This window comes from Medicago truncatula, chromosome 1 (genome assembly GCF_003473485.1).
Source record: "Medicago truncatula cultivar Jemalong A17 chromosome 1, MtrunA17r5.0-ANR, whole genome shotgun sequence".
Taxonomy (NCBI): Eukaryota; Viridiplantae; Streptophyta; class Magnoliopsida; order Fabales; family Fabaceae; genus Medicago; species Medicago truncatula.
Window position 1 is genome coordinate 52,034,049 of NC_053042.1, and position 123,825 is coordinate 52,157,873.

At 33.5% G+C, this 123,825-nt stretch overlaps 18 protein-coding genes across 30 annotated transcripts; 8 read left to right on the top strand and 10 right to left on the bottom strand.

Annotated features, from left to right (window-relative positions):
• Positions 1-5,535: 5,535 nt before the first annotated feature.
• Positions 5,536-6,322, bottom strand: LOC112418674 (uncharacterized). The gene is made up of 2 exons (XM_024775142.1): positions 6,284-6,322; positions 5,536-6,201 (listed from the first exon to the last, which is right to left on the bottom strand). The coding sequence occupies exons 1-2, from the start codon at positions 6,320-6,322 to the stop codon at positions 5,536-5,538; spliced, it is 705 nt and encodes a 234-aa protein (XP_024630910.1).
• A 3,987-nt stretch (positions 6,323-10,309) lies between these two features.
• On the top strand, positions 10,310-13,071 carry LOC25485359 (probable protein phosphatase 2C 63). The gene is made up of 4 exons (XM_013614545.3): positions 10,310-10,855; positions 11,222-11,595; positions 11,965-12,201; positions 12,301-13,071. Exons 1-4 carry the CDS (start codon positions 10,597-10,599, stop codon positions 12,568-12,570), a joined length of 1,140 nt encoding a protein of 379 aa, XP_013469999.1. The 5' UTR covers positions 10,310-10,596; the 3' UTR covers positions 12,571-13,071.
• A 12,030-nt stretch (positions 13,072-25,101) lies between these two features.
• Positions 25,102-27,649, bottom strand: LOC25485360 (uncharacterized). Its single transcript, XM_013614546.3, has 3 exons — positions 26,925-27,649; positions 26,399-26,746; positions 25,102-26,306 (listed from the first exon to the last, which is right to left on the bottom strand). The coding sequence occupies exons 1-3, from the start codon at positions 27,366-27,368 to the stop codon at positions 25,689-25,691; spliced, it is 1,410 nt and encodes a 469-aa protein (XP_013470000.1). The 5' UTR covers positions 27,369-27,649; the 3' UTR covers positions 25,102-25,688.
• An 11,918-nt stretch (positions 27,650-39,567) lies between these two features.
• LOC25485361 (glutathione S-transferase T3) lies at positions 39,568-40,482 on the top strand. The gene has a single exon (XM_039831435.1). It carries the CDS (start codon positions 39,568-39,570, stop codon positions 40,480-40,482), a length of 915 nt encoding a protein of 304 aa, XP_039687369.1.
• An 872-nt stretch (positions 40,483-41,354) lies between these two features.
• Positions 41,355-42,875, top strand: LOC112418974 (uncharacterized). The gene is made up of 2 exons (XM_024775593.2): positions 41,355-42,339; positions 42,865-42,875. Exons 1-2 carry the CDS (start codon positions 41,355-41,357, stop codon positions 42,873-42,875), a joined length of 996 nt encoding a protein of 331 aa, XP_024631361.2.
• Positions 42,876-47,802: 4,927 nt separating this feature from the next.
• Positions 47,803-55,535, top strand: LOC25485362 (uncharacterized). Of its 2 annotated transcripts, none has more exons than XM_039829998.1 (10): positions 47,803-48,048; positions 48,440-48,506; positions 49,078-49,331; positions 50,442-51,033; positions 51,573-52,193; positions 52,848-53,288; positions 53,569-53,809; positions 53,916-54,046; positions 54,482-54,544; positions 55,238-55,535. In XM_039829998.1, exons 1-10 carry the CDS (start codon positions 48,017-48,019, stop codon positions 55,319-55,321), a joined length of 2,526 nt encoding a protein of 841 aa, XP_039685932.1. In that variant the 5' UTR covers positions 47,803-48,016; the 3' UTR covers positions 55,322-55,535. The 2 variants fall into 2 exon arrangements, with proteins under 2 accessions (XP_039685932.1, XP_013470002.1); XM_013614548.3 differs by having other exon boundaries at positions 47,805-48,048; positions 53,569-53,763; positions 53,990-54,046.
• A 1,340-nt stretch (positions 55,536-56,875) lies between these two features.
• LOC25485363 (peamaclein) lies at positions 56,876-57,610 on the top strand. Its single transcript, XM_013614549.3, has 2 exons — positions 56,876-57,044; positions 57,150-57,610. The coding sequence occupies exons 1-2, from the start codon at positions 56,957-56,959 to the stop codon at positions 57,332-57,334; spliced, it is 273 nt and encodes a 90-aa protein (XP_013470003.1). The 5' UTR covers positions 56,876-56,956; the 3' UTR covers positions 57,335-57,610.
• A 3,502-nt stretch (positions 57,611-61,112) lies between these two features.
• On the bottom strand, positions 61,113-61,472 carry LOC120579386 (uncharacterized). Its single transcript, XM_039831436.1, has one exon. The coding sequence runs from the start codon at positions 61,470-61,472 to the stop codon at positions 61,113-61,115; it is 360 nt and encodes a 119-aa protein (XP_039687370.1).
• Positions 61,473-61,496: 24 nt separating this feature from the next.
• Positions 61,497-61,955, bottom strand: LOC112418675 (glutathione S-transferase T3-like). Its single transcript, XM_024775144.2, has one exon. The coding sequence runs from the start codon at positions 61,953-61,955 to the stop codon at positions 61,497-61,499; it is 459 nt and encodes a 152-aa protein (XP_024630912.2).
• A 4,697-nt stretch (positions 61,956-66,652) lies between these two features.
• Positions 66,653-68,295, top strand: LOC25485366 (thioredoxin domain-containing protein 9 homolog). The gene is made up of 3 exons (XM_013614552.3): positions 66,653-67,038; positions 67,523-67,681; positions 67,806-68,295. Exons 1-3 carry the CDS (start codon positions 66,739-66,741, stop codon positions 67,986-67,988), a joined length of 642 nt encoding a protein of 213 aa, XP_013470006.1. The 5' UTR covers positions 66,653-66,738; the 3' UTR covers positions 67,989-68,295.
• A 2,283-nt stretch (positions 68,296-70,578) lies between these two features.
• On the bottom strand, positions 70,579-73,248 carry LOC25485367 (pumilio homolog 12). Its single transcript, XM_039831439.1, has 4 exons — positions 72,578-73,248; positions 72,140-72,302; positions 70,894-71,118; positions 70,579-70,719 (listed from the first exon to the last, which is right to left on the bottom strand). The coding sequence occupies exons 1-4, from the start codon at positions 73,246-73,248 to the stop codon at positions 70,579-70,581; spliced, it is 1,200 nt and encodes a 399-aa protein (XP_039687373.1).
• An 11,105-nt stretch (positions 73,249-84,353) lies between these two features.
• On the bottom strand, positions 84,354-88,686 carry LOC112416749 (uncharacterized). Its single transcript, XM_024771123.2, has 6 exons — positions 88,345-88,686; positions 87,993-88,198; positions 86,860-87,139; positions 86,099-86,206; positions 85,249-85,493; positions 84,354-85,020 (listed from the first exon to the last, which is right to left on the bottom strand). The coding sequence occupies exons 1-6, from the start codon at positions 88,525-88,527 to the stop codon at positions 84,903-84,905; spliced, it is 1,140 nt and encodes a 379-aa protein (XP_024626891.1). The 5' UTR covers positions 88,528-88,686; the 3' UTR covers positions 84,354-84,902.
• A 76-nt stretch (positions 88,687-88,762) lies between these two features.
• On the bottom strand, positions 88,763-90,808 carry LOC112418676 (uncharacterized). Its single transcript, XM_024775145.1, has 2 exons — positions 89,969-90,808; positions 88,763-89,857 (listed from the first exon to the last, which is right to left on the bottom strand). The coding sequence occupies exons 1-2, from the start codon at positions 90,806-90,808 to the stop codon at positions 88,763-88,765; spliced, it is 1,935 nt and encodes a 644-aa protein (XP_024630913.1).
• A 29-nt stretch (positions 90,809-90,837) lies between these two features.
• On the bottom strand, positions 90,838-91,707 carry LOC112418677 (uncharacterized). Its single transcript, XM_024775146.1, has one exon. It carries the CDS (start codon positions 91,705-91,707, stop codon positions 90,838-90,840), a length of 870 nt encoding a protein of 289 aa, XP_024630914.1.
• Positions 91,708-101,620: 9,913 nt separating this feature from the next.
• On the top strand, positions 101,621-108,496 carry LOC25485369 (homeobox protein HAT3.1). 5 transcript variants are annotated; one of them, XM_024771131.2, is made up of 10 exons: positions 101,621-101,878; positions 102,295-102,422; positions 102,577-103,481; positions 104,740-104,905; positions 104,996-105,119; positions 105,208-105,320; positions 105,767-106,315; positions 106,733-106,999; positions 107,459-107,548; positions 107,641-108,496. In XM_024771131.2, the coding sequence occupies exons 3-10, from the start codon at positions 102,643-102,645 to the stop codon at positions 108,046-108,048; spliced, it is 2,556 nt and encodes an 851-aa protein (XP_024626899.1). In that variant the 5' UTR covers positions 101,621-101,878; positions 102,295-102,422; positions 102,577-102,642; the 3' UTR covers positions 108,049-108,496. The 5 variants fall into 5 exon arrangements, with proteins under 5 accessions (XP_024626899.1, XP_024626904.1, XP_039685933.1 ...); XM_024771136.2 differs by having other exon boundaries at positions 102,651-103,481; XM_039829999.1 differs by having other exon boundaries at positions 102,338-102,422.
• Positions 108,497-110,646: 2,150 nt separating this feature from the next.
• Positions 110,647-113,957, top strand: LOC25485370 (TIP41-like protein). 2 transcript variants are annotated; one of them, XM_013614560.3, is made up of 8 exons: positions 110,649-110,866; positions 110,986-111,171; positions 111,310-111,400; positions 111,567-111,677; positions 112,014-112,073; positions 112,178-112,219; positions 112,413-112,541; positions 113,422-113,957. In XM_013614560.3, the coding sequence occupies exons 1-8, from the start codon at positions 110,724-110,726 to the stop codon at positions 113,524-113,526; spliced, it is 867 nt and encodes a 288-aa protein (XP_013470014.1). In that variant the 5' UTR covers positions 110,649-110,723; the 3' UTR covers positions 113,527-113,957. The 2 variants fall into 2 exon arrangements, with proteins under 2 accessions (XP_024626916.1, XP_013470014.1); XM_024771148.2 differs by lacking the exon at positions 112,413-112,541 and having other exon boundaries at positions 110,647-110,866.
• Positions 113,958-114,589: 632 nt separating this feature from the next.
• LOC25485371 (zinc finger protein 4) lies at positions 114,590-116,226 on the bottom strand. The gene has a single exon (XM_013614561.3). It carries the CDS (start codon positions 115,456-115,458, stop codon positions 114,874-114,876), a length of 585 nt encoding a protein of 194 aa, XP_013470015.1. The 5' UTR covers positions 115,459-116,226; the 3' UTR covers positions 114,590-114,873.
• A 3,315-nt stretch (positions 116,227-119,541) lies between these two features.
• On the bottom strand, positions 119,542-122,196 carry LOC25485373 (uncharacterized). 7 transcript variants are annotated; one of them, XR_003007172.2, is made up of 5 exons: positions 121,943-122,196; positions 121,683-121,843; positions 121,325-121,397; positions 120,362-120,379; positions 119,542-119,810 (listed from the first exon to the last, which is right to left on the bottom strand). XR_003007172.2 is itself a non-coding variant. In XM_024771157.2 (4 exons), the coding sequence occupies exons 1-2, from the start codon at positions 122,101-122,103 to the stop codon at positions 121,693-121,695; spliced, it is 312 nt and encodes a 103-aa protein (XP_024626925.1). In that variant the 5' UTR covers positions 122,104-122,196; the 3' UTR covers positions 119,542-119,810; positions 120,362-120,379; positions 121,683-121,692. The 7 variants fall into 7 exon arrangements, 4 of the variants coding, with proteins under 4 accessions (XP_024626925.1, XP_013470018.1, XP_013470020.1 ...); XR_003007171.2 differs by lacking the exon at positions 120,362-120,379; XR_003007173.2 differs by lacking the exon at positions 120,362-120,379 and having other exon boundaries at positions 121,725-121,843; positions 121,943-122,194.
• Positions 122,197-123,825: the final 1,629 nt, after the last annotated feature.

Sequence of the window (123,825 nt, forward strand, 5' to 3'; positions counted from 1 at the left end):
GAGGATTTTCCACGAATTTATTACCATGTTCTAGCCATCTAGTTAATTTTGAAAATGTTATAATTAGTAAAGTCTGTATAAATTTATGTAAAAATTAATAAAAAAAATAACATTTATTTTACTTACATATTTGCCAACGGAAGTTGTGCATGAGTTTGTGGTGGTATCCTTGGCACGGGAGCTAAGCATGACATTCTTGACCACGCCCATGCTTGCAAGAGAATTGTGCACCCAGGCATTTCGATATTGCCATATATTGCACCGTCACACAAGGATCTATATAGCGTGGCCAAGCAAGCTGAACCCCAACTATACTGTCCAACCTCCTCAGGTGATTTATCCAACAATTGCAAAAACGATAAATGTACAAGATTACCACTATTATTAGGCATTATTCGAGAGCCTATCAAGTATAAGACATAGGCTCTAAACATATGTAGAGTCGTGGGTGGACCTGTCATACCAACACCGTTGATATATTCTTGAAGCCATGATAATCTTATACTCTTCCCGTCATGGCGAGAGTTTAATGGCTTACTTCCTAATATAGGTTCAACAATCTCCCACCCAACTTCTGTTTTACCGGTAATCGGTTCACCGTTAACCTTTAAACCAAGGAGCATATGAACGTCTTCCAACGTTATTGTACACTCGCCCGATGGAAAAAGAAATGTGTGGGTTTCCGGCCTCCATCTTTCACATAATGCGACAATTAAACGATTATCAACATTATATTTGTTTAAATTAGCAAAGTCCCAGAATCCGGCTGACCTTAAGCTATCTTCAATGGTTGGGGGCGCCGGGGAAATCTTACGATGACATCGAACTCGAAGGTAATGTTTGTCTTCGTTCTACAAAATATTAATATTGTTAATAATTAAGTCTTATTAATTATACATACAGAACATAATCTTAATAGAATTGATATACATAAATAATTAAACAAAAATAATTTTAATATAATTAACTTTCAATTAAAATAAAATAATATAAACTTACATTAATAGTTTCTGAAATATGACGAGATCTATGTTTGTTGCCTAAATAAAGGATGTCTCCCATCTTGATATTAGGAGGTAAGAAAAGCTTTACGGTATGCTTCTTTTGACAAGGAAAGAAATGTTAGATTGAGAGGAATTATAAAACTGGTGTGTAGTAGTGTGAAACTAGAACACTGATTTTATAGAAGAAAAATTGAAGTCTTGAATTAATGTCTACAACTACTACTACTTTCAATTATTAAGTCTGGTCTTTTCAACCAATGCATGCATCAATTGTACCAAGAATCTTGAATTTGTATGCCTGTTCACGTTTGCAGAATTTGCCTGCCGTTACCGCCATTCCAAACGGCGGGAATGACCGTCCGGTCCAATGAAAACATGCCACGTGTCCTCTGGTTCAGGGAAGGACTGTACACGCGCTGAAAAGCCTGTACACGCGCCTGCTTTGTACTGTCACGCGCCTGCTTTGCGCTGTTCACGCGCCTGATTTTTACTGTAGCGCGTGCAGGCTTTTGTCTTGGTCCCGCCAGTCCAAATGGCGGGAATGGCTTGGCCCAGTTAAAAGCTGACACGTGGCATAGCATATCAGTTGGCATGCATGCATTTCCTCTATATTATGGACTCTTCTTAACACTTAGAAACAAGCAAAATTATTCAAGAAAGATAACAACAATGGCACCCACACCAGAGAATATATTTTTCATTGTTCACTACAATGGAAAAGTTTCAAGAAATCAATTTGGTTCATTTTTTGAAAGTGAACAAAGAAAATGTTTTTATGTTAGCATCAAAAGCAACATTGATCATTTGAAAAAAAGAATAGAGCAGAAGCTACATCTCACTGAATCTCAGGTGATATCTAAAATTATATATCGAGCACCACAAGCCTTCGTTCAAGGTCATATCCAGTATAATGACACCGAAATATACGACAACGATGACATTGCAGATATGTTTGCCACTCACAAATATTTTAATGCGGTTGGTTCCATTGAGTTATCGGTTATTATTGAAAACCGGGAGATTTCACAACCGCGTCAAACACCACAACCGCGTCAAACACCTCAATTGTTTTCACAAACACAATATGAGTTTGAACACCCATCTTCATCACAACAATTACCATACACCGAGTTACTCTCACAAACACAATATGAGTTTGACCCCCCTTCTTCATCACAACAATTACCGTACACCCAACCGTTTTCACAAACACAATATGAATTTGAACCATCATCTTCACAACCACCACCGCAAACGCAACCACAAACACAAACCCGCCTAGAAGATCTTTTCACACGTCAGTTTGAAGACATCCCAGACACCATTCAAGATCAAGAAGAAGAAACTAGTAGTGAAAGTGAAAGTGAAGAAGACGAGGCACTTGAGCATGATGCGGATGAAGAAGACGAACATGAAAACAGAAATGAAGAAGAAAATATTTGGAGGAACATTATGGCTGGCACACAACCACAACCACCGCTACAGGCAGTGCCGATCAGAGCCGCTTACTGTCCCCCGTTGCATATGCGTAACGTTGACGTTGATGCATATGATGCTCTGACTACCGATGATCACTGGAATACGAATGTTCCTGTCGATGGGGCTATTCAAGAAGGAATGACATTTCACAACAAAGAAGATTGTTTGCATGCAATCAAGTCTTTCCACATTCGACAATCGCTGGATTACGATGTTATACACTCAGATCCAACAAGATATGTCATTCAATGTACACTCGAGACTTGTCAATTTAAGTTGAGAGCTTCCTTTAGGAAAAAGACTGGCAAATGGAAGATTGGGACCATGATGGGTCCACACAATTGCACATCAACTTTAATGTCGCAGGATCATCGCAAGCTCAACTACAAGCTTATAAGCCAAAGCATCAAAACACTTGTGCATGCGGATGCCTCGGTAACGCCAAAATTGATCATTGCGCACATTAAAGAAAAGTTTAACTACACAACCACGTATCGAAAGGCGTGGTTAGCAAAGAACGCTGCCATCGAATCTATTTACGGGAAATGGGAGGAATCATATAATGATCTTCCGCAATGGTTGAATGTGATGAAGGAGACGATGCCAGGGACCGTCTTCGATTTAAAAACGCAGATTGGCGAGAATGGAGAGACACAATTTCATCGTCTATTTTGGGCCTTCTATCCATGCATCAATGGGTTTAAGTATTGCAAACCAGTTGTCCATGTCGACGGGACGTGGTTGTATGGCAAGTACAAAGGAACATTGTTGCTTGCGGTAGCACAAGATGGAAACAACAAAACGATTCCAATCGCCTTTGCGCTTGTCGAAGGTGAGACAAAGGAGGGCTGGAGTTTTTTTTTGAAAAATCTAAGAAGGCACGTCACAAAGGGAATATTTGTCTGCATGGTCTCCGACAGACATGAATCAATTAAAAGCGCATTCAATGACCCAAGGAATGGTTGGCAAGCAACTGGTTCAGCTCATGTGTACTGCATTCGACACATTAAGCAGAATTTCATGAGGACAATCAAGGATGGAGATCTTAAGGATGTTGTCAATAATATGGGTAAGAATATTATGTTACAGTTTTTTTTTTTATCGTGTTATTATTAAATAGGTTCACTATCTAACTAATTGTTTTTTCTTAACATGCAGGATATGCCCTAAACGTACCCTTGTTCAATTACTATCGTGGTGTAATCCAGGAGGCAAATCAGCGTGCATTAGATTGGGTGGACAATATTCCGAAAGAAAAGTGGACTCAAGCATATGATGAGGGTCGACGATGGGGCCAAATGACAAGCAACATCGTTGAGTCGTGGAACTCTGTGTTTAAGGGAACACGCAACCTACCTGTTACACCTATAGTTCAATCAACCTACTATAGGCTGGCATGTCTCTTTGCTGATAGGGCTCAAAAAGCGTTTGCAAGGGTAGGTTCCGGAGATTTGTTCAGTGAATATTGCCAAAATGCGATTCAGGATGACATTGTTAAGTCCAACACCCATCATGTCGAACAGTTTGACCGAGAAAGGTATACCTTCTCAGTCCGTGAGACCGTCAACTACAGGGAAGGAAGGCCAATGGGAACTTTCAAGGTGGACCTACGAGCGGGGTGGTGTGATTGTGGGAAATTTCAAGCTTTACATTTGCCATGTTCTCATGTCATAGCCGCGTGTTCTTCATTTCGCCATGACTACACAACCCTTATTCCACCTGTGTTCAAAAACGAGAGTGTTTACTCCATCTACAACACAGCCTTCAAAGTAGTCCACGACAAGAGTTATTGGCTTCCATACGACGGTCCCGTGCTTTGCCATAATCCAAACATGCGAAGACTAAAGAAAGGTCGACCCAATAGTACCCGCATAAGGACTGAAATGGACGAGGAGGTGGTGGAGAGGACTCCGACACCGAGACGGTGTGGGTTGTGTCGGCATACCGGTCATATTAGGAGAAATTGTCCGAGTTTAAATAATCGGTAGTTAATAATGTTATGTATTATGTGTTCAAATAAATTAATATATTTTTTTCTATCATTATTATTTGTTGTGTTTTATTTTATGTAAAAAAATGCTATTTGTTCAAAAAAAAAAAATGTAAAACAATGCTGCCAAAAAAATAAAAAGAAAAAACGAAAAAAAATAAATTATGTGCTACGGGAGGTCATAGTTTACATTGGCGTAATTGGTTTCCGCGGAGAAAGTAGTTTTTTTATTAAATATTTATCATTATTATTATTATTTATTATTATTTATCATTATTATTATCATCATTATTTAATTTTTAAAAAAAAAAACGAAAAAAAAAATTAATTAATCGGTCCCGCCAGATGAAATGGCGGGAATGAAAAAAAATTAAAAAAAAAAAACCTGACGCGACGGCTGTCAGCTCCGGCGGCCAGTCCCGCCGTTTCAGGTGGCGGGAACGCCACTAAAAGACAAAAAAAAAAAAAAAAAACTCAAAAGTGGGTCATTTTGGTATTTTTTTTTCAAAGGGGGTCATACTTGGATTTTTTTTGGCAAATAGGGTCACAAAAAAAAAAATTTCAGCATTTGAACTGACATATACAGAAAATAAAAAGTTGTAAAAATTATGAATTCTAATAACTTACTGTCAACAAAATGAATCTTTGTAACCTCATGTTAATATTAAAATTAGCTTTTGAATTTCACTTTTTGTATTTAATTTCTACTATGTGTATGTAAAAAACATTTCTTCATCCATGTATTTCAATTAGATACTATGTTTTCTACCTGATTTCCACCAATTCCACACATTTGCCGTTGAACCATTTAAGCTAGGGAATATGCTTCTTGATAGTTTCACTGAATTTTCCTTCACGATGAATGACATCGCTGCTCTTCTTATAGTTCAAGTTAATTCAAATTAAGCATTGTATTATTTGAGATGATATTACTTTTTTTGAACAAGCTAAAATGAGATATTATTAAAAACTCACTGATGTATCTCCGCGCACAAGACGTGCAACTAGAAATACATCAAAAGAACAATTACAAAGTCATTGGTGCCGCATAATCAAGCACCGTCAAAGAACAAAAGAGCAAACATGAAATAGTAAATTAACAACACCCATACAAAGGAGCGTGTGTCGCCGCCAATCCTGAAAAGCAAAAACAAAGGAAGGCAAATGAGCCTTTAACCACAGGAAAGATGTCAGCTTAACATTGTCCAAGATGGTATTGGGATCAGATGCCTTGTTGTTGAACATTCTGTTGTTCCTTTCCTTCCAAGTGTTCCAAACGCAAGCAAACGAGATAACCTTAAAGAATGAGTGCGATGATCGCGGCATACCCGCCATACGACAAAAGTGATGAAAATGGTCACGGATCACACAAGAATAAACCGAAGAGATCTGCAGCCAATGCCACACAAGAGACCACACACTGCTCAAAGTAGCGCAGCCCAGAAACAAATGGTCGGCCTCCTCACGGAAACCGCAGCCAGCTGGACACATGATCAACTCGTCACTAATCACCCTCCGTCTCACCAGGTTGTCTCTGGTTGCAAGACGGCTGCGAAGAAGGCGCCACACGAACAAGGAAACCTTTAAAGGAATAAGATTATGCCATACATTATCAGTACACTCCCGATCCAAAGGAGCATCCGCAGACGTGAGGAACTGATAAGCCCCACAGACGGAATAGCCTTGAGAAGGGTCTGGCAACCATTTCCACCTATCATGAATATGAGCCTGCAAAACAATGTTAAGTAATAAAAAAAAGTGCATTCCCTCATTTTCTCCTCCTCCATGCTAATAGGCTCCGTCTCCACACCCACGCGCCACCCCCTTCCTCCCATCCCAAACACGCCATCTCCCCCACGCCATCTGAGATAATATTACTGTATTTTCTGATACATTGTTTAATGATGGTTTGAAACCTATATTTATTGAAGTATTTCGTGTGCATTGCATAAATTTTTAATTTTAGTTAAGGATAAAAGACTTATTTATTGACAGAATTCCCAAGTTAGTCCGTCATTTAGGTTTAAAAGTTTCAAATAGGTTCTTTTAGTTGATAAACTATTTCACCGCTACCCCTGCTGTCAATTAATAATTAACTCAGGCTGATGTAGCCGTTAAGTTGTTGACTTGGATTAAACTAATGCATTTTAAAAGCTCCAATCGTCACAAATGATTATTATAGCACTATAAATGTTGTTTAATAGTGCTATAAAGGCATTTGGTGTTGTAAAAAGGTGTATTTCTAGCACTATAAATGATCATTTGTGACCATTAAATGTAGCATTTTGACATTTATAGTAGTGAAATAACTTAACTTGGGAATAGTTTATCAACTAAAAGGAAACTAAAAGGAATAGTTTATCTGTGACCAAGTCAATAACTTAACGGCTACATTGGTATCAGTTAATTATTAACTGACAGCAAGGGTAACAGTGAAATAGTTTATCAACTAAAATGACCTATTTAAAACTTTTGAAACTTAAAGGACTAACTTGGGAATTATGTCAAACTAAATAGACCTAATTGAATCTTTCGAAACTTAAAAGACTAACTCGGGAATTCTGTCAAACTAAAAGGACCAAAAGTGGTATTTGGCATAAAAAATAGTATAATTGTCATAATTAATTTGTTGAATATATTTTTTTAACCATTTCCCCATTTTTTTAAAAAGTATTTGCGTGTTTTATTATATCATAAAAATCTCATCACATTCTTATTTTTATGAAACCTTGAGTCATGTTTTATATTATTTTAGTTATATTATAATACACTTTTAGTGTTTTTTAATTAAATGGATATATATTGAATATAAACACTGTGGGGAGAGGATCATGGATTGTGTTGTGAGAAAAATGCACTTTATTCAACGCGGGGTTATCGTGATTATTCCGTGTTTTGAACGATCGAAGAAGACAATAACTCAAGGATTGACTCCAAAAATCTGTAGTCAACCATGTTTTGAACATATAGTCTAGTTGATTAAGCCTGGCCCTAGCAACACGCAAATGCATCACGCCAAACGTATCAACATTTTGTTCTACATGCATCAACTATCACAAGCTCATTCTTGGATTTTCACACTTGGAAACCCTAAACACCCGTATTTACTTACAAAGAGGAAAATACGCAATAATTTTCTTAAATATTAAATTATTAAACAATGTTTGGATTAGATGATTCAAGTGATCTCTTTTAACTTAATCAAATATATTTGATTTGAATTCAACCTTGAAAATGTCGTACCTTTGATATTTTAAGAGATAATTTTGATGATTGTTGTAATCATGTTTGACTCAAGGTAATCATATGCAACTGAGTTTAGACAAACATCAAACCAAATTAACATAAACTTACGGTACTTTTTTAACATAAAAACGCAAGAATTACCTTAATCAGTGGAAAAATGAGAGTAAAACATAAATAAAACAAGAGAATTGTAAACAAAGGCACACCACAAAGTGTAACACTAAGACTATCACATGATATCAGCAACTCTGTTTGCATGTTAAAGATGTCAACGATAAAATAGTATCTGTAAGTCCAAGATATTGCAAGCATTACTAGATGAATTATTATTGATCATTAATCAGTAATCAACAATTTAAAAATGAATCAAACATTAAGATTAAAATTAACTTTTTCAAAAAAATCAGTTTCATGACTGCACCGTAGAAGCTCCCTAAATCATGTCTTAGTGTGCTTGCAAATAAATATAGTAGGATACGTTGAGAGAACGTTTAGATAAGCAGTTTAACTAAATATTAGTATTTATATTTTTCTCTATAATATTTAATACTAAGTTCTCACAGACTTATTCTTTCAGCAGAATTTTTATGAAATTCAAAATAACCTAGTATATTATAAGAGAAATAATGTCATTTTCAGAAGAAAAAATTGGCTTACTTCACGATATATGCGTGTGTGATGTGAACAAGATGGACGAGAAACGCGCATTTTAGACGACAGAAAGTAAAAATATTTCTTGTACTTGTCTTCATTCAAACCTGAGTTGGTACCAAAAACAAACTTGTGTCGTAAAAGTCTAGTAAACCTGAATTATTGGACGTGGACGTGAGGAAAAAATATGCAAAAAAGGACACAAAAAAAGAATTCGAGTGAAAGTGAAAAATTATTTTATTCGAGTAAATAATAGAGTAGTAGGACACAAGTGGACATGCATAGATCAAACTTGTGAAAAGAAAAAGGGAAATTCAAAGGAAGGAAGGGAAAAAGGTGCATGCGTCTGTATATTGTAGTATTAGGTGGTTTGGTGATAGTTTTGCACTAGTTATTTTATTTCATTCACGATTTGGTTTGACAGATAAGATGTTTATGTCTCAATTGGATTCATGATATAAAAAGAAGTTTTTTAGTGAAGTTTTACCAACATTATATCTATCTAGCATCAAATTTAATTAAACAAGTAGTCATTTGCACTCAAATGTATTAAACGTTGCCATGATAGTCTTATGGAAGTTTCTACATTACACCCTTGAATTAAGGAAAATGTAATAAAGAGATATTTATCGACTTTTATATTTTAGAAAATATTATTTCATAAGAAAAAACGTCATTTCATTCTTTATAAGAATCATATTAATTTTTTAACATTTCATCAAAAAAATTAATCAATATTGAATATTATGAGTATTAAAAATAAAAATAAAAAAGTTGAATTTTGATTTGCCGATACTTTTGAGAAATAAAATATAATTATTATAATCGTAATTGATAGAAAATATATGTTTTTTTTTTAAATAATTCATTAAACTATTCATTTAATATTATAGGTGTACCAGTACACTCAACTTTTTTGAGTATACCGTAGAAATTGCCTAGTCTTATATTGCAAACAACTTTTAATGTCTTGTGTGTTAGTAGTTTTATAGACTAAATTGACTAATTGAAAATATTTTTTAAAATTAAATTGACTATCTAAAAATATATTCGAATAGTAAATCACTAATAAAAAGATAACTGTGGAGTTGTTTGAAATTTCTATATGATCACCCCACATTCATAAATCAAAATTTTTTCCCTAAAAAAAATAAATCAAATTTTTGTTTACTCGTTTTAATTGCTTCTGTGACATATATTAATGTGTATTTATGTGAAAACATAATTTTTATAAAGTATGAAACTGAAATGAAATAAATCTAAAATAAATTTTATGAAAAAGTCAATTAGTTTTTTGACCAAAAAAATAAAAATATATATTAAATTGATTAATTTAAATTATTAAATATCTTAAATATTAATTGATTTATATTTTATTATAAATTAAGAATGTCTTTTTTTGTCTTTTTATATTTATCAGCTAATTGAACCGCTAATTTTACCAAATACTTTAATTAACTTATCAGTCCTCGTAAGCTGAAAGACAATGCACAATATATACAAGGTTGGGATTCGAATCCGAAAAAGAAAAAAAAAACATAACCTTAATGTTGACACTCCTTTTCAATTATACTCCCTCCGTTTGGAAATATATGTCACTTTAGAAAACATATTTGTCCCAAATTGTATGTCGCTTTACAATACCGATGAAACATTAATGTTACTTTTCATATTATAACATTAACTATTTATTCCTCTCTCTTCTTTCAAGTCTTTTATTTATCTTTCCCATATTATTTATTAAGGACAATTTTATAAAACAACTCATAATATCTTTTTTCCATACAATATTAATTACATTTCTTAATATGTGTGAAATGCGTAAAACGTCGTACAATTTGGGACGGAGGGAGTATTTATTGTTTTTATTACATGTTTAAATTTTTTATTCTTAATTGCCATAGTGGTTTTTTACACCCGGCGTTTATGAGAGAGAGATTACGATGAAAAGGAAAATGATTAATAGTAAAGGGAAGGAAGCGCGTTAAGAAAACAAAAGAGAAGGAGGAAAGGGAACATATCTTTGATTGAGGGGTCCGTCTTCCCCCTGTAAACGAGGCATTCACCCACTGACTTTTCATTTCATTCCTCAAACCCCTTTCTCTCTCTCTCTCTCTCTCTCTCCGATTCTGCACATACCTAATCACCACACCATCCTCAACCATCATCTATAAATTCTCATCATCCTCAATTTCGAACCCTTCGATTTCGATACATACATAGATCATGCTGCGTTTGTGCTTAAGCCCTCTCGATTTCTGCTTCCGTCGCCGTGGTGCCTCTGACTTTCTCCTCTGGCACACAGACTTGAAACCTCACGCCTCCGGTGATTTCTCAATTGCCGTTGCTCAGGCTAATTACTCTCTCGAAGATCAAAGTCAAGTCTTCACCTCTCCTTCTGCCACCTATGTCGGTGTTTATGACGGTCATGGTGGTCCTGAAGCTTCTAGATTTGTCAACAACCGTCTTTTCCCCTATTTACACAGTTAGTATCTTCCATTACTCTTAATTATTGTTTATCTGTGTTTGACAAGTTTGGTGTGGCATTGGAACAATTAAGTAATAATCAACACAATTATATTTCTTGTGTTTTGTATTAAGATCCATTTATTTCAAGTGATTGATTTGAATTTTTTGAAATATAATTTTGAGTTCGAGTTGCTCTGTACTTGACAACTCTGACACCAACACCTCTTATCGAAGTCGTGTCTGAGATGCATCGTTGATATTTTCTGTCTATTGGTTGATTGTGATGCATAGTGACATCATTACCGAACCTATGTTTTTTTTTTTTTTTTGCTAATGTTATTTGTTTCCATAATGCTAACTTGTATTTGATTTTGATTTGTAGAATTTGCCTCTGAGCAAGGGGGATTGTCAGCAGATGTGATAAAAAAGGCGTTTAGTAAGACCGAGGAGGACTTTTTGCATTTGGTTAAGTTGTCGTTGCCAATTAGTCCTCAGATTGCGTCTGTGGGATCGTGTTGTCTTCTTGGTGCAATTTCTGATAATGTGTTGTATGTTGCCAACCTGGGTGACTCTAGAGTTGTTCTTGGTAGGAAGTATCTTGAGAACAAGAATTGTCATGTGGAGGCTGTGCGCTTGTCAACGGATCATAATGTAGCTGATGAGGAGGTGAGGAGAGAAGTTGAAGCTCTCCACCCTGATGATTCACACATTGTGGTTTATAGCCGTGGTGTTTGGAGGATTAAGGGCATCATACAGGTACAAATATAATATATATATATATATATATATCGTTAGTCTCTTATTAACAAAGTTGTACTATTAAATTGTGTTGAATATTGTAAACATACCAATATGTCTGTGATTGTGGTGTAATCTTGTCTGCCGGTTTTAATGCTATTATTTGCAATTACAACTTTTGAGTAAAACCAGTTCTTTTATTTTATGTGCTTCTTCTTTCAATCCTTCATTATGTAAATATTGTTGTTTATTATGAACATGATGTATTTCCAGTCTTATCAAACAGAGGTGCTGCAAGGGGGAGATGGTCTGGTTTATTTTTGCAGATAAATGGGGTCAGGGTAGCTGATCTAAACAGTTTTTTTTTTTTTTTTTTTTATGTTGCAGGTGTCTAGATCTATTGGTGATGTGTACTTGAAGAGACCAGATTTCTACAGAGATCCCATTTTTCGGCAATTTGGAAATCCTATTCCTTTGAAGCGTCCAGTAATGACAGCTGAACCATCAATCATCATTAGGGAGCTTGAGTCAGATGATTTATTCTTAATATTTGCATCAGATGGCCTTTGGGAACAATTAAGTGATGAAGCAGCAGTTGATATTGTTTTCAAATATCCAAGAGCTGTGAGTGTCTTCTGTTACTTGTGAGCTGCACAGAATAATAGAGTTTCAATTTTCTTACATGGTGTTGTGTTTTTGTTTTTGTTTTTGTTCTACGTGCAGGGAATTGCCAAGAGACTAGTAAGAGCTGCTCTTCAGGAAGCTGCAAAGAAAAGAGAGATGAGATATGCTGACATAAAGAAAATTGACAAAGGAATTAGAAGACACTTCCATGACGATATCACCGTTATCGTGATCTATCTTGATCAGCATGGAAGTTCTTCTAGTGGTGAATTTAAGCAAACTGCTGTTGGGTATACAACTGCCCCTGTTGATATATTTTCTCTAAATGCTGATGAATCTGAGAAGAGCATGCTTGGTTCAGTTGGCTAAAGAGTGAAATTGCTTCAATGAATCATAAGCTGACCTTATTTTGGATAAAATTATTCATAAGTGAAAGATGAGTATTGTTGGTAAATTAAGAGAATTCTGGAGTAAAAGATGCAAATTTGAAATTACTGCATAGATAGTGACTGCAAGTTGCTGACATATTTTTCTTGGTGCTGATATACATATGTATAGTTGTGAAGTTTATATTTTTGGGTTTGATGATGGTATCAATTTTGTTTATATGAACAGAAAATTAAAATTTGTATTAATTGGTTAGTCCTTGTATGGATCTATGGTAATGTTCGTGAATGACAGGGTACGAGGTAAGGGTTGGTGACATTGCACCAACTAACAGAACTGCCGGGTGGGCAGGTGGATGTTTATGATAAGCAGAGTTGTATATTGATGGCAATTTACAACGGGAAATGAAGTTGCAGACAAATTCTTAATCGTGCCTTATCCATTCTTGCATACAGAATATATGATAAAAGTGTTGGAGCAGTTTGCGTTTTAGTTATCAAAAACAGATTCTTTTCTTTGAGTTATCAGAATGAATGTAAAACTGAGAAATACGTGACGTCTCTCCACTTTTGCCGTGCTATTCAGATGTTTGGATTGTTGTCCGTCGATGTGCTTTCGTTGTCCAACTTGCATTTCAGCTAAAGCTACCTTTCCTAGCTTCAGCTCATGACAAAATCGATCTAAACCAAATGAATTTGATTTATCAATTCTGCTCCCTTTCAAACAAACACCATGGCCATTTGCGGTCCTGATTTTTCTTTTTTTAATCGACACATGCGTTTCTTACGGTTCTTACCACAGGCACAGCCTCGAGGTTGGTAATGAATTCTCTCAATTGTTTTTCTCTTATATCTCGTGTGTTACCAATCTGACCAGCTTCACTCTTACTTTTTATATTTAATTTAAAATAAATCGCACATTGTAACATTCAATGGTGTCAATATGTCATTGTTAACACATAAAATACACGACAGAAAAACAATGAAAACTGCTGTTCACAATGATACTGGTGTTTTTCTGTTATCTTCTTCCCCTACGTCTCCTAAAACTTGCTTAAGTATGAGTTAATTTGAGCTTATAGATAGCTTGTTTTCTAAGTGGGTTTTTCCGCGACAGTTATTTCTACTCCGCTGCGCTGTTTTAGATTATTCAAAACTGAGAACTAGAATTGTTGTTGAATTATTCTATGAATTTGAAGTTTCTGTTCTTCAAAAATGCTCCTTGCACCTTGTTATTATTAATTCTTTTTTAATAAACTTTCATTATTACTTCGATTCTGGTTCACATTCTTATGGAAGAAATTTCAATTTTGAAATTATTGTAATCATGTTCTCACAATTCAATTATATTCTGCAAATTTTTATCAATTTGAAGGATTATTAGTTTCAGGAATCTCCAATTTTGCATGAATTAAGCTCGCACCATTAACAACCGCAGGGTATCGAACTGATAAAAACACACCGGTAATCAGTATTGTAAATAGGGGACGAAGTTAGCAGAAAACACCAGTATTGTTCCGCGGCAGTTAACTGCCGAAGTTCCGCGATAGTTAACTGCCGCCTGTTCTTTTCCACAACAGTTAACTACTGAAGGAGTATTTCGGTCATTTATATGCCGAAGGATTTGGGCCTAAAAATATGTTTAATTTTCGATGATTGTTATCTACACTCCAAACAGTGCTAAGAAACACCAATAGATGACAACTTTAACCTCAAATTTCTTCGGTGCAAGTTAAAAATCATCGGCAGTTAAATAACGATGAGGTTATGTTGGTATTTTCCTAGTGTTTTCTAGCACCCTTTGATGTGGGAACGTCAATCTTCTTTGTTTTCTTGCACCAATCGGAACCATTAACTTAGGTTACAAACTTTAAGTTCTTTTTTGTCATTGTTTGCAAAGTCTTTATGTTTATGTTTTTAGGAATAGTATTGAGGCATACCAGGTCGTAACTCCTGATCCAAAGCGATAGGAAGTTAGGCCATGAGAGCATGGAGAATTAACTCCCTAAAGGGGCGTTTTAAGGAATTTGAGGGGTCCGTAAGCAATTGAATTAATTTATCATTTTTTAAAAGTATACTCTCAAAAAATATGTGAAAGTTTTCTTCATTTTTCTTACCCTCCGAGCCCTCCCTTCCCTCAAAATTCTCAAACAAAAACTTAAGGGTAAAATTCTGGCAATTATACAAACTGACAAAAAAAAAACAGATAGTTATATCATCATCGTGTTTAGATTTATGAAAATCGAACGTTTTTTTTAAACCCCCTTAATATCTCTAAGGCCCTAAAATATACATCCGATAATTATCTACCTTGTACATCCCGTAGATAACAACCTATGTAATAGATTTTGGATTTTTAGAACAAAGCTTGTAATAGTAAAGTCCAACTATTAACTCTGCTTACCCATTAATGGGCCATTTCATCTTTTCTATTTTATTTTTTTGGCAATTTATTTTCTCATCTTACTCTCTTCTCACGCGACATACTCAATTTTCAAAATATCCTATTAGGATTATATAATTTGATTTTTCTTTTGCAAGATTTTTGAATTATATAATATGAAATTGCTTATATATAAGGCAACAATCAATATCCATTTCAGCAATTATGAATTTTGCTTTTAACAAACAAAGTAAAAAAAATGGTAAAATCTATCAAATAAAGTAAATATAAAAGTACCACAAAAAAATTTTACAAATAATTTTTTTTTACAAATAAAATAAAACTAATGTAATTTTTTTTCGGATTATTATGAGAATGTAAAAAAAATTTAAAAGTTAAAATGGATCTAATAGATGGATTTTAGATTTCAGGGGCAGAAATATGTAAAAAGTCCCTTATAGAAGAGTCTTGTTCCTTGATTTTTTTTGTTAAGTTTCAGGTATTAGATCAAGTAGCCTGCAAACTTGATTTTCGACCGGGAGCCGGCTAAAATAACTAACGATGACCTTAAACACAAGACACACTAGAGCAGTGGGCTACAAGAGTTAAGCTGACTATCTTATCACAAAACAAGTTCAACCTTTGTTCTGATAAATTTTAGATTATATACAACGTGAACCTGTTTTTTCCATTATTTTATATCAAAAGAGGGTGAGTGGTGTTCGAATTTTATAATTAAAAAAAATAAAGTACATCAAATTTTATAATTCGAAGGTGCACTTTACATACTTCAAGCGCATATAAAAAGTTTTTAGATTATAAAATCCGTAGTACTTATTTTCTCATATTTTGATTTAAGCAAATAAGGTATTATTAAGTTAGAAATGTTCAAATTTTGATTTTGTGGCAAAAAAAAATACTAATGATAAAACTATTGTTAATATTGTTTGCAATCTCCTTATAAAAACTTTAATGGTGAGAGAGGGTTGCAACTTTCTTCTTGTAAAAATTGTTAGTTGAACAATACAATATTTTAGGTCGCATTTAGTTTGGGAATGGGAACTTCTTTCCCACCGTGGAAAAGTGCCAAATTCCACGACAGCTGTTGGTGGCAAACCTGTTCTAAAAAAGAAAAATTGAAATTAGTTTTTTTAATGTTGTTTGTATTTTACCTAGTACATCTCCCCATTTACTATTGTATGACCTCAATTTCTCTTCTTTTTCAAAACATGCATAAGCTAATCAATTATCTTAAAAATCGAACAGGTAAAGGGAAAGGTGGGGGTTAGCTCAGGCCTCCGCCGTAACCGAATTCCTCTTTCCGGTGGAGTTTTCTCCAATTCTTGGTAGTGTCACTCTCGTTTTTCGGTGCGGTGCTTCTAGAAACCCTTGGATCTCCCTTTTGCGGGCGTTTTTGTGGTTTCGTTCCGGTGGCCTTTCACGGTGAATCGCGAGCTTATCGTAGCGGTTTCACAACAGATCTATTTCTTTGGAGTTTCGCTGGTTCTCAGACAGTTGAATGACGATAGGAGATGAAAGTTTAATTGAAGAACGGATGGCTAAGGGTTAAAAAATTAAGAAATATATATATATATATATATATGACCATACAAAAGAACAATTAACGACGTACTCCCCCTTTATTATTCTTAAAATCATAACAACTAATTTCTGTCAAAAAAAATATCATAACAACTAATAATATTAAGTACGGCAAAAAAAGACTACACAATTTTTTGTTTTAACAAAATTGATGTCTTTCTTTTAAACTTTGGTTTAGTGCAATTATTTTCTTATATTTTGATTGATATTAATTTGCAAAAATTAATTGAAAATTATTTATCGTTAAATGTTGTGAAATTTTATCACGTAATGTTTAATCTATGATTAAAGGGTTGTGTACAATATAAGACTGTTCAATGACCATTAAAACTTTCGACTCTCACTCTAATAGATAGAATCTTTAACTTAATTAACTTAAAATACCGTTGAATGATTGTTCAAACTCTCTCATCTCACCTAAATAAAAAGAAAGAAACATACTTAATCCATCTAGACCGTTCAAATATGATATTTAAAATAGTACGTTTTTTTTCAAAAACAATAAAAATAAATGGTACTTTATTTTTTTTTTTAAAACGATAGACATGATATTTAAAATAGTACGTAATTTTTTTATTTTTTATTTTTTTGGTACAAAAATAGTACGTAATTTAAAAAATAAACACTCCACAAAACTAATCTGTCACTTATTAATAGTCAATAAAATTCTTCTTAAAAAAAAATAGTCAATAAAATTATTTTATGTCTCAAAAAACAGTCCACATCAGGTAATTTTATGTCAAACATTATTTTTCTTTTTAATTTTTTTTGAAAGGATTATTTTTCTTTTTAATATCATTTTGAAAATCGGTTAATTACTTGTGTTATTGAAATTAATATGTCAACCTTATTATCAAATAGTAAAACATAAGGAAAGATCATCCGAAATACTGTTTGGTTTAGAACAAAGAAGCCCAACACAAATTGCAAAGACCCATGATTTGTTACAAACAAAAACCAATAAATGAAACAAATGCAAATTTGTTACTCCCTCCGTCCCAAATTATATGACATTTTGACCATTTAACACGTATTAAGAAATGTAATTAATATTGTGTGGGGAAGAGAAATTATGAGTTGTTTTACAAAATTATCCTTAATAAATGGTATGGAAAAGATAAATGAAATAATTGAAAGAAGAGAGAGTAATTAATAGTTACGGATATAATAAGAAAAGTAACATTAATATTTCATTAGTATTGTAAAGCGGCATATAATTTGGAACAAATTTTTTTTCCAAAACGACATACAATTTAGGACGGAGGGAGTATTTGATTATTTGGTGGGACCCACTTTTTTGTTTCAAAATACCCATCAATAAGTTAAAGCGATTACCGGATAAAAGATCATTACCATCCAAATTAAAAACTACTACCTCCATCCCTAAATATAGGAGAGCCTTTTGCCAAATTTGCGGAGATTAAGAAAGTTGGTAGTAGTATTAAATTTGTATATAATTACTATTGTTTTTACAATTTTATCCTTAAGAGAGAGAATAAATTTATGTTTTCAATATAATATTTATTGTTGATTGAAGAAAAAAATGCAAAATAAATAAGGGTATGTTGGTAAATAAATAATTAATGTACTTAAAAACACCAAAGGGGTCTTTTAAAAAGGGATAAATTATTTTTTCAAAAGGACCTTTTAATTAAGGACAGAAATAGTATTAAATCTATTGTTATGGTTGAACTTTCCCATGAAAAAAAACTTCTTTTTCCCATACTAAATTTCACCAATATTTTACCGTAAGATTGTGAATATAATTAATATGAAATGTCGCATCGCGTTAAATATATGGGAGTTTTTTCTTTTCTTGCTTTTGTGTGAATGTGTTTTGGCTTCTGTGCCGATTTTCCTCTTTGTTGTTTTTCGGACAGGTGGTATAAGTAAGTATTTAAAATTTGCTAAACAAGTACCAAAAAACATAATCAAATTTTATTTTTGAAAGAAAAAAACATAATCAAATAAAAATGTGCAGATCTGCAACACCTTAAATGCATAGAATCAATTTCTCAAAATGAACACAGCATTCGAATTTTACATATTTGCTAAACCACATATACATACCAAATTTATCTTAAAGAAAATTATGTGCCACTAATATAAAATATGACGACCCAAATGCCCATATAAAACACTGAACATGTACCCATTTTGCATTTCATGTAAACTATCCATCCGCATTAAGGTAAGGACTGGTCATATAGTGAGAGTGAAATATGATGCAGAGTACTATTGAAGTTAGAGTGAGATACTCTTTCTTTTTTCAGTAGAAACGTACTAAGCAAGAGTAGTGTCATAAATATGCATGAATTGCAGGTCCCCTGTCACACTACAATAAATTTGTCTCCATCTCTGTGCAGACCAAGAAGGGGAACCTTCCCTCTGCCGACACTCATTTCATTATACTTAAGACATTTTCACTTGAGTGTTCATAGTACTATTTTAAGCTGAACACATGTGTCATCTCATGTTAATGTTATGAGTCTCTTTGAAGAGTCAACCAAATAAATAATGAAACAATTCCTAAAACCCTCCTGTTTTCCAGGATTATGCTAAGTGTGTCAGAGAAATGAGGGTTCTAAAGTCAAGGCAATTACACGTTGCCATGTTGGCCTACTAAAATATTGTGAACTTTTGCAGCTAATGCAGCCCAAATTTATATGTAGCTAGCTAGCACTAAATATATTCCTACTTTTTTTTTTAAGATGCACCAAATATACTTTTAAATTGTACCAATATTTGTTTTTTTGTGGAATTGGACTAGTATTTTAATATATTTAATAGTGAAATAATATTTGTAACACCATTTTGCAACATTTTTTTTTGGACAACTTCATCTTTCATACTCACATTATACTATCTCTCTTGTTTTTGTCCTTAAAGAAGAGAGAAGAAATAGTTGTTTCAAAAATAGTTGTAGAAATATCTTTCATCTATTTAATATATATGCAAGTGTTTGTCCATATTAAAATTGTATTAGAGACTTTTATTGAGAGATTGTTGGATGTATTAATGTGTTTGGACAACCTCATCTTTCAACTTAATTTTTGAGAGTTAGATTCAAGCTCCTTTAAGAGTTTAGTTTTGTTCGTTAAAGACGGTCGACCTTGACCAAATCAAGATCCTCTCCAATTTTTACCTTATTAATTTTTTCCATTACCTTATTTTTTTGTCAAAAACAAATCGATAAAGTGCATCATTCAGCACCACTAAAAACGCAAATGATTAATATGCGAACAAACTCACAGCATCCAAGTTAATAACTTATAACGACATAATTCCTACAAAAATATATGATAAAATTAAAGTAATCGGAATACTTATGCTCCCGGATCTGCAACGTTGACGTTCAAATCTTTGATTGAATAATCGATCCTTCAATATGAATCAAATGAACACCGCTACAAGACAAAAAATCAAACAACGTTGCACAAGATGACGAACAACACACCACCACACTCAGATGACGAAATCACGAAGAAAAAACCTAGATCTCTGTTTAGTTTGAAACAGAGAGAAAAAGATGAAGATAGGTGATTTCATTTCAAAAATTGACCCAAAACCACCCGCGGCGAAGCTAGCAATATTTTTATGAGGTGGCCACATATAATTTTTTTTTTTTTAAAATATTAACGGTGAATTTAACCAATGAACAAAAAAAAATCACAATAAATATTACTTATATAAAATGTACTTCATAAAATACACTTAAAGCAATAAAAAAGGATTATAACAAAAATGCAAAAGCAACGGATTTTACCAAAAAAAAAAAAACAACAAAACAAATGATTGTACGTAAAAATCAACAATTAAAGAAATTAAACCTAATGCATTAGTGAATTGCTGGAACCATAAATCTGTAAAATATTGTTTGGAGATACGCTTGGTGTGGTTGTGCAATACACGTCAAGGACCTCATAGTATCCTCAAGGGGATTCGCCGGTCATTCCTTATTGCATCCAATATACAATTATTGGTGGGGGCAAATCGAACCTAAAGGTTGGTATGGCAACCCCATGCGCTTTGAGTTTACATGCATAACCATTAGATTTTTCAGGTTTCAAGTGCAACAACATCTTCCCAACGATCAAGATATACAACAATCTTTCGAATTTATTTGCACACTTCATCATGTTCATCTTCATCATCTTCTTGATCAAGTTATTGCATAGACCCCCAACAATATTTTATTTGTTTAATAAAATTATATTATTAGAGATAGATTCTTCAATTCATGTGAGACGAGATCAAGTAATTCAAAGTTCTGAAAAGTAATCAAAGTCATACAAAATTATTTCAACTAAAATCAAACTTAGGATAGCCAAATATATATTATCAGGGGTAGCTATATATATATAATAACATACCTACTACTCATTCAATATTTTTTTTTGGGGTAGCCACTGCTACCCCTTGGTTATACTAGCAATCGCCCCTAAAAACCACCATTCAATAAAAAACTAAAGAGAAAAAATTTGAATGAGAAAACTTAAAGAAAAAAAATTAGGGCTGGTTTAAGCGAATATAATTGTATCCTTGAAGTTTAATTTTTTCCATTACCAAAATTTTAAAAATATAAATATAATAACGTGATCGATACCTTTTAAAGCTACTGTAAGAGAGAGAGAGAGAGAGAGAGAGAGAGAGAGAGAGAGAGAGAGAGAGAGAGAGAGAGAGAGAGAGAGAGAGAGAGAGAGAGAGAGAGAGAGAGAGAGAGAGAGAGAGAGAGAGAGAGAGAGAGAGAGAGAGAGAGAGAGAGAGAGAGAGAGAGAGAGAGAGAGAGAGAGAGAGAGAGAGAGAGAGAGAGAGAGAGAGAGAGAGAGAGAGAGAGAGAGAGAGAGAGGATCTCAATTCTTGTCAATCCAAAATTGTTTCCTTCACGGCACATGTTGTCATTGAATCTAGATTTTTTGTTTCTTCGGGCACGGATGCTGTCTGAACGATTAGGAAATCTGAAGTCTAAGTAGAAGGAAGTCAATACTGAGTCATATTTTTTCATTTAAATTTAGATATACTACTAGTTTATATATTTCGATGGACACGAGAATCAATTATAAACTTCTACTAATATTTGGAGGTCCTACTCCTAATAACGAGCAGAGTAGGTGAACGGAGTTACTCTATTTTATATGCCATAAATTGTTTGGTCCAAGGTTGCATGACCAAACTCAACTTCCGGATGACCTAATCAAACATTCAACTCAATTTGACTCTTAGCTGTATAAAATTTAGTTATTTATGTGTCTTTTCCCACATATATTAAATAAAGGACAAAATTAGAGGAAATATACACTCAAATGTTACTTGAATAACTTTTTTTTTTTTTTTAGCAAAACTTGAATAACTTATAAAAAAAATATTCCCCTAAAAAAAACTTACCAAAATATTTAATCAGCTCTTGAGAAAAAATTGATACCAAATAACTCCATTTTAATTATATGAACTTATAAAATTCCAAATATTCGACATAAGCTCGAAAATTAACCTTCTTAGACTGATGCTATAAATATAATATCCATGTACTGTTTATGTTAGTTCACTGCTTACTGGGATTAGGAGGATTGGCCATTTGTTTTCCAAATTTCCCGTTTTAGAACGTACGCCCTTCCGATCTAGAAAATAAATATGGTGTAGTAATTGGCTACAAGTTATAAGGACCATACTCAACGAAAATTGGTTGCATTGTCTACATCAATGAATTAATTACATCCACATCTTGAAATAGTTAAATAGATGAAAAGAAAGCTGCCTGGACTTTCATTCAAGCCTGTTTGTGGTCGATAGAGACTGAAAATTAAAATAAAGCAAAGGCCAAGCAGCCATCAATCTCTTTTTCACATCATACTTCCCAAATATGATAAATAATATTGGTCTATAATACGACTACATAAAACAAGTTTTTAAAGACCAACGATTGATTGGTCCAAGTGAAAAGGGATTTGAAACCTTTAAACATGTCGTTACAAGTTAAATTTCTGATTCATTCGTATGAAAATTTTTGATTATGAGGGAAGAATCCATTTTTTATATTTCATAAATTTTCCGACAGATAATCACAGCTAAATCAGGGTAAAAACTTCATATGCATATCATGATAATTAAACAAACCTTATGTATTAAAAGTATCTTAATGACTTTCTTTTCATAGATACCAACCAATAGTCAAATATGCGTTTTTATAACCGTATCAAGTAATTAATTAGTAAGCATGGGGTAGTGATGACTATAGTCATATTTGATTTGTCATTCCTATAAAATAGCGAATATTCCTATAATGTAGGGGTTGGGGTTCGAACCTCGGACACCCCACTTCTCCACATTAATTGTGTGAACTCTAACCACTAGGCTATTTGACAAAAAAATAGCGAATATTGTTACCTAACAAAATATGACCAAAGGTAATTAAAAAAATCAAATATATTTGGTATAAAATTAAGACCAAAATCATTTGACATTTTATATCCCTTTTGTTTAAATTTTACTACGGAGGGAGTAATTGATACATTGATTGATGTTGAAGAAACTTATAACGGATAATAGATAAGTTAGTTGATAGAGGATATGTTTAAAGATATAATTTTGTAATATTTGATAACATTTACGGTTGAATTAGTTGATAAATATAATATAACATATATTTTTAACTAAAATAAGGATAAAATTAACAAAAAGTTAAAAACTCATGACAAAAATTGTTACCAAACATATCCCGTTTTTATTTTATGAGCTTATAAGATTATAACATATGTCAAATATGATGCATTTATAACATTTGTCAAATATGGTTATATCTATGTTATTGAGAATGACAGTTTGCAATAACATGTTGTGAAGAGTTGATGAGCTTCATCCGGACACAAGGTAGGTTTCCAGATTACTACCAAATTACTATAGACAACGTAATTCACATGGCATCGAAAATAGGCCTAACAATAATATAAATGCACATACACAACATGATCCAACTACCCCATGAAGGAGGAAGAAAAATACTAAAACTACGAAAAATAAAAAAGAAGCTCAATATAACAAACTAACTGCTTTTGAAAAAAGAAAAAGGAAAAAATATTTGTGAGAAGGAATGAGCAAGAAAAGGAAACGAAGGTGTGAGTGTTACATCACTTTGGAGTTTGAAGAAGGAATCCAACGACCAACCTCGTGGTCATTCCATATTCACGCTTTCACACACACATGGGATGGCATTCATCAGAGACCAAACCAATTTTACTTTATTTATTGTTTATGTTTATTCATGTGTCATTTCACATGGGAAAAACCAATCATTTTCCACTATAGGAAAGTTGGATTCAATGATTGGATTAAGTGAAGAACATATTCTTAACATGCTCTTTCAACACTAGATTTTTCTTCACACTATCTTCCAACAATTTTAAAAATTTTGAAAATTAATTTCCAGAAATTAAAAAAATCGAAAAAAATTCAGATAATTTTTTTTTTAAATTCTGTAATTCATTTTTTGAATGTTAGAAAAAAATTTGAAAAATTGAAAATTTATTTATTTATTTTTCAATAAAAATAAAATTCTGGAAACTAAGATAAGTTTTTATTTCTAATTTTTTTTTTTAATTTTGTAATAAAATGAGATATTCTGAAAAATAAAATAAAAATCCTAATTTTTTTTAAATTAAAGTTTTTTATTTTTATAATAAAATAAAATTCTGGAAAATAAGTTTTTTATTTTCAAAATATATTATCTAATTTTTTTGTTTTTATACTAAAAAAACTTTTTAGAATGTTTGGAATGGTAGTAAAAGTGTGTACAAAAATCTAGTGTGGAGAGAGTATGATAAAATTGTTTTATTGATTTAATCTAATGGTTAAATACCAACTTTTTCATGATAGGAAAAGATTGACCTTTCCCATGTGAAATGCCATCGTTTATTCATCATACTTAAACTGAATTCCTTCTGCTTCCATTCACTACTATAGTACATAAGTACTATTTTAATAAAGTTATATTCCCAATTAGGCTCTCATTTTACTCTTACATCACATAATATGCTCATTTGACCAAGACCGATAAAAAAGAGGGAAGCACACATGCTATTCAGGAGAGAAGCTGTTTTTCTAACAAGGCAAAGAAGCATCTATTCCTTGTAGGCACATGAACAACAAATTATTATGAGTTTCCATATCAACTCATAGATTGTCTCACACTTTAGACAATTTTGTCTATTAGTAATATAATAAATAGATATGGCACGAAATATTTTCATAATTAAAATAGAACATGTATACTAGTACTATAATTTTAATGAATTTTAGCAAGAAACAAAGACGAACTTCTTCACATTGATTTTTACAACTAAATCACTGCGTATTAAACTTAATATCTGATGCAAAATACAAAAATAACCAAATTAAGGCTATTATGTACAGTTCACCAACTTCGTAGGAAAAATAATGGAAAGATCAAAGATAACATATAGTACCTATCAAGACCATTCGTTATCTGACAGTTTCATTTTCAGGAGAACTGACAAAAAAAAAAAAAAAGGATCATAACACAAATAGAAAAAAATTACTGATATTAGAGATGTTGGGTACATCAATGAAAACTGAGTATTGTCTCAGTAAACCACTCTATACTATCCCAGCTATCAAAAACACCATTGTTACATTACATTTCCAAAGAAATAAATAACTTCTACACCACATAGAAGCTGTTAGCATCAAACTTGACTATGGTCAGTGGCAGACTCTTTAATATTACCACCACCAACACTGAACTTGGATAAGTTCCTAAGTAACAAAAGTTTAATGGCTCTACTATACCAAAGCTTCACCACCTTCCCACATTTATGGAAGGTAAACTAAAAATTTAACCTCCATTTTGCTCTATCCCGAATTGGAAAATCAAGCTCCAACTCCATTGTTGGATTCTGCATCGAGTATAAATATTCACTCAGGCATGCATAACACCTGTGAATTTTTATGCTCTATTTACAGACTATATATAGAGGCATAAACAAACTTCGACATGTAAATAACCAACTGAACCCCTATTCTAAAATTAAAATCTAAACGTTAGTAGTCAAAAACTAGTGACTGCTATGAACAATTGCCTTGAATTGATCCTATTGTCATCATTAGATTTCCATCTTCCATATCATCTTATCAATGCTGCAATCGTGTGATTTCTCCAGTGCAACAACTTTGGTTCGATGTACTCCAAGTGAGTTCTTTCCTCTTTCATCTTGAGGAAGTTCACAAGCTTCACTGACAGAAGCTGTCTTCAAATCGGCTGGGGGAATGAAGCAATCTAACGAGAGACCTGGAATATTAAACGCAACCTCTTCAATTGTCCAGGCTTCTTCCATTTTTGTTTTGGTATGGCTCATGGCCATCTCCCCAAACCTGAAAAGAGTCACCACAGAATGCCCTGAATGGGCAATCATGATCCCTTCCACAGGCCTGTAATCATCAAGGAATGAATTGATCGTTGTTTCCCAATAAACCGCGTCACCTCCATTGGATTGTATGCGGGTCAGATGAGAATCCTCAATGTGAACAAGAAGCCCAGTTTTCTGACTAAAGTATCCGAATAAGACATGTCTAATAATCTCAGCAGGACCCTCGCTCCGAGCCTTCAGTGTTTCCGGATCTGTACAGTGCTTAAGGATGAAGCAATCCTCACCATTGATATTCTTCTCTCCTATGCATCTGGCATCAGCAAACATGCTAGCAGTGGTTCGCGGGTCAAGGCCCTAAAAATAAACAAATATGACCACATCTAAGACAAGAGAAAAAAGGAAACAAATGCCACATTTGCAGAAAAAACACCGGAACAGAGTTTAACCTGAAGTGCACGGCGCAAAGGCCTCACGGGTCCCTTTGCGGTGTGAGCACCAAGCCAAGGAGTGTGCCTCCAAACAAGCTTTCCATTGCAACCAGCATGAACCTTGCTTCCACCAACAGAAAGCTCAACATACCACATATCCGGATTCATCTGCCACAGCACAAATCCACCAGACTCTGCACATCTAGAAGCATTCCGATTCTTCACTACCCTAGTTGCAGTTTCAAATTCAGAAGCTACCATTCTAACCTTCCCCATCGCATAAGCATTTCGTATAGAGTTCTGCAATTTCTGCCCCCCAGATGCCGCTATGTACTGCTGCAATATATACTGCGCAGATGATGTTTCCTGCAACAGTATCCATGAACAAAAGCATCAGAAATTCCATAATTGAACAATTTCACGAAACACATACATAAATGCACACGACATCAAATTTTAACTACAACATTAAAAATAGAAGAAGAAAAAAACACAACACTTTGTCTATGCATAAAAAAGTAAAAAAATGAAGGAAGAAACTCACGATTGGAGTATCTTTGATACTAAGATGAGGAAGTGGGTCAGTGGAGCAAACATGAAAAGGAGCTAACGGAGCACCCATAACACCAAGCAGAAGTCTCAGATCAGACCTCTTATACGAAACGGAAGGAGCACGTGATAGCTGATCCTTCATCCAGTTTCCTAAACCCGACCCGATTCGTTTTAGATCCCCGTTTTCTGAATCAGGTCCTTCAATTAACGGCGTTAGTGTCTCTCCTAACGGCCTTAAACCACCGGATCTTGCCAGTGAAGAGTCTAGGTTGGGGTTTGGATGGTTTTTCTTTCGAGTGAATAGACCGGTCATAGGTGAACCGGTTCGGGCCGGGCTAGTAGACCGGGAACGAGAACGAGAACGAGTGCGAGAAGGTGAGAGGCCGCGAACTACTTCTTCTTTGAGTGCAGAGAAGAAACCCTGTTTCTTTTCCATTATAATAATAATTGAAGAAAATGAGAGAAAAAATTGAGAAAGAGAAAGCGTTATTAAGAGAAGCTAAGTGTTGAAGTGAATGGTGAAATGAAAATGAAAATGAAGGGAAGGTTCATAAAGAGAAACAGTTATGGAGAGTGAAGAAGAGTTAGAGAGAGTGTGTGTGAAATGTGGAAGGAGAAAAAGGAAGTGAGTGAGGTGTGAGGTGTGAGGTGTGGTCTGTGGTTTGTGTGCGTTAGTGGGGAAACGGTTTAAGGAGAGAGAAAAAGGGAAAAAACGCGCAGACAGAGAAAGAAAGAAAGAGAATGGTATTTGCTGCTTTATGGGATTGGGAGGGGTGAAAAGGCTTCACAATATTTTTATTTTTTTTATTACTAATTAATTAATTAACTAGATTGTCTGTCTCTTTGTTTTCTTTGACTTTACTTTATTATCTAGTGGAGTATTGTTTTTAATAAAACTTACTATGAGTAGTTTGTAATAAGGTTTTTTCTAGATTACCTTTGAAGAATGGTGGGTAATTTACCCACCAACCAATGAAAATGAGCAGTTTATTGGTGGGGTCAAGATAGTTCATGGATACCACTTAAAAATGTGCTTATGTGTATTGGTTGGGGTAAATTACCCACCATTCTTCCATGGATACCTTAGTTGTCACCTTGTAATAATTGAAATTGAAATTGAAATTTCAGTTTTGTAAAATCTTTCTTTAGTTTTTTTTTTTTTACCAAAAATTACTCTATTTGGTTAATAGTTTTGACTTTTTGTGAGTTTTAAAAAGGTTACCGTAAAAACACAAACAATAAAAGAGTCTACTTTAACAAATTACTCAAATTTTCAACTTTTATTACTCATTTTATCGTAGAATAATTAACTTTTAATAAATGATTTGAGCGTCAACGTTATAATCCGAGTATATATGTATATTTCAGTGACTTAGATTCTATCATATATATGTGCAGGCATCTAACTTATGTATTACGATCTCTAAAAATAAAATAAAAACTTATGTATTACCATATTGTAAATTTGTTCACAGATTCATCATTTACATTTTTAGCAATGTTAAATATATTTGAATAAAACAAAATCATTTTGTTTTTGTCAAATTTTTTGTTCCAATACATCGAAATAAAAAGTTCATATCAAATCAAAACTACAATAGAATCATAACAAAACTAATTATACTTGCATTTATCAACCCGAACATGTAATAATAACATCCATTATCATAGACACATATTAGGTTTGACTTTTTGTGAGTATTAAAAAGGTTACTATAGAGAAACAAACAATTAAAAAAAAGGTTACCATAGAAAAACAATTAAAAACAATTAAAAATAGTCAATTTTTTTCTAACAACTTGTTCAAATTTTCGTCTTTTGTTACTTGTTCTGTTTCAAAATAATTGATTTATGGAATTGTTGATTATTTTATAAACGTCAATATACAATTTTATTCTTTTATATATTTATTTTTTTATAAATAAAAATTATTTAAAAAATATATATTTTAAAAATATTGACTGAAACAGATCCAACATTTTAATAATAGCATTTGCTTTTATATAAACATATGGTCAAAAATACATGATGTAAATAATGTACATAGTCAAACAATGCTAGTTATTTTGGAATAGAGGGAATAGTATCACACTAGTTACCCTTTGTGAGATTAGGAAAAATCCCCATTGATTATTTATAAGTTACTGTTTACTAGAAAGGTGCGAATGAGAGTTGTGATTTATATGGGATAGTTGATGGTTGACTATAGATAGTTGATAGATGTGTGTGTGTTATCAAATGCATATGAAGTAGTCTTTAATTTAAAAGATGTGTGAAAAACAAGTCATTGTATTTGTCACAATATAACCTCAAGTGAAATCAAATATTATAACAAAAATAAATAAGGATTACATTAATAACATCCACCTACTTTATTCTTTAAAAAAAATTGGATGCTAAATAGTATTTTAGAGTATTGTTTAACAATTCAAAACAAATATATGTTCAATTTTTGCAATGTACATTATTCACTTAACTTATTTTGATCATATTTTTTAACTAATTTATAAATACAAATATTAGCATGTAAGACATTGTTTGATTTTTTCTCGACAAATATTTTCAAAATATTAAATTTTTATAAATTTTTATTTTATATAATCAAAGAAATTAACAGTCAAAATTGTGATTGGGATGTGTGAAGTGGTTCACTTAGACATGTATTTTGAAACGGATTGAGTAATATTTTATAAAAAGTGGTGTAATTATCACTTAATCAAATGTCAAAACTTATATTTTCTAGACAATTTTTATATTTATAGTTTTCTTAACTATTGTCATGAGAAAAACCAAACAAAATAAACATCCACCTATTTATTCTTAAAGGAAAATGCTAACAAGACTTGTTAAGAAGTTTAAAATGAAAACCTTATATTGGAAATTGTGCATTCAACAAATTGAAACAACAAAAAGTAACATTTTTTTTACCTAAAGGCACTTGTTAGTATGACCCATCTTTAAATGTCATTCTTCTCGCATTTTTTTTCCTTCAAAATCACTACCGTAGTAAATTGCTCATATGGAAATTTTCATTATAATCTGCTATAAATTGTCAGCTAACTTATCAGCTATCCGCTATTTTTACCGAAACCATCATCAAATTTTGTTCGAAATATCTCCATTTTTTTCATTCGAAATATCTCGATCTTCTTTTTTTGTTCGATTATTCATTCTCTAAATTTTAAATTTTTTTAATTTTAGAATGTAAGTAATCCATATCGGCATCATTCTATATACAAATCATAAAATGTTTGCTAAAAACTTTACCAACAACACCCTTTTAAGATTTAATACCAATTTTAATTTAACTCATTTGAGTTTGTTTGGTGGTATTGATTTAGAACCTAGTTCGATTCTCCTTAATGTTAATTTTGGGGGCAACCTTATATCACGAGTCGAGTACTTCTAATTCTCTAAGGGTAAATGTTACTCGGAACCTATCCATGTCAATCAATTCGCAATGAATATCATCAAGTCATGAAATTGTTCAAGTGTTTTAACGCTTCTTTACCTCTTAAATTTATCTTTCAAACCAATCCTAATATATACTTGTGAAATTGAAAAAAGATATTTGCTACTCCCTCTGTTCTTCAATAGATGACCTAGTTAACTTTGACACACGTACCAATGCATATGTTTTATCTTTGATATCTTCAATTCTCCATTAGATTTTTTTTATGAAAATTTAATATTTATCAAAACGAATCCAACAACATCTTACATGATATTATCTATCTTTGTGAATTAGAAAAACATGTTCAAAGTATCTTAAGTCAATAATGTATATTGTCAAATACGTCAAAAAAAATAAGGGAATTTATAGAAGCATACTTTAAAAAAAAAAAAAAAATAGAAGCATGTGTGTGTAAGAGGAAAACGATAAAATGGCATGGTAAGCTAACCATGGATTACCTTTTTTCTTGAGCCGTAGGCCATACTTGGTGGAAAGTGAATTGTCTTAGTCGAAGGAGGCTAAGAAGCTACAAACTGGCAATACAATAGGCATATATTTTATGGGAATTAGGAAGAGTAACGGTCGAGTCTGGCTTCTAAGCCTGCATTCCTCATTGGTGCCTGCGTTTTTCTTTTGTGTTCAACAGACTCTCCTATTCCCTCTCGATCATCCCACCCGAGGATAGCGATAAGCGTGCGTACTCCCTTCATCCCCATGTCACAGTTTGTCCCCCAGTAGTTAATCGTTGAATACTACCGTAGTATTTTCTCCGTTTTAAAATATAAGTAAATTTGACTTTTTAAATTTATTTAATTAATAATGATGTATGTAGTTTATATTAAGGACCACATATATTATTAATTGAATGAATCTAAAAAGTCAAATTTGCTTATATTTAGAAACGAGAGAGTATAAATTGTTGAGTGTATTTTTTTATTTTTTATGTTTGAAAAAAATTGTTGAGTGTATTGTTAGCATTAGTTGTGTGATTTTAATTTCATTTAGTGTTTGTTTGAATTTACTCTTGTGAAAATTAAGTTTCATTTAATTGATATTGACTAAAGTGTAATAAGACAGTCATTTTAGTGTCATCTTTAATGTTGATGTAAGCTACACATGCTTTCCTATTAGAGTTGTCTTCGACGGTGTCTTAAGAAATAATGTAGGTGTTTACCTCTCAAGGTTTTCAGGCTATCCATAATTATTTTCATATTCTTCAAGCTGAGTTACTCGCTATTTACCAATGTTTGTTGTTAGCTAAACTGATGGACATTGATGAACTCATTTGCTACATGGTATAGACCTCATAAAATGTCCATCCATAAGGTTTCATATTCTTGCTGTTTTGATTCATGACATGAAAGAATTGATTGAGCAAAGCAGTATATTTGCCACACTTTTTGAGAAGGGGATCAATGTGCAACTTTATGGCCAAACTTAGAGTTGTATCCGATGTTGATCTCCTCTATGCAACTTTCGAGAAGGAAATTAACTAGTAAAGCTCTCTTTTTAACACTCACTCAAAAACCCTCCTCTTTAATTCGGTGAAACATATGTGTGTCTCATCATTTTATGTTGATCCTATTTTTAAAGTGTGGCATCCACATTGATTTTACTCAATAAAATAGAGAGTGTTGTTGGAGCTCCTCAATGTTTTTTTTTTATGCAATGGAGCCCCAATTTAACGCGTTTTAACTTTATGCTTATGAGGTGCATCCCATTAACCAAACAAGCTTCAACATCTATAATGCATAAACCCTCTAATTACTATTATAATCGAAAATTTCATTTTCAGATTTATTGAATAATTGATGTATTTAGTCTATATTATAAATCAAATACGTCACTTATTCAATGAATATGAATATGAGATTTTTGTTTATAATAGTGACTAGAAGGTGTATAGTTACAGCTCTTTGCTTATGTTCATGCTTTTTATTAATCCAATATATTTCGCTCTGCAACATGTTTACTTTTTGATAAAACCATTCTTGTGTTTCCTTAAACCAATTTCATATAATGATTTTATTTTTTATCTTATTTTCACGACAGTTATGTTTTTTGATATTTTTTATATGTATTTCAAACAACAAATCTATAATTTGTATGAAAACATGAGTGAAGAATCATATATTTAAACATTAAGAGCTCGTATTGATATAAAATAATAGATTTGGAACATAAAAATACATACATAAATTGATCAAAAGGAAAAAAATATTAAAAAAAAAAGATAAAAGACGAAATCGTTATCAAAAATTAAGATAAAAAACACAATGTTAATTTTGCCTTACTTTTTTTTAAAACTTATTTGTTTCTTCTTTAACCTTATCCGAGCAAAGAGGTTTGACAAAGTGATGAGAAAATTGAACATCTAAAAGTTGTGGCTCTGATTGGTGAAAAAAATAGTGAATTATTGACAAGTTAGTTAATAAGAAGATGAAACTATAATAGATAACTAATAAACTAGTTTTTTTAGTTGATAACGGATAATCTAACCGGTTAAATTTGTAATGTTTACAAGGGAAAAATTTTCAAGAAAAATGATACGCTTTAAACTATAAGCTACCTTTTTTTATTGTTCTGAAGCTACTTGAATCAGATTATAAAAAATGTTATAAGCAAGTAAAAATAAACTATAAGCTCGTAACAAAATAACGTTTACCAAACATATTCTTCTTTATTTATATGAGCTTCTAAAATTAGGGATGGCAAAAAAATCCGCACCCGTGGATATCCGCGGATAAAATCCATCACGGGCACGGAGCGGATAGCTTAATGAATATCCATGGATAAAATAAACGGATTTTTTAACTACCCGCTAATTAATGGATACATATGCGGATTTAATGATATTCACGCCCGCGGACATCCATACCCTCTATTAAACTGAGTAAGTTACATCAATAACCTCAATATCATTCAACTTCCTAAGAAAACACCCTAGATATATTGTGAGTGTTATCAGTTATTACGCTCCTTTAAAAGGAAATGAAAGTGGTTGGGATTGTTGAAGCAAAAGTTTTGCTTATGTTGAATATGATGGTTTTACTTATGTTTTTGTTAAATCAAAGAACTTTATTTTTATTAAATGTAAGAGACTTTATTTATGTTTTTGTTGAGTCAATGATCTTTGTTGTTATTGTAATGTATGACTATGATGTTTTGCTAAAAAGAAAAGAAAATACATATGAAGAACCTTTGTTTCTAAATTTTAGCTAAAAAAAAAAATCAAACAAAAATTTTATTTTATTTTTATAAATGTTATCCATGGATATCTGTATAAACCCGCGGATACCTAAAAATCCGCGGATTACCTGCTAAATTGATATCCGCACGGATATGGATATGGTACGGATTTCATATTTATCTAACGGAGCGGACACGGATTTCACACTATCCGCATCCATGGATATCCATTTACATCCCTATCTAAAACCATCCACAATGGTGGGTGCTTCACCTATTTAGCACCACATTAAATAGGCACCCCATTGTAGAGTATAATACATGGGTGGCTATGGAAGCACACTCTCACTTTTCATTTTTCATGGGTTCCATTTAAAAAAATTTAATAAAATAAATAAATTTTGTTGAAATGTAATGATACAAAAATATTTGTGGGACCTATTTAATAATTTCTTTTAAGGTGTTTGGTTGGAGAAAATTAATGTTTATTAAGTATTACGGTAAAATAAGTGATCTGGACATATGAATTCAATTTAAACTCCCAATTTAAGATGCTCTGTTGTGGATGATCCAAGCAAAAAAATGTGTTTTGTCTAAGAAACCCCTGACGAGTTGATTCTAGGTGAACAAGTCTTAGATAATGGCATACACATTGAGCCATAGATAAAACATAAGAGAACAATTCAAGGACGAGAGATTGCATATTACTATTTGATTGACTTGTATTTGGTTATTATGAAAATAAGCTGACAGTAGATTATTACGTCAAAAAGAATCGATAGAATAGATTGTGGACAAGATGAAAGTCCATACTTAGTGATGGCTCAAAGCAAAATCGACAAGTTTCGATTATCAACTAATCAGTGTGGTCTAATCGTTAGTTTGTGGTTTAATTTTGGTGCTTTTGTATTTCGTTTTGTTTTGAATTTCAATGATGTGCCATATTCTTAGATGGTGAATTATGTGGGCTTTGATGTCTAATGATTTGCAACCTCTTTGAGTTGGTTATTTTGTTCTTGGTGATTTGTAACTAGTATTTTGTTTGACTAATTTTTTATATCTTGTACTTTTTTTAAGAATAAAAAATGGAATATATTAAGAACGATAGTGGAACCTCTTTAATATAAGGTGTATTAGAAAAGGCTACTTTAAAATACAATCAGTCAGTCATGCAATTACAGTTGAAATGATTAGCCGATACCCAAACATAACAAAGAGTCCGACCACCATCTCTAAGAACCATACACAAGAGTGGCGTTGTTAGCTTTTAGCCACCAATAAGAATCCCAACTTGATTAGACATTTAATAATACTTCCTCCGTTGTCAATTACAGATAAATTTAACTTTTTATGTTCTTCAATTAATGATGTATGTGGTCGACAATACATCATTAGTATGAACCACATATATTATTAATTGAATGAACCTAAAAAATAAAATCTACTTATAATTAAGGCTTAAATAGGTCTTTCGTCCTTGTAAATATAGGTCATTTGAATTTTCGTCGCTGAAGTTACTAATCCTTCCAATCTGCCAGTGCAAAAATTAATCATTTGAAAAATGGTCCTAATTACATCTGATTAGTAACTTCGTGGACGAAATTTCAAATGATATATATTTGTGGGGACAAAAAACATATTTAAGTCAACCACCTCGTTCAATCATCACTTGCCACATGGACACCACGTCGCTAATGACAACCCACCTTAGCAAAAAAAAACATAATTAGGACCAAAAGTCAAATGATTAATATTTGCAGCGGCAGATTGGAAGGATTAATAACTTTAAGGACGAAAATTTAAATGAATTATATTTACAGGGACGAAAGACTTATTTAAGCCTATATTTGATAATACAAAATATTTTGGCTTATTAAAAAAAAAAAAAAACCTAAATGAAAATAAAAGAATTAATAATCGATGATAATGACAAATTTTTTATTACCAGGACATATTTTATTTATAAATAATGACAGTTATTTAAACTTTACATATATTAATCCATTCAATATAGCGTTAATCATTGATAAAATTTGATAAGGAATTCATGTTGGGATTTTGTCGTCTCCTTGTTTATTTATCAATTAGAACTAGAATCCGAGATACACTGTCCCCATGAGATTAATTCATTTAGTTGAAATATTGTATAATTTATGCAGGAGGTTCGAACCCCGAACATCCCACTTACATTTAAATGTATGACCTTTAGTCACTAAACTACTAGAAAAAAAAATCTAAAATACACCTTTTTATTTTAATTGCTGCTTATTTCCTACTCTTCGATAGCGGGGCCAGCTAGATTAAAATGTTTATGTCTTTCAGTCTACTTTTTTTTCACTGTATTTTATTTTGAGGTCAGTTTTACTGATGTAACATATTTATTAATGAAGTAGCAACACAAATATGATTATACTGAATATTCATGCTAACAAAAGAAATCTCGTAAAAGTTGCCACGTTAGTAATGAATATAATATACTTGTAAAAATACTCTAAAATGGGATGTAATTAAGTGAAAGAAAATTTCAGAAAAATATGTGAAATTGGAGCCTAAAAACATGATTTTTAAATAAAGGCACCAAAACTTTATTCTTCAAGAAAACAAGATAAAAGTGTAATTAAGATAAAAAAAAAAAGTAGTAGTATATATGATTCAAAATAGTGCCTCATCATTACAAAACAAAACTATACGAGCCCTACATTTTTATTTTGCCAACACGTACCATTGATATTGGCTTAAAATTGATGATGAAAGCCAGAACAAAAAAAAAAAAATTGATGATGAAATTAGTTAAAAATCCTGTCACAATTTAAAGAAATCGTGACACAATTTTAATTTTGATTTTGGAGTTTGTTTTGCATTTTTACATGGCGTGAAAGGAGAAAATCATGGCGTTATTTTGAGGATAAGGGCTAGTACAATATTGAGCATGAGCTCAAATCTTAGCACGATTCAGAAAAATTGTGACACGATATTGCCTGGGTCAGAACTCTATTTAAGACTTCATACTTTAATTTTTTGGACAAGCTTCAAGAGAGAGAAACTTAAGAAATCAAATGAGAGAGCATTAGGTTGAGCGTCTTTGGTGAAAAAGTTTTTAGGTTTGGAAACACTTCACAAACACCTTGGGTAGTGAGATCTCATTAAAGGAAGGATAAAAAAAACTTTTTGTATTGTTTTCTATTAGCATTCATTGCGGGCTAGAGTGACATGAGAAATTAGGGTTTGATCTTTGTGAACTTGTAAGTTAATTTCTTGTAACCTATTTGTATCACTTTCATCATATTGGATTGGAGAATTGCTCTAACCTCTGTATGTATGATAAATTTGTCTGAACTGGATAAACAAATATTGGTGTGTTGTTTTGTCTCTTCTTTTATTATCTTTGTTGCTTTAATTATGTTTGTGGTGTTGCTTCACACTTAGATCTAGGTCTATTTTTTTTTGGTTGTTGTTTGAGATTGTTTTGCTCTTGATTGCTCATTCCTTTGCTGCACACATTTAGTTTATTGGTGTGGTTTTATTGTTCGAGTTTACAACAGGCACTAAATATTTTGTTGTCGTTGTTGCTCGAGTCCAACTAATCCTCATTTAGGAATATGTTTGTTTTCAATTTTGGAGGGTGAAATGTGATTCTAGGGGCTTTGGAATTGATTCTTTTAAAAGAGAATTGATTTTAAAATGTTTCAATGATTTAAAAGTGAATTGATTTTGCATAAAAAATTAATTTCACTTGAAACTAAAATGTTTATCTTTTACAATTAATTTTATCTTTAAATTTACTTTACATAAATACATCCAAATATGCATCATTTTATATTCAATTCACTTTTACTTTAACAGCTTAGAACCAAAAACACACACAAAAAATGCTAATTTTTTTGGGTCCTGCTAACCAGTGCCCCTGAGGCATTGGTTAAGCATACCATAAAAGGGAATTATTACCATAAAAGGAAACTGTTTTTGACTTTATTATCAATTAATTACATTATTTCAATACATTAACTTTCATATAATTTTCTTTTTCACATCCTTAACCAGTGCCCCGGGAGCACCGGTTAGCATTTTCTCTTTTTTTTAAAGGACAAAAAGTGCTATTTATTCACTTTCATTGTGGCGTTTGCATGATAATCAAACTCAGACATTTATCATAAAGGTGTGGGCGCCTCCATACTTACAGCTATAGGAAATAATTACTAGATTTTTTTTTTTTTTTTAAAGGTAATTACTACTAATTAGTGGGCCACACTATTGCTTTTTTCTTATATGCAGTAGACAAAATTGGTGTTCCTTATCGACAAAGGCTTCACTTACCATTAAACTTTTTCTTCCTGATCTTCTATATTGTATATTTTTGTTGAGTAATCCTAACTTGTTTCTTAAAAGCGCATGCTGGAAGCCAGGATCTTTTTATTTTATTTTTTTTATGATATTTTCAATTTTTTTCATTTAAAGAGATGAAGATATACAAAATTTCAAAAAATGTAAAAAATAATTAATGATAACAAGACCTATATAATGATAAGACAACAAACTATTTTTTTGATGTATCTATTTTATTTTTGTTTCGGAGAATAGATATATCTATTTTTAAATGACATTCTTAATTTTTTCTTTATAATTGTATAAGATCATCAGTCGCATTTTAAGAAATCTATAAGTAGTAATTATATATATATATATATATATATATATTTTGAAGAAGTTAAACTAACCCATTTAAATTGATACGGGGAAGAATCGAACCTGAGACCTCGATGAAGAGCACGTTCCCAAGGCAATACCACCGAACCAACCCAAGTGAGTTAGTAGCAATTATATATTATAAACGATAATTATTAACCTTAAAAAAAACAGAACTTTTCAATAAAAAACTTATATCTTTGGTATATTATTAACACCTGCTCAAAACACACATGTTGGCATTTCATATTTTTGTTTAAAAAAACTATATCATATTTATTAAATCCTGAGGAATCCTATTTATTATCGTTAATTTGTTATCATATTCTTGGACAACGTGGTATCAATTTCTTTTAAGGGATTGTGAGAAGTTTTCGGTTAACATTAAAAACTTAGATAACCATCATTACAAATTTATCCTTAAAACCGTCAAAAAAGTTATCCTTAAAGTATGCAACAATGTGCATCTATGCATTGTTATTTGATTTTGATGACAAAGTGACAATTATTTAAAAGATTTAATCTAATTAATTTCTTTATTTATTAGACTAGCTACAATGGGGTGTTGAATATGAGATTCAACATGTTGAAGCCTTGCAATGGAGGGTGTTGAAAGAAGGAAAAATCTGAGTTGGAGGAGGGAAGTGATGAAAGAGTTCAACAAGTTGAATCCTGCCACGGAGGACAGGTGGCGCGCGCGGATTTGTTGTGCCAGGCGCGTGCGCTACACGCGCGGAAGGAGAGAGTGGGCGACGGCGACGCGGAGAGAGAAGAGAGGAAATGGATAAAGCAAGACACATGGCATTATGTGATTGGCTGCTTGGATTTTTATCTTCTTAATAATTTGGACTCAATTATTTCATTGCAAATAATTTTTTTTTTTTTTTTTTTTTTTACTAAAATTCGTAATTTTTTTTTCTCTATAAATAGAGACTTGGATCATTTGATTTGGACGCAGAAAAAAAATCAAGTTTTTCACTCTCTTAATCTTATCATTAGCTTTGTATTAGCCTTTCTTTTGAAGTTTTAGTGTTTATTTAGTGAAATGGATCCCACTAACAATCAATTCAACACCCAAAATTCTTCTGATTACCATTTTAGCTACCAAAATCCAAACAATTATCAACACCCAAATCAATTTCCCAACCAACATCCTCAAAACCCAAATCAATTCCCCAACCAACATCCTCAAAACCCAAATCAATTCCCCAACCAAAATCCTCAAAACATGTCTAATTTTGGTTTTGCCTCAAATTTCAATCACCCATCCTCTGTTCCAAACAACTTTAATCCATATTTTAGATCTATGATGGGATATCCATCTCAAACACCCCCATTCAATGGTTATATGCCAATGGTGAATGAAAATTTTCAGAGTGTTGGTGAATATCCTGAATTTTCATCACAAATAAATCGTGGTGGAATGACACGAGATAATGAAGTTGCTCCAACTCCAGAGGATACAACTCCAAAGAGCAAGAGAAACCAACAACCATCATGGAACACTGAACAAAATTTGGTGTTAATTAGTGGGTGGATAAAATATGGAACATGCAGTGTTGTCGGAAGAAACCAGACAAGTGAAGCATATTGGGGTAAAATTGCTGAGTATTGTAACGAGCATTGCTCATTCGATTCTCCGCGCGATGTAGTTGCATGCCGAAACCGTTTTAATTATATGAACAAATTAATAAATAAATGGGTTGGTGCTTATGATAGCGCTAAGCGTATGCAAGGAAGCGGTTGGTCGGAAGATGATGTTTTCAAAAAAGCTCAAGAATTATATGGATGTGGGAAGAATGTTCAATTTACTTTAATGGAAGAATGGCGCGCTCTCCGAGATCAACCACGGTATGGTAGTCAAGTGGGAGGAAATGTTGACTCAGGAAGTAGTGGATCTAAGAGATCTTACGAGGACTCTGTAGGATCTAGTGCTCGTCCAATGGGTAGGGATGCAGCTAAAAAAAAAGGAAAGAAGAAAAGCAAGGGCGAGACATTGGAGAAGGTGGAAAAGGAATGGGTTCAATTCAAAGAATTAAAAGAGCAAGAGATTGAACAATTGAAAGAGTTAACTTTGGTGAAACAACAGAAAAACAAGTTGCTGCAAGAAAAGACTCAAGCTAAAAAAATGAAAATGTATCTAAAGTTAAAGGACGAAGAGCATCTCGATGACCGGAAGAATGAGCTGTTGGGGAAGTTGGAGCGTGAGCTGTTTGAAAATTAATTTTAATCAAATATTTGTTTGTATTCCGTCAACATTATCAGTGTTGTCTAGTCCTGACTGTTTGCTTTAATATTTGTCAGTGTTGTCTAGTCCGTAGTGTTTGCTTTAATAATTATCAGAGTCTTGTGTAGTCCTCACTATTTGCTTTAATAATTATCAGAGTGTTGTCTAGTCCTGACTGTTTGCTTTAATATTTGTCAGTGTTGTCTAGTCCGTAGTGTTTGCTTTAATAATTATCAGAGTCTTGTGTAGTCCTCACTATTTGCTTTAATAATTATCAGAGTGTTGTCTAGTCCTGACTGTTTGCTTTAATATTTGTCAGTGTTGTCTAGTCCGTAGTGTTTGCTTTAATAATTATCAGAGTCTTGTGTAGTCCTCACTATTTGCTTTAATAATTATCAGAGTGTTGTCTAGTCCTCACTGTTTGCTTTAATAATTATCAGTGTTTGCTTTAATACAATACAATAACTTATTTCGAATCCGTTAGTGTCGTCCACACAATGTACTTATATATAGGGACTCATGTCTACTTCCAATATCACAAATCTCATTCCTATCTATTTCCAATATCACAAATCTCATTCCTATCTATTTCCAATATCACAAATCTCATTCCTATCTACTTCCAATATCACCAAAGACTATCAATGGATCCTTTTGATATCGAAACCTACAAACAAAAACGTGATATTGAAGACACTTATATCGTCAACCGATTCATTCAGCGTCGAAAAGAATTAGAGGAAGGTAGTGGATCTCGTAGTAGAAAATATCTAAATAGAGATCATGCAGCGGCAAACCAAAGACTCATTGACGACTACTTTGCCAATGAGCCTACATATGACGATGCAATGTTTCATCGTCGGTACCGGATGCAAAAGCATGTTTTCCTTCGAATCGTTGGAGACCTTTCAATTACTGATAACTACTTCACCCAGCGAGTTGATGCCGCCAACAAAGAAGGTATATCACCGTTAGCAAAATGTACCACAGCAATGCGAATGTTAGCATATGGCGTGGCAGCAGATGCGGTCGATGAATACATCAAAATAGGAGGTACTACAGCATTGGAGTGCTTACGTAGATTCTGTAAAGGAATCATACGATTGTATGAGGAAGTGTACCTGAGAGCACCAAACCAAGATGACCTTCAAAGAATACTGCATGTTAGTGAAATGCGGGGGTTCCCAGGGATGATCGGGAGCATTGACTGCATGCATTGGGAGTGGAAAAATTGTCCTAAAGCATGGGAAGGTCAATTCACCAGGGGGGATAAGGGAACCACCACAGTTATTCTTGAAGCAGTTGCATCTCATGATCTATGGATCTGGCATGCCTTTTTTGGATGTCCAGGAACGTTGAACGATATCAATGTTCTAGACCGGTCACCGGTGTTTGATGATGTGGAACAGGGAAAGGCTCCACGTGTGAATTTCTTTGTGAATCAACGTCCCTATAATATGGCATACTATCTAGCTGATGGTATCTACCCTTCTTATCCAACTTTCGTCAAATCAATTAGACTTCCTCAAAGTGAACCTGATAAGTTATTCGCAAAACATCAGGAGAGCTGTCGGAAGGACATCGAACGTGCTTTTGGAGTGCTTCAAGCTCGATTTAAAATCATCCGTGAACCAGCTCGCTTGTGGGACATAGCCGATTTGGGTATCATCATGAGGTCATGCATCATATTGCATAATATGATTGTTGAGGATGAACGCGATACATATGCTCAACGTTGGACCGATTTTGAGCAATATGAGGGAAGTGGATCTAGTACAGCGCAACCATACTCGACCGAGGTGTTACCCACTTTTGCAAATCATGTGCGTGCTAGATCCGAGTTGCGTGATCCAAATGTTCATCACGAATTGCAAGCAGATCTAGTGAAACACATATGGACAAAGTTTGGAATGTTTCACGATTGAAGATGATTTGTATCGTACTAAGTAAATTACTTGTGTGTTGTGTGCTTGTTTGTTGTCTTGCATTTTAAGCTATTTGTGTGACCCGTACTTAGTTTGTTGTATTGCATTTTATTTATGTTAAGAAAATAAAAATAAATTATTTAAATAAATTTTGTTTTTACAAAAAAAATAAAATTGTTAAGTGTTTCTTCATTTTAATTTAATTATAATCGATAATTGTAATTTTATGTAATTATAAAAACAAAAATATAAAATTAAATAAGAATAAGAAATAAAAGGTGGTGGGGTAGGGTGTTGAATGAAAAAACCATTGGAGAGGTAAAAATTGAATGGGTGTTGAATTAAGAGAGAGAAAATGATGTGGAGTGTTGGGAATTGAAAAAGTGGGTGTTGAAGGTTGTTGAATATTAGTTACCATTGTAAATGGTCTTAGTACTATTACTTTCAAATGTAGGATATGGATAGAATAGAAGGATCACTTTTTCAATCCAATTCAATTGCAACCTTCTACAAGTGAAGCTACAATAGTTTTGCTAACTTTACACTTACTTTTCCCCTTCTCATGAACTTAAGCTCTCGCGTACTGTCATTATCAATTAGGATGCTGGTTTACAATAAGTGATCTAAGTGAGTCCAGCTTGGACCCATAACATTAATCATGGCTTGATGAATTGATGGGAGTACAATTTGATTGACTTTGTAAGTATTTCCATAAGCTCCTCCAACCGCTGACTTGAATTATTATCATCAGCAACATTTTAATTTATGTTTTTAGGTTTAAAAATTTATATTTAACTATATGTTTAAAAATTGTAATTTTTTTAGAGATTCTTATAATAAATTTTTAAACATTCATGCAATAACTCAATATAAAATACAAAGGTTACTCATAACTTGATTTTAAGTAAAGAGCAAAAGTGTGAATGGAAATTTTTTGAGAGACGAGAGTCAAAGAAACATTATAGGTGGATCAAAATAAAAAAGTTGAAATACTTATATTTTTTTAGTGGTGTCTGGAGTTCGAACCACAAAACTTGTATATATTATACATCGTCTTAATCAACCGAGCTAAGTTCACAAGGACAAATATTTTATATTTATATGAGCAACATGCATATTTAACCAAATATTTTTATAACAACAATTAACTTTAAATCACATTTTTTTTGGTAAAAAATATTCAATCCACGATTTAAGAAATAAATTTCCAGTTCTTTATAACTCTAAAGGTCAATGATAGTTAAATTAAAGTATTTGTTTTTAATTTTATGATTCTATAATATGAAAATTTGCAATAAATGACCTATTTGAAAATTTGCAATTTTGACCTAGCTTACTTTGACCATATTTTTCTACTAATATACATAGATAAATAATATCATATAAGATATCATTAGATTCGTCTCGATGAGTATTTTCAAAATATCAAATTTTCATGATTTTTTTCTAACATATTATTCAAGATATTTAAGCTCAAAATTATGTATCGAAATGCGTAATGGAGTCAACTGTGTCATTTATTAAAGGACGGAGGGAGTATTATTTTCATTAAAAATTAAATTCAAATTCTTTCAAAAGATTCATCCTAAAAAATTTGTTCATTGAGCACTTAACTAATGCTATTGTTATTTTAGCTGAATATATGTTGAAGAATTGCACGTGAAATTGTGAATACCTATATCCTTATTAAAGAATCCAAGCTGGCAAATAGGGGACTTGCAAGGCACCTTGTGTTATAAGTTTCTCAAAGTATTTTCAAATGCTACAGTAGCTACTCATTATAATGCTAAAGTAGTAAATATCACTTGCGATACTTTGGATCTGGAGCAAATATAGAAAATACAAGGAAAAAACTACAACATGTGTCACTAAAAAAAGATTTTTTCATAAAATAAATAATTTTTGTTTGGAATATTTATGTCAGCGTCTATGAATATCATGACATACGCTGTTTCTGGTAAATTTCTAGGACCCAACTAAGTGACTCAGATATATAAATTCTCTTTTATAAAAAAGAATAAATAGATTCTAGGGATTGTAGGCTGTGTTCGTAATTGCATTTGTAAAATCACTTAATAATACATGTTTTCAAGCATGTGGGCAACATATATTTTTTTGTTAAGATAATAATTTTATTTGCAAGAGGATGGTGTCTTAGTCCAGTGTAAAAAAGATTTAAGTAGTGATATTTGAACAATTCTTTTAGTATAATTTTTGGGACAACTTTGCTGTGTTATCTTTTTATTGGTTAAAAACAATAGAGAGAAAAAGAAAGAAAGAGAATAAGAAGATAATGTGAGTATGAGAGAGAAGTTTGTACAAAAGTTGTACAAAAATGGTTGTACAATATAATTTCTCAAAAATTTACAGCATCATACAAGGGAAATATGTGTAACTCATCCCAATTCACAAATTGCGCATCATATCTTCTTTTATGATATAGAACATGTAGGAAATCGAAATCGAAATCGAAATTTATACAGTCTTATAGTTTTCCTCTCTTTTACTGTTTCAACAAATGCATGTTGATACTCTCTCCAAGTTGATGAGAATGAGATAGCTGCTAAACATCCAAAAAGAATTAATATTTTTGTCCATTTGTTGCTACTATGTTTCTTGTGTTTGACTAAAACAGCAAAATAAAAACATCCATGTTCTACTTCTACTAGGAGTATAGTTTATGTAGTGGTAATATATTATAATAAAGCGTGGTGTCTTGTTTTTGGGTCCCAAGCCATATGCCACTTTCTTTGGTCTACCAAGCAACCTTACTCTTTACGCACACAAAGGCACGTGCAATACAGATTTGGGTTCATAAAGAAATATATCATGACATGGAGATATCAGAAATGAGCACTCATATGTAAGAACGTAGTTAAACCGAGTCATCTTCTTGATTGGTGTGTGTGATCAGTGGTGGGCTCAGCTTTACAACTAATCTTAGAACAAGATGAAGAACAGGGACAAGAAGAAGAAAAATATCTCTTTTAAAAAAGTGGGATGTGGTCAACTTTTTCTACATCATCTTCTTCATTTTTTTTTATTTTTTTTTGTTTTACACATATATTGTTAGTTTTGTAGTTTCAAGTTTTTTTTTTTTTTTTGAAAGGATAGTTTCAAGTTGTATAGCGGTCAAGTCTTATGTATGAAGAAAGTGAGGGACCAACATGGTTGGGTTTTTGAGTGACATAATATGATTTCAAAGTTTCAATGATGGCTAGGGGAAATAAAATCATACATAGTTACTTGATATTTTTGCACTCACTGTTTTTTGTCACTAAATAAAGTGACAAATAATAAGATCTGAAACTCCTTCAAAAAATAACATCCGAAAACTCATAATAAACCAGAAATATTAAATGAACTTTTTTTTTTTTTTTTGTGGTGGTTGTGATTTGAATTCCGAACCTTGCATATTGTCCACGAAACAAATATTAATTGAACTAAGTTAAACACACTGTTTATACTGTTTTGTACTAGAAAGAGTCATTTAATTTTCTTTTGAAGAAGCTAAATTAACCCATCCAAATTAACACCAGAAGGAATCGAATCTGAAACCTTGATGAGGAGCAAACTCTCAAGTTCCAAGCCATAGAGTCGTTTAATTGCTTTAAATGATGTTGCTTAATTAAAAATTACGTGACACACCGGTTGAACTGTTCCTATGAAACCGTATGTAAGTCTAGAGAAAAACTATGCCCAAGTTAGGATCACAATGGTTTGAGAAACTCTAATTTGGCAGTGCCTTTTTTCATTTGGAAACTATTTCAGAAAACTGCTACAACATTGACTCTCTTTTTTAAACGACTAGAAGATTAATTTTAATTCTAAAAAAAACATTAATTCTAAGACTTTCTTTTCAATTATTCGATAATAACTCAGCCTTTTGTAACAAAAATGTTCTTAATAAATAATATATTTCATTTTTCAATATAATATTAATTGCTTTTTTTTAATTATAATCCTAATTAATATTACTTTCATCACTCATAATTCAATATATTTCACTTTACATTTGTGATGATGAAGAATGCACAAATATATAACAAAAACACTTAAGCCTATTTTTCTCCCTCTCCTTCGTTTATCCATTTTTCTTAATATATTTGAAATGAACAAATGACTTAATTATCCAGAACGGAGGGACTAAAATTTATACAAGTATATCCAGAAGTCCTAGCTCAACTGGCAAAATGCCGAAATTGTTAGGCCGGATGCCATGACCAGGGTTCGAACCCCGGTACCTCCACTTATGTGTGTGAGTTTATAATGGCTTTGCCATTTCGTCTATCTACCAAAAAAAAAAATTATACAAGTATAGATTACACCACTTTTTCTAGAATTCTTCATAACAATAAGAGGTGTACACGCAACTCTAATTTGACCAACATCATTTTCCAACCCAATCAATCCATGGCTACATAAAGAAAAATGATATTTGAACATAATAATTTTTGTGATAACTTATCTCTTATATTCACATTATTTTTTATTTTATCTTTTTATTACATTGATTTCCATGCAAATACCTACATTTTCTTTGTAAATTATGATTGTCATATAAGCAGGGGCGGTTCTAAGGCCCGGCGACCTCGGGCACTCGCCCGGGCTCCGAGCCAATTTTTTTGCAATTTCTTGTGTAAATCCCTATGAATTTCTTATATAAATCCCTATAAATTGGGCAATTTCATTACATTTTTTATTATTTGCTTGCAATTTCTTATGTACGCCCTATAAATGTGTTGCAAATTTTTTTGCCCGGACTTTACAATATTCCTGGCTCCGCCACTGCATATAAGTTATCAACTAATTGGTTGTTGAAATAACATTCCTCCTACATAAAATCCTATAATTTTGTTTTTAAATCCGACCCAACCAAACTCAACCATTATCTTGGCGGATTGAAAGTTACATACCTATGCAATAAAACGATCGTAGCATAACTCAGAGTTGATTTTGTGTGATCAGCAGTTACAATTCGATAAATCTCAAGGACTTTTGAGCAATGCGAGAAGCCTATAAATCAATCATCTTTCCTGCTTGACCTCATTTATAGCCAGGCTTCATTTTTTCTTGACAAACTAATCTGGGCTTCATAGTGCATATTGGGCTTGGACCATCCTAAATGGGCTCCATTTACAGGCCCAAGTATAAAACAAAGAAGAAAATTGCTTTTCCTAAATAAAAAAGTTGCTTAAAAACACGTGGAAATGATTAAAAATCAAACGGTGGTTAACTAAGCGAATTATAGTTAACTACCGTTAAAGTTTTTTGTCATTTCCATGTACTTTTAGGCAATTTCTTACGTGGGAAAAATCAATGTTGAACAAAGAGTAAAAAGATAATTAAAACAAAAAGTAACGAGAAGATGAAGAACCGAGTAAAACAAAAGAAAAAACTGGAAAACCGAAAAAACAAATAGAAAAAACTGTATGAGACTGAATACCTCAATAAAAAAAAAACTCTGAACCCGTGGTTTTCATTGCGACGCATATAACACTCTTCTTATCCCTCTCTGGTTTCGTTAATTTCGTTTTTCCGATTTGGTTTGTTGCAACCGCTGATCAGAGCGTTATTTCAATCACTCTGTGCAAAATTCAATCGCCATGGCCGTCGATATCTTAACCTTAGAAAACAGGTACATTTCGTCAACTCCAAAATATTCAAAATGCACTATCAATTACACTGCTCATTTAATATTATTCACTTTAATTTCTTTCATATTTTCGTATTGACTTTGGTTTGATGTTAGAACATGGATAGTGATTACTTTCACTTGTTCGCTCTTAATATCAATATAATTGAACGTTAATTGTTTGAATTAGTTACTTGATGATGGCAATTCAACTAAATGATTTCAGAATCTGCCGCATGCGTAGTATGAGAAGTTTCATTAAATTAATTGTGATCACAGTTGATAATTTCGTTTAGTGGTTGATAAATAATAGTTTAACTTGTTGATTTATGTTTTTTTTTTCCTTTCTATTGTGGATTTTGTTCTAATTATTTAATATTGGTTTTGGTTCTAGGTATATTGATTCTTGCAGGAGACATGGTGTTTTGCCTCATGCTGCTATTTTGTCAAGCTTTTTCAAGGTCTCATGTTTATTCCATTCTATTACATAATTTGCTGCTAAATTATCTCTGTTATATTCAACTATATACTTTTGTAATTGTTAGTGTATTGGTAAGTGAGGATAAGAGATTCATACTTACATAAGCTACATTAGAGCCCGTTTGTTAGAGCTTTTTTCGTGAAAAAAATCACTATTTATAACAAAATAATCACTTTTTGAAGTTTTCAAATGTTTGTTACAGATTTTAAAAAAAAATGAGAATCTGAAAAGATTTTTTTTTTTTAAAATTGTTTAAAATGAGAAACTGTTTTAAATAGCTTCTCTAGAAAGAAGTCGTTTTTGATAGCTGATTTTCTTAAAAAATTGATTTTCATTAAACTCTAGATTGTTGAGTTTAAAAATCAATTTTTTTTAATAATCCGTAACACATAGGCCTGGTGTTTAATCAATTTTTAATTATATTTCGATTTTATTTTGTAATCTAGTTCTTCTTCTCTTGACTCTGCCCGCGCAGGGAGCATTGAATGTATTCTATTTTGTTATCTATCCTTTTCATGGATTAGAAGCTAAACCTTACCATCACTGTGCAGGCTGAGGGCAAAAAATCCCACCAAGAGCTGATTGTCCTGGACATTTTAATTGACGAACTTAAGGATATTGATTTTGCTCCACTCTTGGAGATATGCACGAGCCTTGACACTACTGAAGTAGAAGCTGTTGATGTACACAATGAATCACCATGTGTATTAAGTGGAGAATATGTATTACCGTTGATGCGTGCTGTTAAGCAAAAGCTTCGAATAGTTGAACTACGGGATATGTCATTTGCAAAAGACTTCGTACGGTATGTTATGATGCTTGTCATGTATTATCTTTGTAAAAATGAAGTATTTTTTTTATTGTTTATTCACCTGTATAGTTTATTCCCACGTTTCGGTTAATTTGAGATGGTAACATGGAATTTCCATACCTTGGTTCAGAACAATCAACAAGCTGCATTTGAACATGGTAGCTGGGTTTTTAACCTGTGCACAATGATTTTATATAAATGGGGATGTAACTTTATTGTCTTGATATAGGCTTTTATGTCACTAAAGGTTTGTTTGGTTTGCTTTTAAAGGGGGACTAGACATGACAAAAAAATTATTCCATGTTTGATTTTAGAAATGGTCATAGAACAAAACAAATTTGATGCTGAGATATAGCATAAAACTTCAAATTTTGGTACTCAAGAAACCTTGGGACAATTTCTTTCCCAAGAACAACTATTTATAAGACAAAATACCCATTTCAACTTTCTAATCAACCACTATAATTCTGTTTGGTTTGAGAAATCGCCTTCTGTTTTCACTTTCAATTGGAAAACTTGTCTTTTATTATTCATCATGCTTCCTGTTTTCAAATATTTGTATAGGAAATAGTGAAAACAAGTTGTTATCAAACCAAACTAACCATATGCTGTCATCTCTCTCCTCGCTGTCTCTCTCTCACTCACTCTTCACACATATATATTCATGTTAAAATATAGAATACTATTTATTACTGTATTAAGTTAATCACATACTATAATATGTTGTGAGAAATAAACATTTTACATAACAAACAACACTATTTTGCTTGCATGTATTGTGTGTTTACCACCAAACATGTTATGTTAGGACAGTGTTAGTCTTATAATACTATTATGTCTGTGCTGTGCCATGATGTGTATTAAACACATCATAAGGATTACCTTTGGTTTTTACGGTAACCAATTAATATAATTACATGAGGTGTTTCATTCTTATTGATATACAATAAGTTGGTACAGTTGTTTCCCTAAAAGTTTCAAGCTTGTGCCGTTTTTAATTTTTTTATTATTGGGAGAACATGCCTCAATGGCTTCACTTTCTGGAGTATTATGTTTTTCTTGCAACTGAAATTTTCATGACTAATTTTGGGTTTTAATCACCAGAGATATCTCACAAAGAGGTTTGGCATGCCAAGTTCTGACAATAAGGTCTTGGCATTTTCGGAAATTGAGCTTGATGGGGGAGTTCATCCACATGCACACACTTAATCTTGATTTCAGTTCTTACCTTACCAGTTTCGAAGAAGACTGTTTTAATTGCATGCCAAATCTAACGTGTCTCTCAATGTGTGAAACAAGGATTTCAAATCTTTGGACAACTATTGCAGCTCTCTCTAAGCTTCCTTCTTTGGTTCAACTAAGGTTTCAATATTGGCAGTATTGTAATGATACGGGAACGTCTTTTACCTCATCCAGTGGGAAGTCAGATGCCACTGCTGATTTTAGACAACTTGATAGAGTTCCTTTTATTGGTGAATCCCGCATTGATACAACGGAACTAACAGATCTTAACATTAGTGTTGAGGATCCACTTAGAAATGTTTATTCCTTTGATGAAGTTATGAGTTATGATGTTCAAAGCATGGTTGAGGACTCATCAGATGATAGTGAAATTGATTTGACAAATCATCATCCTAGAAACTGGTTGTCAGATGTTTTTCCTAGGTGGGGTTTACAAATGCCTCCTAAGAGCGAGGTAGCCAATCTACTTTTTGCTTTGAAAATATATTTCCTTCGTAGTGGTTGCTATATCAAAACAATAATGGCAACTCTTTGTCACTCTTTTGTTGAGATTTTCATAATGTTTGTCTACTTTATTATAATTAATTTACTATTAACCACGAAAACATAATAATTTGGATTCTAAAATAATCACGAACATTGTAAGTATAACTTCTATGGTCATGGTGTCAGCTTGCTCTTGCGATTGTCTTATAAATTGCTATTAAGTTATTGCAATGATTATAATTTAACGCTAATATACCGAGGTGGTCAAATTAATTACTTTACGGTTTTCTACTTTGCTTTTATGGTCATATTGTATTTTGGAACTTTAGTTTATGACTTTCTTCATGTTAGATTTTAATATGCATGCTGCAAGAAAAACATTGAAATGCTTGTTATTGAATTGCATAAAAATGATTCAGGCTATTGTACTATTTCTGACGTCTGTATTATCCATGCCATAACTTCAAAATCCATTTTTATCTTTAACTTCGACTGTTTACGTTACAGAATGAAGTAGAGTCATCGAGCAGGTCCTTTACAGAAAATGGTGTTGATGTTTCTATGAAATATATGTCTCGTCACGCGTCACCAATATGTCAACAAAAACATTACAGAGAATTTATGATAGCTTCATTACCGAATCTGAAAAGTTTAGATAATCTGCCTATCAGAAATATTGACAAAGAAAGTGCTGCTGGAATATTTTCTCAATACTTTGAATATCTTCCATACAGATGGAAGAGCAGAGAGAGTGTTTTAAGTATCTTACACAAGCGAGAAACAAAATCAGGCCGCATTAAGGTGCAATCTTCTAAGTGTCGCCCATCACATCCTTCTGGAACGTCTCAACATTTTTATACTAGGTCTCTTTCTGCTGCTAAACTGGGGTCTTCAACTTGGCCTTCCTTACATCCCCTTTCTGTATCAGGATTTGATTTAGATAAGGGCTTTCGTCCAAGGCAGTTTGAGTATCACCCATCTGACTCCAGCTTGATGGTCTTTGGAACTTTAGATGGCGAAGTAGTTGTCATTAATCATGAGAGTGAACGCATTGTGAATTATATCCCATCACTTGGCGCAATGAATAGTGTCTTGGGTCTCTGTTGGCTCAAGAAATATCCTTCTAAGGTATGTTGCATGAGAAGTCATTGATAGAGATTGTATCTACCATGGATGTTAGTTTATATGAGAACACTGACAGGTACCGGCTACATATATATATTGTAAATTATTGAAGTGATTCTTCTATAATGCCACTGCCACATCAATGAACATAGTTTGTTGTTTGTCATACATGATCGGACAGTCTTGTTGAGTCTTAAGTAGTTTTAATGAGATATGTCACTTTGATTTCCTGCAAGAAAGCTGGATTGCTAGTATATCCTTGTAGACTACAATTATGTTCCCTAAATATAGGACCTTGTAGACTAAATCATGAAACTAGACAATTGGTATTGTTTTTACAAGTTTACTGTTTAGGAGAGAAGTTTTTTATCTTCCCTTCACAGTATTTATTGCTGGATACAGAAAAAGTGATAAAATTATTAGGAGCATGTTGGTAAATAAATAATTAATACAGGAAATTTGAAGAGTTCCTATACAATGGGACAGAAATTTCTCTAGAGGATTCTATAATTAGGGATGGGGTAGATTATTTATCTAAGGAATGCATTCATTCGGTGAAGTAATCCATTCTGTTTAGTTAGATTTATAGCATTTGTTCCTCCAGTGATTTTTGTATCAATAGCGTTTTCTGATGTTTTTTATTGGAATGTATGTCAGCTTATAGCAGGTTCAGATAATGGCTCCCTGAAATTGTATGACATCAACCATATACCAAGAAAAATTACTGGATTATATGGGAACTCTGGTTGTGTTACCTTTGACGAATTTGACCAGTTGACATCTGTTCATGTTAACGCTACGGATGAACTATTTCTTGCAAGTGGTTACTCAAGAAATGTTGCTTTGTATGACATCAACAGCGGAAAGCGCTTACAAGTTTTCACAGATATGCATCGCGGGCATATTAATGTAGTCAAGTTTGCAAATCATTCCCCGTCAATTTTTGCTACTTCATCATTTGATCAGGATGTCAAGATGTGGGACTTGAGACAGAAACCAATACAGCCTTGCTTCACTGCTTCTAGCTCTAAAGGAAATGTCATGGTCTGTTTTTCTCCAGATGACCAATATATTCTAGCATCGGCAGTTGATAATGAGGTATTTTTACTTTGTAGTGTGGTTTGTTTCTGCTCACTGCATGCAAAGGGCAATTGCTGAAATAGGCTATGCACTATATTTGCTATTGATTGCTTACATACTTTTTGCCTGCATGCAAAGTGCAGGAAAAATCTGCTAAAGCTTCATAGCAGTGTCAATTGAAGTTTTGTTTTATATGCGCTATATTTTTAATTGATTGCCTACATATTTTATTTTTATTTGCAATTTTTATCTTAGAAAACATTGTTGGTGTCCCGACTATCTTTGTCAATTATGACAGGTTAGACAATTTCTGGCTGTTGATGGTAGGCTTCACTTAGTTTTTGATATAGCTCCAACTGAAAGTTCTCAAAATTACACCCGGTCTTATTACATGAATGGAAGGGACTACATCATCAGTGGAAGTTGTGATGAACACATTGTCCGTATTTGCTGTGCTCAAACAGGGAGACGCCTGAGAGATATTTCCCTGGAGGTATGCCAATTATCTAATTTACTTAACTGGCAACCATCTCTAATTAATATAATATAATACATAATGGAAGAGAATAGAGAGAGAGAGAGAGCTGGGGGGGGGGGGGGGGGGGGGGGGGGGGGAACAATTGATGCCAGCATAGGAAGAGGAAACAATCGATGCTTTGACTATTGTGCTTTTATTCATTGCTCCATATTATTGTGATTACTTGTTTACTTCTATGCAGGGTAAAAGCTTAGGAAGATCCATGTTTGTTCAATCTTTGAGAGGCGATCCTTTCAGGGTAAGTTCTGTTTGGCGTATCCCAGCCTTTGGTAAAAAGAAAAGGCAATCCTAGTTGGCATGCTTATTGAGAAGATGCACAATTTGGGAATTTGAACAGTTAAATATAATTCACTATTCATATCGGACATAAAGATTTTTCTCGTCTATTTCTTGTTAATTCTGCTAACTTGGGTTGGCGCTTGGCTGTTTCTGTGTTGTCCTTGTTAAATTCTAACATTTTTTGATTGGATGTCTTTCTCACTTTTCTTTGGAAATGCTTTATGAAAGACAAGAAAAAAACTTCTTATATTTTTATCTTTTGGAGCAAACAAATTTGTTCAGGCATAATGAACTTAAGTTTTTTTTCTTCATTATTTTATTAATTAGGATTTAATCTCACAACTTTTCTTTAACCCGAGTTCTCTTTGTTTCTTTCAAATGATGTTGTATACAGGATTTCAATATGAGTGTGTTAGGAGCCTACATGCGGCCTGGCTCCAACTCTGAAATTGTCAAGGTTTGTCCCTTCTTATATATGCCTTAATCTATAACATGAGAATCTTAATGATGTCTTAATTGCTCTCAGCTTTCTTTTACTTCTCTGGATTGAGAGTGGAAAATGAAGACAAAAAATGAGGAAGTGGGATCCAATATTTGCTAATCCTTCAAAACTAGGAAGAAAATGGATAAAACACCACTCACATTCATAGAGAAAGAAAAGGCCTCATTATGAATTTATCTTACCAAGTTTCATTTCCAGAACTAAATAATATATAATCTCGCTTGGGTTGGCCTGATGGTATTGGCTTGGGACCTTGGAGCGCACTCCTCTCAAGGTCTCAGGTGCGATTCTCTCCGGTGCCAATTTAGGTGGACTAGTTTGACTTCTTAAAAAAAATTGTTGTATGATTGAAAGGATTTTGTAAGATTTTTTTCATTTCAATTTGCTATCTTTAAATTTTTCCTGTATAATTAAGATAAAAAAGCATGAATGGAGGTGAAATAATAATACAATGATTAAGATTTCCTACATTCATTTCCTTTCTTTAATTATAGTAAAATGTTTCTGTATTGTTTTCTTGATTCACTTTTCACTCTGATTCCGTTCAAGCAGGAAAATAAAAGTTGTGTTCTGATCTATTGTACTCTGATTCTTACTTTGCTTAGCGGGATAATACGATTTTTAAAATTGTTTTTTTTTTTTTTGCAGATCAACTTACTAGCATGTAATGGCCGTGCCAAGGACGACTCTGATGACCATCCTGTATGCCCATCAAACATTATGGGAGCTTGATGTACGACTTTGTATGTATTATATGGCGATTTTAAATTGGTTTTTACTAGAATAACAATTATAACATTAGTTAATTAGTGCGGTGAGCTGAAATTTACCCACATGTAAGTAAATCAGCGAATGTTAATGACTCAAAAGTTATAGTGATCAGAAATCAAAGTTTGTAAAATCTAATTTCCTATTGTAATATGAAGAAACTGATTTTCTCGTGTGAGGCAAGGCCATTACTTTTCCCATCTATGAGTTTATCGTGTCCTATTCGGATTCTAAAATCCGAAATGTTTTAACGTGTTTTGGAGGTTTTTATAGGGTGTTTATGCCGTCCGAATTTTATTATATAATCCAAACTGCATAGTGCGTGCCAGAAATCAATAGAGTGAAAAAACGAGTCAAAACATTAAGCTTTGGTGGGATAAAACAGACCTAAATTGGCCGTCCTTATGAAAACGAAAGAAATAGTTTTCTCAAACTAATGAAACTTTTTTTTTTATAAGGGATGCATTTGATATTTTACAGAAAATAAAATCAGTATTATCAATCATTTGTCGACATAGCTATAGTTTTTTTGTTGGTAATTTCACTAATTTGGTATTCACAACTCAAGAACCGATTGATATGAAAAACTAATCCTATCTTCTATTAGTGGGAGGTCCAGTTGAAGTTAGAGCAAGGTTTCAACACATAAATAGTTGCCATCTGAGAAATTTGAACCCAAGATTTGAAGTGACCGCACTCTTAAGCTCCTAGCCTTCACCATCAGAGTAACTCATGAGGTTTTGAACAAATTTATATAGTTAATACTATGTTATACAAATAGCTTACAAATTATGGGTTATTGTAATGTAAATCATTTATTTTTTTAGCTTATTGACTACTGACTCTATAGCATGCATATTTTTTGGAGCATTAGACAATGACTGTTCTTATTACTGGTAACTTGAATGGTCAGCAGGTCAACTCTGCAACTTTGCTACTGTTGTTAATACTTCCTCGTTGTTTTTTAACTGCTCATGTGTTTTGTATATCTCGTATTATTCCATCGCATTATTATGCAACTAATTTTCCACTGTTTTTTTTTGTTCTCATTGTTATGAAAATGAGACACACATAAGCAAGTCAAGTAGTCAAACATGATATTTGAACACATGTTCTTTTATATCTGATTTTAATCTCTATTTCTCTTCCTATTTTACTTCATCACATCTTACTTTTTTGTCTTTTTCACTCTTAAGATGTACACACACACACGTTCATGTGTTCACCAAACATTTTCCTATAAAAGAGAGCAAAGCAACAAGGAGAATGGGACAAAATGAAAGGAATGCGCTAGAAGGATTCGTGGGTGGAGATGAGAGCCAGAACTGAAACCATTGCATGCTGTCTCAGTGTCTCGTCCTTAGTCCTACAACACACCGACTCCACCTATTTTCTATTGTATCACACATTAAATTCGACCGATCCTTCTGCCTTTTCATATTATTTTATTTTCACCAACTTTTTAAGACTATTCCCAAGTTGGCCCCATCTTTAAAGATATTCATCAATATAAATACGCTGCTCCTACTTGCTAATGCTATCACAATCTCTTGAGAGTACTCAACACACACACACACACACAATATTAAGAAAGCGAAAATGAAGCCTCTCTTCACCATGTTGCTATTCTGTTCCCTTCTTCTATGCTCCTCTTTCTTGGAGCTAGCCATTGCATATGAGGATTCATGTAAGATTATGAAATGAGAGGATTCATTTTAATTTGTCTATTTTTATTCTTTTACTTTTTTTTGTGAGTGTACTAAATTTACATTTCCACTTTTAATAATGGCAGCCAATTGTAGCAGCAAGTGTTCAGACAGATGCTCTAAAGCAGGGGTTCAAGATAGGTGTGTGAAGTACTGTGAAATATGCTGCAATGAGTGCAAATGTGTTCCTTCTGGGACTTATGGAAACAAGCATGAATGTCCTTGCTACAGAGACAAGGTTAACAATAAGGGAAAGCCCAAATGCCCTTGATGTCAATTACTAACAAAGACCAAAGCGAGTGCCCTTATGTGTTTACTGTTTGTTTTAGGAGTTCACCAAGATGGTTAGTGAGTGCTACCTGTGTAAGGTGTTAGCGATTTCTCAGTATGTTCGATTCATCTTGTTACTTCAGTTTTCCAATGTTTGTTGGGTGTTATTAGATATGAAAATGATTAATAAATTTTACATTGAGTTGGGCAAACAACCATTTTAGACCAATAAATGTGAGACATTGTCGTTAAGATCTCAATATGTACAAATTGCAAACACATTGTAGTACTTCTTTTGTTATTAATTTTATGGATCAATAATTTTAAGGATTAAGTTGATAAAAATAATATAAAGAATTTTAAAAAAAAAAGATATTAAGAATTAAACTGACTGTCTAAAATATATCAATAGACCAGAATGATTCATAAAAAAGAAATTTGTTCACATGTTTCCATTTTTAAATTTCATTAATCAGACATGTTCAATACAATTTGGTATTTCACCCAATATCTGGAAATTAGCTAATAATGCGGCTTCCTTTGCTAACGTATGAGATGCCTCGTTTGCTTATCTCCGCACAAACTCAACACTGGAATTTACATAAAATTGTGTGAAGAGAGCTCTGCAATTATCAATTATGTCCTCGAATTCAATGACATCAAAGTTGGGTGACGAAAATTGAACCACTACTCGCTTTGAATCAAGCTCAAAATCATCAAGCCTGAGTTGAAGCTCATGGACCCAATTTAACGCCGACAAAAGGCCTAAAGCTTCTCCTATGTGTATGTACAAATGCTCTCATTTCATCTCTAATAAACATGTCAATGCCAACTCTATTATGCTGGTTAGAGAAAGCTGCATTTGTACCTCCCAGCATATTGCTTGACCCAATTTGTTGTTCCTGTTCACGGTGCTTGCTAGCTGGTTTGTTGACTTACTTTCCGTCATTCCGTGCTGTTTGCCACTCAAAGGATTGAGCATCAACCGTCTCATTCCATATCCTATTGTTTAGTTGCGTCGAGATACTCCATGGTACACAAGAAGAAAAGTGATGCCTCTTCACTTCATATAACCAGCAAAAGATGAAAAACAATATGTGGGGCAGCTTGCTCTTGAGTAATGGTGTTATCAATAGCTGAGTGAAAGCTGCACATACTCCATATATTACAACTATTGGGGCATTTAAAAAATAAATTTAAGCTATCCTCATCATTGGAATCACAAAGAGCACAATTCCACGTAGGGGTGGACAGAAAAACCGAACCCGTCCAAAACCGTCCTAACCGCATAGCTTTTTTCAACTCGGGTCAGTTGAAACGGGTCATACGGGTCTGCGGGTCTGAATTTGCGGGCAATAAAGGGTTAGAACGGGCGGGTCCGGGTGGAGTAAATTGGATTGTCGGTACCCGTAGCTACCCGATTATGCATAGGAATTGAGGATATAATAAATTTATTCTAGTCTGTGACACAGTCTTTATTGAAAATCGTATAACAATCTTTGAATTTGATTATGAAAAAATGTGTGATGTGATAGGTGCCGTTACAGTGGAGCTATGATAGACTATGATTATTACTATTAATAATAAGACCATTTACAATGGTCACAAATATTCAACAACCCTCAACACCAACTTTTTCAATTCCCAACACTCCACATCATTTTCTCTCTCTTAATTCAACACTCATTCAATTTTTACCTCTCCAATGATTTTTTCATTCAACACCCTACCCCACCACCTTTTATTTCTTATTCTTATTTAATTTTATATTTTTGTTTTTATAATTACATAAAATTACAATTATCGATTATAATTAAATTAAAATGAAGAAACGCTTAACAATTTTTATTTTCGTAAAAACAAAATTTATTTAAATAATTTATTTTTCTTTTCTTAACTTAAATAAAATGCAATACAACAAACTAAATACGGATCACACAAATAGCTTAAAATGCAACACAACAAACAAGCACACAACACACAGGTAATTTATTTAGTACGATACAAATCATCTTCAATCACGAAACATTCCAAACTTTGTCCATATGTGCTTCACTAGATCTGTTTGCAATTCGTGATGAACATTTGGATCACACAACTCGGATCTAGCACGCACATGATTTGCAAAAGTGGGTAACACCTCGGTCGAGTATGGTTGCGGTGTACTAGATCCACTTCCCTCAGATTGCTCAAAATCGGTCTAACGTTGAGCATATGTATCTCGTTCATCCTCAACAATCATATTATGTAATATGATGCATGGCCTCATGATGATACCCAAATCGGCTATGTCCCACAAGCGAGCTGGTTTACGGATGATTTTAAATCGAGCTTGAAGCACTCCAAAAGCACGTTCGATGTCCTTCCGACATGCCTCCTGATGTTTTGCAAATAACTTATCGGGTTCACTTTGAGGAAGTCTAATTGATTTGACGAAAGTTGGATAAGAAGGGTAGATACCATCAGCTAGATAGTATGTCATATTATAGGGACGTTGATTCACAAAGAAATTCACCCGTGGAGCCTTTCCCTGTTCCACATCATCAAACACCGGTGACCGGTCTAGAACATTGATATCGTTCAATGTTCCTGGACATCCAAAAAAGGCATGCCAGATCCATAGATCATGAGATGCAACTGCTTCAAGAATAACTGTGGTGGTTCCCTTATCCCCCCTGGTGAATTGACCTTCCCGTGCTTTAGGACAATTTTTCCACTCCCAGTGCATGCAGTCAATACTCCCGATCATCCCTGGGAACCCCCGCATTTCACTAACATGTAGTATTCTTTGAAGGTCGTCTTGGTTTGTCAGGTACACTTGCTCATACAATCGTATGATTCCTTTACAGAATCTACGTAAGCACTCCAATGCTGTAGTACCTCCTATTTTGATGTATTCATCGACCACATCTGCTGCCACACCATATGCTAACATTCGCATTGATGTGGTACATTTTGCTAACAGTGATATACCTTCTTTGTTGGCGGCATCAACTCGCTGGGTGAAGTAGTTATCAGTAATTGAAAGGTCTCCAACGATTCGAAGGAAAACATGCTTTTGCATCCGGTACCGACGACGAAACATTGCATCGTCATATGTAGGCTCATTGGCAAAGTAGTCGTCAATGAGTCTTTGGTTTGCCGCTGCATGATCTCTATTTAAATATTTTCTACTACGAGATCCACTACCTTCCTCTAATTTTTTTCGACGCTGAATAAATCGGTTGACGATATAAGTGTCTTCAATATCACGTTTTTGTTTGTAGGCTTCGATATCTAAAGGATCCATTGATAGTCTTTGGTGATATTGGAAGTAGATAGGAATGAGATTTGTGATATTGGAAATAGATAGGAATGAGATTTGTGATATTGGAAGTAGATATGAATGAGATTTGTGATATTGGAAGTAGATATGAGTCCCTATATATAAGTACATTGTGTAGTGGACACTGACGGATTCGAAATAAATTATTGTATTGTATTAAAGCAGACACTGATAATTATTAAAGCAAACAGTCGGGACTAGACAATACTGACAATTATTAAAGCAAACAGTCGGGATAATTATTAAAGTCACAGATAGTATCATTTTATTAAACAGTAGGCACACATTCCAACAAATGGAGGAAGACCTTCAAATAGTGTTTGAAATAAAAGTCACGGATAATTGGTAAAGCACGCATTAGGGACTAGATAATACTGACAAATATTAAAGCAAACACTCGGGACTAGACAACACTGATAATTTTGACTGAATATAAACAAATATTTGATTAAAATTAATTTTCAAACAGCTCACGCTCCAACTTCCCCAACAACTCTTTCTTTCGGTCATCGAGATGCTCTTCGGAACTTAACTTTAGATACATTTTCATTTTCTTAGCTTCAGTCTTTTCTTGCAGCAACTTGTTTTTCTGTTGTTTCACCAAGGTTAACTCTTTCAATTGTTCAATCTCTTGCTCCTTTAATTCTTTGAATTGAACCCACTCCTTTTCCACCTTCTCCAAGGTCTCGTCCTTGCTTTTCTTTTTACCTTTTTTTTTAGCTGCCTCCCTACCCATTGGACGAGCACTAGATCCTACAGAGTCATCGTAAAATCTCTTAGATCCACTACTTCCTGAGTCAACATTTCCTCCCATTTGACTACCATACCGTGGTTGATCTCAGAGAGCGTGCCATTCTTCCTTTAAAGTAAATTGAACATTCTTCCCACATGCATATAATTCCTGGGCTTTTGCCAAAACATCATCTTCCGACCAACCGCTTCTTTGCATACGCTTAGCACCAACCCATTTATTTATTAATTTGTTCATATAATTAAAACGGTTTCGGCATGCAACTACATTGCGCGGAGAATCGAATGAGCAATGCTCGTTACAATACTCAACAATTTTACCCCAATATGCTTCACTTGTCTGGTTTCTCCCGACAACACTGTATGTTCCATATTTTATCCACCCACTAATTAACACCAAATTTTGTTCAGTGTTCCATGATGGTTGCTGGTTTCTCTTACTCTTAGGAGTTGGAGCGACTTCATTATCTCTTGTCATTCCACCACGATTTATTTGTGATGAAAATTCAGGATATTCACCAACACTCTGAAAATTTTCATTCACCATTGGCATATAACCATTAAATGAGGGTGTTTGAGATGGATATCCCATCATAGATCTAAAATATGGATTAAAGTTGTTTGGAACAGAGGATGAGTGATTGAAATTTGAGGCAAAACCAAAATTATACATGTTTTGAGGATTTTGGTTGGGGAATTGATTTGGGTTTTGAGGATGTTGGTTGGGGAATTGATTTGGGTTTTGAGGATGTTGGTTGGGAAATTGATTTGGGTGTTGATAATTGTTGGGATTTTGGTAGTTAAAAGGGTAATCAGAAAATTTTTGGGTGTTGAATTAATTGTTAGTGGGACCCGTTTCACTAAATAAAGACTAAAACTTCAAAAGAAAAGCTAATACAAAGTTAATAATAAGATTAAGAGAGTGAAAAACTTGATTTTTTTTTTCTGTGTTCAAATCAAATGATTCAAGTCTCTATTTATAGAGAAAAAAAACTTGATCCGAGTACTCACCATTATTTTCTTTCGTCCAAGATTGTCCTCGGTCACAGAATGATACATAGACATATTCATTATGTTTACACTGGAGGCAGTTTCATGATAAAAATCGAACTAATGAATGGGACATTCCAAGCTTTATACTCATGAATCATACAATCTGCTACTTTTAATTCAGCTAGGGAAAACATACCTTCATGGTGTGGAATGATATGGTGTCCACCAAAAATTCAATTATCACTCAAAACTGGGATAGATTTACCATCACCCACGCTCCACCGACTTCCGGCTTTTAAGATGAATTTTGATTTACAAATGCTTCTCCAAACAAAATTAGAATTATGTTCAAAATTTGAATCGAGAAAATTACACCTCAGATAGTATCTAGCTTTATACATTCTTACGTCAAGAGTTACACTTCTGGAGACCAAAACCATGGTCTATCCAGCCTTTCAATAAAACAAGGAGTAGTTTCAAATTTATGAATATAATGCGGACCTAGGATTCTCCTTTGTATTTCCTAGTAAGTTCAACATTCAAAGTATCTCCACATGTGACATGTCGGTATTATTGTAGCAAATAAAGCCGTCCCACATTGGCTCCCTAAAAAAAAAGTACTATAATTGGCAATATCATCACACATGCATCGAATCGAACACATGTGAATGTCATATATTCTTTTAGCAAATATTGTATTTTCTCTAAGTTACGATAAAAAATAAAAAAAAACATATATCATAACAAAATAAATAAAGATATATATCCATTTACCGTCACACAAACACACACATTTTTATTTTTTTTAGCAAAAGCAAGTTTAGTGTATTTCATTCATAAATAAATAGTAAATAATAGATAGTATGTTATAGAAAGTAGAGGGGTTAGAGTGAGATAAAAATGTTCTAGCAATAGTATGGACAAACTAACATTACATAGTTTGGGATTACTAGATAACAAACTGACATTAAGATACAAGATTACCAAACTTGCTAATGGGAACAATAGAAGATGTAATGGTGTCAACAAGAGACTTACAATTTGTTTCAAACAACACAATATGCATTCCGTTTGAGGTTGCCGTCTTTATAGATTCTAGTAAAGCGATAAATTTAACTTCTAAAACAGTATCAGCTGAGAGTAAGAAACTTGATTACCAAGCAGAAGTTGTCCCAAAGAGTTTGTAAAACACATGTCATATCTTATAATGGTGTGTTGTCCCACAGAGTTTGTAAAACACATGTCATATCTTATAATGGTGTTATTATCAAACATTGTTGCATGCACTTTGCATTTTATCATACTCGTTGGCGGTTTCACCCAAGAGGAAGTATGTGCCGGATTTTACACTTGATGTTTTGCTTTTTGCATACAACTCCATTTTTGGAGGGACAAATTAAAAACACATGTATATTTATTAAAAATAGTGACTTTTTTGTTTCTCTAAAAAAATGATGATTTTTTATCTATATTTTTTTGAAAACTAAAATCCAGCATTACTCCTCTAACTATATCTACAATTACTTCCCAAATATCGACTTTACGTTCGTAAAACTGCCAATCTATTGTTATGTGAATGTCATAATTGTACTTGGAGTTCATGCTTTAGTTTTTTTTTTTTTTTTTTTAAGAAGTTAAACTAACCCCTTTAAATTAGAGTTCATGCTTTAGTTTGTAAATATTATATCAATCAACTAAGTGCATCATATTATATCAATCAACTAAGTGCATCTTTCTATGGTTCTCACGATCACCCATAAGAATTTATTTTCTTACTCTTCTTATCTAACTCATTAATAATTTAAGATTAGATCTCATTTCGTGACTCTATCTTCAAATCATCGATTTTGGTTCCTTTTTTAAAATGTTTACTTTATCTCATTTATAAATTTTGACACCGAGTCAAAATAAATTACGTAAATTTTGACATTAAGTTATCAATTAACAATTAATTTTATTTCAAAAAATATTCATTGATCTATTTTGCAAAATCAACCCGATTTGATCGAGACAAGTGTTTGGAATTACGTTGAACAACCACCAAACATACATCTAGGTTGATGCTAGGATTTCCAGCTTCTTAAAAGTCATGTGATGCGAAAATAGTGTCAATATTTTATTTACATGTCATTTATTTAGTTGTCATATCAGAAACTAACATATGAAAAATCAGCCTCAATTACATTAGTAAGAAAAATGTAGGGTTAAATATGTTTTTGGTCCCTATAAAATTGGGACATTTTAAGTTTTGTCCTTACTTAATTTTAATGGTGCTTTTAGTCCCTATAAAAAAAATTGCACTCAGTTTTAGTCCCTACTAAATATAAATTTGTTTAATTATGCTTAAACTTTTTAAGATTTTGAACAATTTTTTGCAGAAGTGTTAAGAACATTACTAAAATTTCTGCAAAAAATTATATACGTCCAGATTTTTACTAAAATTATGTTAAAATTTAATTTATACGTCCAGATTTTTGTTACTTTTATCTTGAACTTTTGTCTTTTAAAAAAATTATATTTAATCCATTTCATGTTAAAAAATTCTAAATTTTAGTGACCGAACCTTTTGTAATTTTTTAAACTTGTCTCAAAAAGACTGTTCAAAAATTTAAGAGTTTAAGGATAATTAGAGAAACTTTGTTTTAATAATGACTAAAACTACATGTAAATTATTTTTATAGGGACTAAAAAAGCTATTAAAATTAAGTAAGGACTAAACTTAAAAGTTTCAAATTTTATAGGGACCAAAAACATATTTAATCCTAAAAATGTATGACATTTTGGAAGTTGAGTAGCCAAAATTTTGAATTTGAAAATGAATTTACAAAATTTGTAAATAAAACAAAAAAATGCAACACTGCATTTTATTTTCCTTCAACATCCATGTCATACCACCTCACCTCCAAAAAAAAAAAAAACATGTCATACCACCTACTTCAAACTACACTAACCAAATATAAGGTGATTGCAACAAAATAGCAAATTTTCACCGAATTAATATCCAAATGTTAAAAAAAATAACATTTTGCAGGTGTTTTTCATTAAAAATTAGGTGTTTTTTTTTACCAAAATAACATGATGTAAACAATGTGTCTGTAAATACAATTCGGTTGACATTGTTGCAGGCGATAGATATTTAAATCTAAGTTATTTGGATATTTGAAAGTCTTGCAAGACGTTGTAGATATTTAAATCTAAGTTATCTCTATTTATGTGATATTTTTTATTTAAAAAAATGAACCTTTTAATTTAGGGTTAAATATGTTTTTTTATCTCTATAAATATACCAACTTTTCATTTTAATTCCTCTATAATTTTCCTTCAACTTTTAGTCCCCAAAAAATTTCTATCTTCACTTTTAGCCCCTCTTTTAAGGTAAAATCATATGAAGAATTCATATTTTTGAATAAAATTTTGCAAAAAAATTCATAATATTATAAGAATCTCTCCAAAAAGATTTAGAATTTTTTAACAAAACATGAATTTAATATAAATTTTTAAAAATTCATATTAAATTCATGTTTTGTTAAAAAATTCTAATTTTTCTGGGGAAATATTTTTACAATATTCTTCATATTTCTGCACAACTTCATTAAAAAAAAAAATACTAAAATAACATAAAAATATGGACCAAAAGTAGTGATTGAAAATTTTATAGAGGACTAGAAGTTGGTTTATTTATAGAGACAAAAACATATTTAACCCTTTAATTTAATAAAAGGACAAAAGAAGAGCTCTCAAAAAATAAAATAAAAGGAGAGGATGTAAATTAAATTCAACTAGATTTTTAACCCGTGCCCCGCTCGGGTTTATTGTAAAGGGATTGACATACGAATAATAAAATGCAATATATAATAGATAACGGCGAAAAAATAACACGTGATAATCCATAGTAAACAAAATAAAACATTTCATAAAATGTATGAAATTTGAAAATATTATAAAAGAAAATTCGGAAATCCTATCAATAATTCGGGTATATATAACCAAGTTTACATGGAAATTAGGGTAGCCGAAAAAAAAAATATAAAATAGAAGGCATCAAACGTAATCATTGATATGCTCACAGTTTCTAGAACAAACATGCAACATTAAATAAGTGTAGAAAATATTTTCTTAAAAAAAAGAAAAAACAAGAGATAAAAATGAAATTGGTGCAATGTATTTTTTTAGATTAAATAATTACAAATTTAATAAAGCAAATGAAAGGGAAAAATTTAGGTTAAATTTAGGTTGAAATCTATCCCAAACCAAATGAACCGTCAAACGACGTCGTATTAACCTTAATTTGAACTCAAAGTGCATAGCGAGGGAGAGAGAGATCTAGGAGTGAAAAAATGGACAGAGGAAAGATCCAAGAGGTGATCGAGAATCAAGTGCTCACGGTGGCGCAAGCCGTCGAGGATAAGATCGACGAAGAGATCGCCGCCCTTGAACGTCTCGACGATGACGATCTTGAAGCCTTAAGAGAACGGAGGCTGCAACAAATGAAGAAAATGGCGGAGAAGCGCAGCCGTTGGATCTCCCTCGGACACGGAGATTACACTGAGATTCCGTCAGAGAAAGACTTCTTCTCCGTTGTCAAAGCCAGTGAACGTGTTGTTTGTCATTTCTTCCGCGAAAATTGGCCCTGCAAGGTTCGCACAGTTTCATTTTCATAATTTTGTTATGTGGTATTTGAATGTTCAATCAACTTCGCATTATAAATTTGCAGTGAATGTGAAATTAAATGCAAATTGCGACTATGTTACACCTACACTTCTGATCCAAAACTTGTGTCAGTGTCTGACACCTACACATGTGATTACATAATTATCGATGTGGATGTGTCTGTGTTAGTGCTATTCGTAGAATTGTGATGCATTCAGTTTGGCGATAAAGAATTTTAATTTAAATTAAATGCAGGAACTTCAAAAATATATTATTGACGGTGTATACTGGTTTGTTTATTGTTCTTATTGTCAATAATAACATAATGAACAATGTGCAGATATTTCATTTTGAATTATCTATCTGTTTATCATCAATTTGAATTTAAATTCAGCATGCTCACAATTTTGATTTTTTTTTTTTTTTTTCCTGAAATGAGGTGAAACATCTGTGCTCACAGTTCATTCGCAGGTTGTGGACAAGCATTTAAGTATTTTGGCTAAGCAGCATATTGAGACTCGGTTTGTGAAAATAAATGCTGAAAAAAGTCCATTTTTAGCTGAGAAGCTCAAGATTATCGTTCTCCCTACTATTGCCCTCATAAAGAATACCAAAGTGGATGATTATGTGGTATGTCTTTAAGGGCTGTTACTTATTGATAAAGTTGATAGATATTGCCATGAATGCTATATTAGACAGGGTTTTTCTCTTAGTAATTTTACTAACATCAAGATGATAATGGTATGTGTTTTAGGTAGGTTTTGATGAACTTGGTGGTACTGATGACTTCAGCACCGAGGTTTTGGAAGAAAGATTGGCTAAAGCTCAAGTCATCTTTTTGGAAGGTGAATCGTCAATACACCGTGCAAGGTCCGGGGCGCAAACCAAAAGAAGTGTTCGGCAGAGCACAACGGCAGACTCCTCAGATTCTGAGTAACTTGTATTTCCTGTTGAGTTTCATTTATATTGCCCTCCTGAAAGACGAGAGCTCAGATCACTGCCTAAATTTTGTTTTTGTTGGCCGTTTGTGTGTCTTTCTAAATTTAGTTTGGTTGGCCACTTGTGTGTCTTGTAAGTTTCTATCGTAGTTTATAGATCCAGTCTAGTTTGGATTATCGTGATGTTTGTACCAATGATACTAATCACTATAAGTAATACTAAGAGTTTTGAGATAGACACACGTAGCCTTTAATTTGTTTGTCCTTTGCAAATGTGCTAATACCAAGAATTACTTTTAGGCAGTATAATGTTTCCTGTAGTCATGAAGCAAATGTTGTGCTAATGATAAAATATTTATCTCTATCGCAACCTCTTCCGTGTAGTATCTAATGAAAAATAAATATCTACGCTGTGGGTGAAAAACGTTTGTGTCTGAAAAAAGCAAAAAAAAAAAAATGCATGCTATATGGTTCTTCCGAAAAGCTGCAATAGAAGTGAGGTTGAATTATTTCATAGGTCTGTGTAGTTTTATGTCAATTTGTAATCAAGTCCTCATAGTTATAGCCTTTTAACAAAGTCTTCAAAATTCTAAAGTTTTGTAATTAATATTCCTGATCACTAACAAGGCTAACAATCCATTAACAGCACTGACCTGACACGATATTTCTATGCCATGGCAAATTTCCTTTTCCACTGTTCCCTTAAACTCGAAAAGTATACTGTGACTATGCTTGTTCCACGAAAGCTTGCTTCAGGTGCGTATGAAGGACCTTCAAGAAGTAACGGTCATCAAATTAAAGCCCGTCTTCATGCCTTCTTTGTCCATCAGGTCTGTTTCATTTTCCCAATTCCATAACGTCATGAAGCTATGAATTCTGTTTCCTTTGGGTTATTTGTTCGTTTCTCAATTTCCTTAGATGTATCTAGATGCCTTAGATTTAAAAAAAATTAGTGGTTTAGTGATTCTTATTTCTTTCTGTCTATGTGGATATCAACAATTAGTTTGGTTTTTTTTTTAATTCATTGAATGCAAACTGTTCAATCCATGCTCTTTGAGTAGTATATATAACAGAAACACAGAAAGAATCATGTAGTTGATGGATGGAGGTGCTGATGTATCTGTTTTTGTACCACCAGGACGTCTGTTTTAAAAAATTGAGAGAATAGGGATAATAACAAAACTAGATTAAAAAATAAAAATTGTAAACAAAATTAGAAAAAAGAAAAAGCAACACAAGCCTCAAATATCTATATATCTGAGAACAAGATATGTAGCAAGTTAGAAAAGTAGATTAAAAAATGAAACATTCTTCTTACGCTTGCATCAGAACCCTATAGTACTTAACGCAAGGGATAACAAAATCCATGTCTGATATATAGGGAAAAAAAATTGAGGACCAACTAGAGAGAGGAGTCTGGACCTGGTAGGTGTGGGTTGGTTGTGCTGGGCTATGTTATTATCTTCTGCTGTAATATGGGATAGATTGTTTAATGAGGGGCATAAACGTCCATTTTAATTTTCCACTTAAGTCTGAATTTGGCAACATTAATTGTTTTCAATTTTTTGTGAGTTTATCATATAATCAAAGTTCCATACATACAGAGGTTGTATATAAATATACTAAGTTACGATTATTCATCAAGGTTTAAATTCCTTGTATGAAAAATAAAGTGTTCCAAGACTTCATGTTTCCACTATATTCATGTGACTATAATCAATTATAGAAGACTGAACAGAGGTATACTGAGACCATGATAATTTCCTAAATCAGAATCACTGTTCCTGATGGTGACAAAGGTTATAAAAGTTGAATGCATTTTTCCCAGTGATTCATTAGATTCAATGCCAGCTTCAGCTACTTCTTTCCAGGGTGCATCTCTCCCACCGTATTCAATTTCTCATCTAGCTATACCGAATCTTTGAACAATCCAGGTTCATGGCATGTGAGTTCATGCATGTTGGTGTTCGTGCTTATGCTCTAAAGGCATGTTAATGTGGTATCACCACATAAACTGTATAATACAATCATTATATAAATGAAATTGGTTCATATTCTTTGTTAGTCAAATTTTCTATATTTGCAGTATTGATCATGTCATTGTTTGTGTGTCTTCAATATATAGCTATAGCTATTAACTACCACTTTCATTAACTTCTACATCAGTAAGCCATTTTTGGTTTATGGGTGGGTTGGTGCTAATAAACAATGCTTGACATTAAAAGCATTATGCCTCGACTCAACATAGAAACATAAACAAAACAAAGTCCTGAAATATGAAGCACGGACACTCCTTGGATTAGGCGTGTCCTGTGTCCAACACGTGTCGGTATTTAACACGACATCTATGATTACACTAAATTATATCATTTTTTTAAAATTATTATCCGTGTCGGCGTGTCGTTGTCCGATGTCCATGTCTGTGTCCGTGCTTCATAGGTCATGAAGCATAAAAACAAAAAATCAATAGGTTACTTACCGAAAGAAACAAACAATTTTCAGTACAATATAACAATGGAATTATTGTTCTGTCGTTTTCACTACAATATAACAACACTGTTGATATTACTTAGAGAATCACACGACAAACTAACAATTATAACATAAACGGTGAACTTTCTTTCCATATATGTCATTAGCCATTGTCAATACTTTTTTCCCGTAAGGATGACTATGGAGTGTTCTGTGATTGGATATGATGAGATTAGAAAGTTTTCTACGCAGATGACCCTGCAATAAACAGAGACGAAAACTGAATCAAAACATAATAATCGCTACCAATGTTAGTAGAAAGTACAAATATGTGAATATTCAAACACTCACCCGACATTGTACAACACAATTGGAGTTTTCCCAAAAAAAAAAAACTATTTTTAATATATAGAGAGATAGAGAGAGACAAACCTGGGTGCATTTCAGTGATCTCTGAGCAACATAATTCCCAAAAGGATCTTGAAGAACATTCAAGAAATCATGACTACTAATTATCTCCTCAACTATAACTTCAACATCATCCAGTTTAGAGAATGTCAATAAATTTTCCACTACATTGCTGGCATACTTGTTCACAGAAAGTCTTACGAATTGGCCACGAAGTTCTTTTACCATTTGTTCATTTGCTGACGCAAACTTCATCATAATTACACATTTCAACACATAGTTTCTTCAAACATACAAAAAAATATATATATATCAATTGTCAGATACATAAAAGAACATTCAAACTCGAAAAAATGTACCGTACTAAAATTTGGTAGTTAGAAGTTTATGGTAAACTAGTGAAGGATACTATTGTATATACATGATTAATTCAAAATCCCTAATATGTTCATAATTATTATACATTAAAAGATATTTATGTGGAAGGTAATGACTTATTCCATCTTACTTTTTATATATATATATAAAATAAAAAATAAAAAACTTGCTTGAATTCATGCTTATTTGCTTATCAAAAGATAAGTATAAGGCAATGACTCTTCTATTAAGGTTAAGTTTAAGGCAATGCATTTGCTTAGTCTATATGAAAATTGTCCACGGAACTGGTGCATATGAGATATCAATGCACTTTCAAATATTAGACGCAAATAAATTGCAGATAACCAAATATAACAATAAATTCAAGAACTTCAAAAGAAAAAATAATTCAAAAGTGTAGAATCAAACCCATATTGATCTTCTGCTAGGATCATAGCATTCGAGATGATTTTTGCAACCAACGGGGCTATGGCAGTTATAGCACCTTTTCTAAGGCATTTTTGAATAACCGAAGTTCCAACTTTGTTTGTTGAAATATCAACACAATTTCTTGCTACTTCATCCAAGATAATCTGAAACAAAGTTCTCATTAGTTGATAAAAACAATTGTCATATTGATCATTGATGTTTACTTATTTTTAATTACTTAGCTTAACAATATTTTAAGATGGAGTATGATCTCCAATTACTAGTATTAGGATTAGAAGTGATTTGTAGGAACAAGAACATGATCTCCAATTACGTAAGAATTAGGCAACCAAAAAAAGTATTTCCTTCCACTTCTTTTTAATCACCAAACAGTGCTTGGTGATCTAGGCAGCCAAAAAAATAATCATTCTAGTTAAATATAAGAATTTTAATGCATGAAAAATAGGGACGCAGCATTACTTACATTTTGGTGTTCGGGTGGAAAAAGCTTTAGACATTCAACAATAACATAACTGCCATTAAAATTTTTCATCAATGCAACAGTGATATGCTTCATGGTATACACAACTACATATTGCATGAACAGACACTTAATATTCTTCAGCATTATCTGCATAACGCGAGTTCTACAAAATAAATAAAATAGAATTACACAATTTAATTAAGAGAATAAAATTTAAATCTAATGGTTTGAACACCCTCCGCTCACAATTATAAGCAAAAATAACATTTTAAAACAGTGTGATTAGAGTGTGTATACGATTAAAAACAAACAAAAAGTGGCGGCCACAATCTGAGCCGCATAACACATCAAGTTTTGATGTCTTTACAATCATCATTAAGTATATTTGACTATAATTAGTAATTAATCTCCAAAATATCATTGATAGTATTTACATACCCATGAAAGTCCATGCACACGTTTCTCAGCTTTTGGTAATTCGAGATAATCAAGTAAACAAGAGAATGCTTCTGATCACGGGTGATGATACCTCTCCTTGCTTCAAAAATCTTTTGAATCAAGTGGTTTCCATAAGGGTGTGTCATGAGCATGTGTAAAGAATCCTTCACTTCATAGAGGATTAGCGCAACATCTGTTGGGTTGCCCATTCTGATCTTCTGTTGTATATATCGACAATCACGTCGATTCATCGCCATTGAAACCAACGACCCTCTACAAGTATGAAAACAATGCATTCTCTGTGCGGCGGTAGCCTCAATAGAAGGCCCCTGCCATATCCTATAATCCTCATAACCTGGGAACCCATAACCATGGCCATGGCCAGTAGGAAGTCCTCCCATTGCCTGGTTCGTAGCATAATTATTTATAAAACCGTGTTGATAATTACTAGGGTGTTGTTGTTGGACAACGGTATTAGAACCGAAGGTTCCCACATCTTGAACTTGAGTATTATAAGGTTGTTGATGAATAAAAGTACCTTGTTGAGAAACTCCATTGTCTTGCAAGGGTTGAAGTTGAAGAGCATGAAATTGTTTCTCCATACGGCGAAAGGCCTCAGATCTGGCAGCAGAAGAAGAAGAAGAAGAAGAATCGGTGTTCTTGACTACCATTGCCAAACAAGACGCAGCGAGTATATAAAAACTAGGGCAAAGTATTCACGATAGAGAAACAAAGAGCGATGGAAAGAAAATATATATAAACAAAGCTTAGAGTTTGAGTAGTAGAACGACCACCCAAATCTGTTATTATCTTTGAATTTATAAAGCTAAAATTTGTTATCGATAACCGGATTTTACTCATCAAAAAGAAAGAAAATATAGCCTATTTATCTTTTGGGTGATATTCTAGAAGAAAAAACCTTATGATCAGTTATGATATTGGATTTCCCCTAGAAATAAAATTATGATGTTGGATTTGAAAGAGATTTTTTTTTTTTTTTTTTTTTTACGGAGATTTGTTTTGAAGAAACAAATTTAACCCGATGTATATTTGCTATTTTTTCATATCTTGTTATATTTATTTTTTAAAAAAATATCCACAAGATTTAAGCAAAAAATAAATCCAATGAATTTACAGTTTTTTCTATCTTTTTTATATATCAATAGCGAAAAACGGACACATTCACGTATCCGTCTTTTCGCTCTTTTTTTTTTACTAAAGTTTGAAAATTATGAATAATATTTTTCTGTGAAATTTATATATATATAAAGAAAATAATCCCTTTCAGCTCTTTTGGACTGATTTTTTTTTTTATTCCAAAAATGCTTTTAATTTTGAATACAAATAACACATGTAACAAATAGATAAGAATAAATTTAAATATTAAAAAAATATAACAAACACTATATGAACTAGCGAAAAGACGGACACTCACTTGCTCATCTTTACGCTTATTTTATTGCTCTAACGTTTGAAAATTATTAACGGTATTTTTTTTATGAAATTTTGATTTGGATTAAAAATAAAAATATAAATGTTTGTTGTTTTCAGGCTATAACAAACTAAACTAATCATGATTATTTATTTCAATATAATAAAAAATATATAATCTAAATTCTTTTTTTTAATGATACCAACAACGATCTTTATTATAGAAAAAGTTGGTTGATGCTATAATTGGGATAATGAAAAAGTAAGTATAAATATACTCATCTAGTTTGTTACACTTTTTAAATGATAAGGGAAAAAACAGACATATATATTTTCATATCGTGTCTGTTACATTTGTTTTAATATTTAAATTTATTTTTATCTATTTGTTACATGTGTTATTTGTATGAAAATTGAGGGTATTTTTGAAAAGAAAAAAGTCAGCCCAAAAGTGCTGAAATAGGTAGTTTTCTTTATATATAGTGTATATATATGTCCTTTTTTTTTTCTTTATCATTTACAAAGTGTAAAAAACTAGATGAATATATTTATACTTACTTTTTCATTATCCCAATTATACCATTAAACAACTTTTTCTATAATAAAGATCGTTGTTGGTGTCATTAAAAGAAAGAATTTAGATTTTTGTTATATTGAAATAAATAATCATGATTAGTTTGATTTGTTATGGCTTTGAAATAACAAACATTTATATTTTTAGTTTTAATCCAAATCAAAATTTCATAAAAAAAAATACCGTTAATAATTTTTAAACGTTAACGCAATAAAAAGAGCGTAAAGATGAGCACGTGAGTGCCCGTCTTTTCGCCAATTATGTATAAAGAAAATAGCATATTTCGCCTCTATTGGAATGGTTTTGTCTCCTTTCAAAATTACACTGAACTTTCAATACAATTAACACGTATAACAAATAGATAAGAGTAAATTCAAATATTAAAACAAAATGTAACAGATAGCATATGTCCATTTTTTTTCCTTATCATTTAAAAAAAGATAATGGATGAGAGCAAAGTCAAATATTAAAAAAAGTGTAACAAACATAATTTTTTTTGTTACCAGACAAAATATATCGTGTAACAAACACGATATGAGTATATCTTCAATTTTTTCCTTTATCCTTAAAAAAAAATGTGTAACAAACTAGATCAAGTATATATTATTGTAAATATAATCAATAAGAAAATGTCGTTATTTTATTTTCATTTTATACATAGAAAAATCAAAATACGTCAAATTGATAAATAATTTTGTTATATAATTTAATAATAATTTATAGATAAATCGATGTACGAACAATTTTCATTAATATTTTATTTTTTTTGACAAGAATTTTCATTAATATTTAAAAATTTAAAATTTGTAATCGAAATTATACAAACAAACATTTATAATAAAATATACACACAAATATACAATCAATTCATGAATCGTTGTTCTTTGAGTAATATACCAATCCTGACTTTGTGGACCAATCTCAGAGGTCTTGGTTGGTGTTTTCACCATTTTAATAATTTTCCCGAGCTGGGTTAGTTTTTTACTGTTGCGAACAAAAAAAAAAGGATAATCATGCTCTTATCATGGCTTGTAAAGGTGTATTCTATCTTGAGTAGTTCTTTCATTTATGCATCAGAAAATTATGATTATGTTACAGGAAATTAGAAAAACTTAAATTATTTTATAATTATATGAAACACATGTCTTACTGTTTATGTTGAAATATCTATCTAAAATGTCAGCTTAGAATAGTAATGTAAATCATTTCATACATATAATATAAGTGCCGAACTTTAGCCCATGTAAATTTGCACCATCTTTGAGAAATATAAATATATCGTCCTACTTTCTTCTCTCTTTATTTCTTTAGTTTAATATATCCTAGCATTATATATATTTGTAGTATTATATAATTAGAGTAGTAATTTATATCATCCTATTAATTCACAAATACCATCAAAGAAATATTCAAATATGGTTTTTTATCAGATTCCTATTTTTGGATTAGAATTATGTAGAGTGTGCACAATAAATTTGTTACATGAAGGACGTTCTCTAGTGTATGCATAAGAGGTAAAGAACTCTTCTAAATGTAGTAGCATCTATGCGAACTTCTCTCTTAAGATAATGTACTATGTGCCAGAGAAAAATATAGCAGAGGACTAGAGTTACTTCTAATGTGTTCATTCGTAATTTGTTGTGTCTTTGGGAATTTTCTACTTGGAGTATGGTTTGGTTTATACTTCTTCATATTTGACATTTGATATTGGTTTCAACTTGCCCTTTGTTCTGACTTCTGAATTCCACTTCTGGTATTATTATTTTAAGTTAAAACTAGATACAACAAGCTTCCTATAAACCTCATCGATCAGGGTCCAAGAGTGGAGCAAAGTTGTAAGGATTTTGATGAAAGGCACGCAAATCACAACTTGAATAACTTCTTCTACACTTACAACGAGATCAATGTAACAAGCATTGGGTTGTAAGCCAAATCTTTAGCCATTTTTGTAGAAGGATCTCAAGGCATCCTCTTCTTCAGTGTTTATTGCAACACCAATACCTATTGCATTGAACAAGGCAGCATCTTTGGAGTCTGCATCCTCGACAACTTCCACTGCGCAATTTAAACTGTCAAATCCTTGTCAATTTAAGATGTGGTGTGAATTTGATTTAGGAGCAACTTCACCAACTCCGTATTTCTATAAAAATCACACATAAATAATGTGTTATGTTCGAAAATGGACGTCTGAATAGAACAAAAAAAAAATTATTTTTTTCCACCATGATTACTGTAACACCCCGTACCCAAAAGTAAATAAATAACAATAATCATCAGAGTATTTCCACAAAACGGGTATGCTACATTGCAATTTCAAAATTCTTAAATAGAAAATAAAACTATTTAATCAAACCACCTGATAAAATATTAAAACATAGCAGCGGAATAGTTTTCAATCCAACAACATCCTACGGCATTAAAGGCCTTAGCATAATTCATCAACAATGTTCAAAAGATAATAAAAGGCTCCACACCACAAGTTCCAAAATTTGATACATGGAAAGGAAAAGCAACAATAACAATAAAGATAAGTCCCATCCCACGTATCAGAGCCCTAGACACGACTTTGAGCCACCACCTACTACTCAGGATCACCTGCAAGTTACCCATAGGAAGGGCAACATTTTCAAGCAGAAGGGGTGAGATTCACAACAATAAATATAGATATTAAAATCAACCATTGAATCTAACACCCTAATCAACAACACATTATCTTGTAAACATATAAAGGTATAAGTCACAAGCATCAACAACATCAACAACACACCATAATCACCTTGAGTATCATATATATGTATATATCACCTATTCAACACCAAATTCATCTTATCAGATAACAACTGAATAACCACTAAGACTCATGCAAATGACATGACCACTGCTAAGACACCATCTTAGACTTCTTAAATGAAATGCAATAATGCATGTGGTACCAATCAGGACCGAAGCCCTCACCGCTTTTGAATGGTTAAAGCATTCATCAGGACCGAAGCCCTCACCGCTGTTGAGCAACTAGTACTCCAGGACCGAAGCCCTCACCGCTGTTTTTATGCATATGCAATGGACCTACTTGTGTATATCTACATACAACTGACCATGCAATGCAACTCCATGTGACTCCACTTAAACAACATGTATGATTCACTACTTTGCATACATTTCATTCATCATCAGTAATCATCAATTCAGCAATCAAATCAACCACAATAATGCATAATTACATGAAACTATGCTCAACACATCAACATTTAAGGTACTACCATTCATGCACGAAAATCAACATTCAGGAACTGAGTAGCTCGCCTCGCGAGCACATTTGCTCGCCATGGCGAGTTTCACAAAACACTAGCTCGCCATGGCGAGTTCAAGGCGAACTCGAGGCGAGTGAAAATTAGGTACTCTCGGGAAAAATGCTATTTTCTCACTCAAACTCCAATCCTAAGCTCCCTATTCATCTTTCTAACTTAAAACTTCCACCATTCATCATTAAAATCATCTAGGTACCTTAGACCATCCCCAAAACAGCTTATAACAACTTTTCAAAAATTAAGTTTTAATCTGGGCTACTCGCCATGGCGAGTTGGATTGCTCGCGAGGCGAGCGATGAAGTTGCTCACTCGCCATGGCGAGCACAGCTGCTCGCGAGGCGAGCGATGAACTTCTGTACGGGCAGAAAACTGGTTTTTCCCCAAAATCCCATTTTTCTTCCAATCACTCCCCAAATCAGTTTACAGATGCAAATTAACTTCCTGTATGCAACTAGAACCTATTTCTAACATCAAATTCATGCTTACAACTTCAAAAACTACAAATTCATCATAAAACCCAAAATCCCCAATTTTTACCAAAACCTGTTAAACTCAAATTCAGACTTTAAATTCTATACTATTGAAGTAAACCTCACCCTTACCTTAATTCAGAATGAAAAATGCACAGCAAAAAGGGTTCCTCTGGTTCTTCTCTCTTGCTCCTGGTTTTCTCTTGTTTTCTCCCAACAACTGCTTCTACGTGAAACTGGTTTCTCACTTCTCTGTATTAACTTCCCACTAAAATGTAACTCCCTTTAATTATACTTAACTCCCCATAACTTCTAATAATTACTATTATTTCCCAAACTCCAAAATAATCATTATTTCACACTTAATCTAATTATTATATAATAAACCATATATTAAAATAATGCATCACATAGAACATCCAAAAATCACATATACATAAATACATGCATAAACTCCACATAAATCACCAACATCATATATAATAATATATATATATATACTCCACACAATAAAATAATTAAATAAATAACTAGGGCGTTACAACTCTCCCCAAATCACAGAATTTCGTCCTCGAAATCTTACCTCAAGCAAACAACTCCGGATACGACTCCCGCATCTTACTCTCCAGCTCCCAAGTCAAACTTTCACCAGTCGCTCCACCCCAAACGACTCTCACAAGAGGTATCTCTTTACCTCTCAAGGACTTCACCTTTCTGTCATCAATCCTCAATGGCCTAGTCTCAACTGTCAGGTTGTCCTTAACCTGCACATCATCATCCCTCGGTATCACATGGGAAGGATCCGCAACATACTTCCGAAGCTGAGAAACATGAAATACATCATGCAAGTTCGAAAGATGTGGTGGCAAACCAACTCTATATGCCACAGTACCAACTCTCTCTGAAATCTGATACGGACCAATAAACTTAGGGGTCAACTTCCTCGACTTCAAAGCACGCCCAACACCCGTTAAAGGAGTGACCCTCAGAAAAACATGATCACCCTCCTGAAACTCAAGATCCTTCCTTCGCTTGTCATGGTAACTCTTCTGTCGACTCTGCGAAGCTTTCATCTTTTCTCTTATCAATCTGACTTTCTCCGTAGTCTCATGTACCAAATCCGGTCCCAACACAACACTCTCACCCGACTCAAACCAGCATAAAGGAGTCCTACACCTCCGACCATACAAGGCTTCGAACGGTGCCATACCAATACTCGAGTGATAGCTGTTGTTATAAGTAAACTCAATCAAAGGCAAGTGACTATCCCAAGCTCCACCTTGCTCAAGCACACACACTCTCAACAAATCTTCCAATGATTGAATTGTCCTCTCCGACTGACCATCTGTTTGAGGATGATAAGCCGAACTCAACTTCAACTTTGAACCCAAAGCGTCCTGTAAACTTTTCCAGAACCTAGAAGTGAACCTCGGATCTCTATCCGACACAATGCTAGACGGAACACCATGAAGCTTCACCACACTGTGAATGTAAATCTCTGCTAACTGCGCTACCGGATAACTGATATTAATAGGAATGAAATGTGCCGACTTCGTCAACCGGTCGACAACTACCCAAATAGCGTCATGCCCCCTCGGAGTGTTCGGTAAACTTGTCACAAAATCCATAGAGATACTGTCCCACTTCCACTCCGGTACATCTAACGGTGTCAACAACCCTGCAGGCTTCTGATGCTCAACCTTGGACTTCTGACAAATCAAACAGGCATAAACAAACTGAGCAACATCTCTTTTCAAACCGGACCACCAAAACAGCTTCTTCAAATCATGGTACATTTTTGTAGCCCCTGGGTGAATACTCAACCTACTCTTGTGACTCTCCTCAAGAATCAACTTCTTCAACTCCTCACTGTCAGGAATACAAACTCTACCTCTGAACCTCAACACACCCTGATCATCAACTTTGAAATCACTATCCTCAGTGCCATTACCAGAAGTCATCAAATCAACAAACTTCAAATCTTCTTTCTGAGCTTCTCGGATACTGTTCAAGAAATCACTATCAATTTTCAACATTCCCAACTGTATACTCTGGGGTGACAATTCACAGACAAGACTCATATCTCTGAACTGTTCTAACAACTCAAACTCTTTCACCATCAAAGCAGACATGTGCAACGTTTTCCTACTCAAAGCATCAGCAACCACATTGGCCTTACCAGGATGGTAATTCAAGCCAAAATCAAAATCCTTCAGTAACTCTAACCACCTCCTCTGCCTCATGTTCAGTTCCTTCTGGTCAAATAAATACTTCAAACTTTTATGATCACTGAACACCTCAAATCTGGAACCGTACAAATAATGCCTCCAAATTTTCAAAACAAAAACCACCGCAGCTAACTCCAGGTCATGTGTAGGATAATTCTTTTCATGAACACGTAACTGCCTAGAAGCATACGCTACCACCTTACCATCTTGCATCAAAACACCACCTAAGCCCAGCTTAGATGCATCACAGTACACAACAAACGGTTCTCCTGGTTTAGGCAAAATCAAAACAGGAGCAGTTGTCAATCTTCGCTTCAACTCATTGAAACTACTCTCACACTGAGTATCCCACACAAAAGATTTACCCTTACAGGTCAACTGTGTCAACGGAAGAGCCAACTTCGAAAACCCTTCTATGAACCTGCGGTAATAACCAGCCAAACCCAGAAAACTTCTGATCTCAGTTACCGACTTCGGAGTCTCCCATTGTGATACCGCATCAACCTTTGAAGGATCCACTGCAATACCACTACCAGAAATAATGTGACCCAGAAAACTTACTTCATGTAACCAGAATTCACATTTTGATAACTTAGCATACAACCTCTTTTCCTTCAACACTTGCAACACTATTCTCAGATGCTCTGCATGCTCCTCCTCATTCTTGGAATAGATTAGAATATCATCAATAAACACCACAACAAACTTATCCAGAAAAGCATGGAAAATTCGGTTCATGTACTCCATAAAAACACCAGGCGCATTAGTAACACCGAAAGGCATCACTTTGTACTCGTAATGACCATAACGTGTCCTAAAGGCCGTCTTCTGCATATCCTCATCCTTCACTTTTATCTGATGATAACCAGACCTCAAATCAATCTTACTAAATATCTTAGCACCAACCAACTGATCCATCAAGTCGTCAATTCTAGGAAGCGGATACCTGTTCTTGATCGTAACTTTGTTCAACTGACGGTAATCTATACACAGTCTCATACTACCATCCTTCTTCTTGACCAACAACACCGGTGCTCCCCAAGGTGAAACACTGGGTCTTACAAACTTCTTATCTAACAGGTCCTCCAACTGTTTCTTCAACTCAGCTAACTCAGAAGCTGACATACGGTACGGTGCCATCGACACCGGCTTAGTTCCTGGAACAAGATCAATTGAAAATTCAACCTCCCTCTCTGGTGGCACATCAGGAATCTCATCAGGGAACACTTCTGGGAATTCATTCACTACCGGTAAACCATCAACCACAGCTTGATTTTCTAACGACAATTGTGCCATTAGAGAATACATCAGAATACCATCACGTTCAAACTGTTTCAACTGTTTAGTAGTTAAGAACTCTGCTCCACTCTCTTCTTCCGCAGAAGAAACATGCACCGTCTTGCTCAAGCAATTGATATGAACATGGTTATACTCCAACCAGTTCATACCAAGACACAACAAACAACAAACAGGACAACAATAAAGACAACATTAAAGTTGACACTCTATCCTAGGTGGCTCAACACGACTCTACTACTTGGCCGGACGGACCAACCTGCTCTGATACCAAATTGTAACACCCCGTACCCAAAAGTAAATAAATAACAATAATCATCAGAGTATTTCCACAAAACGGGTATGCTACATTGCAATTTCAAAATTCTTAAATAGAAAATAAAACTATTTAATCAAACCACCTGATAAAATATTAAAACATAGCAGCGGAATAGTTTTCAATCCAACAACATCCTACGGCATTAAAGGCCTTAGCATAATTCATCAACAATGTTCAAAAGATAATAAAAGGCTCCACACCACAAGTTCCAAAATTTGATACATGGAAAGGAAAAGCAACAATAACAATAAAGATAAGTCCCATCCCACGTATCAGAGCCCTAGACACGACTTTGAGCCACCACCTACTACTCAGGATCACCTGCAAGTTACCCATAGGAAGGGCAACATTTTCAAGCAGAAGGGGTGAGATTCACAACAATAAATATAGATATTAAAATCAACCATTGAATCTAACACCCTAATCAACAACACATTATCTTGTAAACATATAAAGGTATAAGTCACAAGCATCAACAACATCAACAACACACCATAATCACCTTGAGTATCATATATATGTATATATCACCTATTCAACACCAAATTCATCTTATCAGATAACAACTGAATAACCACTAAGACTCATGCAAATGACATGACCACTGCTAAGACACCATCTTAGACTTCTTAAATGAAATGCAATAATGCATGTGGTACCAATCAGGACCGAAGCCCTCACCGCTTTTGAATGGTTAAAGCATTCATCAGGACCGAAGCCCTCACCGCTGTTGAGCAACTAGTACTCCAGGACCGAAGCCCTCACCGCTGTTTTTATGCATATGCAATGGACCTACTTGTGTATATCTACATACAACTGACCATGCAATGCAACTCCATGTGACTCCACTTAAACAACATGTATGATTCACTACTTTGCATACATTTCATTCATCATCAGTAATCATCAATTCAGCAATCAAATCAACCACAATAATGCATAATTACATGAAACTATGCTCAACACATCAACATTTAAGGTACTACCATTCATGCACGAAAATCAACATTCAGGAACTGAGTAGCTCGCCTCGCGAGCACATTTGCTCGCCATGGCGAGTTTCACAAAACACTAGCTCGCCATGGCGAGTTCAAGGCGAACTCGAGGCGAGTGAAAATTAGGTACTCTCGGGAAAAATGCTATTTTCTCACTCAAACTCCAATCCTAAGCTCCCTATTCATCTTTCTAACTTAAAACTTCCACCATTCATCATTAAAATCATCTAGGTACCTTAGACCATCCCCAAAACAGCTTATAACAACTTTTCAAAAATTAAGTTTTAATCTGGGCTACTCGCCATGGCGAGTTGGATTGCTCGCGAGGCGAGCGATGAAGTTGCTCACTCGCCATGGCGAGCACAGCTGCTCGCGAGGCGAGCGATGAACTTCTGTACGGGCAGAAAACTGGTTTTTCCCCAAAATCCCATTTTTCTTCCAATCACTCCCCAAATCAGTTTACAGATGCAAATTAACTTCCTGTATGCAACTAGAACCTATTTCTAACATCAAATTCATGCTTACAACTTCAAAAACTACAAATTCATCATAAAACCCAAAATCCCCAATTTTTACCAAAACCTGTTAAACTCAAATTCAGACTTTAAATTCTATACTATTGAAGTAAACCTCACCCTTACCTTAATTCAGAATGAAAAATGCACAGCAAAAAGGGTTCCTCTGGTTCTTCTCTCTTGCTCCTGGTTTTCTCTTGTTTTCTCCCAACAACTGCTTCTACGTGAAACTGGTTTCTCACTTCTCTGTATTAACTTCCCACTAAAATGTAACTCCCTTTAATTATACTTAACTCCCCATAACTTCTAATAATTACTATTATTTCCCAAACTCCAAAATAATCATTATTTCACACTTAATCTAATTATTATATAATAAACCATATATTAAAATAATGCATCACATAGAACATCCAAAAATCACATATACATAAATACATGCATAAACTCCACATAAATCACCAACATCATATATAATAATATATATATATATACTCCACACAATAAAATAATTAAATAAATAACTAGGGCGTTACAATTACGCTTGGTTGAAAAGATTTAAGCACTCCACATGACACTATGCTAGTTTAGTGAAGAACCACCTCAATGCCACAACTTCAACCCAGCCAAAAACAATGTGTAAAGAGAAAGATAAATGTGTCTTGCTGATTGTTCTTCACAATGAAGTCACCTAACTAAAAAATAGTCATTACAAAAAACTTTTAACAACTCAATTAAAGTATGTACATATTTTATTTCGGTACATATTTTATCAGTTCTTCATTGCTAGGTGACGACATAAAATTAAATCAATCAAGAAAATTTTAAAAACTGGATACAACTAAGGAAACTGTTTGACTCAAATATAAACTAATAAATAATCAACTTCATCTTGCATCTGAGGCTGCATAGTTCGTCTCATTTTCATATTCTGTAAACTATAATATAATCAATCACCCAGCAACAGCAATGCCAACCGCTTTCAACTCTTGTGATGGTTTGACATTAGAAGAGTGAGAATTGTTATCTTTTCATCGAAGCAATATTTTGTCTTCTGGAAGCAATGATATCTCCTTAGCAGAAGCGACTAAAACTTGGTGTGTGTAATAATCTCTTTGTGTTGAAAGGAAAAATCATGTTGAAACCATGCCTCTATACACTGATTGAAGAGTCAAAATTTGAACAGCATTCAAGCAATTTGTTCATTCTCAGAAGCACCATTCTCAGCAACATTTGTCAAGGATAGCAGTTCCGCCAATTCCATTCGATACTCAAGACCTCTAAGATAGTGTCCCAACAGCATGCACCTTCGAGGGGGGTCATTGAGAAAAAAGTTAATTTAGTTCAGAAACCAGATCAACAGGCGCCACATTAGTAATACATAACCTTAAAACATTCCAGATCATCTTTCAAGTATCATACATAGTAAATTTTGTATCGCTTTTTTACCATTATTAAATCTTAAATGTTCAATTGTTGCGTTAAAAATAAATAAAATACACAGATAGTAATCAAAAGCAAAAAGAAATACTGACCAAAAGAGCAGGCGGGCAAGATAGTCTCGAGTTAATGATATAAAAGGCTGAAATTTAAGTGAAGAATTCTCAACAACCTCGGCACAATCCTCATTCCCAGCATTTGCTGATCCAACTGTTGCATTCTCTGATGTAGTAGAGGGCTTTGAATGCATCTTAGGAGAAAGGGTGGCAAGGAGACCGTGGACAACAGATAGGATGATGTCTTTAAGCTCGGGGGATGTAAATTCGGATAGCTGAGCTACCTGCTCAATAGCAACATGCACACCCGACTAAAACACTGGTATAAACTGAAAATAATACATAGTAATATAAAATAGGCCTGCACAAGCTAATAATGTCACAATTAATATGACAAATACAACAGAACATATTTTTTTAGTGTTTAAATGAATATTTGGATCTGTCACATTTTTGGAATTTTCATCCTGATGATGGAAAAGGATAGAAGTTACACAGAGCAGAAAAATCAAGAGTCTTTTCCAACTAAGCAGGGTTGGTTATAAGGATCAAACAGCTTTAATAAATCATATAAACAAAATACTTAATGAAATGTGAAATATATCACGAGAAAAAAAATATATCAATGGTTAATAAGCACAGATACACCAAAATCATTTTTTATAAAATCAGACATTTTCATCTCAATAGTCATTCCACACACCTTACACAAATACAAAATATAACAGCAAATACAAGTTGTCAATCTTGATATGAAGACAACTGCAAGATAACAAACCAAGGCCAGATAGAATTGTACAATGTTAAAATGCATGGCAATTATACAGCATATAAAGAAAGGTGGTTGTAAATGGAAACACAAATCAACAATTTTCACAAAAGGCAAAACCTGTTCAGGTTGAAGCGATCTCAAGTAATCCAGTAAATCATTCTTTTCTTCTCCAACAAACTGTTGCATTTGAAGAGCAGCACTTTTCCTCTTCACTTCACGTAGCTCCTTTAGAAGTGTCCAAAAAGGAAGAAAAAGAAACAAATATAAGAAAACGGGTTCAATGTAACGGTAGCCTAACTGCAATTGAGATAATTGAAAACAGATAGATCATTTCCAACAGACAAATTAGAGACCATAATCAACACCGAAGGATGAGGCATACAATGAGAAATGTGACAACCAATAACTAACAATACAACAACAACAACCAAGCCTTATCCTACTAAGTGGGGTCAGCTACAAGGATCAAATTAAGCCATGATGTTTTATCACAAACCATATTTGGATCCAACTCATTATTCATAAATCTCTAAATCTTTCTTAATAGTTTCTCTTATAGTTTTTTTGGGTCTTCCTCTACCTCTTGTAATCCGACTATCCTCCATCTGATCAACTCTCTTTACTACAAAATCTACAAGTCTTCTCTCTACATGCCCAAACCACCTAAGCCTATTTTCCACCATCTTTTCTACTATAGGGGCTACCCCAGTTTTCTCTCTCTAATGTTGTCAACATAAAACTTTGTTGAATCTCTATGACATGGACCAATAACGAACAATGGCCAATGAAAAATATATTCCAGACGATTCAACGCATCATGAATCCAATGCATAAAATCCTTTAAATGTCAAGGAAGGATCTTTAATTCTACATTATACCTTTTTTATGGAAGACAAACGAGATTGCAGACTAGAAATATATTCTTGAGCTTCGGCAGATATTTGACCAAGGTCTTGGATGTTAACGTCCTCGTGAGGCTTTTCAACTTTGGAAGACAAATTATTGTTTCTACCAAAGTCAATAACATTTACACTGTCACGTAGGAAGTCTTGTAAGTCGAACTTAGTACTTTCTGCCTTCGGCTTCTCAAGATCTCTATCGCAAATGTCAAGAGTTTTCTCCAAACAAAGCCTATACTCAGCATTGCGCAATGTATACCTGTAGTACATGATGAAAGCTTCTCAGATTCCCCCCATTTGGATAAACATTACTTGGCAATGCATGATAAGATAAGCATTCTTCAAAAGAATTAAAAATTTGAGGACATTTATCAAGTTATTAGTATCAACATATAGTCTCAGAAATTAAATAGTTATGACTTATGAGCATGCAATATCCTCTCCCTTTTCCGAATAGACTGTCCATTTATTTATTTAGGCTATGTTTGGGAGTTTAAGAAGGGACAACTTTGGGAAAAAGGAAGAAATAATAGTCCCCTAACTTAAATGGAGGGTTTATTTTTCTTTATAATACAAAATGTCCTTAATATGGGGAACTCAAAAATGCATTGGAGGAGGGCTTTGGGGGCTTAGATAAATTTTTCAAATCCTTTCTATGCTTTTATAAAGTGTTGTCAATCTTGGATAATGGAAAATAGTGAATTGTTAAAATTCGACTATGCAATAGTGTTATAGCGCGCATTGCCGTTGTTTGACAACATTGTGTACTAAATAGCGTATTACAAAACAATAGTGGTGTGTCCAAATTCTGCTACGCTATAGTTGGCTATTTTAACAACACTGTATAATACTCTCAAAATTGAAAATATATTAATCATAATCATTTTCTTCTCGTTCTCTACGAAACTAAGGTGGAAGATTTCTTTATCTTTTCCTTCCCCTTCCCTCCAAACCCCCAAACAGAGTCATAAACAACTCGGTGAATAGAAGAAACTAACGACAGTCATCATCAAGATAGCATAGCATAATTTATGAGATTTTAACTAAACCATCATCCTCATATAACAATCCTATGAGCTCCATAGAAAGAAGATGAAAATTGAAGTACTAACCCAGTCATCATTGAAGAAATGAGTAACTTGGAAAGAGGTTCCCACAAAGCCTCGACGACGACATTAAATTGATCAGATGGAAGCAAACCCAGCATACCAGAAATAGTCCTTTTCATAGCATCAGCTGTAGTTGGAGGAACATCTTTCTGAATATTACTCACATCTAAAGGTTCAATTTCTTGTATCAACTCCGATAAAGCTGATTTCTACAAACAATAGCAACTCAAATGTCAAATTCGATATAATAATTAGACCCGTTGATGAACCTAAAAAAGTCAAATTCCTTCTTATAATCACGTCGTGATGGAGTAATCAAATTCACAATTCAACAGAAATATGATGATTTAGTTACCTTGGAGGTAAAGTCGTTGGAGTCGTGGGATGAAGAAGCGAGAACAAGAAAGGGAGAAGGAGATTTTGTAGGGTTTGAGCGAAGTGGAGAGAAGGAGAAGGAAGGAGAGGGACGAAAGCGATGGAGAGGAAGAGAGGAGGAGGAGGAGGAGGAGAAGGAGAGGATAGAGGGAAGGGTTGCCATGTAGAATTGAAAGTCGACAACCACAAAACCCAACACCTTTCTCTTCTCTTCTCTTCTTCTTCTTCCCTTCTCTTTCGGTTTCACTGTCTTGTAGTTGCAGCCACAAAGGAATTTGTGGGTGTTATAATTGTAAATTAGTGTACGCGCTAGCAAGAGAAACACACGGTGGATATGTCTTCCAAGATTGGTCTAAAGGCTCCACGATGGATTTGGTATCTCTATGACTTCCAACTAGTCAAAGGTTAGTTAGGTTTGAGAAAGGAAAACACATATTTTTGGCTTTCAACCAACGAAGAGAATACATCTTAACATTTTCCAAAAGCTGCATCGTCGTATTGGTTTTGTTCGCAAAGAGTCTTTGATTTCTTTCATTCCATATAACCCAAATGCAACATAGCCAAATCAAATGTAAAAACGACCGACGAGGAGCATAGCCACCTGAAGAATAAATAAATTGGTAGAAATGATCCGTAACCTGAGAAGGATCCACTGAATAAACACCAATCCAGGACTTTACAAGTTTCCAAAGATCACCAAAAAAATTACAATGAATTATTAAGTGATCAAGTGTTTCTTGTTGACCACATCCTGAAATGCAAAGTTGATTTTCATTAGAAATAACACCTCGACGCACCAAGTTGTCCTTTGTCGGCCATCTATTGCGAAAGAGGCGCCAAGCACAAATAGAGACTTTCAAAGGGACATTTTTGTGCCATGGTGCATCCGAAGCAACATCAGCAACATGTATCTCCTGCCTCATAAGCATTTGATACGCTCCACGAACCGTGTATCCAACTATAGTATCTGGTCGCCAAAGCCATGCATCTGTCTCAGATTCCTGTAAAGTAATGTTAGACAACAGATTCCTAATCTCCACCACTAATTCCTCCTCCCAGGCAAACAAACGACGTCTCCACCTCCAAGCATCCCCATCCTCTCCCCAACCTAAGGCAAACATGGCACCCACAGTTATATCCGGGTAAACTGATAAATCAAAAAGTCTCCTAAACCTCTCCAACAACGACTCGTTCCCCACCCAACAATCATGCCAAAAATAAGTGTTACGACCGTTACCAAGACGTTTTGTCATATTAGCTTCAAACCAACTTCCTCCTTCGACACCTAACCCCTTTCGAATATTAACAATTTCCTTCCACCACGCCGACCCCATCCTACCACCCTCTCTAGGCCGCCCTCTCTCCTCACCATAACGGGACAATAAAACTCTAAACCACAACCCGTCTCTATCCACTAAACACCTCCAACACCATTTAGCAAGAAGAGCTAAGTTAAATTCTTTTATTCTCCGAACCCCCAAACCACCAACCTCCTTATTCATACAAATAGAGTTCCAATCAACCCACGCAATTTTCCTGGTATCCTCACTCCCACCCCAAAAAAAATTAATAAGAATAGATTCAATGGAAGAGATTATACCTGCGGGAGCTTTGAAAAAGGAAAGAGCGTAGACAGGCAATGAAGACAGGACAGATTTTAAAAGAATCAAGCGGCCCCCATAAGATAAATTTTTGCTCTTCCACTCAGGCAGTCTAGATTTTAATCGAAGAATAACCGGATCCCAAAAAGACAAGCGTCTAGGGTTGCCCCCAATAGGTAGGCCAAGGTAAATGAAAGGAATACAACCCACTTTGCACGACAAAATAGAAGCTGCTTCTAACAACCACGAATTCTCTATGTTAATACCAAACAAGCTGCTCTTATTGTAGTTAACCTTCAGCCCTGACAAGTTTTCAAAAAGAACCAAAACAGCCTTCAAAGCTCGAACATTCGCCCAATTCTTAACACCTAATAACAAAGTATCATCGGCGAATTGTAAACGGGAAAGGACAGTAGGATGTTGCGCCCCTATTGAGTAACCGGTGAAAAGATTCAAATTCACCGCCGCCTTCATTAAGACATTCAGCCCTTCTGCTGCTAGAAGGAAGAGAAAAGGAGAAAGAGGGTCACCCTGACGCAGACCCCTTTGCAATTGAAACTCGTCTGTTGGACTACCATTCACCAAAACTGATGCGGTTGCTGTAGATACACATTCTTTCATCCACTTCCGCCACAAGGTAGGAAAAGACATTCTCCCCATAACATCATCCAGATAACCCCAATCGACTGAGTCATAAGCTTTTTCAAAGTCAACCTTAAACAATAACAATTTTTTCTTCATCTTGCGAGCTTCATCGACGGCTTCATTTGCAATAAGGATACCATCAAGAATTTGCCTATCCTTAATAAAAGCAGACTGGGTTTCAGATACAACCGTACCCATCACTTGCCTCAAACGATTAGCCAACAATTTTATACAAACAACCAATTAAAGCAATGGGTCGAAAATCGTTTAGACGTTTTGCCCCACACTGCCGCCTTTACTTCCTCTTCACGAAACGGGCATGTCAAAAAAATACTATCAGCGATGGAGAGTCGACGAAAAGGTAAGTCGTCCACCTTAGGTCTATTGATCGGAGGCGCTTGAAAGTGAGATTGAAAGTGACCGAACACTGCTTCCCGAGCATTATCAACACCCTCTATTAAATTGTCGTTCACTACAACGGAAGAAATAGCGTTACGATGACGTCTACCTGACATAATAGCATGATAATATTTGGGATTTGCATCCCCTTCCCGAAGCCAAAGTAAACGCGACTGTTGCCAAGAAATACTTGCATTAACCTGTGATAAGGAGTGAAGCTCCAAAGACAATTCGTGTAAAGTATTCACGTCTTCATCAGATAATATATCCACATCGCCCTTAGAATCCAACACATTAATCTGATTCTTTAAGGAAGAAATCTTGCCGGGAATATTATGAGAATGAGAAAGATGCCATTCTTTGAGATCAGATTTGATCCGTTTCAATTTTTCCTTTAAAATAAAGCCGCCCCACCCCTCCACCTGATAAGACTGTAATTTTGATCGAACAAACTGTTTGTACCCCGGGATATCAGCCCAACATTTCAACATCCTCACCGGTTTTGGACCCCAATTGTGATCATCAACCGACAAAACCAAAGGGCAATGATCAGATAAACCACGTAACGAAGCAACTTGTAAACAATTAGGCCATTTTGCACACCACTCCTCAGAAAGCAAAAATCTGTCAATACGACTCATGGAATTACCATCCCCTTTATACCACGTGAAGCCACGGCCATGTAAAGGTAAATCCATCAAGAAATTATTTTCAATGAAGGCATTAAAAGGATCGCAGTCAAAGGACTGAACCGAAGCCCCCCTTGACCTTCTTTCCTCCACATTGCGCACCGCATTGAAGTCACCACATAAACAAATATTTTTCCCCACCAACCTTTGAAGAAACACAGATAAAGAATTTCATAATAATTGTTTCGCACCATTATCGCATGGAGCATAAATATTAAACAGATAAAATTCTTCATTAGAGTCAAAAAAACCGACCATGAATGATTAACACGTGATCGAAACTAAACGATGACCAAACCTCAACAGCGGAAGAGTCCCACAAAATTAACAAACCACCGGACGTCCCCACGGATGGACGGTAAGAATAAGAATGGGGTGCAGCGCCCCATAATGATAAAACCGAGCATCATCAAAAATTGACAACTTCATTTCTTGTAGACAAACAATGGAAGGGCTCTTTTCAGCTATTAATTTGCGAACTTCCGGCCTTTTTACAAAACCTCCAAGACCCCTAACATTCCAAGAGAGAAACTTCATAACACCCCCACACTCCCTTGAAAAAAAATCACCGCCCCAAAGCACACTTAAACAGCGCCTCCACCTATTCCACCCATAGACACCTTCTTTTGTTTCCTATCTCTTGATAACAATCGAAACTGATTGCATTTATCATTATAAAATCTCACTTCCAGAGCCTTACCAAAATCTGTAATGTCATTCTGAACCTCCTTCTCCTTACCCTTCATTAATAACCAATTCTTCCGGTCGTTATTATTGACTGACTCGGAAGACGAGGAGCCAGACGTCTGTGTCCCTGACAACATAGAATCTGGCAAAGCATCTGCTAATTTAACCGCTTTGCGTCGCCGAACTTTCTTCATAAGAATATTGAGGACTTGTTTACGGTCCTTGTCTGGTAAACGAGCAATCTTCTTTAAATTGTGAGCTGAATGTTTCAACTTGCCACCTGATTTCAATTTATTTTGTAATTTACTCTCCACCACAATATTGGATTTCAAACTTTGCTTAGAAAAGTGTTTGGAAGAAGACACCACCCCTGCTGCCCCGTGCACATGATCTTTGAGCCATTCAAGACTCCACGGACCTGAAGTAATAGATCGAGTCGCCAACGGAGGACAAGAAAGTTGTCTAGTTGAAAGTTTACGATGTGCTGTTTTTTCACATAAAATCTGAGTTGTTGCCTTCTTAACCACGCCCACATTCGCATGCTTGCTGACTTCAAATGAATCCTTACCACAGTTATCCACTACTTTTTCGATAGGCTTAATCAATTGTGATGGTGCTTCATCCGCGACACGAGCCGGAACGTCATGATGCTCAAGAACAAACGTAAACAGATTCTTCCCGTCAAGTTGATTCGTGGCTGATATTGGGGGAGAAGATGCACTTGCTGCTTCTTTAACACTCCCGCCCCAATCCTCAACAAGGTTGTTAACAAGACAGCAACATTATCATGCATATCGTGAGCCTCATTATCATAATTAATATCTGGAATTGAAGCATTCGAAACATCTTCATCTTCTAAAAGGCAAGCATCCTCTCCGATAGAAAATCCTCATTCCTCAATGATTTTTAAATCCACTACCACACCATCAATCAAGATTTTCTCAGAAAAATTAATAACATCCAAAGAAGATGTTGCCAATAGAACTCGGGCATAATCGAACCGGTCCTTAGCAACAGTGCTATTATCCAATCTTAGAAATCTACCACAATCAAGAACAGACAACTTGAAAAAAGAAGCATTCCAAGCATGGATGGGAATACCATAAATACGAACCCATGCTCCCCTTTCAAATTTCACAATATCTTTATTCCAACGAACAAAATGAGAGAAAAATAAATTGAAAAAATCATGTGCATCATCAATCACCTACATGACGTCCGCATTCGAAATGTATCTAATGAAAACTTTATTTGCACCCAACAGAATAATATCCAAGTCATCAAAACCAGCATCTGCTATACGAGTTTGAATTACCGGGATAACTTCACCATTCAGAACAGCCGCCACCACTCCCTTCCGTGCCCACAATAAATCATCAGGATGTGATCTATACATGCGAACCAACTTAGGAACAGAATTAACACCACCAATGTCCTCCATATTAACGTTAATTGTCCTCTTTGTCAATTGAGCATCAGCCATAGAACCATTCACCTGAACCCTTCCTTCAGCCTTAAGCCCCCCTGCTGATGTTGTTTTTCCCACCAACTCGCTTTTATCTCCCTCAACTGTAACAATCATTTTTTCTCCCTCACCCAACGGCATAACCTCCTTCCCTGCTACCCTCTGCAGCGTGACACCCTCTTCCCCAATGACCTTCACCACCCTCTTCCCAGTAACTTCCAAGGGCTTACGATCAAAACGAGCTACCTTCGCCCAGACACGAAACTGGCCAATAGTTACATTATTCAAAGCTCTGAGCAATTTATCAGAATCCCTAACATTAGCAAATCTGACAAAACCATAGATATGATCCTGTTTGTTTCTCTTTCTCGATAGAAATAAATTATCCAGAATACCACATACCTCAAATGCCTCTTTAACGCAGAAACATGGAATCATGTCCGGCACATTAGTGAAATAGTAAGTAACATACCATTGTGAAATAGAAGATGATGGTGCAACTTTGTTGGAACCGGAAAACGAACCAGCCAGACATAGCAATTCTGTTGAAGGTTGAAGGACATCAGCCCTATCTGTATTACCTGAATGCCCAGCACTAGTAATTGGATGCAAAATAGGCGCTGAAACTTCCTAGCCGAGCCTCTCCCAAACACTGCAGCGTGTGTTCCGGTGAGAACGTGACATCGCGCCCTTCTTAGGGTTTCCAGAATCAGCAAAATCTTCCACCAGATTGTGTCTTGAAAGTGACCTAAACCTAGACTGTTGCCTACACTCTAAACCTCCATGCTGCTCGAGCCCCCGCTGTCTGTCCTGTCCTCGAACCACCTGTCCTTGTGCTTTCCTCTTCCGCACTCGCACCACAGTCCAATCATCCCCATCCCCCCAATATATGGCACCCCCCCCCCCCCCCCATTTGTCCTCATGTCGGCGAAGAGGCGTGCCGACGTGATTGTTCGTGGTGGAACCGCGAAAAATCACCTCTCTTGGTCTCTCTCACGCTCTCAGTCATCACCTCTCTTAATGACATAAAAGATTAATATTTAATTTTTTTAAAAGTAAGAAATTTTAGTAAAAAATATATGTTATAAGTTTTAATCTATAACTTATCAAAATAAGATATAATCAAATATGTTTTTAATCATTATAAAATTTAGACTTTTCAAATTTAATTTATGTTAAATTTTAATGGGCGTTATAGAGATTTCACCAAAGATCAACAAAGGTGTTACTACTTTGGTACCTTCGAAGTGTCAAAAAAAATTACATTATTAATAACAAAAAGATTTCACCACTTGTATTGAAACATATTTTGAAATAAATCATGTTCATTATTTTTGTTTTAATCTCTTAAAATAGTCAAAATCTTTATAACAAGTGTATAATTTTTATTTTTATTTTTGGTACAAAAGAGGAACAAGTGTATAAATTTATTTAATACCGAGACATTCCTTATCTTCAACATTTTTTTAACTCCAGCAGTAGGACTTTCCTTTTCGACCATTGCTTATTTTCCCTTTATTTCGTCCAAGTGTGTAGCATTGCTTGTTTTTCCTTTATTATCGTCCAAATGTGCTTCTGCATTTTTCAATATTGGACCATATAGTCCATCCGCATCTTCACATGGTATCCGAGATTCTCATGCCCAAATAAAGAGATCTGGATTGTTCCATGCTCCACGATTCTTGTAAGTTTTTTCTTTTATACAAGGAGCAAGTCTTCCATGGTCACAAGACTATGGACACAAGTTTAAACACACTCACATAAAAGTAAAATATGAAATTAACTTTATCATTGCTTTTGAAATAATTAAAAGAATAAGTTGTGGAATTTATATTTTGTGAATGTGCCTAAAAAATTTGTATTTGGTCTTGTGACTATCTAAGAATAATCCCTCTACTCATTGTACCTGTCAATTTAAAAAAAAAATATAGACCAAGGGTGAAGAAAATAATACAAAAACTATTGAGTTGAATATGATTAATAAACTCCATTCTCTTCCCATTAAACAACAAAAACTACAACAAAAGTAATCTTTATCCAGAGTTCAATATTTTTCATTGATTTCATAGATTACACAGTCACAAGTAGACAACTCCGCGTCATCATCACGAAACTAAAACCCTCAATCTTTTAAAAAAAATGTATCACATCAATTAATAGGGAAAATGCCTTAACACACAAACATATACATACATGTAATAGTAATTTAAACAAGACTTAGTAGCAGTTTTAGCCCCCTAAGTTTTAAAAAATTGCAATTTTGACCCCTTAAATAAAAAAACTACAAAACCGCCCCCTAAGTTTTTGCCCCTGTGGCTGTTTTGGCCCTCTATGCCAATTTTGATCCGGTCAACGCACACATGGATGCCACATGTATTTTTTTTAATTATTTTAAAAATAATTTTTTATTTTTGTAATTAAAAAATTAATTTTTTTAATTTAGAAAATTTTATTTTTTTAATAATTTAAAAAATAAATTTTGTTATTAAAAAAATATTTTTAAATTATTTCAAGAATACTTTTTTTATTTTTTTATTTAAAATAGATAAATAAATACACACGTGGCTTCCATGTGTGCGTTGACCGAGTAAAAATTGGCCTAGGGGGTCAAAACTCAGGGGTAATTTTGTATATTTTTTTTAGAAGGCCAAAGTCGCAACTTCTTGAAACTTAAAGAGCTAAAACTGCTATTAAGTTTTTAAATAAAGCATAATTTTTTTTTAAAAAAAAAAACGACAAAAAAGACTTGCAAAAATTGCGCTATTTTATTGAATTTATACATTACAACACGAATTACAACTACGAAATTTCAACATGTTATACGAAAAAGACTCAAATAAACTTTTAACTATTTCAAAATTAGAAATCTCTACAAAAATCACCAAAAAATTCAACAAAGAATAATAAAGTTTAGTAGGCGATATATCAGGTAACATAATCAAAGAACTATCTTGGTATGTTTTTCAAGGACATTCAGGTTACTCGCATCTTTCTCTAACAGATTGAGCATATTGATCTCCACTTCCCATGTGAACGTGCTTTTATCATGCATTTGATTTTGCATAAGTTTTGGGTCGAATTTGTTTTTTTTTATTCTTATTGAATATGATTTGTATAAGTTATTTTGATTTTGATTTGTTTTTCTTTTGTATGCTGGTTTAGGCGAAATTAATTTTTCTATTCCGAGTCGATTTATTCTTTTTATTTTGATTTTTCAGTAAAAACAGGGTTAAAATGTATACAGTTGAAATAGTTACCATAACTTTGTTTATTGTTAGCTATAATCTTTTTTGATTAGTTTATTTTGGGATTGCGAGCACTTGGCTTTGGAAAAAAAAATGTATAAAGAAAAGGGATATGCAAAAATGCAATGCATATGATTCCATTTACAAATGAAAAAGAAAATTCTGCTTTTACTTATTTTAAACTTGTCTAGTGTAGTTTTGTTAAATAGCTGTTATAATGTTACATAATTGATAGAAAAAGGTAGGGTTAGAGTTGGAATGTTTAGCTTGATAGACGTGTTTATTTATAAACTAATACGAGCCTCAGTTGTATTTGGTAAATGGGCTCTATCCAGACCGTGATTTATATATCAAACAATACTTTTAATTAGTAAAATGATGGAAAACGTAGATATTTATATTGACACGAAAATGGATATGATGATCTTTTACGCAAGAATCACAGGTAAAAAAAGAAAGGAAGAAAGAAATATGAATGAGATACTAAAGGATACCTAAAAATATACGAGATCAAATATATGGTTAATGTGTTGATGTTATCTGTAACACCCCGTTTTCCCAACATAAAAATTTCGCATAAATAATCAGAGTTTTTCAACATAAACGGAATGTCACATTCTTTTCTTAAAATCATAAACTGAATAAATAACTATTTATCCTTTAAAATTCAAATACAAGATCTTTAATACTTCGCAGCGGAATTTATTCAATAACTAAAACAGTCCTTGGCACGAAGGCTTCTTCATAAATGTCTCATAAAAATCCAATCTAAAATATAGTCATAAATCTTCAAAAACAATACGTAAGGAATAGAAAAGCAATAACAAAGTTCCCGTCCCGTTACGTATCAGAGCACCTAAGACACACGAGAAAGAAAGCTCACACGACATCAACTATTCTTGGTTACCTGCTAGTTACCCATGGTGGGCAAACAGAAGGGGTGAGATTTCACAAACAATAATATTAAGCATATAATTCATCAATTACATTTAACAACATAAGCATCATCAATCATATTTAACAACTCATAGACAACATCATGTAATCATCATAATATTCATCATAGATAATAATATATCATAATTCACTTTTTTAATAGTTCATATAAAGAATCACAGCTTTAAACAATTTCATGATTTAACAACTTAACAACTCGACAACTTGACAACTTAACCTCTTGACTATGCAACTTAATCTTCTAATCATGCATGTGGTACCAATACGGGGCATCAAGTCCCAATCGCTATTTGAGTATTATTATACTACCGGAGCATCAAGCCCCAATCGCTATTTAAGTATTATTATACTTCCGGAGCATCAAGCCCCAATCGCTGAATGCTAATGCATGGACTCGACCTCTTAAACATCTTAATCGACAACCTCTTATATAATCCAATAATTTGGAACTTCATCATCTTAATCAACTTAGACCGACTCATGCAGCTTAGTTAAATAACAACAACAACACAACAGTTTACAAAAACAGCATGACATAATAATATCAAATGCAAGTCAACAACGTCTCAATTATTCACATATAATTCAAGTAATGCATATACAATTATATCACAATATAACAACATCAAATAATAATCAAAATCTTAAAACATCATATATACATATAACACTTCATCAATCATGGACAATATCGTATTCACAAACATATACATACATATACTAATTCATCAATCATAATCAATTATTCACTATGACCTACGTTCAGTAATTTGACCATAACTCAAATTTTATAAATCCTTTTGAAGTCAAACCAACGGCATTAGAAATCTAACATCCATACCTACAACTTTCGTGCTTATACCTAAGACCAATTATGTACCAATCAATACCATTTTTCATTTCAATTCGGACAAAGTTGTGCTGAAATTCATAAAAATTCACTGTGACCTACGTGCAGTAATTTGACCTTAACTCATAAACCGAAAATCATTTTCAAGTGAAACTGACACCACTGGAAAGCTAACACAATTATCTACAACTTTCATGTTTACACTAAAGGCTAATTCAAAACAGAAACGTGTGAAAAAGACGCAAGAACATGAAACAGGACATGCTGTCAGAGAGCAACTCGGGAAAAACACACTTTTCACCCCAAAATCTCAATTTTAACTTCCCTATGCCCAAATTTGATCCCAAAGTTTGTCTAAACATTTATATACATCAAAAGAGACTCGAAACCATATAAAATTTGACCCAAAACATTATTTTAGAAAATCATCAAATAATCACTTTTAACCCTAATTTCCAAATTCTCAAAAACTAAAACCTACAACATGTTAAATCCAATTTTCAGAATCAATGACTTAAGATTATTGAATGTTAGTCCCACCCTTACCTTAGAATAAGAAAATCGCAGCCTCTATGTGCTTCTCCCTTCTCTTGGCTTTTTCTCCCTTTTCTCCAAAATTGGTCGTACGTTATGTTTTTTCTAAACTAGGTTTATCCTATTTATAACCTTTTTTTCTATTTTATCTTATTTCTCTTTCTCCCCCAAAACTCTCTAAAATCTCATAACAAACTCTCAACTCAATCTTATTTCTATTTTCAAATCTTAATTTATTAAATAACATAAGCCACTTAATAAATCACATAATCAAATAAATATATTTTAAACTCTTCTTAATAAATTTTAGACTCAATTAAATAATTAAATAAATCAAATAATTCAAAGAGGGCGTTACATTATCCGTCTAATTTTAAAATGGTAAATGATGTAATTTATAACTTGTTCATAAAATAGAATGGTACAAAATTGCATGCGATAATTTTAAAAAAAATATAGTTATTTGATATATAATAGATACATGAAACATGATTTAATAAGAATAAAGTTTACAACCACTTTTTTATTTTTAACATATATAATATTTATTCTCACATGAGATGTGTGACTTAAAGAGTCATACTTGATATATGAAGAATGAAAGAGATATGCATTCTTAGCATATTGGTGGTTTGTGCATGTTGTTCGTGATTGAGATGCACGATTCAAAGAGTCCTATTTAATACATGAAACGAGCGATGTATTTCTTGTTTGTTAGATACATTGGTAGTTTGTGCATGTAAACAGGGGCAAAGCTACTTCTATGCGAGGGGATGCAAATGCATCCTCTAGATTTTTAGAAACTACGCCTACTATCTCACCTTTTTGCTATTTTGAATCCTTTAGATATTTACCTTTGCACCACACTATACCCTCTAACATTTTATATCAATTTTCTTTTTTTAACTACTGTTAGGACTGTGCCACGTTTGAATCCATTTTATACTACTTATCTTAGTAATGTTATTAATTATATTGAATTTGTCCTAAACAATTGCATACCATGAAATCAAACCCATGATCCGCGTGTAAAAGCTAAATTCTTGAACTAGCAAGCTATTATAAACGAATTGTTATATTGCCATAAATTTGTGATATATTATTTAATAATTTTACCTTTTAATGAAATAACGTTTAAAGACAAAGAGTTAGTGTCCTATTTCAAGTTAAGGATTAAGGAAGACCTTATCACTCAAAGAGTATTTAAAATATATTTACATTTACTTTTACGTGGCTATTAAAATAAAAAGACATGTTATATATTTGTTAGTGTATCAATTTTTAAAGATAGCAATGATTTTGCTTGTTGCCACAACAATCGTTGAACAACTTTTTTTTTACTATGAAGATTGTAAAGACTATAATGTGTAATCAATCGAGGATGAATGATGAATGATTGAGAGAGATGTGTTTGAAACTATTGATAGTAAATTAATAGTTCAACGATTTCAAAACATAAAACTTCATACAGGACAATCATAAAACCACGATGAAAACAAGGTTTACAAACACTTTTTCAAGAGCTTGTTGAATCATCAATTAAACTACTTTTATATTAGAGATTAACTTGTTAATTAATTCTTCACATATATCAACGTCATGTAGTTGGTTGAATTAGTGATTTCATGTTTAAGATTAGGTTTGTTTTGAAATAGTCATGTGTTTTGTGGATTATGACGTGTATTGTTAATTGATTGTTATTAAGTAATAATTCAAGTGTGAATTTCTTATTCCTAATTGAATTATTATTGCTTATTCCACTGTCGTTGAAGCTTTTGCATGATCCAATATAGTCATACCATCATATCAGGCAACACATATAACTCTCATAATGCTATTATGTATCGGCAATGGTCTATCAAATGTTTTGTCCTTATATTTTGAAGTCAACTCATGCATGCTTTTATATCTTTGCGAGAATGTTTTGAATTTTATTAAAAACTCTGCCACAAATTTTTTTAAATCACTAACAAAAGATAAATAAAATATTATTTTTCAAGCACCAAAAACATAAAAACTCATATTTAATTTAATTTTTGTTAATTTTTTTTAAATTTTTTACAAGAAAGACGTCTATAATATACTTAATTTGACCATAAAAAATAATTAAAAAATTAGAAAATTGTTGACTTAAAATACTTGAAGGACTATTGTTTAAAAAGGGAGTGTGTTAAAAAAAGAGGAGGGCGTTGATAAGAATTTGTGTGTTCTGTGAAACGCAAGCCTTAACATGAAGAAGGAGAAGAACGGTAGCCCAGATTTGGAGGAGTATGTATAAACGAAGCACCGCTTTTTTCTCACATTGGCGCTGAGAACACAAAGATTCACACAAACACCACTCATCCCTCTCTTTCTCTCTCACCGTTTAACATTAGATCGAACCTTCTTTCATCTTCATCTTCCTCGCCGGACGGAGATTACTATGTCACTCACAATTACATCGTAAGCTTCCTTTTCTTTCACACCACTTCCTTTCCCTTTCCCTTTCAAATTTACCGTTTCTTTCGTTCCATAGATTCCCTCTGCTTCTCTTTTTCATGCATCTAATTATTATCATTACTTCGTCTTAGTTGTGCTTCTCATAGTTCTTTCATGGGGTGTTGCCAAATGCTTAAATATTTTATCTTTTTGCTCTTGTTCGTTACTTGGTGTTGTTATGCAAGTTGTAAACAAAACGGGTACTTAATTTTACTACTTTATAATTAACTTGTGGCACAATAAAATATGTGAATCTTGAAACTGTGTTTAACTGTTACTCATTTGTTAATTTGTTTTTTGAAGTGTTACCTTTGTTACATGTCTGAATTATCTTTTGCTTACTTTGTTATTGGATGTTTGTTTCTTTGTTCATTGTTTAGTTAAATTCAATCCAAAGCTTGCTTGCTGGGTGTAAATCTGCAGTGGACTTTGGGAAGGCAAAATCTGTCGTTGCCGTTAAAGCTAGTTGTACCCGAGGGCTTTGTTCTTTACATTGTCATCTTTGTTGGTTAGTTCATTGTATTTTAAAAATAATTGTGACAATGAAGATTTTTATAGTGCTTTTAGCCTAGTATATTCATTCTAATACTTGTTTTCCAAACTTCAATATCACTTGTTAATGTTAAGTATTAAAACAAGTAATTTTTATTTTATTTTTGTAGTTCTTAGACTTACTTTTTGGCTTTGGTGGTGGTTGTTGTTGTGGTGATGCGTGTTTCCTCGGACTAATGATTAGTTCAACTGGAAAGTCAACAAGTCCTAACGATTTTACGACTGAGAAGATAGGAACTGAACAACGTGACATGTCTGAAAAAACAACTCAGGTTGGCTCTGAATGTTTAGACAAAGAACAAAGTGTGCTTGGTACTGTAGTAACCGATTCTGTTATCGATGAAAAATCAAATAATATTTCGGTGAATATGACTGAGAATTCTGTTATTCAACTGCCTGGAGAAATGAGAGATGCAGTAACTACCCTTGTTGAAGAACAACCACAACCCGTTCCTGTTCAAGTGAAATCAAATTCTGTGAATGAGCTATTGGATCCACCTTCTGGAGATGTTGCGAAAAATATTAGTTCTCAAAACGAACCTGGTGAAACTAGTGATGCAGTTACTGGCCTTGTTGAAGACCAAACACAATCTGTTCCTGCTCAAGTGAAAACAGAATCTTCTGGAGACGCTGCGAAGAATAATAGTTCTGATTGTTCAGAAAGAAAGTCTAAAAACTTGGGTCAAATGCGAGTGAAACATGGGGCAATAAAAAACTCAAAATTATCGAAGAAGTATGTATTAAGGTCGTTAGGAAGCAGCGACAGAGCTCTGCGGTCGAGGACAAAAGATGACAAACCTAAAGATCCTGAACCTATTAATACTGTTACTGATGTTAATAATGATGAAATCAAGACAAAAGAAAGGAGGAAGAAGAAGAAGAAAAAGACAAGAAAAGAGGGAATTAATGATCAATTTTCTAAAATCAGAGCTCAACTGAGATATTACTTGAACCGAATAAGCTACGAGCAAAACTTGATTGATGCTTATTCTGGTGAGGGCTGGAAAGGATCCAGGTGCGTAAATTGTACCATTACTTTGTGATTTCGTTAGCTTGTAATCTATATTTGGTTTTGCATCCTGATTTATGTTTGACCTTAGCTCATATATGATAATGATAATATCAATTCTATTGGTTAATTGCTGGGCAACTGAAATGGAACTGCATCTGGAAGATTCTGGCCTTTTACAAGTTGAATGATTGCAAGTTTATAACCGCATGTGTTGGAAAATTGTGATTGTTTGGAGTCATATTTTTTGGAACAGTATGCTCACCATGTTCTGATCATGTACTAGAACTTTTATTTATTGCCCCTAGAATAAAAAAAGTTTAATGTGATCTTAGGTATTTGAATTTGACATGGTATTCAGAGTATATTACATGTTATTTTGATCATTAAATCCTTTCCAAATATAAACATGAGAAACTTAATTATATAAATACCTTACTTTCCCTGTACCCGTCTTCAGTATCCAGCTGAAGAATGCATCAATCCATGTTTGGATTTACCTTTACTGACCATTTGGATTTTATCTTAGTTGTGTAAAAATAAAATTACAAATGTCCATCACCAAATGCAACTTTGGAGGATTCAAATTCTATCTTTAATGATCCATTTTCTTGGGATCCATTTAATCTGGTCCCTTGTTGTCTTACCTTTTGCCATTTAATCTGAGCCAGACCCGTTTTACCAAATTGGCTTAAAGGCAAAATTTGATCTGCAGCACCCCAAATCTTACTACAGGATTGAAATAATTGAGCTAGCACATCAGTTGTTCCAAGCTTATCCCGTGTATGCCACATCTTATTTGTGTTGTTCGTTCGACTAATTTTTTCTAGTCTAAACTTTTTGAAGTTATGTACATGCTTTGATCCACTAGCAGTGTTTGTGCCACATCTTATTTGTGGCATTCAACTAATTCTTTTTACTCTAATATTTTGGAAATTATCTACATGTACTGATCTATGTATTGTTTTTATACTGCGTTTAAGCATTAGTACGTTTTCTATTTCAGTACTTATACAATGATCCATTCTTCCACTCTGTTTTATTGTCATTTTCAGCATATTCTTTGTTTTAAACTGACGAATTTTGTGATATTTGGTCATTCTTTTCTTGCTACAAGTTTATTTTCTTGTTTGTTTTTTGTGAAGCTAAGAAACATTCTATAGTATATTTTATCATTGACTACTTCAAAGCTTGTTTCACTTGTATTTTTTTTTTTTTGTGGTGGATAATTTGTTTCTATTGTATGATTGTGAAAATTTTTCAGTATGGAAAAATTAAAGCCAGAGAAGGAGATTCAACGGGCCAAGTCCGAAATTCTGCGACGCAAATTAAAAATCAGGGATCTATTTCAAAATTTGGATTCATTGTGTGCTGAAGGAAGGCTTCCTGAATCTTTGTTTGATTCTGAGGGAGAGATTGATAGTGAGGATGTAGGTTAATCCTTTATATTTTATTCTTTAATGAAGTATCCAATTTTTCAAGATTTTGGAGTTGTGAGAACTTCAATTTTGTTGTTGCAGATATTCTGTGCAAAATGCCAGACCAAAGTGTTGGGTACTAATAATGATATAATTCTCTGTGATGGTGCTTGTGACCGTGGGTATCACCAGCTCTGTTTGGATCCTCCATTGTTAACTGAAGACAGTAATATCTGGTCCACTTGATTAATTGATCACTCCATGCTTCAAAATAATTTATCGTTTATGTATTTTTTTTCTTCTGTGGCTTACAGTTCCACCTGGCGACGAGGGTTGGTTATGCCCAGGATGTGATTGCAAAGATGACTGCATTGAACTTGTTAACGACTTGTTAGGGACAAGTCTCTCTCTTACTGATTCCTGGGAGGTCAGTCGGAAAACTTTAAGGCCTATTTGATTCCTTTCTTAGAATCTGTTTTTAAGTTTTTAAAAATTTAAAACTGAACCTTGTTTGGTTTACTTGTTTTGTAAAACTGAAACTATTTTCTTGCTTGTAAAACTAAAAAATCAAAACAAATAATGTTATAAAAACAGGTTTTCTTAACTATTTTTTATAATAGTTTTGAAAAAAAATCAAAACATAATATGAGTCCTTAGCTATGAAGCACGGACACTCCTCGGATTAGACGTGTCCTGTGTCCGACACTTGTAATTACACTAAATTATGTTATTTTTTCAAATTATTAGCTGTGTTGGCGTGTCAGTGTCCGTGTCGTGTCCGTATCCATGCTTCATAGGTCCTTAGTCTCTTCTCTTTTAATTATTATTTTTTGGATCTTTTCCCTCCTGATTATGTGACTTATCCTTGTTCAGAGGGTTTTTCCTGAAGCAGCTACAGCTGCTGGAAGTATCTTGGATCACAACCTGGGACTTCCTTCAGATGATTCTGACGATGATGATTATAATCCTGATGGTCCAGAGGATGTGAAGGTTGAAGGCGGCAAATCAAGTTCTGACGAATCTGAGTATGCATCTGCTTCTGAGAAATTCGAGGATCCAGGCCATGAGGATCAATACATGGGTCTTCCTTCTGAAGATTCAGAGGATGATGATTTTGATCCCGATGCTCCCAATCCTGGTGCTAAAGACATTGAAGAAAGTTCAAGTTCCGATTTCACATCTGATTCTGAGGATCTTGCTGCTACAATTAAGGATAACATGTCCACCGGACAAGATGATGTCACATCTGCACCGTTGGATGATGTTAAGAACTTCAAAGGTTCTAGTAAACAAAACCGTAAGAAGCCATCTATAACCGATGAACTGTCATCTTTAGCAGAGCCAGATCTCGGTGAAGAAGATTTGACTCCGGTTTCTGGGAAAAGAAATGTTGAAAGGCTGGACTACCAAAAGCTGTATGAAGTAAGTCCCTTTTTTTGATATGAGGTTTAAAATAATGTACTCCGATTTTATATGCATGGTCTGCTTTTCTTATTTGAAGCAAGTTATAAATTACACAACTTGATACACGATGCTGTAAGTTGTATGTGTTGGATATAATAAAATATCTTCAATAACATATGAGGTATTTTATTATATTCTAACTATATCAGAGTGGTATCTTAACAGTGACCTGTTTCTTTACTATTTCGTTACTGAGTTCTGCCAAGTATGAAAGAACTCTAATAATCATGTCAGTCATACAAATAAAAATCTGCCATTTTTCTAACAGTATGAACTGAAGACTACATTAGTGGGTGCTGAGTCTAATTTATTTATTATTCCTTTTTTTGTTCTTTTCCTCTCCCAATATTTTAGACAGCTGTGTTCCTATTGCAGGAGACATACCATAGTGATACTAGTGATGATGAAGATTGGGCCGACACTACTACTCCAAGTAGAAAAAAGAAACTCACCGCCAAAATAACTCCAGGGTCACCAAATGGAAATGCCTCAAATAATTCCCGCCGTACTGCCAAGAGGAACACCCATCAGCATAAAGTTGAAAATACAAATAATTCACCCACCAAAACACTTGAAGGATGCACGGAATCTGGTAAAAAACGTGGATCTTCATACTGTAAACTTGGAGAAGCTGTTGTTCAGGTGATTGTTAAGTTCTGTTCTGGATATCTTTCAACCAAGTTTCTAATTTGCATACTAATATTCCCTTTCGGTCTATCATTCAATTTGTGTCCTCTAAATATACTCAAGTACCTATATATGCAAAATTGAATTGCAGAAGTGATTTTTTTGGGGGGAGAGGGTTTATCTTTTTATTCTTATTACTTGAGGTAGAAGGTTCAGAATTTTCTGAAATACTATAAATAAATATATTGGACTAATATTAATAACAAAATACTTTTTTTACTGCACATAATAACTGGTCATTTTGCGGGAATAACAGTTATGTTCCCTGATTTACTGCACAAACACTCATTCAAAATATTTATTGTTTTCTCTCTTTCCATTCAAAAGGAGATTAGGCACAAACACTCCCATACTTGCATGCATGTTGAGGTAAAGGGTTTGTTTACCTTAGAGTGACTATTCTTGTATTTTCAGAGACTTCACAAATCTTTCAAAGAAAATCAATATCCAGAACGAACCGCAAAAGAAAGCTTGGCGCAAGAACTGGGACTCACTTTTCAACAGGTAGGTAATTTGTTTTTAGCATTGCTCTTATGGTGAACACACTTGAGCTCCCTCCCATGACTCTGAGTTAACCATTCTTTTTTCCCTTATAGGTTGACAAATGGTTTGGCAATTCTCGTTGGAGGTTCCGACATTCATCATGTAAGGAGGCCAGTCCAGGTAGTAATGCTTCACAGCAGGCCAATGACAGTGGAGCTAAAAATAAAGGAGATAATGCTTCGCAGCAGGCCAGTGAAAGCGGAGCTGAAAATAAAGGAGATAGGGGTAATGCTTCGCAGCAAGCCACTGACAGCGGAGGTGAAAACAAAAGAGAGACGGAGCATCAACTAGTTTCCCAGGAGACTAGTGGAGAAAAATCGAAAACCCCAAGCTCGAAGAAAAGGAAGCGTTTGTCTGAGCCGCAGACATCTGAAGCAGGGCTGGTCCGTAACGGCTCAACCTTTGATTGCTTACCGGTAGCTGGCACAAGCAATAAAATGAAGAAAAAGAAGGGGAAATGACATAATTTCCTTTTCGTAAGGTAGCAAGATTATTGTACCTATCGTTGTGAGATTGAGATCCTCGGGTGATCATCAGCTTGGATCTCAAACGATATTCTTGGAGGTAATCTATCATTTGTGTCATTGTTTGTACTTTTAAAAAGTACCTATTCAGGTATTCATGTCAATTGACTTAGTTTTAGAGTCCCCTCATGCAAACACTTAAAAATAGTTGTCAGGTAGCAGTTTTGGAATTTTTTTTCCTTTTAGTTATGGAGACCTTATTGTTTCCACCAAATGATGTTTTTTTTTTCTTCTTTTCCTTTTAGTATCTCAAGCTTCAATATCTTGATGTATTGTGCCATGTCGCATCACTATTAACAAAATGTCAAAAATCTAATGTGAGCATCATTTATATGGATGCCGATTAAAGGATTCTTTGAGAAATGGAGATATTTTCTATGGAATACATGGAGATGTTGATCATTATAGTTGTAGTATATAAGGACCCAATTTTTTCCAAAATAATATCATTTTAGAATATAAAAAGTATTCTAAAGTAAATGTTATTTTGTATTTTTTTTTTCCAACGTGACATTATTTTTATTTTATCTTTAAATTAATAGGAGAATTACACTAACTTACCCTAAGGTCTCTTTAAATGGCACAAACACAAACACCCTCTATGGTTTTATAGGGGACAATAACCTCCCTTTTGGTCTCTTAAACAGACACACTCCTTTCCAATTAACACCGTTAGTTGGCCCGTTAAAACTAAAACCACTACTTTTCTATTGATGAAGTCAATCTTTCTAATATTCGTGCCATTGTTGTGTTTTTCAAACCTTTGTTTATTTAGTTTTGTGATATATGAAACACTCCACCCCTCACCTAACGTTGTTGAGTTTTTGATTCACAATGTTGATTTGTTATGAGTAAAAGTGTGCACCGTGCATAATTGCAAGAAAGTTGTGTTGGTTAGTTCAAGCACAACATGTCTGAACTAGAACTACCTCTAAAACCAATAAATACCACAGAACTGAACACTTCTAAATACCACTAAACCAGAAAATAAATACCAGTAACTTGGGACTGAACAAAATATTAGACAGCGAAGAGGATGAGAACGACTTATACAAGATTCATGAAGCAGCGACACAATTTTACTAGGCTAGGTGGCATGGTTGTTACACATGAGTTTGCTTCATGTGAGTTTTCACAAAGAAACATCGTGTTGCATAGCAATAGCAGCAAACTCAAATCAAATTCAAAAGTAAGATTGAATTTTCTCTCCTTTTGTTTTTAATGTAACAGGAAAAAGAGTTTGTCATAGGGGAGATTGGTGTCTACCTTAAAGCTAAAGGGTGTGTGTGACATTTCACTAAAACCAGGTAGATCAATACAATTTTACTTAAATTAACCAGGGAAATGTTAACTGGTGTCCCCGGACACTGATTAAGGAAGCAAATATAAAAATACGACCCTAACTATGGCAATGACTAACAACAGACAATTATTTTGAATAATTTTAAAAAATGTTAACACGTGTTTTCGAGACATTCTTTAAGATCTTAATTTTTATGAAATTTTGTATAATCAATGTATTGAAGATTGAAATATTTAACTTTTTTATGATATTTTTATTTTATTTTAGAATCCTTAAAGAATGTCACAAGGAACTCGTTAACAAAACCTTTAAAGGATACTCGTTAACAAAAACCCATGATTTTATACAATCCTAGTACTATTTTATTTGTTTCTAGCCTTTCTTAATCGAGCTTACTTACTGATAGACATGCTGCCAAATTAATTAATGAGGTATAACCATGTGTTTTTAACTCATTAAAAAATGTTTTTTTTTTTTTATACATTTAGTATAATTTTCCTACACCAACTAATGTTTAGTTTCGCTTTGTAAAAAAAAAAAAAAAACTCATTAAATAATGTGACAATACGTCTTTGGATGCAAGTGTAAATTTTTTCTACAATTGATTATGTAGATATTTATATACTAAAATCTATACAATATAAAGAAAACACCCTTTTTCAATTTTCTTGGGTTGACCTTTTCTTTTTAAAAATGCCTTCAATTTTCAATTCAAATAACATATGTGACAAATAGATAAGAATAAATTTAAATATTAAAAAATATAACAAACACTGTATTAATATATATGTATGTTTTATTCTTTTCCTTTATCATTTGAAACACAATTTTATTTAAATTTGGATGACATGATTTTTTTAACAAGAGAACATAAACATAATCGAGACTCGAGAAGGTATTCATAATATCAAAAGAATGAAGATCCATTTTAGTCTTTTACAATTTTTGTACGGGTTAATTTAGTCTTTGACAAAATTCATAGAGGGACTTTTAAATAGAAAGACCAATTATGCAAAGAGTATTGCTGTTCACACATTTGATTTGGTTGAGAAACACGAGTAATTTACCCAAATATTTTTTGACAATTAACTGCAAAATTTTAAAGAACCGACTGCAATTAACTGTCGAGAAATTTCAAACCTGAAATTAAATAAGGAAATACAAGATCCAAATCGTATCAACAGTGGGGCGGATTAAACCATCCGACCCGAGTACAAACCCATTCATTATTCATTCATGTTTAATATTTTTTGTTTGGGAGCAAAAATAAAAATCTGGAAACGAAACGCAAAGGAGAAAGAAGCAATCGATGGAATTGGAAGTCGACGAAAACGACTTGAACGCCGCCGGCGCTGAAGTCTTCGCCAACGGTGGCCGGAAAGGCATTCGCATCCATGGTTGGTTGATCGAGTCACGTACTAACTCCATTCTCAACTCCTCAACCGTTCAAGAGTAAGCAATTCCAAACATCACACGCATTCATCTCAATTTTTCCTCTATTTTCGAATCGAAACTTTCTATAGATTTAATTCAACATTATCGTGAAATTGTTGTCATTGATGGTTATGCAGGTGGGAAAAGAAACTTGAGACATCTCATTTACCAGAAATGGTTTTTGGGGAAAACACTTTAATTCTAAAACATTTGAATAGTGGCACTAAAATTCACTTTAAAGCATTTGATGCTTTATGTGGTTGGAAACAAGAAGCTTTGCCACCTGTTGAAGTTCCTGCTGCGGCTAAATGGAAGTTTAGAAGGTATAAATTTTAAGCATTTTGATGCAAAATTGAAATTTTTATGTTTTAGAATGTTTAGCTCTAATTAGTGTTACTTTTTTAGGAAATTTTTATTTATTATGAAATTTTTGTTTATGTTATCTTGGAAAAAATGTGCAGCAAGCCCTTTGAGGAAGTGATATTAGATTACGACTATACATTTACAACGCCTTATTGTGGAAGCGGTGCTATTGAGATTGAAAAAGAATTGGTATACATTCCTTTTCATTTATTTGAGTCTTTACTCTGATAATGTTTTTTGTAGTAAGAGTTTTTGCTGCATGCAGTTGTTTGTAGTGCATTAGTGAACACTACATGTTTTGATCAATAATATTTGTACTATGCTGTTATTTATGCTATTTAATTTTTTATGGTAGAATGGGACAAAGATTTCTGAGGAAACCGGAAATCTTCATTGGGAAGACTGCAAGGAAGAAATTGATTTGGTTGCATTGGCATCTAAGGAGCCTATACTTTTCTATGACGAGGTAGGCAGCGAGTACCTTAAATGATTAGTTAGCAAGCCCCTTGTGACAGCTGTTTTTGTTAACAAATCTTCTTGTTTTCATGAAAAATGTACTCAAGTCCCCATCAGTTCTTTATAGTTGTGCTCCATTTTTACTAGTTGACCATGCAAATCCTTACTAGTGAAAGTGTGAAACATGCTGCGCCCGCGTGCACACACACATGTTAATAATGTTCCAGAACCAGAATAGATGTATTCGTGTTTACTTATATGAGGTATCTGACATGCAGTAGATTATTTATATTTTCTTCCTTGTTGATATTTACATTTCATTAGAATGAATCCTCATCATGAACAGGTGGTTCTATATGAGGATGAACTCGCTGATAATGGAGTGTCACTTCTTACTGTAAAAGTGGTAAATACTGATCTGGTTCCTTCTGTTGATAGATTGTTCATTTTTTGTTTATGCAAATTACTATGATTTCCAAGTACTGATGATGTAACTTTTTGGTTTTATAGAGAGTCATGCCAAGCTCTTGGTTTCTTCTCTTGCAATTCTGGGTGAGTTACTCCCTCTCCATAACTAAAATAGTAAATTTCATCATTAAGTTTTTTAAGTGAAGCCACACAATGCGGATTGCTTCCGGCAGACTTCGATATTAATGTCAGTGTCAGCACATTTACCTGCTTCACACCACTTTACCTAAACTTGCATTTTTTTCTTCTTCTTCTGGTTGCTCTGGTACTAATACAGCTTAGAGTTGACGGTGTGTTGATTCGACTGAGAGAAACTCGTATGCACTGTATATTTGCTGGAAGCACAAATCCTGTTGTACTTCGGGAGAGTTGCTGGAGAGAAGCTACATTTCAAGCTCTGGCTGCGGTAAGTTTGTGCTATGGATCACATGCTGTTCTTCACATGAACTCATGATAATTTCATTGTCAACTATTGGGACGTGTAAGGCAGAAAGAAAGTGGGTGCATCCTTTTCTACCGCGCTTTATGCTGAGCTAGTCTATCATAGGAATTGTTTTGAAAATCTGGCTTCTGGTTGTCAAAATCTCGTTAGCATAGTGATTGATTACTTGAATGGTTGGTTTAGAGAAGGATTTGTTGAACAACTAATTTTTTTATCACCAAAAACTTTTTAATGTAGTAACCCATGAGAATGATCTAAGCAGATAGTTGATTCTGAAAGATAGCACTCCTTTTTATCTACTAATTCAAAGGTAAGATACTTTGCACTGACAGAAAAATAAGCGGGGATGCTTAATGCTCACTAATCTAACTAAATTTAGAAGTTCTTGAGCACAAGTCTTCGTTAGGAAGAATTGACAAAAGTGACATCAGTTTAATTCTCAAATGATTTTTAGTTTATGCTCATATCATAAGGGTGTATCTACCATTAATTTAATTTGAAGTATGTCATGATCTTAACCCATTGAAATTTAATGTTGAATACTCATACTCATTTCAAAGAAGTTTTGTTTCCCTTGAGATCTCTAAATTATTGCTCATGATTTCCTTTGCAATCTGTTAACTCAAAAGTGTTAGTGTTCAAGCCTCATGGAAACTACAGGTGGTTGTGACCTTATGATAGACTCATATTATATTAGTTTTTCCTCACTATGTTTTCATTTTAATTTTTTACTGTTTTAATTTCTCTTTGTACTGCTTTAGCAGAGGTATTATTTACAACTATAGTTACAATGTAATGTCAAACATCTTTCTAATGGTGCTTGACCATCTGATGATTGATGCAGAACGGCCACCCTTTTGATTCTGCAGCATATAATGATCCAAGCATCATCAGCCAGAAGCTCCCCGTTGTCAAGCGTACTACTCAAAAGCTTGTAATTTCCTCTTAAAGTTATAAGGCTGTAACTGCCCTTCAGGGTTTCTGATCAATTGTTATCTTGTTTATATTTTATTCTAACTTATAGCAAGGCCATTGAAATTATCACTTGGTTCTTATGAGATAAGCTCAAGTAGGGATGCATGCAAAATTTGTTTTGTACTTTCACAAAGGCGGGGGGGGGGGGGGGGGGCTTGAACTTAATGAGAAGGAAATGCATGTAACAGAGCAGACACTCGCATGCTAACCATTTGAGGGTGGTTTGTTTGGGTTACTGAAAAACTTAGTATCCAATAGTTTGGCTCATTTTCCTGTATCATTAGTGTATTTTGTTCAGGAAAAATGCTTTTTAATCAACTGAAATGCCTCTGGCAGATATCAGTTGTCACCCAATTATATTGTTATTGGATAACAAAGCATAGTGTATGTTTACCATATCATGAATGTCTCATACTCTTTAAATGCTTACATAATATTTGTGTCCGTATATTTGACATTGGAAGCTCACTTAACTTTTACTGTCAACATAGCCATGATTATAGAGAAAGCCCTTTAAATTTTGAATACAAATAACGTACTGACTTTGGAGCACTGAAGCAAATTAAAAAACAAATAACCTGTCTACAGACGGGTGTTTAAGCATCTGCTCACAGTACTGAAACTTCTAATCCTGTTTATCAATTTCAATTGAGATCCATCTTAGTTTGCTGCTTTTAGATTTGAAGTTTTACCTGTATTGCAACTTGGAAGTTTTAGAATATTGTGTTTTCTTGAAACACAATATTCACTTGGTGGGAAATAGATTTGACACAGTTTTATATATATTATATTATATATAAAATTTATGATTTGTCGAATCTGATCTCTACCCAATGGATTAGGTCAGCTGATTATAGGAATTATTGATTGTTGTGAACCCAATAGTAAAGTGTTTGCAGTAGTCCTTTCAGGCAAAATTTTCAACATCACATTAGCTAAGATGTTGTTTGAAAGTAAGCTTTTAAGGTTAGGAAGAAAAACCCCATCCCTATGTCAGTAACAATGTAACATGAAAAGTGAACACTGCACATCAGGAATTACTTGAAGCATCAAGGAACTACAAAGGACAACTAGGGTGTTATAATTTGGTTTTTATAGTGCTCAACATGTACTCATGTACAGACGGTGGAGATTATAAATCTCTAAATTTCCTATGATAACTATACAGTACCATTTGCTTCTACTGAGTTATTTGACTCTTCCAGGTAAGTTTCCTGCTTATATTTCTTTTGATGGGAGTATTTTTCTTGCTTAGATCAATGAAAAAGCTCTTAAGGCCGAAAAGTAAGATAAAACTCCAAGGGGAGGATTTTTTTCTTCTTCAGAGTCTGAGGTCTAAATCAAGCTTTAGTGTCTCCTGTGGTGGCTGGGGCTGTTGTGGAACCATACGGAAGCTGCCTGGCCACACCTGATTAGTATGATCCTCAGACATGAAAGGTGTACCTGCCATTCCGAGCCCTGCTGCATATGCTTCTTGAAAGCTTGGCGCCACCATAGTTCCACTTCTGCATGGCTTGTGCACTAGTGAATGGGCTTGGACACCAAGTGATCGAAGCATTGGATTGTTCACGGACAGGCCCATTAGTGCCATCGTCCTCTGACTCTGAGATTGATATCTTCTTGCTGCACCTCGTTCCCTTTTGTGAGCGTTCTGATGACCTCCTAATGCCTGTGAACTAAAGAACTTTCTCAAGCAAAAATTGCATGAAAAAACTTTGGTTGGTCTTGATTGTGAATCAGGGTCTCCAGCTGTTGAGAGTGAAGTGCCTCCTAAGCTCAGGTTTAACCACTCTTTGGGGCTGTCATCTTCGCTTCCATCATCGATGTTCTTATCTCTGTCAATCACTTCGCCTGGTTGTTCCTTGGTTGCTGTTGTAAGACTTGTTTGATCTCCCTCAATCATCATTTCTTCCTAAACTCAGATGAGTAATTCTAATGTCCAGTGAAGTTGAGTAGATAAGAAAAGACTTACTGGAATCCTTTTTAAGGTTATTTCAAAAGAAGAAAAAACTAAGTGTATCAGAGTGTAATGGAAGTTAGATAGGATGTTTATTTTATGTCATCCCAATTAGTAACCCCACCTAGTGATGCTTGGTTCTGTAGGGAACAATGCTCAGGTCATCTTCACTGTTAGCCCCCTTTCAAGCTTATGATTCCCCACTATAATCTTTTACCCGTTTTCCTCTTTTCTCCTTACAAAGTCCTAACCTTTCTTGGCCAACTTTGGAATAGCCATCAAAATATATAGTTGACAATTCTAACTAAATCATTTCATCCACTGTCAAAATCGAATCACAACTTATTTGAACTGCCTGCCAATACATGCTTCTTACCTCATTTCACAAATCTATACCTGCTATACTTTTTGAGTAGGATAATATGATGGAGTCTTCATGTTTATCCACTTTGGTTATTGGAATCTGAATTAATTAGTATTTTTAACCTTTTATACTCCACTTGATAGTGAAAGTAGGATCTGACTTGTGAGCTTTGGGCATATATGTACACATAAAGTAAGGTTAGGCTAGATTGGCTTTTCATTGCTTTTTGATATGATGTTTTGTGGGGAAGAACGGTACCCTGATTGTATCCAATAATGTTGATGAAAAGTTGGAAAGGAGATAGATAACATGGTCTGTTGCTATTTTAGAATAGTTTACACTGTCGAGCCAGAGCATATGCTGGGTCTTTTCTTGTTGGAGCATATTGGTGTTCCTCTTCAAACTTGTAGTTGGCAATTTATTTATACGTACAGTGGAAAAGGATTCCAAATGCTCTTGGTTTATCCATTTTAGTGGTGAAAATAGGTTGGGTCGAATTATGCTTATGTAATTATGATAACTTTATTTTTGAGTTTGAGTTTGACCTTTTCAAAAGGCTGACATGATATGTTAAGTGCATGTTAAAGATTTCAAAAGGAATAATTTTATGTTGATATAAATACTTTTTTGTTATATTTTTAAAATATGGAATCCACGACTTTTAAGATAATATGTTAGCATTCTCTATACTAATAATAACTTATAAGTAATAATAAACAAGTTTATTCATATTTATTCAAATAAACCGGCTTAATAGGTCTAAAATACCTTTTTTTTTTTAGTTAAATAAACTTGTAAAAATCTTATCCTTCTCTATGTAGATAAAAGTTTGGCATAGCATGAATCTTATGCAAGCTATGTATTCTCACCCGGTGGTCTTGGATGAAGCCACTTGTACTGTTTTCCCCTCGTTAGCGAAGGAAAATTCCACAATTCCCATGTTATGTAAAGGTTGTTCTCTTCGCATTTCCTTTCTGTGAAACAGACAAAAGAAAAGGACAACTCACAAGGCACAAACCAATCAGAGCACAACTTTGTGGAATGTAAACTAGACATAGAAACTGTTATGGTCATGCATTGTATAACACCGAATTCAAGGAACAGACATGTCATAGCTTCGATGATGACACAAAATTGAACACCGCAACACATTGAACAGTGTCATTGTTGGAACCCTGTGGGTGTGGGTGTTGGTGTGTGAATTGAAAAATTTATAAGTAGATTACACACAATTCTGGTTAATTATTTAATGAGTCACTAATTATTTTAACGATAAACTGATAGTTCATTTGCAGCTGATATTCATCTACTACTTTTTTTAATTCTAGAATAAATCATTGCTTTAATTTTTTTTTATCGTATCTCTAATTATTTTATGAGCGTGTATTTGTTTTAAGTTTATCAAATTTATTTTTATGAATAACATTCTTTGGAGTATAAAGATGAGAATTATATTCCAAATATTTAGAAAAAATATGTTTGGTTAACTTTATAATATTTGTAGGAACCATAAAAATAAGGATTATAATAGGTAACTATTTATGAATTTATTCCCAATTCCATGGGAACTTTATACCCATCCTTTTCTTCGGAAATTTTAAAAAATAAAATAAATTATATTGAGTTTCTTAACATGTTCCATTAAGCAAAGTTGGACTCCAGTAATATTTGCCTTAAAATGTACCTTATTTTCTGGATAACTATTTCTCTTTCACTTTCTTATATTTGGTTTCCACTCGATAGAACTAAAAATTCAGCATCGTATTTTTATCCCTAGCCAAGTTTTTATCTCGGCAAGGATTGAAAGAGAAACCAGAGAAGTCAACACGGATGGATACTATAACCATGCTACCTTCCGAAAAGGCAATGTAATACCAGTCTTTTATTTGCTCTTACATGTGATGTGATCCTAAAATTCTGTCTCTTGAGAAGAATAATAAAGTCATTGCGAAAAAAAGAATCAAATTAATTTTAGATTCAAAGTTTTATTTTTGTAGGTCATGATATGTATGTCTTGTTTTGGCTATATTTGGAGCTCTGGATATCCGTTTGATGTGATCTTTAACTCGTTGGAAAGCTTACGAAATTCTCTACATTTCATCTATTTAACTCAAGAGCAAATTCGGAATATTTAATGGTTTAAAATGAGTTGTAAGTTGAAAACGTGGTTAAAGTGTGTAAACTGAAGAATTAAAGGTAGAATTTTGATAAAAAAAATAAAAAATACACTTTGTGTGTTGTGAAATTTTGCTTCTTTTTTGTTCTGGATTGAACCATTATTGATCTTATCAAGAAACCACGTTTCTTGTGACGATCCTCTACCAAATTAAACATCTTCCTTGGATTGGGAATTTGTTTGGTTATCATTTCTGTCAATTTCCACCATTCTTCACTTTTTATTATTGTATTTTATCCAACATTCACAAAAATACAAAACTGAAATTTCAACCCTTTTTGTCCTTGATCAAGTAAAATTAATTCAAATTCTGAAATGACAAGGTAAATGGAAAAACAAGGAAAGTATGGCAATTAAAACACAAAAACGAAATTGATAATACAAGCAACAATTCTGATTATATATATATATATCGATTTTTTTTTTGTAATATGAAAATCAGAATGATGAACAAGAAGAATTTGATACGCTTGAACTTTTGGCCCTTTTAAAAGGAACCTTACTCTGATACCACTTGATGAAGGACAAAAAAGGTTGAAATTTTAGTTTTGTATTTTTGTAAATGTTGGATAAAATACAATAATAAAAAATGAAGAATGGTGGAAATAGAGAGAAATGATAACCAAACAAATTCTCAATCCAAGGAAGATATTTAATTTGGTAGAAGATCGACACAAGAAACGTGGTTTCTTGATAAGATCAATGATGGTTCAATCGAGAACAAAAAGAAGCAAAGCTTCACAACACACAAAGTGTATTTTTTTTTATCAAAATTCTAACCATTAAAAATTCCGAATTTGCTTGAGTCAAACAGATGAAATGTAAAGAATTTCGTAAGCTTTCCAACGAGTTAAAGATCACCTCAAACGGACATCCAGAGCTCCAGATATAGCCAAAACAAGACAGACATATCATGACCTACAAAAATAAAATTTGAACCCAAAATTATTTTGGTTCTTTTATTCCACAATAACTTTATTATTATTCTTGTCAAGAGACATAATTTTTAGATCACATCAGTATGGCAAGTGATGCCAGCATCAAACTTAGTTCACCAGGTTGAAGAGCAACCATTCAATAACGTGACCTCTAGGAAAACCGGCTAGTATCACCGGTCTTAATCTCACGTGCTATACGTCCAAGATAAAAATAAAATAAAATAAAAAAAATAAAATAAAAAAAAAAAAATCAACGCCACTTAACTTACATTATGGAGGTAGTATAAACTGCTCCTTGTTTTCAATTCCATTTTTTTCTTGAATTTTGATGATATTATACATATCCAGACGTTAATTCAATCTTGAGATAAGATACATAACATCCAAAAAAATATTATTGAATTGTTAAAATATGTGCTGGTGTGTGTGAGATTTTCAGTTGCAATCATGACTCCGCCTTTAACGTGCATCCCTTACTTTAAAGAGTTTTTTTTTTGTATGGATGGGATAGGCTTTGAGAAATGGAGGGTTCCATTTGGATCCCAACTCATGAATAACAACAATAATATCATCCCCCCAGATACTTGAAAGAAACCCGATGAACGTACAACAATTAACCAAAAACCAGATACAATAAGAATCAATAACTAATCTCGAACAATGTCACAGTTTGAATATAAAAAACAGGTTCTTTGGTCTGGAGTCAAAAAACATAACAGATGAAAGCCTCGTCAAAGATTCTTACAACCATTACTTCCCAGATAATACTCCCTGTAATTATTGGCACGAGCAGCCATGAAAATCCAACAGCTTGCTCAAGTAACTGCAACAGCAAAGCAAATAAGGAAAAAACTTAGTATTACATGGCATTAAGATTTTACACAATACTACTAAACCTGTCATCAGGATCATCCCACTTTCACAAATTGTACCCTCACGACTCACGAGCATGCATTGCAATTGCTACATTGAAATTTGAAACCATAAAAAAAAAAAAAAAAAACAGAAATTTCCAAAAAGAGAGTTGTCATAACACACCAGCCACTTCAAACAAAGACCTTAAGTATAGTAAGAGTCCTGATATAAATTTTATTTTTATTTATGATAAAAATACTTATAGAAAACTGAAAATCAAAATGAATAAGAAGTTGTAATTATCCTTCACAATAAAAATACAGACTGTAAAATTTGACTGCCATGACAAACTTCCCGAAGATTTCAAATTGTCTTGGTACAAAGTATTTCAACAAGAAAGCAACTTCATTACCACAAAAATCTCATTTTCAAAGTAAAGAATTTGTAGTTGGGTCAAAGAGGTCATTCTCATTTGATTTTAGGTTTAACCATAATAACAATGGGAATTTAGAACATCACCTCAGGAATCAGGATCACCTGTGAAAGGAATGAAGTTTACTAATTAGTAGTATTAGAATAACTGATGAAAGGGCTGTAAAAACAGCCATTTCAAGGGCGACACTTGCAGGGATTTTATTTTTGCGAAAGTGAACAAATTTATGCATGGAATAAAATGAAAAGTGCCAAGAGTTTCCCATCTACATGACATTTTGAGGGAAGCCTCTATATTTCTAGTTGAAAAATGCACAAAAAAATATATATTGACAATAGCGTTTCAAGAAAGGTGTAGAAACTTGATAACATGGGTTAAATACAGTTAAATAAAATGAAAAACCTAGCAATGCCAAAATCATTAGGGATACAATCTTAGGTTTTGATTCATTTAGGACTGAGGACTATATCAATAACCGCTTACTCAGAAAATATCTTCAACACTAACAATAAAATACCACGTACAATGGAAATGCCCAAGGGAAACAAAATTGATTGCAAAGCATTTTGTAAAAAAAGAATGAAAAATGAACATTTGGTTTTGATGTTTGAAAAAAGAGTATTAAACCACCAAATTATCCCTCGACTTTGTAGGCGCTCTCAAATAGATACATGAGATTATGAATATTTCAAAAAGTCCCTTACTCTATTAAACTGTCAGCTTGGTCCCAATATTTAAACACTTACTGTTAATTAGATCCATATATTTTAACAACTTACTATCAATTTAGTCCCTAACATACTCTTAAGAAGGACTAGTATGAGTAAATTTTGATAGAGTTAGAGACCTCTTTTTAAATTTTCATAATCTCAAGGACCAATTTGAGAGCGCACACAGTGAAGGATGAATTTGGTGGTTTACAAGGAAAAATCTAACTGGTCCTCCAGATCATCTCTAACAATCATCAACCGGTCACTCACTCACGCGCACATTTAATTGAAAATGTTATTGAATTCATAATTTTGATAAAGGAATAAAAGGGAACCTACAAATAGAAAGCAGCATTCGTCTCTCCCCATTGGATGATAGATGTCCTTGCGCATCACCCATCTTTTCCATTCCCTATAAATTAAAATCTTAATACTTAATCATCAACCAAGCTAGACATACTCACAAAGCTCCACCCAATCCATCTCTTCACATGAAGCAAAACAGAACCAACTAATTTTTAATGTCTAATTGTACCTACAATTTAAGGATTTCTAGACTCTATAATATTTGTAAACTTACACACAAAAACAGAAATATTAAAAAAAAAAACATTTTTGTTAAGGGGTCTGAAAATCATTATGGTTTTTCAACATGATTAAAACATTTTCTGTATCCTATAGAACAGACAAGACTCACAAAGAGAATATTAGCGATCTTGACAAGAACGACGGAAGGTACCATTGGACAGCTCGTTACAAGCTCGTGCGCTGACGACAAGGTGAGATGTGAGACACGCTACAGCCATCGTGCTATGCAATGGCAAAAGTGATTGCACGCAACCCAATTGCCCCAAATTCCTGCACCAACAAAAAAACACATTCAGAATCAACAATATCAATCAAATTAATAATCAATTTCATTTTTGTTGAGCTTGAATTGGGAATTAGAGTTTGGACCTGGAAGAGGTAGCAGGCATGGAAAAGAGGCGGGGCTGAGTGCGAGGGGTGGCGAGTGGCGGAGGACGGAGGCGGGGAAGGGGAGAAGGAGCCGCCGGACGAAGGGAAGACCTGGCCGTGGAGATGAAGGAGCGAGATAGAGATCCAGATCGCAACGCCATTGTTATGTGTATAGGAAAATCAGAAAGAAAGAGTTTTTAGGGTTTTGTGAGGGTTTTGTTTCAGATTTTCAATCGAGATTGGTTTTGCCTCGAATTCTCATCCAACGACGTCGTATGAGCTATTCCTTTACTTTTTTTTTTTTAATTGGCTACATTACATCATTTGGTCCCTTAACTTATTTTTTGTTTTCAATTTGGTTCCCTAACTATAAAGTGTTTCAATTTGGTCTCTTAAATCTTATGTCATTACTGTTTTGGTCATCTCCGTTAAATCTGTTAACTCTTTTCCACATGTCATTTAAGATTGATGATGAGCGGTTGAATTTAAAAAGCAGAGATAGACTCACAACATATGATAACTTATATTGTCATCTTCTTCCCCGTCATTGTCTTTTTCTTCCATCTTCATCTTCATCTTCATGTAACCTTCATCAAAAAAAGTCAATTTTTTTTTTTTTAAATCCAACTTTTTTCTTTCAAAAATTTATTAGGGGACCAAATTGAAAATAGAAAATAAGTTAAGGGACCAAACGATGTATTAGGAAAACATCTGTTTAATTATCAAATTTTTTAGGGTTAATTAAGTTTTTGTTCTTATAAATATCTGCAATTTTGTTTTTAATCCCTATAAAAATAAATCACACTTTTTAGTCCCTACAAAATTTTCTGTTAGTGTTTTTAGTCCATGTTAAATTAAAATTTGTTTAATTATGCTTAAATTTCTAAATTTTTGAAAGATTTTTTACATACATGTTCATAACATCGTAAGATACTCTTTTGTAAATTTTTTTAGTTTTTTAACATGTAATGAATTAAATATGATTTTTTCTAAAAGCCAAATTTTCAAGATTTATATTAATGAAAATTTGGACCTAATAATAAAATTTTAAGTTAGTTTTTTGCGGAGGAACTTTATATAATATTATAAGTAAGTATGTGAAAAATATGTTACAAATTAAAAAGTTTAAGCACAATTAAACAAATTATAATTTTACAAGGACTAGAAGTATGTGTTGGTCCCTGTTAAATTGAAATTTGTTTAATTATACTTAAACTTTTATATTTTTAAGTGATTTTTAACAGACATGTTAAGCACATTATAATAATCTCTTTTATAAAAAATTGGAATTTTTTAACATGTAATGAATTAAATATAATTATTTTTAAAACGCCAAAAATTCAAGATAAAACTAACGAAAATTTGGACATAAAAATAAAATTTTGAGCTAATTTATTGTGGCAGAACCTTTTATAATGTTTTTAACAAGTATGTAAAAAATTATTAAAAAATTTAAAATTTTAAGCATAATTAAACAAATTTTAATTTAACAAGGACTAAAAATACTAACGGAAAATTTTGTAGGGACTAAAAAGTGTGATTTATTTTTATAGGGACTAAAAACAAAACTGCAGATATTTATAGGGACAAAAACTTAATTAACCCAATTTTTTATTTAATCTCTGAACTATTATTTTAGGGAAAATTTAATCTATGAACTATATAAACATAATTCTAAAATAAATATTATATTCTGTAAAAAAAGTTTTAGATAAATATAATCGGTAGTCTTTAAGTGATATGAAATTGTTGATTTAGTCGTAACATTACTTTTTTTTCTTTCATATCGGTTTTCGACCCATCAAAAGTGGACAAGTAATCCAACTCATGTGTAAAGATATATACATTGATCAAACGTAGTTCCTTCTGAAAATCAAACCACT

What these genes read in the sequence shown, in the direction of transcription:
- LOC112418674 (XM_024775142.1), bottom strand. Translation starts at nt 6,322, where the DNA reads ATGGCGTGTTTGGGATGGGAGGAAGGGGGTGGCGCGTGG. An exon ending in AGGAAGGGGGTGGCGCGTGG is followed by an intron (nt 6,202 to 6,283) that starts GTGTGGAGACGG and finishes ATTGTTTTGCAG; the next exon opens with GCTCATATTCATGATAGGTG.
- LOC25485359 (XM_013614545.3), top strand. Translation starts at nt 10,597, where the DNA reads ATGCTGCGTTTGTGCTTAAGCCCTCTCGATTTCTGCTTCCGTCGCCGT. An exon ending in TCTTTTCCCCTATTTACACA is followed by an intron (nt 10,856 to 11,221) that starts GTTAGTATCTTC and finishes TTTGATTTGTAG; the next exon opens with AATTTGCCTCTGAGCAAGGG. An exon ending in GGATTAAGGGCATCATACAG is followed by an intron (nt 11,596 to 11,964) that starts GTACAAATATAA and finishes TTTATGTTGCAG; the next exon opens with GTGTCTAGATCTATTGGTGA.
- LOC25485360 (XM_013614546.3), bottom strand. Translation starts at nt 27,368, where the DNA reads ATGGAAAAGAAACAGGGTTTCTTCTCTGCACTCAAAGAAGAAGTAGTT. An exon ending in GTATCAAAGATACTCCAATC is followed by an intron (nt 26,747 to 26,924) that starts GTGAGTTTCTTC and finishes ATACTGTTGCAG; the next exon opens with GAAACATCATCTGCGCAGTA. An exon ending in CTTTGCGCCGTGCACTTCAG is followed by an intron (nt 26,307 to 26,398) that starts GTTAAACTCTGT and finishes GTTTATTTTTAG; the next exon opens with GGCCTTGACCCGCGAACCAC.
- LOC25485361 (XM_039831435.1), top strand. Translation starts at nt 39,568, where the DNA reads ATGGGATATCCATCTCAAACACCCCCATTCAATGGTTATATGCCAATG.
- LOC112418974 (XM_024775593.2), top strand. Translation starts at nt 41,355, where the DNA reads ATGCAAAAGCATGTTTTCCTTCGAATCGTTGGAGACCTTTCAATTACT.
- LOC25485362 (XM_039829998.1), top strand. Translation starts at nt 48,017, where the DNA reads ATGGCCGTCGATATCTTAACCTTAGAAAACAG. An exon ending in CATCGGCAGTTGATAATGAG is followed by an intron (nt 53,289 to 53,568) that starts GTATTTTTACTT and finishes CAATTATGACAG; the next exon opens with GTTAGACAATTTCTGGCTGT. An exon ending in CCAACTCTGAAATTGTCAAG is followed by an intron (nt 54,545 to 55,237) that starts GTTTGTCCCTTC and finishes TTTTTTTTGCAG; the next exon opens with ATCAACTTACTAGCATGTAA.
- LOC25485363 (XM_013614549.3), top strand. Translation starts at nt 56,957, where the DNA reads ATGAAGCCTCTCTTCACCATGTTGCTATTCTGTTCCCTTCTTCTATGC. An exon ending in CATTGCATATGAGGATTCAT is followed by an intron (nt 57,045 to 57,149) that starts GTAAGATTATGA and finishes TAATAATGGCAG; the next exon opens with CCAATTGTAGCAGCAAGTGT.
- LOC120579386 (XM_039831436.1), bottom strand. Translation starts at nt 61,472, where the DNA reads ATGGGAGGAAATGTTGACTCAGGAAGTAGTGGATCTAAGAGATTTTAC.
- LOC112418675 (XM_024775144.2), bottom strand. Translation starts at nt 61,955, where the DNA reads ATGGTGAATGAAAATTTTCAGAGTGTTGGTGAATATCCTGAATTTTCA.
- LOC25485366 (XM_013614552.3), top strand. Translation starts at nt 66,739, where the DNA reads ATGGACAGAGGAAAGATCCAAGAGGTGATCGAGAATCAAGTGCTCACG. An exon ending in GCGAAAATTGGCCCTGCAAG is followed by an intron (nt 67,039 to 67,522) that starts GTTCGCACAGTT and finishes GTTCATTCGCAG; the next exon opens with GTTGTGGACAAGCATTTAAG. An exon ending in CCAAAGTGGATGATTATGTG is followed by an intron (nt 67,682 to 67,805) that starts GTATGTCTTTAA and finishes TATGTGTTTTAG; the next exon opens with GTAGGTTTTGATGAACTTGG.
- LOC25485367 (XM_039831439.1), bottom strand. Translation starts at nt 73,248, where the DNA reads ATGGTAGTCAAGAACACCGATTCTTCTTCTTCTTCTTCTTCTGCTGCC. An exon ending in GTGTGCATGGACTTTCATGG is followed by an intron (nt 72,303 to 72,577) that starts GTATGTAAATAC and finishes TTTATTTTGTAG; the next exon opens with AACTCGCGTTATGCAGATAA. An exon ending in TTCCACCCGAACACCAAAAT is followed by an intron (nt 71,119 to 72,139) that starts GTAAGTAATGCT and finishes ATTATGATGAAG; the next exon opens with TTTGCGTCAGCAAATGAACA.
- LOC112416749 (XM_024771123.2), bottom strand. Translation starts at nt 88,527, where the DNA reads ATGGCAACCCTTCCCTCTATCCTCTCCTTCTCCTCCTCCTCCTCCTCC. An exon ending in CCAACGACTTTACCTCCAAG is followed by an intron (nt 88,199 to 88,344) that starts GTAACTAAATCA and finishes TATTGTTTGTAG; the next exon opens with AAATCAGCTTTATCGGAGTT. An exon ending in GATCGCTTCAACCTGAACAG is followed by an intron (nt 85,494 to 86,098) that starts GTTTTGCCTTTT and finishes GCTATTGAGCAG; the next exon opens with GTAGCTCAGCTATCCGAATT.
- LOC112418676 (XM_024775145.1), bottom strand. Translation starts at nt 90,808, where the DNA reads ATGGGTACGGTTGTATCTGAAACCCAGTCTGCTTTTATTAAGGATAGG. An exon ending in TTTCCTTTTTCAAAGCTCCC is followed by an intron (nt 89,858 to 89,968) that starts GCAGGTATAATC and finishes TGTATGAATAAG; the next exon opens with GAGGTTGGTGGTTTGGGGGT.
- LOC112418677 (XM_024775146.1), bottom strand. Translation starts at nt 91,707, where the DNA reads ATGGATTTACCTTTACATGGCCGTGGCTTCACGTGGTATAAAGGGGAT.
- LOC25485369 (XM_024771131.2), top strand. Translation starts at nt 102,643, where the DNA reads ATGATTAGTTCAACTGGAAAGTCAACAAGTCCTAACGATTTTACGACT. An exon ending in GAGGGCTGGAAAGGATCCAG is followed by an intron (nt 103,482 to 104,739) that starts GTGCGTAAATTG and finishes AAAATTTTTCAG; the next exon opens with TATGGAAAAATTAAAGCCAG. An exon ending in ACTACCAAAAGCTGTATGAA is followed by an intron (nt 106,316 to 106,732) that starts GTAAGTCCCTTT and finishes TTCCTATTGCAG; the next exon opens with GAGACATACCATAGTGATAC.
- LOC25485370 (XM_013614560.3), top strand. Translation starts at nt 110,724, where the DNA reads ATGGAATTGGAAGTCGACGAAAACGACTTGAACGCCGCCGGCGCTGAA. An exon ending in GCTAAATGGAAGTTTAGAAG is followed by an intron (nt 111,172 to 111,309) that starts GTATAAATTTTA and finishes AAAAATGTGCAG; the next exon opens with CAAGCCCTTTGAGGAAGTGA. An exon ending in TTGAGATTGAAAAAGAATTG is followed by an intron (nt 111,401 to 111,566) that starts GTATACATTCCT and finishes TTTTTATGGTAG; the next exon opens with AATGGGACAAAGATTTCTGA.
- LOC25485371 (XM_013614561.3), bottom strand. Translation starts at nt 115,458, where the DNA reads ATGATGATTGAGGGAGATCAAACAAGTCTTACAACAGCAACCAAGGAA.
- LOC25485373 (XM_013614566.3), bottom strand. Translation starts at nt 122,103, where the DNA reads ATGGCGTTGCGATCTGGATCTCTATCTCGCTCCTTCATCTCCACGGCC. An exon ending in ATGCCTGCTACCTCTTCCAG is followed by an intron (nt 121,844 to 121,942) that starts GTCCAAACTCTA and finishes TTGTTGGTGCAG; the next exon opens with GAATTTGGGGCAATTGGGTT.